We start from the raw sequence: 128981 nt of genomic DNA on the forward strand, positions 1-128981 counted from the left end.
TATAAACTTTATATATAACATACTTTGTATATTTCTATTATAAATATAATACTTTATATATTTATGGGTATAAATATAATACTTTATAAATTTATGGGTATAAATATAAATTAGCAGTAAAATAACATCTTAAATAGGGGAGAAAATTAAATAAGGGATAAAAACAATGATGAGAGAGAAAAAGAGATATTTATTAATTAGGATAACATTAAGTTTGAAATTATAATTATCTTATCCTTTAAAACTGCTATATACGTAATATTGAAAAAGTAATGTTATAAGGAGAGTTTTATGTAAAAAATTAAAAGATTGGGGTTATATGTAATAATAATAAAAGTTAGAATTGGAGTTGAAAAATTGTGAAAACACCAAAAACCTATTTTCCCTTTTCAGAAAAAATTTTCGAAATTATTTTCCGAATTTTCATTAAGAGCCCGTTTGGCCATGAATATTTTTCTCTTTTTTCTGAAAAAAAAATTCGGAGTTGGAAATTATGGTGTTTGGCCATGAAAATTCGAAAAATAATTTTGAAAAAAATTTCTGAAAGGGGAAAATAGGTTTTTGGTGTTTTCCCAAATTTTCAACTCCAATTTCAACTTTTATTATTATTACATATAACCTCAATCTTTTAAATTTTTACATAAAACTCTCCTTATAACACTACTTTTTTAATATTACGTATATAGCAGTTTTAAAGGATAAGATAATTATAATCTCAAACTTAATGCTATCCTAATTAATATATATCTCTTTTTCTCTCTCATCATTATTTTTCTCCCTTATTTAATTTTCTCTCTTATTTAAGACATTATTTTACTGCTAATGATCCTAATTATTATAATATCATAATAATAATAATTTTATTGTTGTGATATGGACATTTAAGGAATTATAGTCGTGTAATTAATAATAGATAATCATTTTTTATATTTATGGAATTAATAAAGTTGTAGCAGATTAGTTTACCACTGCCACAAATTATTCTCATTTTCAATTTGATTATATATATTATATTATGTACATTTTTATTATACTATTCAAATATAAATAGTTTATACCATATATATGCCAAAAATATAAATCGGTGATACATGTTTTTCATAAAAAAATATGTCCAATTTAACAAATTTATACCTTAAACTGCAACTGTTACCTTTATATACCATAATACTTGGTATCTTTATACACAAAGTATTATATTTATATCCATAAATATATAAAGTATTATATTTATAACATAAATATACAAAGTATGTTATATATGAAGTTTATACCATGTATATACCATACACACACATATATAAATATACAAAGTATAAAGAAACATACTAAACATATTTATATATTTATGGTACATGATATAATATACCATAAATATGCAAAGTATGTTTTACATAGAAATAATTTATTCACATACAGTAAAATCTTCATGTATAAGAAAATTAAAGAAATAAATTAGCGGCACCCTAAAATTTAATAACAACTCATCATTTCCTATTTTTTAGGAACGGAAAATAAAGGAAATAAATTAAATAAATTTCTTAAAAAATAAATTTGTTTGAAAGATAATATTTGTTACCTAAAAAATAGGAAGTAGTGATTTGTTAATATAACATCCATATTTAAAATTTTCAAATATGAGAAAACGGTTATTAATGTAAATACTATCTATGTCATAATTGAAATTCATTAAATATGGTCATGTATATGTAATTATTTTTATAAAAATGGCTAATTGTATTCTTTTCCCGTTAGTAGGTAAATTGTTTTAGTTGGGTGATTTTGATAGTTTGTAAAAGTTGGGGTATAAAATCATATTTTAAAAAAAGTTTTTTCAAAAGTCAAAAAACAAATATCAAAAAAGAAATGGTCAAACACAACTCCAACTCCAATTTCAACTCCAACTTCAAAATTTTTTAATTTTCATGGCCAAACGACTACTAAGAAATGATGGTGAGGTTTGTGATGCACATAAATTCCACTGATTTAACTAACTTCACATGATGAATGGAATTGTCCCAAGTTGGAGAATAGAAGAGAAATTTTGGGCTATGTTTTGGAGTTTGTATAATTATTTTTAGTTTGAACTAGTTTTTGAGTGTGAATTATGCTCGAGGTTTAATTTGATATGGTGTTAGATTTAAGTTTGGTGTGCCCCCACCGAGGAAATCGGACAATTGATGAGATGAAAATACCTTCGGTTCATGAATGTTAGTCACTTAATCGGATAGTGAAATCCTCGACAAAACGGGGGAGGGAGGTGATGATGAATGAGACCGTTCCACATTGATAAATGAATGAACTTATGAGCTCCTTATAATACTTGGGAAGTGAGTTAGGTCCTTGATTTGACATTGAGGTACCTCATTTGGATAACGTTCATATAAAAATATTGAAAAGTTCGTATAAAAATAATTCAACTCTCATTATATATGCTTGAAATTTAAGCATAATGAACATTAGATATTTCGTCTAAACCTATGATTGATAAAGTCTAAATATTATGTTAAAACTTATTTTTAAGTAAAAGACTTGTAAATATTTATAAATTATTGATACATTTTTCTATTCGTTTTTACTTGTCATAAATTTTCGATAAACGATCACTTCCTCCTCAACAAAGGGCACCACGATTAACACATTTTCTTGGGGCTTGTGCGAGAGAGCAGGGGAATGGAGTGCCACACTAAAGGTTCTTATTGCTGGCATGGGCCATGTCAGATCATTATGCGATGGGCCAGACAAGCCCAACCGCCCACCCCTGTTTGAGCCCAAATAATAACAACGTAGCATGAATGACCCTAATTAAGGGTGAAATTTGATTTTTGTCTCTTATTAAACTTATAGCCTTCAATTTTTATATTTCATCATTTTAAGTAATGAAACATAGCCAAAAATATTCGTGACATCAAATAAATTAGTTTTTCAAAAATTTAGAAGACATAAATTGTTCCTTCTATGAAACTTGTGAGTCACTATGGTATAAAACTTATGTCGATATAAATTAGAGATACAAGTTCACTTTTAGAATTCATAAATTTATGTCGTAATAGGCATAATTTATTGTTACAAACTGACTTAGGATAAGATGAAATTTCTTTAAAATTTTTGCAAAGTCAAATTAGATATTACATAATTTATGAGTATCAAATAATTTAATTTCTATCGAACTTACGTCGCTCAATGCAAAAGTTCTTTGAACCCAAGCCTTGCAAAATAAGGCCATAAATCAAGATAATTTGACCCACAAATTTTTGTTAACGAGAGCAAAGAAATAATCAAAGACCACCCTATTAATAATTAATTATAATGACCTTATCTTTAATATACATGTCTTACCACATTTAAACTATCCTATTGCTTGGCTGTTAAGTATAAAACTTCTCCTAATCCGTGAAATTCTTATGATGGTCGGTTTTAGATAATGAAATAATGATCCCCAACTAAACATAATTAGTCTTTAAATTATTGAATAATCTATGTCTTGTTTTAGTTGGTAATCTTATTGAAATTAAATGTTTTATATTACAATTCAGATATTAATTGTTATGTCCATTAAATATTATTAATATGGGGTAGAGATAAATTCGCCATTTAATTTATAATGTCTTAATTATATGTAAAATAAAATATGTCCGAGTAAAATAGAACAAAGGTAGTAGATAAATTCCCTGAGGGGCCCTTTGATAGAGCGTATTGAAAAGTTAATGCATTATTAGTTTAATGAGTATTACTAATGTCTTATTTGATACTTATATTTTTTACCCTGTGTATAACTAATGTTTGCATTATTTATACACTCTATTGTGTTTTTAGGTGTGTATTACTAATACCTCAAAATCTCTATATTAGCAATTCAGTGGATCCAATGCATTCATTAACATGATTAAAGACACTATTATCTTTAAAAAAAAAAATCGCATTCTTTCCGGCATATATATAAAGGACAGTGTGTAAATTTTTATTTTTATTTTAGAAATTATATAATTCATGTTATTTTTAATACATCAAATTAAACACTGCATAAAAAAAATATATGCATAATTAATGCAAGCATAGCTAATACAAACATTACTAATACATCATATTTTACATTATTCTTATACAATCAACCAAACGACGCCTAAATGACACTTTGCAAAGTGTTAATTAAAGACAAATGGACATTTAAAGTTGATGTTGACCTCAAAGTCAATAATTATTTGTGACATTCCACATTGATATTTGTTTACTTTTAGTACTTGACTATCTTAAAATATATTCTTTTCGTCTCGATGACACATTAATTTAAAAAAAATAATTAATAATATATCTAATTTATTATAGTACCCCTATTAAATGATATTTATATTTTAATTTAAAGAATAAATAATTAATACCAAGGATAAAATATGAAGAAAAAAATTATCTCTTTTTTATTAATGAAGAAAGACAAGTTAAATGAAAAATTAAAATAGAAAATTTGAAACGGGTAATTTGAGACGAAGAAAGTAATAAATAGAGGAGTAATTTTACTATACCACCTCAAAATAATAAACTTTTTGATGGAAAAAAATATAAAATTTCTCTAATTGGTAGAATTCTTAACATGATCTGTTTTAAACTTAGCCGATTTTAGATAATTATTATCTTTAAATTGCTGAATAATCTAGATAACTTCCGCAAAGTGTCATTAAAGACAAATGGACATTTAAATTTAATATTGACCTTAGAAATCATCAAATTCGTAATTGTTTGACATTTCATACTCGTTGGTATTTATTTGCGTCACAAGTCACCAACCTCATCATTGACAATAGCATATCAAGGAGAGTCCAACCAAATAACTTGAAGTAATAAATATTTTCTACTTCTTAGCTAATGTGTTCGTCATAAAATTTAAATCAGATTCTAAAAGATTATTTTCAAAATTTTATTTGGCCCTTAATTCGGTCATTTTCAATTTTTCATAAGTGTTCTAGAACTATCTTAATCAAAATTCAATTTTTGTCAAGTGAAATTCATGGTTAAATGTAATTTTAATTTATAAAAGCACAACTTATAAAAACTTGATGTTGGAAAGTTTTAATTTTAAAACTTATAATCAAATAAAATTTTAATTAGAAGTTTTGGAATCAAGAAAAATTACTTTTGATTGGAAATGTCCATTTTTAGAATATGATTTTTATATAAATTTAAATTAATCGGATATGAAGTGGGAGCTATATAACGAATGAAAGGAAAAAGGAAAAAGAGAGTCCAAGTTATTATGTGCTATTATTAAGGGAAGGATATGGCTTTTTGACTACAACTCTATTTTGGATCATACAATTTTTTACCAATATTTTAGGCTGATTTCTTAATCATATTGTAAAGGAAAATTTGTAACATATGGTGCTTTTTCTATAGATTTTGAAATTTTTAAATTTTAATTTTAAAATATTAAATAAATTTAATTTGATTTAGTTTTAAAAATTAATCAAACTGACTTCAAAAAAATGAAATATACATATAAAAAGAAATGAAGGGAGTAGCTTTTAATATCAAATAAAAATAATATATAATATATTTTATATAAATTTAATAGTAAATGTAAATTCATAATTTTATTAATAAAATGAGTTTTTCTACATTGTTTAGTTTCGAATCGAAAGCCTATTGCAAACAATCCCTAACAAGAGAGTTCAAGTTTTTTTTTTTTTTTTTGGGCTTTTCAAGGTATCCCATAGCCGGCAGCGGTGGGACTAATCCTCCATTCCTCTGTCAGCACATTAAACAATAAAAAATTAGCCACAAAATTTGCTCAATTCGCTAGAGGCGGGGATCCAACCCAGAGTCCAAGTTATTATGTGCTATTAAGGGAAGGATATAGCCTTTTGACTACAACTCTATTTCGATCATACAATTTTTTACCAATATTTTAGGTTGATTTCTCAATCATTAAAAAGAAAAAATTGTAACTTATATTATTTTTTTTATATAGATTTTGAAAACATTAAATTTTAATTTTAAAATATTAAATAAATATAATTTAACTTTTAAAATTAATTAAATTAACTTCGAAAAAATGAAACGTGCATATAAAAAAAAATGGACGAAGTAAGTTTAATACCAAATAGAAATAATATAGTATAAGATATTTTATATAAATAGTAAATATAAATTCATAATTTTATTAATACAATAAGTTTTTCCATGTTGTTTAGTCTCGAGCCGGAGTCTAAAACAATCTTTATTTAGTTTGTTTGTTTTTTGCACAATTCTTAACGAGAAACTTTTAAGAATTGTAAATTAATTATTACTACTATTAAAATTCATATTAAATATTATTATTTATTTAAGTTAATTACTTTTATTGACGATAAAGTTAAAAAAAATATTTAATTATCTTCTGATTCTGTAAATATATTAATTATTTTAAAACAATTTCTTTTAATAAATATATCAACACCTAGTATGTACATCCAATCCTTATCCCTCTTGTTGCTTTACGTGTTCCCTTCATTTAACCTAACCGACCTAATAATAAAATTGTTCACATTATGTCACGGGTATCCTTTTTCGTAATTAACTCTAAAATCCCTTATATTTTGGTAATTTAACATTTCCCTTTTTCTGTATATAATCTCTGCCAAAGGGAACGTGCCTATGCATTAAGCGTTAGTTTTACGAGGAAGCTAAGGATTTGTTTGGTGTTTTCTGTTTTTTGAATTTCGAATTTTCCGAAAATCTGTGAGAATGGCTGCTACTTCATCTGAAGAAGGACAAGTTTTTGGTTGCCACAACGTTGAGGAGTGGGATCAGCACTTCAAGAAGGGTGTCGAGACTAAGAAATTGGTGTGGATTTTGCCTTTAAAAAAATTTGGTGATTTTTGCTTTGTTGAGTTGATTTATTTGTTGTTTTTGTTTTGTGTGTTTTGTTCAAAATTTGATTTTGGGAAAGGGATTGTTGTTTGTTTTGATTTGTTTTTTGCTTTGGTTTAGTTGACTTATTTGTTGTTTTTGTGTTGTGGGTTTTTCTCAAAATTTGATTTTTTGAAGTGGGTTGTTGGTTGTTTCGATTTATTGTACGAGATTTTTGTTGATCTTTTTGGTTGGTGTGTATGTTTGGGTGCTTTTTTCTGAGCTTGTTTTTTTGTGGTACTTATTGGCTTGTTTGGTAGGAGGAATAAAGGATAACGAATTAATTTTAGGAGGAGTTTATCCCATGTTTGAGTGCGATTAGATTGCCGGTATTATAGTGTTATTTTTATCCCTACTAACAATCACCGGATAACTTGTTGTTCCCCAACCAAACGCTCCCTTGTTTCTCACAGGTTCACGTGCTTAAAGTTTATTGTTTGATTTTCAGTTGATTGTGATATGTCAGCTTATGATTTTCTTTTAACCCCCCCTCCATAAAAGTTTTCGCCTTTTTGCTTTCTTGATGACTCGAACCACAGGCACTCTTTTCATGTCAACTCATGAATTGCTTTTAATACAGTGTTATTGCCTCTCATTTGATTGGTCTAATTGTGATATTAGAACTAATTTTAGTTAAAAGTTGCTTCCTTCTTGCTGATTAGTTTGGGGAAAAAAGTTCAGCTGTGTTTCTGTTTGGCTCTTTGGGGTCAAAAGGTTGTTTGAGCAGGATGTAAAGAAGTTGATTGATGATCGATTCTATTCTGAAGACATGGCTCCAGTATAAAGTTGATACGATGCTTTGCTTGTTGCTTTTGTGATTGTTTATTGTTTGGTTCTTTAAAGATTAACTAATCTAGGATATTATATCAGCTAGGTGGGACTTTTTTTTTTTGTTGCGACATTAGATTTGAACTTAGTGTAGGTATTATTTTTATTGAAACCGTAAACTTGTATATATTGAGCAGAAGTCGCCCGCATTGAGGCTGTGTGGTTTAGTGGTCAATGAGGTGAGAACTATAGCGGATGCAAAAATACTAGGTGATGTCCAAGTAGGCATGGGTAGTTGGCGTAGTGGACAGAGTTATGTGGTGTTTGTATCGGAATGGTCGAGCTGAATATAAGTTTGAAGCAAATACCATCTTCGTAAAGGAAAGGAAAAAGTGATTTGAGCCAATTTCACTATACATCTAGCATAGTTGCTAGCTATGTTGCTCGGACTCTTCAAAAATATCATCGGGCATGTGTCGGATCCTTCAAAAGTAGTGCATTGTTGGAGGATCCGACATGGGTGCGGTAACATTGTTGGAGAGTCCGAGCAGCTTAGGTTGCTAGATCAAGTAGTAGTTGTATGGATGATGTATGTTTAAATATGCGTCAGATTTCTAGTTGTTTGGCGCATATCTTTCTTGTAAACAAGCATTGTTTCGCATATATTACAAAACTTTTTAACGAGTATATGAACTTATTCGAGTTGAGGTCACTGTACGTCCTACCCCTAGCTGCTGGACCAGGTAGAATTAGTCCAGAATGAAACTACCTTTTAATATGCCTCGGATGCTCAAAAATTCTTGGTCATCAATCTTTTCATTTAATTCATCCAACTTGTATTGAGAAAACAACAATTTGGTTCAGGTGGTGGTGGATTTTACCGCATCCTGGTGCGGTCCTTGCCGTTTTATTGCCCCAATTCTTGCTGACATTGCTAAGAAGATGCCCCATGTCATATTCCTCAAGGTTGATGTTGATGAACTAAAGGTACATTTCCAGTCAATTTTTATTTTTGACCAATGTAATCAGTAGTGATTGATGGTAAATTACGGTAACCTTTTCTTGCAGACTGTTGCAGAGGAATGGAATGTGGATGCTATGCCAACATTTGTCTTCTTTAAAGATGGCGAAGAAGTGGATAGGGTTGTTGGTGCCCAGAAAGAGGAGTTGCAGGCGGCCATACTTAAGCATGTTGGTGCTCCTGCTACTGTGACAGCTTGAGCCATAATCAAGGATATGATATTCTGGTGTTTAGTATTGTCCTTTTGTAATAAGTCTGGATGGCTGTGTGTTTTATTATCCACTATCTCTCTCTTGTTTTTGTGAAACCTTTTGGTGCTTGAATTCTGATATTTGTGCAGATGGCCTTACTGGTGTAAGGTTATATGCTCATTTCTATGAAACTTATCTTCTGATTTCTACTTTCTGAAGCTTTCATTTTGCTTGGATATCACTAGACTTATTTACATTGCCTTGATTTTTCAGTTCTTTCCGTACATTATCAGCATCTAAGAGTATCCCTAAGCAGACATTAGTGCGATATAATTTGGCTGAAATCGAAAAAATTAAGTAATCTAAGTGCAGTCTAGAATTTGAAGTCGTGTTCGACCATGAATTTATGTTTAGTTCTTTGAGTTATTTGAAATTTCCCCCTTGTATTCCCTCTTGCTCATTCAGAAATTGATATGAAACATGACTAGCACAAGTATCATAAAGAATGCGAGACACCAAAAACTCTCCTGGAAACAGAAGATGTCAAACATATGCATCCACCAAGCAAAGTGGAATATCAAAATGACTAATTCTAATAAAAAGCAAAACAAGAAATTCTCCTAGATCTTGGATTTTCCAAGAAATGTGATGCAACTCTTGCTAATGGACACTTTCTGCCTGCATGAATTCATCTCTAATGATGATCAAAGCCTACAGAACAAAAGCTTAACTGAACTCATGAAGTTGTCCTTTTTACTAATAATATCTTGGATGCATCACCACCAAGTTCCTCGAACAAGACGAGCAGATTTTGTGTTGGTTTCAACCAAGATCTTGGGACATGGTACCTACAGCAGCAGAATAGACAGAGGACTTGTTAGCAAATTCAGCTGTGTTGTTAATGATATGAAAGAAATATGAGCTTTTATTGAATGAAAGAATCAGTAAACATTGTAGGAACTACCATTTCTGAGTTGGTTGACCACAACCAAGCTGACATTTTGTTTGTCTGTATGTTCCAGCATAGTGGAAATCATCACATTTTCCATTAGCAGATGCTGTCCAATATCGACCTATGCTTTGTCCATTGATCCATACTTGTCCTTTACCCATGCTCCTCATGTCTAGTGCCACAGGGTCATTTCCTTCTGGTGCATCAAAATAAGCCTAAATGTTCCAAGATGAGTTATAAGCAGAGGCGGAGGCGGATCCAGTATTTAAACTTAATAGCTTCAACTCTGTGAGCTCTTTCAGAATATGGTTCAATATAGAGTCTTCATTATAAGAAACTTTCCTCATATTTTTACCTTGTACCATTTAAGAGGTTGCTGTCCTTGGGTAGCTAATGCACCACCAATCCATTCAACCGAAGATGCTCCGTGTTGAGAGATCAAGTCCATTGCTTCTCCTTTCAGTCCAGCCTGTTCAAGAAATATCAAGAAACTGTCAATCTTTTGAAGGCAAAAGAAAGAGTAAACGATATGGTAAAAATTCAGTACTCTGTATGTCCATTTCTGCCATGTTAAGTCTTTATGGCTCTGGTTGACACATTGAAGAACAACTGGCCCGAGTATCCCTGTATTCCATTCCTCGTAATGCAGTCCAATATTCTACAAGGCAATAAGAGTATTTGAAGTTAATTGAGGGCGAAAATCTACTAGTGAGTACAAAAGTTACATCTGTTTTTGCCTTGAAAGTATTGTAGGCAAAGGTGAGAAACTAACCGGCAGGCCAACTGCAATGCTCAGCAGCTCAATTCTATTGGTTCCCGCCTGCAGATCAACTGACCCTGTGAAAGTAAACTTTGTGTCCTTCCGAGTACCATAAGAAGATCCTGAAAATTGTGCATTGATTAATGTCATAAAGTCTTATAACCATAGCAGCAAATATAAAAAATGTTCCCTAGAATCCTAGTATGTGCATAGAAGCATCAATACCTGAGAGTTTCCCATTAACAAAGACATGAACTCCATGCCCACTTGAGTGGACGCTGAGCGTGGGCTTTTGTCCCCCTCGTAGAAATGATTCTGAGGGACTAATATAAACACTACATTGCAAACAAGAAAGTGCAAAGACTATCAGTATTTGAGAAAGTTTCACCCGAGAAGTTTAGATGACATACTGACTTTTCCAAGACAGGAGAAAGGCCAAACATGTACTTATTTAGCTATAATTAGAAATGATACATACTTCTGTTGGTTGATTGGCTTATATACGACCCTCACCTTGTTATGTACCACAAGTAATCACTGTTATCCCTGGTGATGTTTATCTGTTCCAAAAGTCCTACAGCTTCAAATGTGGAAGTGTCCCCTAAAGAAAATACATCTTCACTATAAGCGCCCCAAGAGTGGAGCTGAGAGCCAGTTGGTGTCATTTGCACTTGTGAAGTTCGAGTCCCAACCTTAGCAAGAAAAAGATGTCTTAAATTACTAAGCTGAAAGGTAATGAATAGCGTACGTTGACAGTATGCTACTGAGGTCCAAATTAACAATGCAGTTGCGCAAATGCTTGTTAAAATCTTGCTTACCTTTGCTGTATTGAAAGCAACATGGTTGCAGTCTGGAAGAATACTGATGGACCAAGGAGGTAGATTAAAGTGCTTGTTGTTAAAAACTACTCTAGCAGCAGAGTTGCTATCGTAATTTGAGAGAAACGCTGCACAGTTTCCTTTGCCAGACGAGAATACGTGAGCCTAAAATAAATGACTTGTTTGATTCAGCAAGACAAAACAGAAAAGCACATAATGGTATTTTTGAGGTTAACAACCTTATTAACTGAGACTAACCTCCTGAGAGCTTCCTAATGAAGTAACTTTGGGATCTGAAGATATTAATTCTTGCTCACATAGTTTAATTACCCTGTGGAGCTCCTTTAGATGACTATATTTAGGTTCTCTGATCAGACCTGATCAAATATGAGGTTAAAAAGTTAGCGGATCAAGTAAGACACAGACTTCAGCTTATGTAGCTTTGATAGACATGAACTTATATATAAGGTAGAGCTCTAAAAGGGCAGCCCCACTATGCGTGGTGTCCGGGGAAGGGCCCCACCACAAGGGTGTATTGTACGCAGCCTTACCTTGCATTTCTGCCAGAGACCTCCTGGTCACATGGCAGCAACATAAGGTAGAGCTCTCTGTACTATATTCACGCGCAAAAGGATTTCTAGTAATGATAAGTTGTAAGTCTGTAGAGAAGATGGTCTGCGGTGATTAATCTCACCATATTCATCAATCGGAGCATCATAATCATAACTTGTTGTTATAAAAGGTCCTCCAGCTGTGCGCCCAAAGTTGGTTCCACCATGGAACTGTTAAAATAAGACATGATTAGCACAAGCAAGAGCATTTGTCCTTACACAAGCATGTACATATTCAGTATGAATGTTGGAATTCTTGCTTTATGAGGAAGTTCATTACCATGTAATAATTAACAAACGAGCCACCTTTTTGTATGAAACGAGCAACTGCAAATGCCAAATCTTGAGCTGGCCTCATAGGTATCGTGCCACCAAACTCAGCGAACCTTCCCTCAACAAGCAAGAATATGAGAATCACCTTATGAAAATGAAAAAATATTTGCTTTACTTATAGCATAGGAAATCCTCAAGTCTCTGAAAGAAGATGTTACCAGCCACTCCAAGCTTCAGTCCACATAGTTGGCTTGTAAGGTTTGTTGGGAGAAAATTCATCACAGTAAAAACCGTTGCATGTATTTATCTGGTTAAGGCACTTGCTTAGAATCCTCAGTTGATAATTTCAAGAACATTAAGCCTAAATCCGAGCTAATTAATAATGAAATCGTACTGAGAATAGCGATAGAAACTCACGATAGGATCAGGGGCATCATCCTCTTTGCACATAACCCAGGGAACTCCAGTATTCAATCCAACAGCCATTTGTGCAGCCCATTGGACGTATGCTTCGCCAGCCTTTCCAAGCGCCTCCCTTGCTGGTTGATATTCATTTTCAATCTAACCGAAAACAACTTTACAACACTTCCAAGACCATTGTTCCATATATCATGCATTCATAAGTTTCATAGGCCATACCTGAGACAGTATAATGGGACCTCCTTGGGATTCAAACAAGTTTTCACTCTTCATCAACTCAACTATTTTCTGAGTGAATTTTTGCATTGCTGCCTTCACCACAAAAATGAATTGAAATGTCACTCATGATCAGAATCTATCAGTTTATCACCACATTATATTTGTCAGAGAAGAAAAGGAAAAAGAAATACTGATACTACACATTTTGGCCGTCGCCTAAAAGAATAGACAAGCATGTACAAAAGTTGGCATAACTGGTGTGGTATCTGTACAATAGTCGATAATGTTCAGTTACTTTAATACGACAAGAGATAATTTTTTGACTTCGAACAAACCTTGAAAGGTTCATTATCCGTTCTGAAGCTGATACCAGGAACATATTTCAACCATACAGGAAATCCTCTGCATCAAATGAGAGGGTACAAAGAATCATTAGCTCATTCTTGAAATTAACCAAGAAAAGTGGACCGTCTATAATATATGTATAATCCATGTATAATATGTGTATGATCGCATATTATGAGAGTATGATCTATGTATTTCATTAGAAAAAGTAGGAACAGTAAATCTGTCGGCTATTCGTGTAAAGTTATTACCCAAAATTCCACTCAGCACAAACATAAGGTCCAATGCGCAAATGTGCATAAAGCCCAGCTTTTTGCACAGTTTTTATAAACCTTACAAGATCATATCTCCCCTCAAAATCGTACTGTTCAAAAAGGAACATAGCATATTAGCAATCATCAATCAGAAAGAGCAAGTCCTTTTGGGAAAATTGTAGAGCCTTTTGAACACTCACATTGCCAGGGGAAGGTTCATGAACATTCCAGAAAACATAAGTTTCAATGACATCCAAGTTTGCATCTTTCGCCTTGTTTATGACATCTTCCCACATCTGCAACCCTCCAATTTCATTTAATTCATCAGTATTAACATAAATACATAATTACATTGTCTCAACATGATAGAAAAATTTAAACTTTTAACCGAGATGATACAGTAGGTCGAGTCTCACTGCCACCCATTATCAAAAACTGTGTTTCCCAACAGAGTCAAATTAGAATTTAAGCTTTTAGCCGAGATGTCTCACATTTTATCAAAAACAAAACCAAGAATGTATTACTAAAGTAAATACATAATTACACTGTCCATCCAATAATATAGCACTTGAAACTGCTGAGACATAATACAAAAATTTAAACTTTTAGATAAAATGATACAATGGGTCGACTCTCATCGCCACCCATTATCAAAAGAGGCAAATTAGAATTTAAGCTTTTAGTCGAGATGGACACACATCATTTTAACCGGAAGAGTGTAACCACATGTAATGAAAGGTGACTAGCTGAACACCTTGACGAAAGATTATACTATCCATACAGGTAAAAAATTATTTTTCATACGTATATATATCAAATCTTGAACACTACCCTTAACGAAATTTCTGTCTTCACCACTGAATTTTATTTTTAACAGAAACAAAATCAAGAATGAGTTGGAAGGGAGAGTAAGAGTACCTCAGGAGTGCTTCTTGGATAATGTATGGAACCAGAAAGAAGAATTCTTCTTTCACCATTAATGACAATAGCTTTCTTATCATAAGTAACTTTACAAATGACCAACTGAACTACCATTAACAATGTAAAGATACAAACTTTGAGAAACTTGGAAACTATACTTGCCTCCATTTTTTGTTGTTTGTCTATTCAATGTGACACTGGTTTCTTTAAAAATGAAGAAAAAAGGGAATGTGTGGAAGAAGAGAGGGACAACACTTGTTGTAATACACAGTGAGTCAAGAATGGCAATATGTATATATGGTGTTGTGTTGGATTGTTCTTGCCAAATGCCGAGCAACTTAGCTCACTAGTCATCCATCATTAATGCAATTAGTCAAGTCCCATGTTTAAAAAAAAATAAAAATAAAGAGTTCGATGTTCATAAATGAAATAAGACATAACTAACGAAATTGTTACGACACACTTAAACTTTACGGACATATAATCCAATATATATTTTTTGAAGTAAATAAATAATGTTCAAAATGAAAAGTAGATCTCGAGATTTATCTAGTCACCATATCTGAAGTGGTATTTACTTTTTACCTCTTTTATGTTGGTAAAAGTTCATCTTCACATTTAGTGCTTAATAGAAGTAGTACTTAAAATAAAATGTGAGCTTTGAATTTTTACGACATTCTGTATCTAATAGCTTTTTCAGTTTTATTGTCTACTATTTCATAAATAAATTTCACTTTATTATTTTTCTTTGTTTCATTTCTAACATTAATTATTTATTTTCAAGATTTAATACTAACTTTATTAATAGGAATAGCGCATAGCCGCGTACCACATAATCGTATCAGTCATTATTTTTTTCAAATGTTGTGAGTAAAAGTGAACGAAGAAAGTTTATCCAATCAGATATTTGCATTAATTAAGCATCTAGTAATTTGCATTTTTTTCATAGTTTATAAATGTTTGACGTACAAAACCGTCTTGTTAGTTGTTAGACAAGTTGTCTCATCACACATTCACACTAGCCAAAATACAAAAAATAAAAATTAAAGTTAATCATGAGCTATCTTTTTCCTCATCATAATTTACTTTCATTTTTATTTTAAGTATAGATTTAGAATTTAAATTTTTATCAACTCAATATTTATCAGAGTCGAGTGGATATTGGTCTAGATTATATATTTTAATATACTATCATCTCTAAGTACTTATTAAAGTCTCTTTTCTTTTTTTACTATACCAGCCAAGTGTGAAAAATAGTGACAGTTGGGACTATTTTATTCTTCGAGAGCAAATATCGGATCTAGTTTTCATTTTTATTGGTTTACTGTCTTGTTTGAAATCTTAGTCGTTTCGAAAATATTTAACGTTGAAAGAATTTTTATTGTATTTTTTTTTCAAACTCATACTTATGCCCTAATTAATGAAGTATTTTTCAAGAGTAAACAATCTAATACTACTACATATTTCAAGAGTAACCAATCTTATACTACTACAATTTTCAAAAGAAGTCTTACTGCTCTCTCCCTATCATATTACTTGGCATGTTTGTTAAAAGAATTTGTCTCAAAATAATTGACATATATTAAAGAATCAAAAGATAAATGGATGCTTTTTTCCAATTTTAGAATTTAATGAAAGAGTAATTAACTCTAATCGGTAATGACAATATTTAATGTGACTAACTCTAATCTGTTAGTCATAAGTACTCCTCCGTTTCATATTAGCTGACCCCTATAGATTTGACACACTCATTAAGAAAAATATTTATTATGGATCTATGTTACCAAATTAGCCTTATTACTTATGCTTTGAAAATATAAATTTGAATATATATAACTTGTTTAGTCATTTAATGATAAGAGTATTATTGGAAGAATATATTAAAATCCTCTTGATTTCATCAATGGGACAACTAAATTGAAACAAACATTTTGAAAAAGAGGGCCACCTAAAATAAAACGGAGGGAGTATTAATCAATTTACATCCCTTATTAATTTGTACAAAACACAAATATGTCGTGTAATATGAGACGGACGGAGTATCAATCTATAAATGGTTAAGAAGAAAATGGTATTAAATAATTTTGTTAATTGACGTATTAAAACTTCAAAAGAAAAAAAAAAGGACCAAATAGAGTATTAATATGGACAGACGAAGCAAGAGTACGTGTTATATTTATCGACAAAATTAATACTTTAGTTTTAATAGCAGAGTAAATGTGATTAAAATCTGGTGTGTATCAATATTCAAACTACATTCCTACTGTTTAATCAAAGCTGTATATTGTAGAGCGCAAGCAACGCAGCTAGGTTGGTCGTTTAGTTCACACACAAAATTATCCCGATTGAGATTATAGTCCTGGAATTATAATTTTTGGATTAATTAAACTCATCTTCAAAATAAGATAAAATAAATAAAGTTTGATATATAAAATTATCCCGAAATTAGTCATGCCTTCAACCAAAGAAAATACGTTATCTCAAATTTAATTTTGAAATATTTCACCTTATCCCATGAATTTAATGAATGTTTGATTTTTTATAGTAAATACTTACTCCGTCCCATTTTATCAGTTTCAAATTGGGATGACACAATTATTAAGAAAACAATGATTGGTAATGCAACTTTACCATTTTGACTCTCTTAATTGTGTCTTGTTATTAGTTCTAATATTGATGGATAACTAATATCAAAGAACCATTTATATTTTTAATGGTGTATTTTTTAATGATACTCCTCTTTGCAATACTTTTCAAGAATGCTAATAACAAGGAGTAATCAATTATACTAAGGATGTAATGGGGAAAAATAAGTAAAATAGGACATCAAATTAGTAAATTTGGGACGAATAAAATGGGATGGAGGGCGTATGTTGTTTGTTAATTGTTTACGAGACCAAATTTAGTGTAACTTATAGAAGCAGCAACAAACACCGTTCATCCGCCGTTTGTTCCTCTTCTTTCTTCAATTCCCAAGAGCTAAATCCCAATGTTTTTTTTTTTTTTTTTGGTTTTTGTAAATTTGATTAATCAATATTTTCCTTCTACGTTTTGTCTAATGGACAAGTGGGCAATCTTTAATTTATTTTTCATGGTAAAAAGTTATTCGTAGTACTCTATGTTTGTTTCAAGTCAATAAGCTTTTATGTCCGCGTTTTCCATTACAAATTGATGATTTTGAATTTTGACCTTAATCCACATTCATGCAAAAGTTAAAACTTATTAAATTTAAAGTTTTGTTCATAGGGCAAGTTAGATCAAAAGTTCAAGACCATACACTTCAAGGTTATTCTTGTAAATCACCCGACTTTTCTCAAAATGCCTATTAATTCAACACTTTCAAATATGATTTACAATTATTAACCTTAAAAGTGATGATCTTGAACTTTTGACCTTAATAAGTTTTGTTGTATAGGTGAGTGGCGATGTTTTTAATTTTTGACATTGAAATTTTGCCAATAAAACAAGAAGAATCAAAGGCACTGGCCAGTCTGATACTGAAGAATCAAAGAATAAAATTTGTCAAACGTTGGCACAACTAAGACCAGTCTTGTAGGGGGTGGGATAATATGATAGATATCAAATTGAAAATTTTAAATTCTAATATCGTTGTTTTGATATTATAATATTTAATTTGATATATGTTTTGAATTTATTTCCTTTAAAATTAGATATTTAAAAATAAAGTATTGAAATATCGAATATAGTATCAAAGTATATAGCTATAAAAATATGGAAAAAGGACACCACGTAGTTTTTATTAAAAGTAATGGACAATAATAGCCCACCTTTTTCGTTTTGGACAAAAGTAACACTTCGGCTGTATTTAATACCATCTATTAGCCTTCTACATGCGCCCTAATAAGCCAAACACTACAGGATAAAAAAGCCACACGTGTCCTTTGCAGTTGTTCTTTAGGAGAACAACTTGTACCTACAATTCACGTTACGTCGTATCCTTTTCCTTGTTCTTTTCCCGGAAAAAAAGAAATACAGTAACTGCTACCTACAGTTCACGCTAAAGGATAAAGATCTGTAGTGATGAAAATCAAGAAAAAAGTTAGTACTGATATTAAATTAGTTGGTAGAGGTACCAGATATGATCCTAAATTTGTTGCTATTGATGATGCTTTTGAAGATTTACCAAATCCTGATGTTCGATTGAAGGATTTGAAGAATGTTAATGCTAGTCCTAATCGAATTACTCGGTCTCGAGGTAAATTAGTTGGTGATCCATAAATGGTGAAACAAAAAAAATTCGCTAAAAAAAAGGTCACAAATAGATTTGAGTGAGGATTCAAATCTTGTTGTTACTCGGAAAAAAACCAAAAAAAATAGTGATTCAAAAAATGATGAAGATGATGGCAAGTCATCTAAAGGAAAAGAGAAGATAACTGTTAATGATGAAGGAGATGCTTCCAGAAAAAAAAAAAGGAATCGATCAAATGACGGAGAAGATGATGCTCAATCATCCAAAAAGAAAAGTAAAAAGTTCCTTGGAAGAGAAAAATACCCAAATTAACTGATTTTGAGGTACATTATTTGTGCTTTATATGTATTAATTATGTCTGATAGATGTTCAATTGTTGTGTTGAATTTTTGTAAATTTGAAATATGTGTGTTATTGATGTATATAATATGTGTCAGTGTTGTATATGAAATGTATTGGGTAGTGATGTTTGTGAAATTTAGTGTACATTGACTGTACAATTATTTGTGTATCAGGAATGTATAAGAATTGTGTATAGTTTGAATATTTATATTGTAACTCTATAAAATTAAAAAACACTGTTGTAATATGAGTACAATTAGTGTACATTGACTGTATAAATATTTGTGTATCTGAATTGTATAAGAACTGTGTATAGTTTGAATATTTATACTGTAAGAGTAAAATTAGCAATACTGTTGTAATGAATATTGTATGAGTAAAATTAGTGTACATTGATTATATTACTATTTGTGTATCGGGATTGTATAAAAACTGTGTATAGTTTGCATATTTATACTGTAAGAGTAAAATTAGTATATATTGACTGTATGACTATTTGTGTATCAGAATTGTATAAGAACTGTGTATAGTTTGAATATTTATATTGTTATTGTGTAAAATTAGCAACACTGTTGTAATGAATACTATATGAGTAATATACGTAGCTTTTTGAAACACTTATACCTAAAAGTACACTTATGTATTGCAGGTTTGGGATTTGTTTCTTGGTTCATCTGATCATTACAAGTGTCAGCTCAACGTCCATACAAACTGTGCTATTGTGACTGCGTTGAAATCTAAGTTGGACAAGAAACAACTTGATTTGTTTAAGAATAGTTGCTTTGGGTATTTCTTATCTTTACCAAATGTTTTTTCTCAAAATCAACTTATCCATGGAATGTTGCTTAGGGAACTTGTTTGTGAGAGAGATGATGAAATATGGATTAAAGTGAATAACACTAGGTTATGTTTCGGCTCACAAGAGTTTGCTATAATTAGCGGCTTAAAATGTACTGGAAATTACAATAATGAGTTTGTTGTTAGTGAAGAAAGTAAGCTGATGGACTTGTATTTTTCAGGAAAGTCCAAGGTCACAAAGCTTGATTTAGAAGAGTGTTTCATGGAAAAAAAATGGCGATGTGATGAAGATGCTTTACAAATTTCTGTTTTGTTCTTCATTTATTCTTTTATTTTTCTGTCACGTATAGTTATGTTATAACTAAGAATGATTTCTTATTGGTTGAATCTGGAAACTACGAAATATTTTCTTGGGAAAAATTATGTTTTCGTCTGATGTTGGAGTCAATGAAGTTCAAGGTTTATCAACGAAAAACTATGTATCGTTGTGCTGATTTTCCTCTTGCATTTCAGTGTTGGTTTTATGAGTGTTGTCCTTATGCTGATGGCCATCTTGCTGACCGAGTGGGCGATGGTGTGCCACGTATACTGAATTGGTTTGTAAAGTATAGACCAACATACAAGGAGGTCAAGTCTGCATTTTTTGATATTAGGTAATAGAAGGTATATCGTTATTTTAAATTATAATGTATATATGTTTTGTTAAATTGTTATATGTTTCTTAAATGTTGAGTGTTGTTTTGTATGTGCAGGTTGTGTTGTGTAACATTACGCCGACAGTTCTTAAAAAAATAATCCTGCAATTACCTGATTTCAAACCTGTGGATGCAGTTGTGCACTCTATTGATTTACCTAGCACAAGTAAACAAGAATGTAATCAGTCGAGCTCAGATCATGAATTGGCACTTTTGAGAAATGATGTTAAAATGGTATGTCGAAGGTTTTTATTAATATTTGTATGTTTTTGTTAAGTGATGTGTTGACTTTTTCCTTTTATGTTTAGTTGATGGAAAAGGTTTTCTCGATGGAGAAGTTTATGAAATCCTCATTTGAATTGATTTTTCGAGCTCTAGATATAAAGAATGCGCCTAAGGTATTCTTTTCCGAAATTTCTCTTGTTTTTTTAACAAAACTTATATACGCTATTGTACTTATTTTACAAAAATTTTTGTATAGGTTGGTACATCTATTGGTGATAACGTTGGTGACAACTCAAATGAAAAAGACGATGAGACACCTAATGTTGGTGGTACAGGTGATGATCAAGTTAATGATCCACCTAATGTGGGACAACAAAATGATGTTGTACTGGAAGTGGATCATATAAGTGACAATTTGATGGATTATGCAGGGAAAACAACAGATTGTGTAGGTGGTGACGTAATTGGACATTTGGTGGATGATGTTAGAGAGAAAGTTAATTTTGTAGGTGATTGTGTAGGTGATCATGTCGATGTTGATTCTGCGGCTGAAACTTTTAAGGATGATGCTTGGAAGAATTTTTCAAAGTTTAATTTATTGAAGTTCACACAAAGCTCAGGTGAAAATAAGGATATAGGGGAGGGTAGAAATAGTCAGATTGATAGTGATTGGTCTAATTTTACTGATTCTGAAGTGACTAAATTTACTCAACCTTTTTGTGATAAAAAAAAATAAAAAGAAGGTGATGTGGCAGTGCTTAGCCAGGATGAGCTTGACTGGTCAGAAATTTCAGATGCTGAAATTTCTAAGTTCACTCAACCCGATAAGAGTGTTGCAACAACTGATGCAACTGATTTAGTATGTGATAATGTTAGAAAAGTTGATGCAACTGCAAGTGATAATGTTAAAGGGATTGAGGAAAACATGGTGGTTGCGTCTGTTATGTTGGATGGAACACCTGCTATTCCTCGCTGATTACGTAAGCCAGCGGCAGTATGTGAATCTCCATTTTTGTCAAAATTTGATTCTGGTTGTGGCAAAGTTGAAGGCCAATCATCTAAGTGTGTAGAGAATGCTCAGCCAAGTAAATATGTCTTGTCTATAAAGCATCCTTTTGTGAAGAGTATAACGGAGCGAATTGATGATATGAAAGTGACATTAAAGTTTAACAGGTTTGTTACGAGATCATTGCGCGTTAAACATATGTAAGTTTCTGTTCATAATTTTTTTTTTACTTTATTTTATCATATATTACAATTTTTGTAACTTTTTTTTTCAGGCCTGTTTATTCAAATTATGTCAATGCTCTTCAAAAATATTTTGACTATGGAGTTGATACTGTTAATGAAAGAGTGATTCTTCACATTGGCATATCCAGGAGTACCGTTAACCGATTCAGTAAGTAATGAATTTGTTAGTTAAGTAGGTTATATATCTTTTATTTTTGTACTTGATAGTGATAAGCTAATTGAAATACTGAAATTTTGTATATGTTGAATGTTATATAAGTCCTATGCTTTATTTATGCAGTACTTTATGTTCAGTTTATATGCAACACTTTATATGTAATGTATATACAGGTCCTATGCAGTGTTTACACAGTAGGTACACAGTTTTAAATGCAGTTGTTGCTATTCGGTATATACACAAGTCTTACACAGTAGGTACACAGTTTGTGTGCAGTAGTTGATATGATGCATGTTATATACGTAGCTTATATTTATCATATTTAAATTAGTGTTCTGTATTCATTTTTATCATTTTAACGTGATTTTATTGTTTGTATTTTCAGCATATTGATGTTATCTTTTACTATTTGTGAAAGAACTCAAAGTACGGATCTGTTTGTGATTCAGTTAAATTTACAACCACCGATTGTTGGTTTAACTGCTTGATTCAGAATTTGTATGAGCATTTTGTGAAAAACAATAGAGATGTAACACTTATCACTCAAGAACATCAAATCGTTGAGTACATGCTTGGCTTTTTTATGAGATGCAATGTCCCGTGGGATAGTGTTGACAATGTTCTTTTCCCAATTAATCTTGCTAAGGAGTTTCACTGGATTTTGGTGAGACTGTCTTTTAAAGATCAGTGCATATATGTGTATGATTCAATGCATGGTGCAAGGCATGTCGTTCGTGTTCAGAAATCAGTTACAGCTTATTCAAAATTAATTCCACACTTTCTTTCTTGTATTGAATTTTGGAAAAGTAGGAGCGATGGACTTCCAGTGGCTAATTCTTTTGATATTCGTATTGTTGATGGACTGCCAACTCAAGCTAATACGTAATATATTGAATGCACATTCAATTGCTCATTTTACATACTTTTTTATCAATTATACTGATGATGCATTATGTTTACAGGGACTATGGTGTATTTTTTGCTGTCTTTGCTGAGTATTTGCTTGATGGTCTTCAAATTTCTAATCATTTAGATGATATTGATGTTATTCATATTCGATATGGTGTTTTACTGTGGGATTATGGAAAGAAGAAACAAAGCCAATGTGCAGTTAGTGAAGATGAATCTACTGGTAGATTGTTGAAGAAAAAAGATGATGTGCAGCAAATTTAGTTAGAAATGACTTTGAAGCATAGATGTTAGACATGTTTTAGTGTTGAAATGCTTAGAGTTGTTTTTGTTTTGTGTTGATACACTTGAAGAGTCTTATTATGAAATGTTATGCTGAATACTATATATTTTGGTAATTGAGACAATTCAGTACAACTGATGTTGAAATGTTAGTTTATGTTGATCACAGCTGATATTCAGTATATATGCAACATTTATTCAGTTCCTATATAGTTTAATATCCAATATATATTCATGTGCTATACAGAAATTACACATTTCATATGCAGTATTTTATATGCAATATATATATAGGTCCTATATAGTAGTTACACAGTATGTACACAGGTTATATGCAGTATTTATGCAAATTTATACCAACAAAATATAAAACTTACTCATTGTTGACACAGGTCATATAAAGTAGTTATATAGTTTAATATCCAATATATATGCAAGCGCTATACAGAAATTACACAGTTCATATGCAGTACTTTATATGCAGTATATATACAGGTCCTATGTAGTAGTTACACAGTATGTACACAGGTCATATGCTGTTTATATACAGTATTTATGCAAATTTATACCAGCATTCCAATAAAATATAAAACCTATACATTGTTGACACAGGTCATATAAAGTAGTTATATATTTTAATATCCAATATATATACAGGTGCTATACAGAAATTACACAGTTCATATGCAGTACTTTATATGCAATATACACACAGGTACTATATAGTAGTTACACAATCTGTTCACAGATCATATGCAGTTTATATACAGGTCGTATACAGTAGTTACAATATTATATGAAGTATTTATGCAAATTTATATGAATATTCAATATATATGCAATATTTATTCAGTTCCTATACAGTTTTTACACAATTTAAGCACACTATTTCTAAAGTTTTATACATTTATCCCAACCAGATATAGAACTTATATATTGTTTTAATAAAGTATTTATATAATTTATAAAAGTAGTTATATTCAAAATATAGAGGTGCTATGTATTTGCTAATTAATTCAAAAGACAAATACTAATACTAGTACTTATATGTATTCAAACAGTATATAGGTATTATACATGATTGACACAAATGATATGCAGTTTTTTAGGAGTTGATTAGTGCACCTCACCAAAGAATGTGGCTTAATGAAACACCTTAATGCACAAATTTCTATAAGAGTAGAATGCATTTGAAGTAAAATAATATTGTTGCTATTACATTGCTATGAAAAGAATAGTCTTTTTTCAAGAAAAAAAATGGAAAAGATAAAAGTGTTCTTGAAATAGCATCTTATTAGATTCTTGTTGGAGCATTTCCATATGTTCTTCGATTGTGTTCTGTTTTTCTACAGCGCCCACATAAAATTTGTTGCTTAAAGTAGTCCATAATGTCCTTTCCTCAGTTGTTCTTATTTGGTCTTCCTGGTTTTGATTTCCAGATTGGTGGTAGTACTATATTAGCTGATATCTCTGCTGGAATATGCCAAGCTGTTTCATCCAGAAGTGGTATAACTGGAAGTTCATATACTTTCAAGAAGTTTTCTCTTGTGTAATATGGAGCACAATAGCTTTGTAAATCCATATGCGTGTAAGTTAGGACTGCCATAGCATGTGAACAAGGTATGTCATCTACTTCAAATTGTAGGCAGGAGCATTTTTTTTCACGCATGCAAACAATGTTTCTTTCTCCAGTTTCATCAATGACTACATAAAAATAGTAAGTAGAACCCATCACCTGTAATGTATAAATATATTAGTAGATAGTGTGCACATTAGAATATGTAAGTGTCTGTGAAGTAGAAATAAGAAGTAATACGTTCATTTTATTTGATAGAATGAGATTTTCCCTTATTATTACATTGTATTTGTTTTCCAGTTCTGTAAATGTTGCTTCTGAATGTTGTTTATGCTCATTATTCCATCTCATGACCAGATTCATCATAGACTGTTGGAATTTTTTAATTAGCAGGTCTCTTGCATCTCTATTTGCTGAATTTAAGGACTCTGCTATGTTTGAAGTCATGAACATCGACCTGTTGACATGGGCATGAGCTATGGACCATTTTTCATAGCCTATATCAAACAGATACTTCTTCACCCTATTATCAATTTTGTTTATGTCTTCCATAAGCCGGTCAAAGTCTGCCTTTATGTACGCTCTGGCCATTGTAAAGAAGATCATCTTTAGTTGCTTTTGATTCTTCTTAAATTTACCCTTGATGTTATTCCATAGATGGTAGATACATATACAGTGAGCTACATTTGGATATACAAGTGCAGCAGCTTTTAATATTCTGTCATGCCTATCAAATACTATGCACATGCCTTCTCTTTCACCAAAAGCAGTGTTAAACATGCGGAAAAACTATTCCCACGAAGTATCATTTTTAGAATCAACAACAACATATTCTAGTGGCAAAATATGTCCTGATTAAACAAGTGGGATAGTGTCTATCAGTGCATGCCAGCATATACATAATTTTGTCTAAAAATAATTCATAAAACTCACCTGCTGCATCCAGTACACTAGCAGACAACATTGTTCCCTTGTATGTAGATTTCAGAAATGTTCCATCAACAACAATCGTAGGCATACAATATCTCCAGCCCCTAATTGATGTGCTCAACGCGACAAAAGCATATAAAAAGTGATTGTCCTCCATTTTATGTAGCTTTGTGAATGATCCAGGATTTATTGTGTTTACCATGTATAGGTAAGTTGGCAATTTAGCATAAGATTCACACAAGGAACCTTTGACCAGCTCAAGTGTTTTTTCTTTGGCTCTATATGCTTTTTTGTAGTTCATTCTAATTCCGTACAAGTTTCTCGTTTCTTCCATGATCTCTGCTGGAGTGTATGTTGACTTAAGATTTAGAAAGTTGTGCTTCACCATTTTAGCGATGGTTAAAGAAGTAGCATGCCGTTGTGAAAGTATTTTGTCCGCAATTGGACAGGTGTGATCATTGACAAATTTTGTCACCATGAAAACTTCTGAATTTTGTTGACTTGAAGATCTAAAAGTCCAATTGCATCTTTGATTGATACACTTAAGATAGTACCTAGATACATTATGCAGTACACTGTTCATAACCAATATATATGCAGGTGATATACAGAACTTACACAGTTCATATGCAGTACTTTATATGCAGTATATATACAGGTCCTATATAGAAGTCACACATTCTGTACACAGGTCATATGCAGTTTATATACAGGTCCTATACAGTAGTTACAATATTATATGCAGTATTTATGCAAATTTATACCAATATTTCAACAAAATATAAAATTTATATATTGTTGACACAGGTCATATAAAGTAGTTATATAGCTTAATATCCAATATATATGCAGGTACTATACAGAAATTACACGGTTCATATGCAGTATTTTATATGCAGTATATATACAAGCCCTATATAGTAGTTACACAGTATGTACATAGGTCATATGCAGTTTATATGCAGTATTTATGCAAATTTATACCAGCATTCCAATAAAATATAAAACTTATACATTGTTGATACAGGTCATATAAAGTAGTTATATAGTTTATACCTTGATGATGATGATCTTTTCACCTTAAATTGGAATCTCTCACTGATTGCATATTGTTTCATCACACTTGATATTGTATTTTTATCCCAATACAACTGCCCTTCTTCAACATCTCTATGAAGTGGATCCTTAATTATCGATTCGGGTTGTTCTTCCATTTCTTCATCTTCAATTGTATAATCAGAAATATGTATCGGATGAACTTGAATAGCAGTCGGAGATTGTTTCGATCAAATTTCCAATTGAGAATTCTCCATTTTCAAATGTGTTTTGTAGTGTTATACACAATGAAAATTCATTTATATCCAATTTTTTTTCTTCATCTCCATATAAAGTCTAATACTCATATCATTGTAAATAGTCATAGATCCACTCTTTACAATGTATTTTATTGTCATTAAACTAGAATTTCGCTCTAGATTCAACTGCTTATACAGTTCATCAACAAAATATTCTTACCTGCAATCCGAATTCAAACGAACTCCATTGATTGTAAACTTTTCAAACTGTACATCACTTAACCACTCTCCTCCGTATTGTAGCATAATTGGAACTAAAATTAAATTTGAAGCCATAATTTTGTGTCAACTGAAGCTAATTGTGAATGAAAAAAAAATTGAAGCTAATTGACGGAGGATTTTATATATATATATGCAATTTATGAAGGTATTTTAAGGTAATATGGTGTATCTGAAAAAGGATTTGTGAGGTAAAGTTAATGGAAAGAAATCCTGAGGTAAAATTGGGGAAGGAAAGTGTGAGTTTCAATTGAAAAGGAAAGAAATATATTACGCGATTTTTGTGGCTTTTTAGCGGTGATTAGAAGATGGTTAGAATATGATATTATTTTAATGGTTGTTAAGTGAAAATTAAAAACAGGGGCTATTTTTACGAAATAAGTTTTAGGAGAAGGGCTATTTTTGTCCTTCTCCCTAAAAATATTATATATATATATTTATAATACTAACAATGTACAACTAATATTCGTACAAACTAAATGTTTAGATATTAAAATTTTAACTACTCTGTTATAATTGATTATCAAGGGAAGTTGCGTATACTTTCTTTTGAATGGTATTTCTACATACATAGTATGTTAGTATGATATAATTGAGGCATTTTCTAAAAAGTAGAAGTAGAACAAATCATAATTATCGACTTACCACATTATGATCCAAACTAAGCTTAAACAGGCCGAACCATATCAAAATTACAGAACCGAACCAAAATTGTAGTGTACAATACCAAACCACGTACAGGATAATCCCAGTTAATATAATTTCTTGGATAATCCCAGTTGCCGATTTCTGCTAATCACGCAGAATTAGGGTTGCGGATCTCTGCTACACATTTATCAATTTCTCTTCACAAACAATAAATTAATCAATGACTGCAACAACCAGAAAAAATTAACGTGTCACATAACGACCACCTCTACCTTGACGAAACATCTTAGATCTAGCATGTTAATCTAGATCTTTTGCATTTTCTTCGTCACTACTGTTGTCCTCTTGAAAACCCCCGGTGCACAATGGTATACTAACCTATAAAAAAGGTTAACACCAAAATATAATCAAATCATCTAATTTTGAAAAGAGATAATATAGAATTCAAACCATCTATATTTTTTATATTCGGTCAGGAAAAATAGTTAAAACGCAGATAAAAACCAAAACATTAACATGGAAAATTAAAGAGACGAGATTTAAATTGCATTAAATTAGACAAGAATTCGAAACATACCTCTTGGGCACAAGAGGTATGTTTGAATTTACTGTCTTACTTCATTTTTTCAGTCCACTTTAAAATGATTGTCATTTTTTCATAAAGTCGTCTCTTTTTCAGTCCACTCTAAAATGATTGTCACTTTTCGTAAAGTCGTCTCAGTAAAATTAATGGTCTAAATTCAAATGTCTCAGTAAAATTAGTGGTCTAAAATCAAATTTTAATATAATGTCTTAAGTATATGCACATAACAAAAGTATGAGGTTTTTTTTTTTTTTTTTATTCTTATGTACTATTTTGTTTTTTTAGTGTAGAATTCTTAAAAGACATTAAACATTTAACTTCGCATACTAATATTACTATTTATAAAGGTAAGGAGCAATTTTAATTAATAAGATATTAGCCATTATTTGCAACTCATTACCTTGAATATTATTGCGAAAACTTTATTTATTAATATAAAGATTTGACAACTAAAATATTTTAAATAAAATGTAGATAGTTCTTCTTTCTTTTTATTTAATTTAGGTTTTTTATCTTTTAGATTTTAACATTTTTAATAACATTTTAAGTGATATTAAAAATCATAAAATTTATATTAAATTTTTTGGAACCTCAAAATTTTGGAGGCGTAAAGCAAACACTTTACTGACCTTACGCTTGAGCTATCCCTGAAATTAATTTAAAAAAAAATGACAAATAACCAACTTAGTAAATAACCTATGATTCTGAATAAAATAACAAAACTAAGAATTGAAAGACATATGAAGAAAGATATCAAAAAAAACATAGCCAAAAGCTCACCAGTTGTAAGCCTGGAGATGTTCATCCACATTGTTCATCCAACAAAAGCCTTGAATTCTTGCAAAATTTTCATTAATATGTGACACAATTGGAATATATACTAGGAATTCACTAGTCAAGAACGTACAACCACACATTTGAAAATAACTACAACCCTCATAATCTTTTTTCCATCTTGGGGAAAGTTCACCTAAACAACATACGATACAAACCTTGCACCGGAAAAAGATATGGGCTGGCCATTTTAAAAAATAATGACCCATAATTATAAAGGTGGACATGCTGTAGCCAGTCAGCTAAAGTAATCTCTTTTTTTAGCTATTTGGCTCAATTGGGCACATGCAATCTCTATACTCAATTGATATACTTTTATACCATATGGATACACTTTATACCATATTGATACGCTTTTAAAAAAAGAGAAAGAAAATTTTATGCAAGTACATGCAGTCTCTATACCCAATTGATACTCTTTTATACCGTATTAATACACTATTATACTACATTGATACACTTGCAATATCCATATACTCAATTGATACTCTCTTATACTAGATTGATACATTTTTGGAATGCATTTAAAAACTATATAGAGTCCTATAAAATATGTATTAAATAATAATTGTAGTTAAAAATTGTATAGAATTTGTATAAAGATGCTATAATTATTATATAGAATATGTATATATATATATATATATATATATATATAAACTGTATCGTTATTATATATAAATATATATATCTTTAACAATTGTATTATATTAAAAGTATATGGTATTGTATTTTATTGTATAAATAAGTAAAATTAAACAAAACAAATAGTATATTATTTTAATAATGTTGGTGAATGCAAAATAATTTGAAAAAAAGAAGAAGAAGCAATTACTCAATTGTTTAAAAAGAATAAAAAAGAGTAGAATCTTTAAAAAGGAGCAAAAAAAAGTTTAGGTTGAATTTTAAGATAAATTTAACAAGTTGGACCATGTTTTGTTTTGTTTAGAGGTACCAATCTTATTTTATGTGTTGCACTTTATTATGTGTACTCGTCCTGTTTTACTACTTTTTTTGTTAGGAAAAGAGGTTGACTGAGTTAAGATTATGCCGGTGACTATTTACTGGGTATTTAATCATGGGTGTTATTTAATTATGGCTATTTAATTCTTATTGATTTAGGAACTTCATTATCCTAAATGTTATGAGACTGAGAGAGCCTTTTTCGTACTTAGTTTTAATTGGGACTCGTTGTGGCTGCTGCTGCTTTCCCTCTCTTGTGATTTCTGGGCGGTGTTACTTTACTTACGATTGAATTTTTTACTTCTTGTTGCTTGGCATATGTTACAAACTTAGAAGATCCGCACCTCAAAATCTAGCTGTTAAGGTGGGAGAGTGGGACTTTGCAATGAACCATAACACAACACCACGCTCCGCATCCGTCGTCCTCGACGGCTCCACTCTGGGTTAGGTAGCTCTTTTCGAGTCAGGTGTCCAGGTGCCTCGATGGTTGTGCGCTAAACATTGCTAGCCCCGGCCGAACACTACCATACCGGCGTCACCATCCCAGGCACGGTGGACAAGAAGGGTGATGGGTGGCTCTGATATCAGTGTTACAACACTAGGAAAACCGCACCCCAAAAACTAACTATAAAGGTGGGAAAACCCAAGCCTATAAATACCCCACACCAATACCACTTCGTAGTACCGATGTGGGACTTTGCAATGACCATATTACACATTTCCTAGGTTATGATTAAAGATACTATTTTTTAAAGGAATATATTATGGCTAGCTAACAAGGAAGATATTCTTTTAATTTTTCTTAGCACTTGGCTGAACTGTCTAATATTTGGGTACTTTAAAAAATTGTCTGACCTCTCTTTTTGTCCTATCTAGGTTATGGGCCACGTCCAAGAGGAAATACTTACGGAAATCCTCAGTAGGTTACCTGTGCGGTCTCTTCCTTGATTCAAATGCGTTTCAAGTGGTTGGAAAACATTTATCTCTGAGCCTTACTTTAAGACAAAGCATCTCAATCGTGCCAAGAATGACCAAAGTTCCCAAAAGCTTCTTATCACCCAAAAGTGCCCTAAGGATCATATATTTTCCATGTATTGTTGTCCTTTGTCGCCGGCTCAACTGGTTGAGGATGTACAAAAACTTAAACTTGATTGCCCGTCAAACCCTAATCCGATGCATTGTGCAATCCGTTGTTGTTACGATGGCTTAGCTGTTATCCAGGTTGCTGATATTTTGGATCGTCACCGCTACAATCTCTTGCTGTGGAACCCCACCACAAGAGAATCAATAGTACTTCCCCCTCTAGAATTTCCACGGGCGCCAGACTCTTGTTTTGGATTGGGTTATGACTCAACGAGTGGTGAGTATAAGATCCTTCGTATCTGCCTCCTGGTCGTAACAAATTGCCTAATGAAATTCTCGGTTTGAAAGGTGGCTCCTGCTGGAGAAGAATTGATGAACATCCTCATGGAATTTGCAGTTTGGTGTTTGCCATGCAGTTTTTGGCATTTGTATGTGCAGCATTTCATTGGATTGCTATTTCAAATAATTGTTTTATGGTGGTTTCATTTAGTATTTCAAATGAAGTGTACGGAGAGATACCGTTGTCAGAGGAAATACTAAGCCTGAGGCCAGCCCCCGGCGGTATTGGGGTTTGTGTGTTGGGAGGAATGCTTTGTGTTCATTCTAATACAAATCTTCCGGGGAACAATATCTTTAAGGTATGGGAATTGAAAGAGTATGGTGTCAAGGGATCTTGGATGCCGTTGTTAACCGTAGAAGATTCTTGGTTTCTTAATGCCAAACCAAAATATAGGTTTGCGGATGGTGAGGTGCTATTCTGGTGCATGAGTTATAAACCTGTCGGGCATGCATTTAGGACGTGCAATGGACCATTTAGATCATGGCCTCGATGTGATACCATTCAGAGTGGATTCACTTTTACAGAAAGTTTGATTTCTCCAAAGTCATTAACTTATTAGTTTCTTATGTATGATTGAGGCACTTCTTTTCGCATTCCCATTATCTTGTTAGAACTCTCGTATGGTTATTAGTTTTATCTATTGCTCACTAGTTTGCAAGACTCCTAATCTTCACTTACATGGGCACTGTTTTTGGAGTACAATGCCATATTTATTGATGTATTTTAAATGATGTGTTAGGAGCGGTACCATTGCCAAGACAAATATTTCACTTGAGTATCTTTATTGGTGTTTCTGTATTGGACGTAATGCTTTGTGTTTATTCTACTTGTCCTTATTTGGGGAAGCACACCAAGGACTAATCCTCCGCGGATCTGAGCTCCATTTAAAGGTTTGCCGCTGGCCAATTGATTGCTGCATGCACAAGGCGGGAATCGAACCCACAACACTTGCTTAAGCTACCTAGTGAGCTAACCACTAGGCCAACCAAGCTTGGTTGGACCGCATTGTTAACTATAGATGATCCTTGCATTCTTTAAAGCCGATTGAAATAAGAAATCCTAAGGTGTACGTTCTGTTTGAACTACTGTTTCAGTGTCAACCAGAACGTCATAAGAAGAGAGTTAAGAGAGGTTTAAGATAGTTATACGTGAAGGTTTGCCTAAACAAAATGTAAGAATAAAATAAATCCCAATCTTATTAGAATTATTTACACTCTCTCCCACTTTCTTAATTAATTTACTTTCTCTCCCAATTCATATAGACATATACATAGAAACTTCTGTATATGACAAGGCCGACATATACAAAATAAGGCTGACATATATATAACAAGGCCGATTCATCATTCATATACATAACAACACCGACATATATATAGAAAACTATGTATATGTATTAACTTAAAAAATGAGATTTTTGTAATATATTTGGAGAGATAGATTTTGTGTAATAAGTGAACTTAAGTTATGGATTTGTGTAATTTTTAGAAAAATTAAAGACCGCCCATTTTCAAGATTATTAAGTGTTACTTATTTCCTAGAACTGGCCTTAGAATAAGCCCATCCTGCATATTTCAGCTAAATCTCTCTCAAAGGCACTAGCCAGCCTAATACTGAAGTTGGGTTCTAGCCCAATGTTGGCCCAAGTGAGACTAGTTAGGTAGGGGTAGACCTGTATACCAACAAGTATAAACAATATAAATCTCACTACTTTTGAAGGTAAATTACTCTCTATTTGAACTCTTTTTAATATTATTACAAATGTGAAATCTCTAATACATTACTGAAATCTCTCTATTTGAACTCTTTTTAATATTATTACAAATGTGAAATCTCTAATACATTACTGAAATCTCAGATATATTGCGCTGTCTAGAAATTTGAAATCTCAAATACATTACGATGAATGCATTACTAAATCTTGGATATATATGTTGTGTTGGTTCCGATACATTGCGTTAGTAGATTGATTGTTATGTATCAATGACCGTAATTAATTTATGATACACAAGCTACTCATGATATATGTTGTCTTCGAATATATACTGTATTCAAATACATTACTATCTCATATACATTACTTAAATATGGGATATAGGGTAATTAAATAAAAGATAGGTATTGTGATTGAATTTTTCGGCCAACAAATGTACAACATAAACAAACTAAATGTTTAGATGTTGAAGTTTGCACTACTCTATTTCGATGGAAAGCATAATTGTTAGGTTCAGTGAGTTCAGAGATACTTTTACATGGTGTGATATTATCCGTTTTGGGCCGAATAAAAATCCTCAATACCAGTAGGATATCCTAAACCTTATATCAAGCTTCCCAATTCTTTCGGCTATCAATGTGATACTTTCCTTCGCACACCCAACAATCTCTCCCTGTAACTAAGTTCCACATGGCCATCATCACGATCCCCGGATCATGAGATTCATCGTGTGCCACCCATATTATTTGAGTCTTTATGCCAATCTAAGCCCGTAACTAGCTTCTTATTGTGTGTGCATCTCCAAACTTGTAAAAAGTTAGCAAACTGAGCTGCACTCCACTGCATCCCCATACTCATCCCGCTGAACGTGGACTCTGAGTCTATATAAATCAAAGTTGAATAAGTTATTGTTCGCACGCACAGTAATAATTATCTAATTATACAATTACATATAGATCAAAGTTGAAGAAATTAAACATACTAATTTTGCAAAATATCAAACCAAACTTATACCATACCAAATATAGCCTTGTGGATAATCTCATTTATTGGATAATCCCAGTTGTCAATTTCTGTTTGGTTCAAATTGAACACCCAATAGAGAAAGTAATAATTGGCTGCCATTGCCTATGGCTCCCTGCTGTTTATTCATCTCTAACTCTTCATCAAAAACTCCAAAAATGGAGACTGTGATTCTTCCCTGTAAATCAATATTTCCAACAATTTCAGAATTGCCCCAAAACTTTCATCCTAAACCCAAAACTCCCATCAACTTTTCACCTCAAGAACCAAGAATCACAGATAACCATTTGAATTATCTCTTGAAAAATGGGAGTCTCAGTGAAGCTATAACAGCTCTTGAATCCATTTCACAATATGGGTATAAGGTAAAATCTGAAACTTTTTCAAGACTTATTGAATCTTGTATCAATGAAAAGTCACTGAATTTAGGTCGTAAGCTTCATGAAAAGATGGAATATTTATTGGAAAAAATTGACCCTTTTATTGAAACTAAATTATTAGGTATGTACTCGAAATGTGGGTCGTTTCAAGAAGCATATCAACTGTTTGATAAAATGTCTCAAAGGGATTTATTTGCTTGGTCTGCTATGATTGGTGCTTGTTCGAGGGAGAGTAGGTGGAGTAAAGTTAAGGAACTTTTTTATATGATGATGGGGGAAGGCATTGTGCCTGATAGTTTTTTGTTTCCGAAGATTTTACAAGCATGTGCGAATTGTGGGGATGTTGAGAGTGGGATGTTGATTCATTCGATAGTGATTCGATGTGGGATGGGGTGTGAGATTCGTGTGAATAATTCACTTTTAGCTGTTTACGCGAAATGTGGGTTGTTAGGTTGTGCGGAGAGGCTTTTTGAGAGTATGGAGATGAGGGATACGGTTTCTTGGAATTCGATTATAATGGCGTATTGTCATAACGGAGAGATTGTTGAGGCGCGGAGGTTGTTGAATTTGATGAGTGTTGAAGGCGTAGAACCAAGTTTGATTACGTGGAATATATTGATTGCGAGTTATAATCAGTTGGGCAGGTGTGATGAGGCGTTGGAGGTTATGAAGGAGATGGAGGGTAATGGGATAATGCCGGATGTTTTTACTTGGACTTGTCTGATTTCAGGTTTGGCTCAACATAACAGGAACGGTCAGGCATTACAATTGTTCCGGGAGATGATTTTGAATGGAGTTACACCAAGTGAAGTAACACTTACAAGCATAATTTCAGCTTGTGCGTCTCGTAAGGACCTGAGGAAGGGAAGAGAGCTTCACTCTTTGGCTGTTAAGTTTGGATTTGATGGAGAGGTAATTGTTGGGAATGCTTTGGTTGACTTATATTCCAAGTGTGGTAAACTCGAAGCTGCTCGTCTGGTCTTTGATACGATCCCAGATAAAGATGTATACAGTTGGAATTCCATGATTGGAGGGTACTGCCAAGCTGGGTATTGTGGAAAAGCCTATGATCTTTTTATGAAGATGCATGAGTCTGAGGTATCACCTGATGTAATCACGTGGAATGTTCTCATTACAGGACACATGCAAAATGGTGATGAGGATCAAGCATTGGATCTTTTCCGGAGGATGGAAAAGGATGGGAGCATTAAGCGGGACGCTGCCTCATGGAACGCTCTCATTGCTGGCTATTTGCAAAATGGACAGAAAGAAAAAGCATTAGGTATATTCCGGAAAATGCAGTCATTTGGTTTTAAGCCCAACGCAGTTACCATTTTGACCATCCTACCAGCTTGCGCAAACCTGATTGCTGCAAAGAAGGTGAAGGAGATCCATCGTTGTGCTTTGCGTTGGAATCTGGAAAATGAGCTCTCTGTTGCTAATTCTCTTATAGACACATACTCCAAGTCTGGGGGTATAAAATACTCAAGAGCAATATTTGATGGGATGTCAACCAAAGATATCATTTCTTGGAACACCATGATTGCTGGTTATGTTTTACACGGCTATTCCAGTGAGGCAATAAAGCTATTTGATCAAATGAAAAAGGCAGGGCTTAAACCAAATAGGGGTACTTTCTCCAGTGTGATTTCATCTTATGGTCTAGCCAAAATGGTTGAAGAGGGGAAACGTATATTCTCTAGCATGACTCAGGAGTATCGGATTTTACCTGGTCTAGAACATTGTGTGGCTATGGTTAATTTATATGGCCGCTCAGGTGAACTTGAAGAAGCAATTGATTTTGTAGACAATATGACCATGGAGCACGATATTTCCTTATGGGGTGCATTGTTGACCGCTTCTCGCGCGCATGGTAATTTGAATTTAGCTATCCATGCTGCGGGACAATTATTCAAACTGGATCCTGGAAACGTAATGATTTATCAGTTACTTTTACAGTTATATGTACTAAGTGGGATTTCTGAAGAGTCAGTAACAGTGACACGACCTAAAAAAAGAAATCATCATGAAGAATCTCTTAGTCGGAGCTGGACTGAGATCGACAATGTGGTCCATGCTTTTGCTTCAGGTCAACAAAGTGATTCTGAGGTTCCAGATTCTTGGATAAAAAGAAAGGAAGTAAAAATGAAGGGATCCAGTTCTTGTAGTAGGCATTGCATCAAAGAAGAGGAGAACGAGGATATTACTAGAGTTCATAGTGAGAGACTTGCACTTTCTTTTGCGCTCATTAACCATCCTCAATCATCTCAAGTGATACGAATTGTTAAGAACCTCAGAATGTGTGAGGATTGCCACAGAACTGCCAAATTTGTTTCTCAGAAATATGAACGTGAAATATATGTACATGACTCGAAGTGCTTGCATCACTTTAAAGAGGGTAATTGTTCCTGTGGTGATTATTGGTAGGTGGTGGCCATGAACAGTCATTTTTACTGCAGACAAGTCTCCTCTTCTCCAAGGAGTTGATCGATCTGCTGTTTTCTGGAGAAAAGTTTTGCGTGAGGTAAAGAGGATCCTCTTTGACAATGTATAGATGATGGTGCAAATGGTAACACACTCATATATTGTATGGCTGTAAATATGAAGATTCTTTGTTTGGTCAGATCTTGTAAATGGTCGAGAGAAACTTGGATTACGACAATAGTTCATAGGTTCTGTATCAAATTGTACAAATGTTAAAAGAGTTAACCTTTCTTCTTACCAAGTGTTCATCTGAAATCATGTTTCCCTTCCTAACCGTGCGAGAATTGAACTAGCCTTTGGGGTGCGAGAATTGAACTAGCCTTTGGATTGGCATCCCCAAGGGTGTGGCCTAGCAGTTAAAGTGAAGTAAGAATGTTATATAACCCGCTGGAATGAGGGTGGTTTGCTTACATGCTTGGTGTCAACTTCTTTTCTTTTCTTACTTTTGATGCACGTTTTCTGAAAGAAATACCTATATACTGCTTAAGTTTTCCATTAACCAGATCGGAAACAACCTCTCTACCTCACCTCTGAGGTAGAGGTAAGGTCTGTGTACTCTCTACCCTCCTCAAACCTCACTTTGTGGGACTACACTGAGTATGCTGTTGTTTAGTTATAATGTCACCTACATCCATATGGAGCAATGCGTGCACAATGTTAAAAGACGAGTTAGGTCAGTGGATAGTGAAACATCCAGCCCCATGTTTAGAGGGAGAAGGTCCTTTTTTCCGAGTTCAGACATGGTCCTTAGCAGATCAGCAGAGGCCATTTGCTGTATCGCGAATCGCGATGATGTCTATGTGTTCCCAAGTTAGCTAGAAAATGATATTGTATACCAAATATGCTAAGGAAAATCACATTTTAGTATATTTTTATTATTATGACTAATGTCTAGCATGTAAAAGTTGAACAAGACACAGATTTTCTGGGCTTTTGGTAGTCAACAAAGATGATCTCTAGTGGGCTGGACTAAAATTCTGAAGGGCTTTAACTTGGTCTGCTCCATGTATTTAACTAAAAATTACACAAATACACAACTTATGTTTTCAATATTACAAAAAATCCCAACTCCCTAAACATATTACAAAAATTCCAACATATACACAGAATGTTATGTTTATGTCGGCTATGTTATGTATATTAATAAGGAGAGAGTAAAGTAATTAAAAAGTGGGAGAGAGTGTAATTACTTCCAAAAGGTTGGTATTTATGTTATTTATAACATTTAATTACTGTTGTAAGCCCACCATTAAATCTTGTCTGTTTTTTCCATTAATTAATGATCAGCTATTAGTAAGCCATTCATGTTTTTTGTTTTCCTCCGGTGTTTGGTACCCGCATTGGAGCCCGATTAATTCAGATTTGCACCGAATAGGAGCCTATTTGGGGGCACCACTCCCTACCAAGGATTTTCCCATACCCAGGGCTCAAATCCAAAGCCTCTGATTAAGGAAGGAGTAGCCTCATCCACCACACCACATCCTTTGGTGGTATTAGGAAGCCATTCTTTTAGGGGTCGTTTGGTGTGAGGTACTAGAGTAAATAATTTCGGAATAAAATAATAGTTCCGGGATAAAAATTTTAATGCATTGTTTGGTTGCTAATATTCGAGATTACTTATCTCGGGACTAATAAATAGGACTGAGATAAGTTATCCCCACATTTGGTGGGATAACAATCCCATCATAATTTATACTTGAGATAAAACTATAAAATGACAAGATTATCCCAAACCCATTACAAACTCATTTCTCCCATCTTCTTCATCTCCTCTTAGTTCTTCAATCTCTAATTATTGCTTTTGAAATTGAAAAAAATATTATTGTTATCTACTTGATTATCTAAACGCGCTATTTATGACAAATTAAAAAGAGTAAAATATCTTATTTTGGAACGACTGAAATATATGACTAAGAAAAATTAACCTCTTATTAATTGAACTTTGCATTTTTTTTTTCATCCCATTGATTGTGAAGTTTATAAATTTATACGCTATTTTCTTATATAAAGGATCAAAATGCACAATTAACAAATTAAAAATCAAAATATGTTAGATTCATACATAATAAGGATCAAAACTAGATACTATAATTTTTTATATATCCGACAAAATATACGTACTATAATTTTTTAAGCATAGAAAAACGAAATTCAACATCAACTTTTTCCTTCCAAGTGTTATTTTTGTGAATTGATAACACAAAAAGTTCTTACTATATAATGAAAAGATTAATTAAAGTAAGTAGATTTTATAATAATAATTACCATTCACTGGTAATCTGTAAAATATTTTAGCAACTACAAAGGCATTGCCTAGTTTTAATACAAATTATCGTTTCACAATCGACTCCATCGTTCAATTACATATTTTAAATTAAATAGTTTTTTAATCACTTGAAAATTGATATTGTATATATCAATTAAAATAAATTTTTAATATTCTATATTATATGAGTGATATGTGTTTAAATGAAGTGACATAAACAACAAATCTTCTTTTGCTTTAACAAACTTAAGTTGGAAATTTTTATTTCAAACTAAATAAGATTTAGTAAGATTTTTTTAAAAACACACACGGCATAATCATGGGAAGGCACATGCAAAAAAATTAAGGCTAAATAAGATTAAAGTTTTATTTTTAAAATACACACGATATAATCATGAAAATGCACACACACAAAAAAATTAAGCTAAATAAGATGAAAGGTTTATTTTTAAGAATAAATATTTAAAGCTTGTAGAGAAATATATATAAAAAAAAAGAAGTCAAATAAGATATTAATTTATTCTTAAAAATTATACCATACATATTACTTTGAATACAACAAACCAAACACTAAAAATAATCCCAGCATACCTTAATGTATTATATAGTTCAAATATTTGTAATTATAAGCAAGCAATTTTGAATAAGTCTTTCTCTTCATGAGAGGCTGCTTAAGTAATCCTCTGGAGGATTAAGAATTTCTTCATTTTCAGAGCGACAACTTTCTAGAAGAATATGCATCCTTCCTCCCATATATCTTGACAATCCCTTTTCTTTTATCATGTATTAATTGTCATTTAGCTTAGTAGCAATACTTTTTCTACTGGCATGTAGCTGTTAAAGATAAAGGAGGCCATGTACCCTCTCCCTCCCAAATGAAAAAAAAAAAAAAAAAAAAAGTCAACAATCAACAATGAGTGAACAATGTCTAGTAATAATAATTATAAAACAATCAAAGATTGAATAAAAATGGTCCCAATTTTTCACAATCATGAGTGGGCAACTCAGTGTGGTGCCCTAGTCCTAATTATTCTCTAATAATGGACATCTTAGCTACTATTGTATTCCTAGATTTTCTTGCACCAAATGTTATTTCCTAGCGGCCAATGGCCACTAATACAAAACAGTATAAGCACATTATGTTTCTTGTTTTAATTAATTATATTTGGTACCCTCTGTATCCTATACTTTAATGAGGAAGAACTTCTCTCAAACACTACAGGCTAAATTTTTTAAATTGGTTCCCACTAGCTTGGTGCCCAATATTCATATTGAGCCTAGTTAAATTTGGATCAGATCGGAAATGTCACGCCCCAAAATCCCATCGGGCCGGACTGGCACCCGAAGCCGAGAAGGCCCGGGAGAACCCGTTCAAATACCTGTACTTTCACTTACATGTCACCAAAAATTTGGACAGCACTTCGTTGCATATAGAAGGGTCTAATTACCTGTATCAGCACAACACGCACAAATATATATATATATATATAATACTTGGCCGTCGAGGCCACCACATATACAAATATAACATCACTATATAAACTTTCATGACTTTACCCTTCCTTATGTCTACAAAGCCTCTAGGATATACATGACATAACTAGGGTCGGGACAAACTCCCGCCCACACATGACTCCTGTACAATAACAAAACATAAGGGACCGACTCGGAAAGCTCCGAAGCAAACTGGAGCTCACCAACAATAGTTGTATGACCTGACTCCTATCTATGCTGTGAATGAGCTGAAGCACCTGTGCCTGCAGCATGAAATGCAGGTCCCCCGTGAGGGACGTCAGTACGAAATATGTACTGAGTATGTAAAACTGTAAATAATCATATGTGATATGGGGGATCAAGAAAATCAGACGCAAGTGAATAAATCATAATAGAAGTGAACCACACTTCATAAACACTTTTAGGATCATGTACATTATCATTAATCTGAATTGGGTTCTTGAATTCAAACACATTTGTGGAATGGTATACATTCGTTCATTTTATTCTTTACAATTATCATTCGCCATTACCTCCTCCTCCCGAACCTCCAACCACCTAACAATAATCAATACTGTACCGTACTGTGACCATTAGGCTGCCCCCAGTACATATCAACTATAATCATATCAAATATTGGGATCGGCCCATGCTAGGCTTAAGCCCCTGAGCTACCACTCACACGTATATCAAGTAACACACATAAGAGATCTTTCCAATAACTTAGTTCAAAAGCTTTTGAGATTATTACATTAGTGTTCATGCCAATATAGTACCTTTGGAATAATGATACATCAATAGGAACCAAGTAATAGACTTTCTATACAATAACGATGTAATAAAGACTCATTGGTACATCAACAATGTGTTTCGGACAATGAAATAGGAGCCTTTCGGTATATCAATGAAACATTTTGACACTTTATAGAATGGAAACAACTTCGTTGGTAATGTAGAACAATACATGTTTTTGGACAACCTCGGAATCTTACTTGATGGAACATTGGTGTTTTCATGCCAAAGAACATCGTTAGAGTATACTTTACATACCTCGTTGTAGATTCGGATACCAATTCAACACAACTTCCTGCCTTTACAAATCACTTATCTACAATCAAATGTTTGGCATCTAGTATTAGCAACCCAACACCACAATTCTCTTCCATAATTCCATACAACCAATATTTGCAAAGCATTCCAAAAACCAACTTGAACAATCGGTTTATGTGTATATATATATATACAATCATCATTTCAATACCACATCATCACACCAAATCCCTTCACAATTCAACATAATCCAACTATGCACAAGAATAATCCAACATCATTTCCAATCATCTTTCAACAACAATCAAATAGCATACTTCTTATGCTCACATGCATATATATATATACATACCCATATAAATAACACCAACATAATTTACATCCTTACCATAAAATGACCCTTTTGATTTCGAAGTCCTGTTGGCACAAATAAGAGGTGCTTCTCGAAGCCCTCGAGACGGTGAACACAACTACGGAATCAATTTGGATTTTCTACGGTTGAATCTAGGCTAGGGTTTCTTATTCTTCAATAATTTGGATGATAAATGATGGATATGAGGCTAAGTATATGTATATAATGACCAATTTTCGTCCATGAGGTGATGGAAAATGACCATATTGCCCTTAAAATTTAAGTAAATCCGAATCTGTCCATGGTGGACTGTTTTGATAGGTTAAAGTAAATCGACCATAACTCTTTGCTCCGACATCGGATTTGGGTGAAATTGGTATCGTTGGAAAGATAATTCAAAGGGCTTTCATTTAATATAAATTAGGCCACCCAGTTCGTCCTGTACAAGGAGTTATGATCGTTTGAAGTTGACCCTAAAAATCTGTTTTGAGAGGCTGAAGTAAAACGAGTATAACTCATTACTCGGATGTCGGATTTGGATGAAACCAATTGCATTGGAAAGAACACTCAAAGATCTTTCTTTTCATAGGTGGCAGCTCTCCCAGTTCATTATATTAAGGGAGTTATGATCGTTCAAAGTTGACCCAAAAAAATGGCTGACCTCAGTAGTTTGTGTGCAGGAAATTTTCCTGCACATTTACTATTCCCAATATCCCGGCCACCGTTTTATAGTTTCGAACGTGCTCGATTATATCCAAAACCTATCCGTTTTTGAAAATCTTTATATCGTTGGAAAGCTTATTCAATAACCTTCGTATGGAACCATCGACGGGCAAATTCCGGTATAAATAAAATAAAATAAAATAAATTTCATATAAATAAGACCAATACATGTACTTGAATACGCCAATTTATGTACTTGAATACGGGGTGTTACAGGAAACTTCATTGGGGATAAAATATTTCCTAATAAAGGGGATTCAATTCAAACTAATAAAACGCAAAAGAGTACTTATCACTTCACCACACCCTCGTTAATACGACATAATCTTTTAGGAATGCGAAAACTTGTTTTAACCCAAGAATGTCCTCGCCAATGTAAGCACTACTATACTTTGTTAAAGAAAAAGATGATACAATTAAGGATCCTTTGGTACAAGGGATAAGAAAAATAATTTTGAGATTAGCTTTATCTCATATTTGATATGAAGTATTACTTAATTTCAAAATTATTTTATCTCGCCATTAGTACGGAAAATGATGAGATTACTATCATAAGTCATGTCTTAGTTAAATCTAGAATAATATTGCAAGCCCAGCCAATCCAATCATATATCAGAGTAGTCTAGGGTGACATTAATTGGGTACATGGTAGGACATGTCACATTTATTGAGTCAATTGTCATTATAAAATTCCATAACCAACAAATAAATAACGCACACACTGTGTAGATATCATATTTTGTCCAATAATTAATTTGTTAATTCACTGTTTTTGTTGTTTTTTTAAAAGGGTCATTCTTTTCCTTCTATTTTGGATCCTCATTCAACATGCAATGCAACTTGTCTGGGCTGACTGGACTTCTTGATTTTCTTTTCTCTTTTTTTATATTATGATTGACATTTGGTTTTGTAGTCAGACAAACATGACTTAATTTTACTATTCATGATTGATAGATATTTGGAGCATTAAACAAATCATCATATATTCCCTCATTTTTTCGGGTTGTTTGTATAATTTTGACTTCACACGAAATTTAAGAAAATATAAAAAAAATTAATTTTATAATTTAAATTAAAGATATAGAGAATGTACTGAAATATTATTTGATCTTGCGGTCTTAATTATATTACATAAAAAGTTAAAATTATAAAGTTGTCCAAGAAAAAAAAAACAAATTAAAATAGGAGTAATCTATGGAATTTCATTTCATTCAAGAGGTCTTTTCAAACTCCGACAAAGTAAATATTAGAGGAATAAAGATTTTGAATTTCAAGTTTAATTCTCTGCCAGAAATCAAAATCTCATAAGCTAATACAAAAAAAAATAAATATATATATATATATATATGTTGTTGATCTTTCAAAAAATATAATTGTATCCGTCTCAAATCCTTCAAAATCTTTTATTTTATCGATTTCTATCATATTACATATGAAGAATACAACTTTAGTAATATGATATGATAGCAATCTTGAAATTAAATTTTTGCATAAAAGTAGTGTTCTCCACTAGTTATCACGTTCGCATTTCCATTGTATCGATTTCTATCGTATCATATTATATTTGAAGAATCTAATTTTAGTATTATGATATGATAACAATCTTGAAAAATCCGAACAACATAGATATATAGGACAAAAATAGTGTTCTCCCTCTCGAATCAAGTCACATTTTCATGATTTCTATCATATTAATTTGAAGAATCTCAATTTAGTACTATGATGTTTGTTTGAATTTTGAATCAACAATATGGATGTGGAATTGTCGTTTTTTTTCATTGTATCATTGCAAGAAAGACTATGATATAGGCATTAAAGAGTACCTATATAGATGAAAGGATCTTTAAACCCATTATTTGCCGACAAGGAAAATGATCTGAAATATACTTAAACTTTGATGAAATATGAATTTTACGGGGGATTTATGACCTTCATAGATAATTTATTAGCGTATTATGAGTTCTTAGATTATTTATTAGCGTATTTTACTGACATTTATTCATATTAATTTTTTTTATTTATTAATAAATTTAATCTATTTATTAGCTTACAAATGTTACCAAACTATATTAATAAACAATTCAAGGGACGTAAAACCCCCGTAAAATTCAAGATGTTAGAACAAATTTCATTAAAATTTCTGTGTATTTTGGACTTTTCCCCAGAAGACAACGTGTGTGCTTTTTTCTTCAAATTTTCTTAAGGTTATGCATAAGTTGTTTGAAACATACATAAGGCAAATAACCATAATGACAATTGACAAAAAAAACATAAAACAAGATAAGTATTGCCAAGATTTTAGAAGATCCTCATTCCAATAACAGGTGTTAATTATAATGGAATTATTATTATTTGCAGCTCCCAAGTTGTGTTCCATACATATTTAGCCTCGAAACATCTCTTCTTAACAAATAAATAGAGATAATACTATTAAATCGATGATTGACGAATTAAAATTTTCATCAAAAATATATATTTTTAAAATAAATATAAATGAAGAACCTAAGGAGATGCGACTTATAGTACATATAAGTAATTAATAGGGCTATTCAATTATTGTACGTAATTTAGTCTTTATGATAGTTTACTATGTATATTTAAATTTAATTTACTCGAAATCTATCTTTTTGTCCTTCGTACTTGTGAATATTCATAATTTTTCCAATTTATTAACTATTTCACCATTCAATCATTGTGCATTAAAATTTGTACCGCTTCTCCATATTTGAGGATCTATTATTCTAAAAATAGTATAAGAGTAGCATATATATATTTCCTACACAAAATTTAACCAAACACAAGTGTTTAATTTTATATAATTTGAAGTTAAATTGAGTCATGTATCACAAAAACAATAATCAAGATTTAGCAATAACGGCGAGACCAAAGATATTATTATTCCTGCATAAAATAATTTCAACTTTATACATACAATATAATACTATTATTTTAACAAAGAGAATTCGGAAAAACCCCAAGAATGTCCAAACCCCTGACAGCTGCTCAATTGAATTGAAACATTATTAACTTGAACATGAATCTAGCTGGCTAATTGACAAATTAAAAGTTAGGTAAAATACACAAATAATTGATGGACAATTCCATCTCCTATGTGTTCTCATAATCATACACAATTTTGTGTGTGACATTGCCATCATGTGTCAATTGTTTTTCTGTTTTGAGTGGTTATAATACTCATCATACATGATCTCTAGGATAGTAGTATCATTTTCCTGTTCTAATTATTTTTTTTGTCTGCTTAATTAATTTGATATTGGACTATGCCATAACATTTAACTCAAATTAATGAACATGTTTAAGTTGATTAGACGCTCGTTGCGCATGCTTAATTCCTATAATTAATGCACACCTATTATACGTACGTACACTAAGCATTTGTTATACGCAAAGTATAATATCAACGACGACTACGAGTTGTTACGAGATTTATTTTGTCACCTGACTAAAAATGTCAAAATCCTAAATTAGCTATGGTTTGATCATAGGTTTTGAAGTTTATTTTTAATTATGTGTTTGATCAAGAAATCTGATCTTCAGATATTTTCAAGTTCTCCAAAACAGGCTCTGATCAATTTTTGAATTTTTGGAACTTCCACTTATGAAACTTCAAAAATTTTCAAGTAAAATTCATGTCTAACTATAACTTTAAATTACTATTTAAAAAAATTACATTTTTAAGGTTCAAAGTTTCAACTTCAAAATTTATGATCAAATAGGCGCTTAAGATATCTATAAAGTTATTAAGGTGACTAGGAAAGTGAAAATTTTCAAAGGACCTTTTGATGTTCAATCACATTTCATGCAACCCCATGTGGTAAATTACTTATTTTGTGATTTCTTTACTTTTACAAAAAGAAAAAAATAATCTCATAATGGCAACCCTAAAGTTGCACAAGATATTATTTTTATGCTACGTTTTTTATGCAAAACTTTATAGTAACTATAGAAAAAGAGGAGAATCAAATCTAAGGAAGAATAATTGGTGCAAGAGAAAGAAAGCAACAGAAAAGTGGAGAGATTCTTCTCTTGTTTTATTTTAATAATATTTATAGCTTTTTAGTATTTTAAAGTAAGTTAGTTTTGCACTTTGCATATATAGGTCTCTTTTGTGCCTCTTCATTTTCACTTTTGTCAGACAAATTGAAGTAGTGAAGAAATCACTATAACCAAAGCCTTTAGTTTAAATCCACAATATCTATCCTTTGGGTGAATATTTTGTACTAACTTATTCATAGTGGAAGAGCTAACAAACCACATATTAAAGTTTGTGAAACAAATTTTGTTGAGTCGGTTTTAAAAAATTAGCGGTGCAACCTATAGTGATTTTTTTTATAAAATACGTCATTCTCCTCATTGTATTCTCCATCCATTATAGTGAAATTCCTTTGCCTCTGCCCATGATTTTCCGATTATAACACCACACTAGATAAACTCTATGCGACGAGGTAATTACTGAGCGACAAATAAAAACTGGATTCATTCCAGGTCTCCACACAATAGACCAACCTCCCGAGCACTCAACCATGCCCTTACGGGTCTTTTAATTTAATTTGTCCCCCCTCCCCCCCACACACTCTTTAAAGTAATTAAATGCTTAATTTATGTAACTAAATAGAACAAGAATTGACATAATGATGGATTAACAACAAAATTGCAGAAGCAAAGTAATACAATTGGGGTCAGTTCCAACTCATAATTAGCAGTATATAAGTTGTTTACATTCCCTTTAAAAAGGGATACTTAAAAGACAAGTACATTAATATTCTTCATATTTAAAGCTAAAAGAAAACTTAAAGAAACAGAGGGAAACTAAACTAGGATTAATGGAGCTTAAAGGGTTTACTTTCTAATATCCCTTAAATTTTATTTTATTTTTACAGAAGCTTCGTCTAATTAAGTCACATACTATTTTAAATCTTTTCATTAATGACAACTCAATAATTGATATGTATCCCTTTTTCAATTCCTAATGTCCATGAAAACGATGGTACTTCATTCTACGATACATATATATATATATATATATATATATATATATATATATAAGATTCATATGCATAGATATCATATCTTGAGCCGGAAGTCTATCGGAAACAACCTCTCTATCTCTTCGAAAATAGCGATATGGACTGCGTACATTTTATCCTCCCTAGACCCCACTTGGTAGGAATCCATTGGGTTTGTTGTTGTTGTTGTATGCATAGATATCAAAAGACGAATCTACTTCAATCGATATGCCCTTAGGCACAACCATACATAACATAGAAATCACAACTTATCTTGCCACCCCCAAATTAAATTAGTGCTTTTTATTGCATCAAGGGTCGTTATACTAAGTATTCATCGAGAAAAATGAATTGTAATTGTAAAATACTATTTGAAAGTATATCTTGAGGACGATCCTTAAAGCACTCATGGTATAAATTACTAAAGATTAGACAAATCAACATTGAGAAAGCCTAAAATATACATTCCCAAATGAGATAGAATATATAATTACATCAACATCACGATGCTTAATTGACACAAATATTTGTTTTATCAAGTTATAAATTACAATAAGCGCGATACTAATGATAATGCAAGGGTATTTTTTAATAAAAATTTACAAATGATATACATAAAGATAACTAGTTCTACTAAATAAATAAATGAAACTAAAAAGTAAATTAACATAATTAGAAGGGGGGGGGGGGGGGTAGAGTTGTATTTCAACCTGAAAACATTAACTATATATTAAAATTTCACGAGTTGAATAATATAACGAATTAAAGAAGATTCATGTTCATTTTTATTGAATTTAATTCTTTTCATATCAATTATTGGGCCCTAGAATGGATCCTCTCCAATTTTAAAATGATCAAATTGGATGTAAATCAGCTAATTATACTATTTAGATTTATTTCCTAAATTATTGCATTAGAGTTTTATGTCTATCCGAAACATGACACATAATTAAATCATTAACCAATATTTTAGATTATATTGTCAAAAATAAAATATAAAACATTACGTAAACATGAGTCCACTTGAAAGATTTGCGAATGTCACTCACCAATATTGTTTTTATTAAACATAATTAAATATGGTCAAATAATTTCATCTTATTTCATTAATGAATATATCTTTTCTCTATTGTTAATTACTTCTTTCATGGAGAATATTTGTTTGTTAGTATAATTTATTATGTTGTTTTGGCGGATGCTCTAATCCCTTCGAATGGTATCAACACATAACCCCCCCCCCCCCCCCCTCCAATCACCACCACTAAAAAAAAAGATTTTTTTTTTTAAGATCTTTCAATCGATTGATACAATCTTATAGAGTCGCTTTTGCTAAAACCCGAGCAATGAATATGCTCATTAATTCATTTCACAATATCTCTTAAAACACCTTAACTCAATAGTGGATCTAGCATATATTTAGGAGTTCATCCAAACCCCCCTTCGACGAAAAATTACACTATTTATATATGATTAAAATTATTCTTTATGTATATATTATATATGTTGAACTCCTTCGATTAGTTCGTATATGTACTTTCAAACCCGCTTAATGAACTTCTTGGCTTCACCACTGCCTTAACCTATAGTAGCCTATGAAGTTGGTCTATAAGCTACGAAATTTCTAATTATCGTTTTGATGTATCTCTTTTTGTCTGTAATTTCTAGAGCTTTAGAATAGATTCTTATCCTATTCCTTTTTTTTTTTTTTTTTTTTTCATTAAGTGTGATTTCCACTAAAAGGCAAGATAAAATTGCATTAGGGTTTCCTAAAAATATATAATGGTGAAATTTGATTATGAAAGCTTAATAAAAACATTATTCTAGGAGCAATGAATGAAACCTATATGACTCTTTTTTCACACACTACATGCACCTATATCACTAGCTAGAGGTATATATAATTTATAGTTAAAATACAAATGGTGATAGATAATTATGCTGGAATACACATTAATAACTGTCATAATCTTCAACTTGAATTATCCATCAAAGGGGTCAAAATCCTTAGATTGTCTTCTATTTTAATCAGATTTTATTTTGGTATCTTTTTTTTAATTTTAGAGCATAATCTTGGTAAAGAATCATTTATGGAGATACAGACATTAATTGGATATTAGCAAATAGAAAGATGCCCGTGTAAGTATGAAATTAAAAAATTTCCTAATTTTGTATGTGACATTGATTTAGAATAAATAATTAAGAATAATTGAATAAAATTTTGCGTGGAAGGTACGTCAGGACAAGTAAATGAATATCAACGTATTTAGAAACAAAATTCAATAATTATAACTTCTTCGTCCACCTCTACTTATCTGTTATACTGGAAGTACTATCCGATTTTACATGAATAGTTTAGAAAATTAAAAAATAATTTATCTCTTAATTCCTAATTTATTATTGTTACTAACCATAGTCATTTCTCAATGTATTTTTCAAAATATTGAATTTATTACATTCAGAAGATAGATAAAATTGAGTACTACTATTTATTGTCTTTTTAAGGGGTATGCCAAATTAATATAAAATCAATTAATCACTTCCCACTTCCCTTAACAATAAAGGGAAGATAATTTTTGTAAAAAAAATAAAATCATGTTGATCTAATATATACAATATGTATTCGAACGAATTTATTTATTTTTACTTAGATATTATATTATGTTTAAAACATCCATTATTATGTATACACAATAAATTGTGAACTAATTAAAAACGAGCTACATCAATGGCAAGTTATAACCTTATAAACTTTAAATTTTGATTCAGCCTCGACTTTTATACTAATTAAATCTTTGTCTCTTTATTTAGAGAGATTATTGTACTAGTTGAACAACTTGCAGAAACAAAGATGCCTGTCTGGAGTGCAACATTTACGTCTTAATAGAGTCAAATTAATTGATCCCTCCGTCCCATTTTATTCGTCCCAAATTAGGATGATACAACTATTAAGAAAAATAATAAATAGCATGACTAGTTTACCATAGTACCCCTATTAAATGATGTTTACATTTTAATTTAAAGAAAAAAGTAATTAATGCAAAGGGCAAAATATGAAAAAAAAAATTGTCTTGTCTTGATAAGTAAAAAAGGACAAGTAAAATGGGACATCAAATTAGGAAATTTGGGACGATGGGAGTAATTAATTCTGATTATCTTTCAAATCAAGATGTTATAACTTGATTGAGATTAATGTACGTAAATATGTTGACAAAATGGAGGCAAGAAAGATAAATTCAAAGGTTTATGTTTGTTAATCTCAGAACATGAAACATGGCAATTTACATATGTTTACTGTACTAACATACAATTAATTAGCCACTAAATGTTGTCGATAATTATGTTCTAATCAAACTTGATTAGCCATCTTACCATCTGATATAGCAAGCTGTTGCATCATTAGGACCAGCTAGCCTTATACCTCTGCCGTCTCAAAATAGTTGTCACGTTTTTGCTTTTCAAAAGTCATTTTAATATTTTAAAATAAATTTTAGACATGCAAAAACTATATAGAAAATACTATAAGTTAAAATTCTTCTCACATTAATTTGATGAAAAAAATATCTTAAAAAATTGGTCAAAAATTTATATAATTTAACTTTAAAAAAAAAGAAGGAAACCTTAGAAGTTTTTTGAAACGGAGTAAACGTTTATAAAATTCTTGTATTGACAAGGACTAATAAGAAACAAATTTATGGAGGAGTTAAAAAGAAACAATGAAGTTACATCATTTTCTTCACTAACAAACAGAAACAGTAGTTGAAAATAATAAATAAAAAGATGGGCCGTTGGAAATTCACATGCATTAATAATACGTGCTTTTCTTAAAATTTGGTATTATGGCTGACACGTGATACATCTGCAACGCACGTGATCATGATATTAACATATAAAAAAATGGGCCAGGGAATTTATACGTAATAACGATATATACGTGATATTGATAAATCAAAAAATGGACTAGCGATTCATATTGGAACCCATATGTTGTTTATCAAAGATCTCAAGTTTGAGTTTCTGGAATGAAATTTTTTTCATTGAAAGCGTTGTTTTTATAAATGAACTTAATAATATGTGAATTCAAATTTAATCGTGTACCAATATTGATACTGAACATCGATAGAAAAACAAAGAGAAAAAGACTAATAGACAGTGATAATAGCACATATATGTTGAAGTCCACAAAACCTAACTTACTAGGAATTTTGGCAAGAGCCACATCCAATAGAATCCACTTACGTCTACAACAAGCTTTTTTATTTTATTTTTATAAACTCAAAGTACTTTAGATTTTGGTCAATATACTTTAGGCAACTCATGAAATTTGAAATCTTTTAGTGAAATATGTGGGTTGGGTTGTGTGTGGCAGTGGTGTTTTTCCAACGTAAATAATTTATAATATCACATTCTTAAAAAATATGTAAAGTAGGCTATATAAAAAGTGAAATTTATAATTTTGAGAATAAGGAATATTACCGACAAACTTAACTTGTCTACGATAAATGAAATTAACTTAATATAGTAGTGTAAAATTGCTTCAATGTGTTGTGTCACGTAGGGGTGTGCAAAAATCGAACCGATCGATAAACCGAATCGATAAAAATATTATTGATTTATTGTTATTAGGTTAACGATTTTTTAATGATTTTATAAAAAAAATTATTGAGTTATTGATTCGGTTCGGTTTTTTTTTATTGGGTTATTGGGTAAACCAATAACCCAAAAAGAATATATATATATATATATGACTTATTATAAATTTCTCTTTTATTTCTACAAATTAACAAACCTATTATTTCAACTATACAAACTTTTAATTTCTCCTAATAATATTTAGTTCAAACTTAAAGATTTTTGTAAATTTTAAACACATCATATAGGATTTTTGGTTGCAACTGAGATTTATTTGTTTCATGTTAGTTACTACTATTTCTATTTTATGAGTATTTTCATATCGGTTAAATCGAAAATCGAACCGTTAAGGACTAAAAACCGAAAACCAATAAAAATATCTTATTGGTTTGGTTATTGGTTTAGCATATTTAAAAACTGAAAATCGATAAACCAAACCGATAATATGTAAAACCGAACCGAACCAACCGATGCACACCCCTAGTGTCACGTATGTGCCACGTAGGCACTAAGGTTGTCAAAATTAAAAGACGATCTTAATTAGTTTCGGTGGGGTAATAGGATCCTCCTAAAGTTTCGAGTGTGTCTCAGTTTTTTTGCGTATAGTTAAAGATGATAATAGAGTATTTTCCCAATAGTTTATAATCACTTTATAATCTTGAAAAGAAGGAATATTCCGACAAACTTAGCTTGTCTACGACAAATGAAATTAACTTAATATAGTAGTGTAAAATTGCTTACAATATCGTTTTATATAAGTTAATGAACCTTAAAAATTGAGGGTATATGAGCTTAATTAATTAAAACAAGACGTATAGTTTAGAAGGTAGGACACGTTAATAATTGTGTGGTCGAAGTATGTATACATTATATTATACAGCTATATATTATCTCACAAGTCGACCTAATTATTGACACAAACATTGCAGTTGGTCAATTTATTTGAAATTTAACTATAGCCAACTATTTCAGACGTAGACTCAATCTAATACGTACTATACAAGTTCTATATATACTGTTCATACTGAGTACTTTTGCAGTTTTGCTTCAACCATTCAATTATATGAATATGTTAATATTTTTGGATAATATTCGATAAATATTTCAAGAAAAAAATATTTATAATTGGAAGTCCAAAATGGATATTTGAAACTGATATTTATATAAAAAACTTTAGCGGAGCATATATAGGTGTAAACTGTAAAACTTACACCCACTACGTATATAAAAAGCGGTTTCCCATTAAATTGGATTTACGTGGTGCAAATTCGAATTAACTGGAGACCCAATATGGACACCAAACCAAGTACAAATAAAATTTTCTTTTCATGATTTCGGAGCAGGTTTTTAAAACTTTTGAAAATTTTATTTTCATTTACCATAAAAAGAGACGTTAAACCCTAAGTCCATAACCTTCATTTGAATGTTTCGAGGTCTGGAAAAGTTCCTTATAGGATGTTCTTCTCTCAAATAAATATCTTATGCCATATATGAATCTAGATTAGTCGTGCTCCATTTCGAATACCACAAAAAAGAAAAGTCCAAAACCTTCATCTGACCATAGAAGCCATCCAATGGGAATGGCGACAAAGTTAAATAATACTTACTGTTTAATTGAGTATTTTCGTAATTATTGTTTAAATTTATTTAGTTGCAATATTATAAGCACTAATTAGGTACCACTAGTTTATTATCTTTAACCTAATTAGGCAACTATATTAGTATGACAGATTCATAATCAATGTTTAGATTTCCTTTATGTGTCTTTTAGCCTTATTAATTCAATCCATATGCTCATCATTAACTTTATAATATTACTTCCTTCAGTTAAGGGAATTAAGATAGACATTAATCAATCTATGTTTTATAATAAAATAAAAATGTTATTTGAAGAGAACATTTCAACAATTAAGAGGTCAAAATGCAACCAATTATGAGTTCCAGCATATAATACTTACTATTATTGTGCTATGAGTAATTACTAATCTTCAATATTGAACTTCAAGTAAAATATTGAAAATACTGATTTTTAAAAGTCTATCTCAAATGAAATGTTGATTTATCATTCATAAAGTTTGAATTTGCATAAATTATTATTATTATTATTATTATTATTATTATTATTATTATTATTATTTAAAAAAAATTGAAACAAAATTAAATCTACTACCAAGAGTACTAATTTTTTCTAACTTAATTCATATACTATTAAATCTTTCTACAGCGATATCTTACTTGTAGTTGTTATATAGCGAGATGTGTTATAGAGAACATATGATATATATAAAATAATATACGATTTGATTCCAGAATGAACTTGGTCTATTCTTTAATGCTTCTTTGGGGTCTCGCTATCCCTGACCATGAGAAAAATATTATACTATAAGAGCGAGATAATTACAATACACATTTATATGCACTCGGCTAGTAGGCTTTTGTGTCTGAACCTCAAATTCAGACGAAGCAAAGAGGTTTTAAACTTCCATCAACACCAACACAAGAGCATCGATTCTCTGACGCTTCTTTCACGTTTTACTATTCCCGACCACAAGAAGAATGTATTACTATAAGAGCGAGGTCACAATACATATCTGTATGCAGTGGCGGATCTACCCTTTGCCGAGGGGTTTCATCCGAATCCCTTTGACGAAAAATTATGCTATATATACATGGTTAAAATTATATTTTATGTATATTAATTCATATGTTCACTTATGAACCCCTTAGTGAATATCCTGGCTCCTCCATTGTATGCATGCACTCGGCTAGTAGGCTTTTATCCAGACGAAGGAAAGAGTTTTAAACTTTCATCAACACCAATACACTACGAAAGAGCAACATGAAAAACGCCTTAATAAAATATTATTATACAAAATAACTATTATAGTGAAATATATTATACAAACATTACCATAACTAATTTTGAGTTAGCCAAAATTATTTTAAATTTCCAAAATGAAATAGAAATACAAAATAAAAATACAAAGGACCCGTCGACCGGTCCTTCCGCCCACGTGAACGTTTCCTTGTTTATGTCCCCACACAGATCCTCCGTATCCCCTTAATGGGCCCCACCCAATTACCCGGGCCCACCTTACTTCACTCGTGTCACCCCTCATCCTCGCACGTGACTATTCTCCTCCTCCTCCTCCTCTAGTAATCTTTGTCCTCCTATAAATACCCAACTTGTATACCACATCATTGACAAAATCTCAAAAACACTTACACAATTTTTGAACACATCTTCTTGTTATCTTCATGTATCTTTTGACGTTTATATTAATGATTTGTTAAAAAAAACAAGAGATTTTCTTGAGAATCTTTTGCATGTTTGTGATTTTGGTAAATCTTCAAAGTGCAATCGGTCTTACGTCCTTCTTCTGACTTCTTCTCCTGCCTCAAGATTCTGTTCCCTTTTCTATATAATCGTCACCGCCCACCGTCATCCATTTGAAATTTTGCATTGTCTTTGTATACGAACAAGTCCCCTTCCACCTTGCTACAATTTCTAGTTTCACTATGGCTACGAAATTATTGGTAACATTAGCTATATGTCGACTTATTGTAACCGTGGGATTCACTTTTAACCCCAATGACCTTTTACGGCTGGGGCTCGATGGGAAACTCAGCGCAGACCCAGCCGACTTAGAAGCCGCCTCAGTCGACTTTGGCGGCTTGTACAGAGCCGAGCCGGTGGCGGTTCTTTATCCAGCTACGTCCGAGGACGTAGCACGGCTAGTGAAGGCCGCGTACGACTCGGCTCGGGGATTCACCGTTTCAGCTAGAGGACACGGACATTCGATAAATGGTCAAGCCATGACAACAAATGGCGTTGTGGTTCAAATGAGTGGTGGCTTGAAAAAGAAAGTGTTGACTAAAGTTTCGGAGAAATTAATGTACGCTGATGCTTGGGGAGGTGAATTATGGATTGATGTGTTGACGTCCACATTAGAATATGGACTTGCACCAAAATCATGGACTGATTATTTGTATTTAACTCTGGGTGGTACGTTATCTAATGCTGGGATTAGTGGTCAAGCTTTCAATCATGGACCTCAAATTAGCAATGTCCATGAACTTGATGTTGTCACAGGTATATATGTTTCTGCAGAATTCTATATGTATTTATATTAGATTATGAAATTTTGTATACTTACTTTAAACACTGGCAGAGTCAGGATTTTCATTGAGGGGTTTAGAAGTAAACATACGGATTAGTCGAACAGGGTTAAACATCTACTATATATACATAAAAATATTTTTGATCGTATAAAAATAGTATAAAAATAATATAATTTTCAGTCGAAGGGGTTCAGATCCCCTTCACATGAAACCCCAGGTGGATCCGCCACTGACTTTAAATTGGTACTTATATTTTCAGTGTATAAGTTTAGAAAATCTGAATATTATTTTAATAGGAGTATCATTGCAAATTAAAAATAAAAGCAGTGTTTTCATTTCAATTTATTTTTCTTATTTTTATTTTTAGCCTGGTTAAGAAATGTTTCTTTCAATTAGAACTTTTCATTCAATATATTTAAGACTACAAGATTAAAAACATTTTAGTACGTGCAATATATTTTAAATTTAAAATTATAAAATTCAAAAGTCCTTTTTAAATTATATTTCAAGTTATTGAGACTGAGGGAGTAATTCATAGTACATTTTTATCCTCACACTCTATTTATTACTTAATTCCTAATAGCTTTTGTTATGAAAGAAAGTAGTTGCCAGATATGTGACATTAGAACAATAACATGGGATGTTATGTTAGGATGGTGTTTTGTCTTGTAATTAATATCTTTCGATGGGGTGTTTTAACTATACCTTTATTTGTTTGTGTTAATTATGAACTCCTTTTTTCCAAAATATGTTTAGATATATGGACTTGAAATTGTGGGAGTACCACATGGGGTGTTTTGTTTTTATGCTTAACTATTGATCTCTCTAATAATAATACATAGAATCTATTTATACTTTGGACAAGGTGTAATCATTGAAATTATCAAGTTGCCAATAATTATCATTCATAAAGAGCAAGGACAATATATATAGATTGTCATAATTGAAATAAAATTAGAAACAAATTAGTACTATGATTAGAGCCATTTTAATTATCATATTTGATGTGACACATGATGAGATGTTTGAATACAGGTAAGGGTGAGCTATTGACATGTTCAGAAAAAGAAAACTCTGAGTTGTTTCAAGCAGTTCTTGGTGGATTAGGACAATTTGGGATCATAACAAGGGCAAGAATTGCACTTGAACAAGCTCCTCAAAGGGTATGTATTTTACTTTCACCCATATGCTATTACTAAATCGATACTCCATGCGTTCCTATTTAAGTGTCATAATTTATTTGAATATGAGCTTAACAAATAAATATTGACTTACTAATATTGTGGTCCTATGTTAAAGAAAGAGTCTTTTGAATTTTGTGATTTTAAATTTGCCATGTAGGATGTTTAAGTTGTTAGCTTACTAAATATAAGAATTCTTTTTGAAATAGATCAAAATAGAAAGTAAGACGTTTAAATTGGAACAGATGGAGGAGCATATTCCCATGTTTTTGGTTTTAGTTTTTATTGTTTGGTTATATACATTGGCAACTTTTGTTTTTTCTTCCCCTACTCATCCATGGTGGGGCTTTACTTATTTTTCTTAGTATTAGTTTTTGGACAAGACATGAAAAGAGGTTGAATAATCCATGATATATAAGAATAAGGAAAATGGGTCCTTCATTTGTTCCAACTCTTGTTGACATCATCACTTCCCCTCCACAAAATGATGTTATCATAATTTTAATTCATTTATAATTTAACTTATATACATCGATAATAATATAATATTATAAAAAGCAAATCATACCGTGTGAATGAGATAATGGGAAGAGGATTCCCGTAGTCAATATAAAACTTGTCAGTGTAGTTAATTATATATCTATGACTATTTTTAGATGATATGGTACTTAGTTTAAGTACTACTATATTATTATTTTATATAGTGTGTAGAAATTAAACTCTATTATTTAATGTAAATGCAGGTGAGGTGGATTCGAATACTATATTCAAATTTTTCAACATTTACACAAGACCAAGAATATTTAATATCACTGCATGGAAAACCAGCTTCACAAAAATTTGACTATGTGGAAGGATTTGTTATAGTTGATGAAGGCCTAATAAATAATTGGAGGTCTTCTTTTTTCTCTCCAAGTAATCCTGTCAAATTTTCTGATCTTAAGGCTGAGGGAGGTGTATTATACTGCTTGGAAATCACCAAAAATTATCACCTTTCAAATGCTGATACGATTGATCAGGTATGCTCAAAACAATAATGTATCTAGTGTAATTTCAACTTCCGTAAAAAGTGAAGTTTGAGAAGAATATAATATATGCAGATCTTATCGTTGTTGTCAGTATAAGAAATTCTTATAACTAGGTCATATATTTATCTGTTGTAGCAGATAATTATAGATCCGACACAAGAAGGCGTAATTACGTGTAAATATCTTCTAAGTGATCTAATAGTATAAAATATTTATATAACTTAAACTCAATTAAAAATTATGCATGTTTTCGTTACAGATATTCTACTGTTGCTACATAATTATTATGTTTTCTTGATAGATTAATTAAGTAATTAAAGTGTCTTTAATTAGTTTTTTTGATTCCTTCACACATGATGCACACTATTATAGCTAATTTGAATATAAAGAGGAAATTAAAAAATGGATAAAGTTGGTAATCTATGGATGCTATAAACTTTAGCTTTAATTAGCTCTCTGATTAATGCATATTTTGTGCGAATAAAGCCTGTAAAGTATATATAATATTTTTGCTAATATATAGGTGGCGATGCTATACCTTAGAGCCCTATTTTTCTTCTTTATTTTACCTACTCAATCTTCTTAGATATTGACAAATATTTTAAAAAGCAATTATACATTATACACATTAACAATATAGAAAATTAATTCATCCAGGTATATTGTTTTTGACACAATTTAAATGCAAAGTTTTAGCTAAAAACCAATTACTAAAACTCAAGTTGCATCTATCTCTGCTTGATAGTATATTAGTTAAGCTAGTTTAGTAAAGCATAATTAAGAAATGTGATGAATTATTTAATTAATTTTCTGACACTAGAAAAATAAGAACATTCTACAAAGCTTCGCTGTCGTTATTCCTGTTTGGTCATATCCAAAACAATTTTTTTTTTTATTAAAAGATATTTAAAGTATTATTATTTTATTCTATGACAGTATTCGTCGTAAAAAGATGAAACAAACATGCACAAGAAAACATGGAAGATCTTCCATAATCTAAGAGATCCTAAGAGAGAACGCAAACTTTAATTATTTTTAAAAAAAATTAGAATATTATTATGATTAATTAATTATACCTAATCCATCCAGTGACCACCCACCAAAACTTATTCCCTAAGTCTAATAATTCTATTAATTTATGAATTTTTAATTCGAGTTTGCATGAAAAGATAAAGTTAGTAACAGTTCAGCAGTGACAACACTTTGTTGTACTTTGATTTTATTATTTTATTGTTGTCTTAACTTTGAATATGAAATTTAAAATTTTTTATTTATTAATATTTAAAATTTTTGAAAATGCAGGAGATAGTGATTTTATTGAAAAAATTAAATTATATACCAGCTTCAGAGTTCACTACTGACCTTCCATATGTTGATTTCTTGGACCGGGTTCACAAGGCCGAGTTAAAACTCCGGTCTAAGGGTTTATGGGAAGTGCCACATCCATGGCTAAATTTATTTGTACCAAAATCAAGAATTGCAGAGTTTGATAAAGGAGTATTTAAGGGCATTTTGGGAAACAAGACTAGTGGTCCTATACTCATCTACCCTATGAACAAGAATAAGTAAGTTCTCATCGCTTGTGAATTTACTTTTATACGCTTAAAACGAATTTCAAACTTTTTAGTTTATAAGTGATTTCTAAATAGATTATTTACACAACAACAACAGTCCCAATGTATTCCCACAAAAAGATTATTTATACATATGACGTAGATTCTTAACACAAATACGATGCACGTTTGACCAAAGCTACTAAATTTTGTCACAATTAGCTGCAGTAGTGATATTTTTGGATAATTCTATGTGATTATTCATATGAAATACTTTAAGATAAAAAGAAAAAGTAAAATACCTCCCGCAAACATGTTAAAATATGTTGATAGTTTAAAATTTGAATATGGTATGTACACATACTAGTTTCATCTAATAAATACACCCTTCCTCTAATCCTGATATATATTGAAGTGTGTGATAATTTCGTTACACAAAAAAAAAAAACACTTTAGTGGATGTGCAAATATTATTAAAAAAAAAAAAAGAACAGTTATTTATTTGCTGTATCTGTATTATATATATGCCGACATGATATATTGTACCGTCATCTACCTCTGTCTGTTTCTTACGTTGATTGTCTGAAAGTGCATGCATGCAACAAAACATTATGTGTATGTGCTTTATGCTTTATGAAGTTATATTATATACTCTCTCCTTTGTTAAAAAAAGAATGATCTATTTTTCTTTTTAATTCGTTTTAAAAAAAATAACTTTTTTTTTTTTATAATACTTTAATTTTAATTTTTCATGTGACATGTATAGGACCACAAGATTAAAAGATATTTTGATATATTTGACATAACTTTAATTTAAGATCACAAGATTCAAAAGTCTTCTATATTTTTTTTAATTTTATGTCAAGTCAAAATAGATAATTTTTTTTTAAACGGAGGGAGTACTATTTACTTTACTTTGTTGCGCCGTTGTTTCTCACGATGACACATACATACTTTTGTCATAACTAGTGCCCCACATGGCATGTAATAGTTGTGTGGGGCATCTATTTTTTTGACAAGTGAATTTTTGGTTCCACCTGGATAATTTTCTTTTATCTTTCCCTCCTCTTTATATTTTTTGACCTTTTCAATGTGATTAATTTTTTATTTTATTTTTTGACAATGTTTTTGTTTTGTCTTTTCGTTTGGGTTATTTACTGTTTTCTTTTGATTTTTTTCTTTACATTTTATTTTTTTATTCTTTTCGTTCTCTTGATGCTAAGTAATTTGAAAAAACATTTTCCTCCTAATTCTTATTTGTAGATCTTTGTAATCAAATCAAATTTAAAATTATATTTTATATTTTAATTTACTTTTTTTATTATATTTTAAGTCTATTTTTTTTAAAATGTCTCTTTCATTTTCAAAAATATTTTAATTTCAATTTTTCACATAACATATTTTCACGAAAATTAAAGAATCTTTTAAAAATATTCCACATATTTCAATTTAAGATCAATTAAAAGATATTTTAATTTATTTTTTTGTGTCTATTATTGACGTGTCAATTCTAAAGTTGTAAGAAAAAAATATTTAAAAAATTAGAATTAGTATTTAAGTTTATTTAGTATCCAACCTATCCAAATTCAATCTAATTCTTGGCCCTACCTGCTTTAAATGATTTTGCTATACAAGAGATGCCCTTAATGATAAAACCATATAGGATGATTTTTTATTTCTAAATATTAGAGACCCCTTTAATAATATTGAACCACAACAAATAATATCATATAAACTCACGAAGAATAGATTTATCACTTATGAAATTCAATTTTAAATTTTTAGTAACCAAATTTTCCTGCACCTACTTAAAAAAGACTAAATAAAAATTAAAAATTAATATTATGGTGAGTGATCAAAGAACTTAATTCGTTTATAAGTATGTGGAAATAAGAAATAAGAGAAAATAAAAAAGAAGTAAAAAGAAAACTTCAGTTTATTTAATATCGTAACATGAGAAAAAAATAATTTTAAAAAATGGGGCGAAAATAGAAAAATAAAGAAAATAGTAAATACAAATTAACCCCAAAAAAGGGAAAAGCAAAAAATTATTTGTCCCCCCAAAAAAATTATTTCACTTTATAAATTGAATTTATTTTCAATTTATGTGAGAGAATGAGATGAAAAAAATTTGCTTTCACTTTTCAAATATAATTTTAAATATTATTTGTAATGCTTATGGCCAAACACTATTATTTTTACTAAAGTGAAAGAATATTTTTTTAGAAAAATAAAAAATTTTCATGGTCACAACATCCTTAAAAGAAAAAAATGAAGGCTAGAAAAAAGAAGAATTCAAGGAAATGAAAGTGGAAGAAAGAGTATATGCTATAATGGGTCTCAAAAAAACACTTGTCACACATAAACTTGTGTTGGTAGGATCTCAACCATGATAAAATTTTCCATCACTAGTGTCATCGAGTACTAGTACTACTCACAATTCGGATTATGTTCATCAGACATCTCACCCAATCTTTCAATTTTATCGTAAATTACGAAAAACGTAAAGATCGAAAATATTTTCAACAGAACATTCATTCATATAGTATATAGTATGGTCCATTAGTTAATGGTCCCTCCCTTTCTATATAGCTCTGTGTCTACTTTTTGTGCAGAGTTTTTGCTGTAATTTTGTTTTGTCCTAGCTATCAAACAAATAGAAAAATAAAAATGTCTACTAAATAGGAATAAATCCAATATAGGAATAAAAACAAATTTAATAAAGTAAGGTTGGAGTACTTGAGAATATAGTTGAGGGGTTGGGCTATAGCTATAGTTATAGTTACATTTACAAGTTCATTGGAACTAACTAAAGTAGTTTCTAGTTCAAACTTCATTTTCTGTTTCAATTTATTTGGCGTAATTCGAATACAAACATCAAACTAATTAATTGTTAGCGTGGATATGAGCGTCGAATCTTTAATAATTTTAAAAATAAATATATATATTTAGAAATTACATAAAAAAATACTGTAAATTAAAATAATTAACAACTCAACAAATATTTACTAGAGAGTATTTGAAAATATTGTGGTGAAAGAACATATGCATTCATTAACTGTCTAATTAGTAACTCTAGTAACCAACACAAGCAAATTAAAACAAATAGAATATTTCTAAATAATGTATCAATAATTTGTTTGCTTTTTCTTTGTTCTGAGCCGGGGATCGATCAGAAACAACTTTGTTACCTCTCCGGAGGTAGTGGTATGGATTGCGTACATTTTACCTTCCTCAAACCTCACTGTGTGAAAATACACTGAATTTGTTATTGTTGTAATGTATCAATAATTTAGTAAATTATATTTTTTAAATTTCATAATTTATAAACTCAAAATTCTAACTTTTTTTCTATTAATAATTTCTATAAAATTCAATACCTTTACCTAACTCTTTGAGCTTCAAATTTTGACTCCGATGTGAACTAATTTATGCAAAAGTTATTTGGACACACTACCCTTAAAAGATCCCACCTCCAATGCTTTTGGGGTCAGTTGTCATTCCAATTCATTTCTTATGATAAAGTGGCATGTCCACCTCGACACGTGGCATGCATGCACAATTTCCAGCTACGATAATGGTAAGTTTTTTTTTTTATTCCCAAATAAATCCAACAATAAAATTAAGAAGGAAGAAAAATGGTCCAAATTAAAACATTCAAGATCTTCTTGTCAGGAAGATCTTCCCTAGGGTGACCAATTTATTTGGCTCAATGTAATAGGTACAACTTCCCAACTTTATTAAAAAAACAACTCATGAATCTTCGAAAATCTTCCTCTAGTACTATGTAGTCCAATGGACACGACAAATAGGTTCACATTTATTCATTTTATTACATTATTGCTTACGAAAAATTCTGCGTATGCATTTCAGATGGGACGAGAGGAGTTCAGTAGTGACGCCTGAGGAGGATGTGTTTTACTTGGTCGCATTTCTGAGGTCGGCGCTCAAAAATGGTGACGAGACACAAACATTGGAATATCTCAGCAATCAAAATTACGAAATATTGAAGTTTTGTGAGGATGAAAAGATTAATGCGAAACAATATTTGCCACATTATTCAAATCAAAGAGAATGGAGGGACCATTTTGGAGAAAAATATTGGACGAGATTTCAACAAAGGAAATTAGAGTATGATCCAAGACATATTTTAGCCACCGGCCAAAGGATTTTTATGCCTCCTTTTAATCCTAATACTGCTACTTGGTGACGTTTGATTAGCAATTAATTAATTGCTCTTATTTAGTAATTAGGATTAGTTGTGATCAAAATTAGTTACTACTTACTAGTGATCATAGATTGATAGATTTGATAGGATTATGTCTAAGTCACTAGTGTATTTTATGTACATATCAAGTGGCCGAAGAAAGAGCAAAATCAATTCACTTAATTATTTATTAGTAAAGAAGAAGTATGTTTTCCCTTGGGTTACAAGCTTAATATATTTTTTTATTTTTATTTTTCATTTAATGTTCCGTACTCGTTTTAAGGTTCAACTTATTTTGAACATAAACCGTTAGAGCTTCAATCAGAGATGTCTGATTAAAAATAGAAAATAGACTTACTATTTCATCACACTCTTTATTTCCTCACTGGATATTCAAAATCCACTTTGGGCCCAGATGGCTAATTTGGGCTATTCAAAATCCACTTCGGGCCCGGATGACTAATCTGGGTTTGGAGGGTAAAAAGCTCCCTATCAAAGTCGATTTTATTTTTCAAGCTCGCCCTCGATATCTTTGATCAAGAGTAGATGAATACTCTTAGGGGTCGTTTGGTTGGAAAATAAGTTATTCTAAAATTATTAATCCCGAGATTAGTTATTCCAGCCTCAAGGAGGAATAAGAAAAACACTACCATCTCGAAATAATTAATCCGGACATAAATTATCCCATGCATTTTGTCTTAATCAAATATGAAATAATTTTTTTTTTCTAAATTAACCCCAAAATTGATTACTTTGTCTCTCCTACCAAACGACCCCTAATTACTTTATCACAATTTTTAATGGTGCATGTTTAATTTATGTCCAGTGTGTAGTGTACATATTTTGGGACTTGTAATTTCTTTTTCATCTTGTACTATCTTTTTTCTTTTGTGAAAGTGTAGTACGGTTGAGGAGTGGTTGGTTCCAAATTTGTCATTTTGCAAGCATGCATGAGTTTTACTACTACATTATTATTTGGGAGGGGGGCTCATCCTTCATGAATATGACCTATCAATTAAGAGGTCCTCTTCAAGAATATTTCTGAGATGGTAAGAAAAGAAGATAATGACTTGCGTTTCTTTAGTCCTTGGCTCCTATAGTATATACCAATACTATTTCGAAATTGAAATTTTTTATATTGGGGTATGAATGTTATGGTATTTGATATGATATTTAGTAAGAGTTTTAAATTATTTTGGTATTTGATATGGTATTTGGTATTTATGCAATAAATATCGAAATACCGTATACCGCACCGAATTTATTTAATAATATATCAAACTCATGTATATTATATTTAAGATTATTAAATATATTTATATATCATCCATTAGCCAATTGAATATAAAAATAATTTTTATTTAGAAATAAATTTTTTGGAAAACTTATTATTTAGGAGTACTATGCTTAAATTTAGGTAATGTTGTTCAGAGTTTGCATCTTGGACTACTCAATCGTGATCGAAATGTTCTTTTTGTGAAATTGATTAACAAAGGTAGTTGTTGGTTCTATATGATTGAGACATTTGTAAAGTTTAAAGTTATAGTTTTTTTTTATATGAATATATGTAAGTCGAAATCAAATAAAGTATGGTTACCGAATTATCATACTGTAAAATACCGAAATTGAATTTAAAAATACTAAATCATACCGAACTAATTTGGTATGGTAATGGTATTGTTCTTTTAGATACCGAAAACCAAAGTTACCATCCCGAATTTTAAAATACCATACCTGTAACACCCCGTATTCAAGTACATATATTGGCGTATTCAAGTACGTGTATTGGTCTTATTTATATGGAATTAATTTTTTATTTTATTTATACCGGAATTTGCCCGTCGATGGTTCCATACGAAGGTTATTAAATAAGATTTCCAACGATATAAAGATTTCCAAAAACGGATAAGTTTCGGATATAATCGAGCATGTTCAAAACTATAAAACGGTGGCCGGGATATGGTGAACAGTAAATGTGCAGGAAAATTTCCTGCACACAAACTACTGAGGCCTGCCAGTTTTTTGGGTCAACTTTGAATGCTCATATCTCCCTTAATATAATGAACTGGGAGAGATGCCACCTATGAAAAGAAAGATCTTTGAGTCTTCTTTCCAATGCAATTGGTTTCATCCAAATCCGACATCTGAGTAATGAGTTATACTCGTTTTACTTCAGCCTCTCAAAACAGATTTTTAGGGTCAACTTCAAACGATCATAATTCCTTGTACAGGATGAACTGGGTGGCCTACTTTATATGAAATGAAAGACCTTTGAATTATCTTTCCAACGATACCAATTTCACCCAAATTCGATATCGGAGCAAAGAGTTATGGTCTATCTACATTAGCTTGTCAAAACAATCCACCATGGACAGATTCGAATTTACTTAAAATTTTAAGGGCAATATGGTCATTTTTCATCACCTCATGAACTAAAATTGGTCATTATATACATATACTTAGTCTCATATCTATTATTTATCATCCATTATTGAAGACTAAGAAACCCTAGCCAAATTTCAACTCTAATTATCTTGTGATTCAACCGTAGAAAATCCAAATTGATTCCGTAGTTGTGTTCACCGTCTCGAGGGCTTCGAGAAGCACCCCTTATTTGTGCCAACAGAACTTTGAAATCAAAAGGGTCATTTTATGGTAAGGATGTAAATTATGTTGGTGTTATTTATATGGATATGTATATATATATGCATGTGAGCATAAGAAGTGTGTTATTTGATTGTTGTTGAAAGATGATTGGAAATGTTGGATTATTCTTGTGCATGGTTGGATTATGTTGAATTGTGAAGGGATTTGGTGTGATGATGTGGTATTGAAATGATGATTATATATATATATATATATATACACATAAACCTATTGTTCAAGTTGGTTTTTGGAATGCTTTGCAAATATTGGTTTTATGGAATTATGGAAGAGAATTGTGGTGTTGGGTTGCTAATACTAGATGCCAAACATTTCATTGTAGCTAAGTGATTTGTAAAGGCGGGAAGTTGTGTTGAATTGGTATCCGAATCTACGACGAGGTATGTAAAGCATACTCTAACAATGTTCTTTGGCATGAAAACACCAATGTTCCATCAAGTAAGATTCCGAGGTTGTCCAAAAACATGTATTGTTCTACGTTACCAACGAAGTTGTTTCCATCCTATAAAGTGTCAAAATGTTTCATTGATATACCAAAAGGCTCCTATTTCATTGTTGTGATATTGATGATTCTGAAACACATTGTTGATGTACCAATGAGTCTTTATTACATCGTTATTGTATAGAAAGTCTATTACTTGGTTCCTATTGATGTATCATTGTTTCAAAGTATCAAAAATGTGGTGGCGACCGAAATAACAATCTCAAAGATTAATTGAACTAAGTGATGGGAGTTCTCTCTTATCGGGTGGTATCCCAGGGGCATAAGTCTAGCATAGGTCGATCCCTATTTATGTGTTTATGGGTGGTATCCCAGGGGCATAAGCCTAGCATGGGTCGATCCCAGTTGATATGTACTGGAGGCAGCCTAATGGTCACAGTACAGTACAGTAATGATTACAAAGACGATAAGAACGAAGGTAAAGTGATTGAATAAATACAATGTACAGGTTGTCATAAGTTCTAGTAAGTGTGGTCCACTCCTATTACGACTTATTCACTTGTTTCTGATTTCTATTGAGCTCCTATATCATATGTGATTATCTACAGCTTTACATACTCAGTACATATTTCGTACTGACGTCCCCCACGGGGGACCTGCATTTCATGCTGCAGGCACAGGTGCTTCAGCTCATTCACAGCATAGATAGGAGCCAGGTCATACAGCTATTGTTGGTGAGCTCCAGTTTGCTTCGGAGCTTTCCGAGTCGGTCCCGTATGTTTTGTTATTGTACAGGAGTCATGTGTGGGCGGGGATTTGTCTCGACCCTAGTTATGTCATGTATATCCTAGAGGCTTTGTAGACATAAGGAAGGGTAAAGTCATGGAAGTTTATATAGTGATGTTATATTTGTATATGTGGTGGCCCCGACGGCCAAGTATTATATATATATATTTGTGCGTGTTGTGCTGATACAGGTAATTAGACCCTTCTATATGCAACGAAGTGCTGTCCAAATTTTTGGTGACATGTAAGTGAAAGTACAGGTATTTGAACGGGTTCTCCCGGGCCTTCTCGGCTTCGGGTGCCAGTCCGGCTCGATGGGATTTTGGGGCGTGACAATACCGTACCGTGCCATGCCCACCCCTGGGCGGATCCAGGATCCAGACTTTCCGGGTATCAAGTAAAATTGTCAGCTGGTACATTTAAGACGCTTGTTGCCCTAGTTTAATCAACAATGCTTAAACAAAAAAAAAACGACGCTTGTTGCCTTGTTTTAACCAACAATGCTTAAACAAGTCATGTTTTAATTAACAATACTTAAACAAGCTTTGTTTTAATCAACAATGCTTAAACAAAAAAAATAAAAAAATAACCTGTTTTAATCAACAATGCTTAAACCAAAAATAACGATGCTTGTTGCCCTGTTTTAATCAATAATGGTTAAGCAAAAAAAAATTTAAAAATGATGTGCTGCTGATCAAGATAGAACCCACGACCTTTGACCCACAAAAGTGGGAATTTACCACTTGCAGATAGTGTTTTGGTATTTTGTGTGACAGATTTAATATTTTATTATATCAGTCTGTATATGTAGAACAATGCTTAACCAAAAAAAAAAATGTCAATTTACCACTTGCACTAGATAATGCTTTGGTATTGTGAGTGACAAATTTAATATTTTTCTATATCAGTCTCTATATATAGAACAATGCTTAACGGCGCTTTGCCACTTGGACTAGATAGCACTTTGGTATTGTTAATGGCAGATTTAATATTTACTATATCAGTCTCTATATATAGAACAATGCTTAACGACGCTTTGCCACTTGAACTAGATAGCACTTTGGTATTGTTAGTGGCAGATTTAATATTTACTATATCATTCTCGATATATATAGAACATTGTTTAACAGAAAAAAAGCTAAAAAAATAATATGCTACTGCCCGAGATCAAACCCATGGCCTATTACACACAAAAGTGGAGCTTTGCCACTTGCGCTAGATAGTGTTTTAGTATTGTGGGTGACAGATTTAATATTTTAATATATCAGTCTATATATATAGCTATATATATAGTCTCTGTCGAAATTTACTGGTGGCGTGCCACCCCCACAAGCCTTAATAGATCCGCCCCTGTCCTTGCTTTGGACAAGAGAATAGAATCTTACATTTGTGAAAAGAAAAGAAAAGCATATTCACATCAATACATAAACATGCCTTTTAACTATTGGTCACAACCGACGTCTGTGTCCTTTCAACTTTGAGTGTGCATAATTAGACACTTAAACTTGTATAATGTTGAATGAATAGACATATGACTCCTTTGTAGCATCCGACGTGACATTCACGTGAGACATCACTTTGGACGTGTGTATCTACCCGTTCAACTTTATACAAGTTTAAGTGTCTAGCTATGAATATCCAAAGTTGGACCGCGTAGATGTCATCTAAATAGCACGTTTATGTATTATGCGAAACACATTTACAATTGTTGGGATTATTGTTAAATAAATGCTCTTAAAGCGAGATTGGGGAACTATTTGCAGAAAATTTCGCCATTTATCCCTTTGTCGAGACAATTATTTAGTAAATTATCCTCTTTATATATATATATATGTATTTTTGTTGGACCTTTAGATTACCATATAAAATTACTTTTTGAGCAAACTGAAAATTTTATGAGTAAATATTAGATCACGGTCTAATATTTTATCTGTAAGTTTGAGCATATATGAGCAAAAAGTGTACCGAATCTGATGCTTTTCAGAAAGATTTTTCAAAAATTATATTTGCACAAATTTTTATTATAAGTACTAAGAAAAGTTGACATTTGTGTAAATGAACCATCCATTTCTGCAGTAGATGAGTTGTTTCTTGGGCTGGGCCCAATAACTTCTGTACATAACTCTGGTTGTCCCAATAAGTGCTCCTTTATTAATGGGCTCATTTTCTAACAGGCCCATCAATATACCTTCGGGATCAACCCAAGTTTGTTGTCAATGTATTAGTTCTCTTAAAGAAATTTGATTTTGGTTTCCTTTTTTCCTAAATTTTTTTTTCATATTTTAAGGTTTAATTTCTTTTTGTTTATTGATTATTCAGACCTTATGGCTTTTCTTTTTTGGTCTGAGACCTCATGACTTTGACAACACCTTCATATTTCCTCCCTTTATTTTCGGTTCAACTAATTTAAAATATAAATCTCTTTTGCCTTTTTGACAACTCTAAAATAAGTTTATTTATAAATGAAGACGTCTAAATCAGTATTATTGTCAATGTTACAATAAAACAAAAGTGATACACTATTTTAGATAAATAGTACATTTGACTCGACATATATAATACAAAATCCTAATATAAATAGTTCAGACACAATTAATTTTCAAAATTGTAAGTCTAAATCAATTCCTTCAAAAATATAATTTCTACAATATAAAAATTTGTTGGCTTATGCTGTTTTAATTGGGAAATATATGGAATCAAACAAAAATGTCAAATCTAGATCTTTTTTACATCAAAAAACAAAGATTAGTAAAACTTTTTAAACCTCCAATGAACAAATAAACTTTTTTACAAATTCCAACGTGGACCTTTCATCAGGTGACTCCTCCTAAAGCCCGCCACGTGTCCAAATCTGATGATAAACCACACGTGAGTATCCATCTATCATCAGTTTCTGTACCAAAATCTCGATCTTTCAGAATTTACAACATCATCCACTAACTCTCCATAATTAGAAAAAACACCCCAGAATTTCTCATCACCTTACATTTTTACCCCATATAAATTATTCAAACGTCCACTCTACGCAGACCAGTTCTCTTTATTTCACCATCCTTTTCTCTGTGTAATAACTTCCCCCCCAAGACGCCATGACTAGCCCTTCTGCTTCTTCTCGCAAGGTTTGTTTTTGGATCTTTCTGTAAATTATTATTATTATTTTTTATTTCAAAAATTGTCTGTTGATTGAGTTAAAATGTAGTAGGCTTTGAGCAAGATCGCATGTAATCGGTTACAGAAAGAGCTTATGGAATGGCAGGTTAATCCACCTGCTGGATTTAAACACAAAGTTACTGATAATCTCCAAAGGTATAATTTTTGTGAAATTGATTTTGTTTAGTGTTATTTATTGGATTTCAAGAAAAGGGTAGATTGGAAAAAGGAAAAAGATTTAATCTTTATTGTTTTTTTTTAATGAATTGTTTGGAATTTTTGTGTTTATGGATGGTAGATGGATAATTGAAGTGAATGGGGCACCAGGAACTTTGTATGCAGATGAGATGTATCAGCTTCAGGTTGATTTTCCTGAGCATTACCCTATGGAAGCCCCTCAAGTGAGTGTCCTCTTTTGTTGTATATTAATTCCCTAAATATAATTTTTGAGCCTTCGCGAAAATTGGTAAATTTGTTGTCGTGTGACCTTGTCGAGCTGGAAATAGCCTCTTGGAGAAAAACATAGGGTAAGGCTGCATATAATAGACTCTTGTGGTCCGTCTCTTTCCTGAATCCTGCTAAGGATCAAAGGGGGATCACTAAGAAGAAAAGGGTATAAGTCCTGAAAAAGAAAATATTGTTTGGTTGAAGCAGTAAATATTATCGGTTATTATTAAGAAATTTCTGGACCTTCAGTATGGTGAAGTGCAACATTGATTTAAAAAGGAAACACTTCAGATAATGATAAACTAATAAAAATACTTTTATATATATGTGTTTTTGCATTGGTTTAACTGTTTTAAATACTTCAATTGGTGGTGAGGGTGGTTGGAAGGAGTCTAATTTCTGCAGTCATGTGTCTGGAATGCAAAACATTAGCTTTCTTATTTGATAGTAATTTCCTTCTTTAAAAGTTTATTTTATCTTTACTGTAGCATTGTCTCTTGACTTGGCAGGTTGTTTTTATTCCTCCAGCTCCAGCACATCCTCACATTTATAGCAATGGACACATCTGTTTAGGTTTGTTTTCCCATTCCATGCAAAGCTTTTGTTTGCTCATTTGGTCATACTTGCTTCCTACGATGAAATAACATGAAGTAATCAATGTGGTACTTGAAAACTGCATATATCTTATAACCGTAGTTCATATACCATGAGATGAGTGAGAAACATTTTCCCTCTATCGGAGGTAGTGGTATGGACTGCATACATTCTACCCTCCCCAGACCTCACTATGTGGGAATATACTGGGTTTGTTGTTGTTGTTGTTCCTCAGCATGGCCATTTCTCGACAGTATCTTGAATTGGTATTATTATTGGATTGCATTTGTGCTAAGTGTGATGTTGTTGCCCCTGTTGCACCCTTGATTATGGTTGTCTGTTTTCCTTTTGTTTCTTGTAGCATGCTGCTTCACGACAAGCGAATTGAGTAAAGATGAAATCTAGCCTAGATATGGTTATTTTGGTGTGGCTTTGTGGACTTATCGTGCATTCTTTTATTTGTGAACGTGTCTGTTGAACTCAATTTTGTGAATAGTGAACATGAAAAGAAGTTATTAGCGTTTAACATCTTCTGGATACGTTGAAGCTTAAATATGAGCCTCTTGGTCAAATCTACTCACTAAAACAAAGAGGCAATTTCAGAGTATACCGCTTGATTGCCATGTGCTCTGCACCGTGATCTTATCTTCTTTTAGCAACCACATATAAAATGCATACTCTCTTTGGAACATTACCGGAGTAACAAAGGTGTTGTTGATTCTTAAAATTGGCTGCTAGAGTTTCCTGGTTATTTAAGATTACCTTCTTAATATCAAATTTTGCCAAGGAACTACCTACTATTACCATTTTAGGCTACTGAGTTGTGTCCATTATTCCAAATGACACCCGCCTGTTGTTTCAGTTAATGTGACTTACTTTCCTCTCGAGTTTGTCTAAAAACGAATGTCACTATTTTGTATTTAGGAAGTTTCAATTCTAAGATTCCTATTTTTCCCCTAATGACACTCCTTGGCTTAGCATTTTTAAGACCACAAGATTCATAGGGTACTTTTGGTATGCTATACACAACGTCAACAATATGGCCCGTCAAACTAAGATATATAAATGAAATGGAGGGAGCAGTATATTCATTTTCCATGGAAAACTCCTCTTAATCTATATATCAAAATCATATGTATCTTTAAATTCTCGTCACAAGTTTAAAAGGTAATCCCAGATAAGTGGAGATGGGTAGAAGACCCAGGTCCATCCAATATCTACCGAGTTTTGAGTCGTGCGCCACTTGTTCCTCAGGATTTCTTGGTCACAAAAGAAAAGGTAATCATGGGGTTCAGGAATTGCACCAATTACCCTCCTGTTTTAGCATGTTTAGGAGCTGATGGATGCTTGTATTCCCTGTTCCATGACTAGATCATCCTTCTACATAGTGACATCATTTAGTTAAAGTCAGAAACTATCATGTTGTGTACTTGTAAATCCATAATTTGATTGGACCTTACTGGGAAGAAAGTATTTGTTCTCTTCTCATTGTTATATTTTTCGTTTATCTTCTTTGTATCTTCATTTATTTATCATTTTGTTTGTGTGTTTCATTTCTTTTTTTTTTTCGCTGGGGTGGCAGGGGTGTCATTAGGGCCCTGGATTTTTCTAGCTTATGGTCACTAGTGTGGCTGGTTGGCAGTTATTCCCGATACTGCCATGTTATTTAGGTAGATTCACCTTTGTAAAGTGCTCTGTTTGGAAGAGTTGCCGCGTGGCGCTGCAGAATACTGATTTTGCAAATACGAGGCAATGCAACATTATTTCAGTACACAGACTTCGAATATTTAGAAGAAAATGTGAGAAAATGAGCTTAGACCAAGTTTAATGCATGAGAAGCGAAGACGATGATGAAATTTTATTTATGATTTCTTAAATACGTGCAATATTTATTGAGTTCCTATTACTACTTGTTTGTGGATACTGAAATTGTCAGGTCTTGTTGTATACTTGTATATGCTGGTGGAGCGTAGATAATTAGTCATCAGCATATGCATAGACTCCGCTGGAATGTCTAGCTCTTTGGTTTTGAAGCCACAATCCACAAGTTAGACCTGATACTTTCAGATAAATAAAAACTTACTGCTCTGAACAGAAACGGGAGCATGTTATGATGATCTTCTTGTCAGTTATCTTCTCCTCCTATTTGCTAAGTGAGAAAAAAAGAAAGGAATTAGAGGACTTAGAGAACTCAGACACACACAGACATGTATGTGTATATATGAAATGTTTTTCAGAATTATGTGAACTTAGATCCATCGGACGAGTAATATTATATTGTTGGTATTCTTGCACAAGATCAAAAGTTTCTCATTCCCTGATTTTGTTTGACCGTGATACTATTTCAAAATTCAAACAGATGAACTATAATTTAAAATTGCTGTAAAAATTTCAGTTAGTTGGTAGTAGCTGTCGTCTAGCTTTTAAATGTATACCTTTTATTTCTAAAAGGAATATTAATCAATGTTTTCTACTAACAAAAGTTAATCAATCCCCGTAAAGGCCTAAACCGATCTGTATCTGTCAATTCTACTTAAAGAGGTGTGGTTTAATTCTATAGCATGCCACCCGCTTCTCCAATTAACTGTCTTATGTATTATATGGTTACATATTGCTCTGAATGACATCTTTTTATGTGCTGGACAGAATTTTGGTTATTTTGTTGTCGAAATATGCTTACCCCCAATTGAAAAAAATGTGTAATAATATTTGTGATTCAGTATTGACTATTGTGTTGCTGCTGGTTGGTTGCAGATATCCTGTATGATTCTTGGTCCCCTGCCATGACCGTTAGTTCTATCTGCATCAGCATTCTCTCAATGTTGTCTAGCTCAACTGTGAAGGTCCGTTAGCATTAAACTTCAATTTCTTCATGAACTCAAGATCTCATATTTACCTTGCCTGTTTTCCGCTTTGAACAGCAACGTCCTGTGGACAATGATCGCTATGTCAAGAACTGCAAAAATGGCAGGTCTCCCAAGGAGACGAGATGGTGGTTCCATGACGACAAAGTGTAGTAAAACAAGCTACACATGACTGCAGCATTAGTGAATCCCAACTCCCGTGTCAACTGAAAAGTTCTCTCTTCCATTCCGAAAAGCAAAGAGAATTTTGGTTTATACAACTAGTAAATAGAAGGACAACTGACATTCAGAATTTGCCAGTTCACATTAAGCGCTGAGCAAAATTTTAAAGCTGCGATAAAGCAGCCTTTTACTTGTATAGCAGTGCTAGTGCTTCTGGCTAAATGTGAGACAGAAGCATATATTGGAAAATTATGTTGTGTTATCTGGCTGTGGCCTTAAAAGCCAACCCTTTATCGTCCACCACCTTATGTGTGACGATGTACCATGTAATCTAACTTGCTTTGCTTGATTATAAGTTGGGGTTAAAAATTCTACTCGAAGTGTATATACTTTCCAGTACTTGTTTCTCTGCAGATGAACTTCAAGCTTTGTTGTGCTTACAACCTTTGTGGTCATTTACTGAACATACCAAATTAGGAAGACATCATTGCCTTAGCCTTTTAGGTGTTGAACCAAAAAGGTTACGACATATCCAGGGTAGTCTCACAAAGTGTGGTATGGGAGTGTAGAGTGTACATAGACCTCAAAGGTAGAGAGGCTGTGCTGACAGAAACTATTCGACCTCTTTCATGAAAGGGCTCTTACACACGGGGACACTGGCTGATCCCGCCGACAGGAGCAAAGGAAGGTCTCTTTCGCCTACGAGCAGCATTTGTACGAAGAAGAAAGGAGTCTCGTACAAAGGGTTGGAAAGAAGGCTTTTACTTTATTTCAGGTGGGTTAGTGCATATCTGTTCGGGCGGAGGCGGATACTGATATCTATCCCTGCTTCAACCAAGATTTCGAGATCAAGCCACCGTAGACCACAAATGAGAAGTCTTTTACTCCAAAGGAACTTTCTTGCAAAACCATGTATAGAAAGTGTTTGGTATGAAGAAAACACTTCTCCGAAAATATTTTTAATCTTGTCGTACTCAATTAACCAAAAATATATTCTCTACGAAAATAATTCCTTTAAAAATTACTCCATATAAAATCACTTCCCTAATAAAAATATTGAAAACAAGTTCCAAATTAATTGTCTCCTCACCCCGGAAACTCACTCCTCGCCTTATCCATCCCACCCCTATAGTATTTTACTAAATTACACATAAATGCTGTAAAAGTAATATTTTCTTATTTTATTCTTAAACAGTAAAAAAAAATACTTATTCCATCCCAAATTATTCGTCTTAAATTTTCTAATTTCTCATTTTACTTTTCATATTAATCAAGACAAGACAATCTTGTCCCCATTATATCCTTAGTAATTGATCACTCCTTGTTGCTAGCATTGAATTATCAATTTTTGAAAAATATTGCAAAGACTTTGGTAATTTTATAATCTTAATTATCCATGCAAAAAGTACTTTGGTATCAGTTATATAATAACTACATCAATATTGAAACTAACAATACGACATAATTAATAGAGGCAAAATTGTAAAGTTGCATTATCAATTATTATTTTCTTAATAATTGTGCTATCTAAATTTGAGACGAATAATTTGGATCGGAGTGAGTACTTTTAGTCGAATTAGAGATCAGATACTAACAAATTTCTAATTAGCAGAAACCCCAAAATTTCAACAAAACTATCAAAACAGTATTAAAAGCAGCTGCAAAAAGGACACTTTTTCATTTTGTTGAAGAGAAGAATCAGTTGAATCAAGAATGCTTCTACGCCTCTATAATCCCATGTCCATTTTATCATCCTCCATGTTCACCCAAATTCCCAGGCAGTTTTACAAATGCCCACTTCCATTATTCACTCATTCTGTGCAACCCCACATCTCCACTTTCCCTAGACACTTCACCCTTTCATTCTATTCTAACAATGCTCATACCTCCAATACTGAGGCCCCTGATGACCTGCAGCTTCACCTATCTAATTCTAAACAAGTAAAGTTGCTAACTTTGTCTTTCTTGATCTCTTTGTTGTTGTGTGCTTTTATGTTTTCTGTACTGAGGAGAGTCTATCGGAAACAGTCTCTCTACTTCATTAGAGGTAGTGGTATGAACTGCGTACATTTTACCCTCCCCAGTCAGGCCCCACTTTGTGATAATACACTGGTATGTTGTTGTTGTTGTTGAAACTTTGAAGCTGTGGAAACAGCCTCTGTTGGTGTGGTTGGTCCTTTTCCGAACTCTCTGCATAGCTGAGCTTTAATGCACCGGCTCTGCCTTTTTCTTAATGTTTTAAAACAAATTTCTGAGCTTGGTGTTAAGTGTGAACTAATTATTACCTTTTTCCCCTTTGTTTTTAGTCTCCTTTGAAACCAGGTTTGTATCTTGTGGGAACACCAATTGGCAATCTTGAAGATATAACTCTCAGGTACATTCACTTGGATGGATGGTTTTTAGATATTGTTTAATAATGTATCGTATTGTGTTGTACTGTATTGTTTTAATAAGTATTACGTTTGGATAAACAGCCTCTCCACTTCCATGAGGTAGGGGTAAGCTCCGCTTATAATCTAACCTCAACCTCCCCAGACCGTACTTATGGGTTTTCACTGGGTATGTTGTTGTTCTTGTTAATGTTTGAATAGATTGTATCATTTTGCATCGCTACATATGGAACGCGTTAATAATTTGAAGGATAAACTTACAAGAATAGTAGGGTACGAGGTTAAAGATAAAATGAGCAAAAAAAATGAGATAACACACAATCACATCAAATCGGCTGTTACACAAAATGGGGCTTTTCGCCGTTACCTGAAGATGGATTTAACGATATTAAGTAATAATCAAAGAAACATTGTATTTAAATGGGCAAACGGAGAATGGCAGCATCTAGTGCAGCCTCACCCTGCCCCTTTGGCTTGAACTATACATTATAGTTGAATAAACACGCGCAGACACACTCACACACTAAGTTCAAACCTAATATTTCAATGCGAAAGAATAGCATTATACCTGCAAAATTTCATCGATGTTATACATCAACTACTATTGCATCTCAATCCTGAGCTAGTCGAAGGTCCGCTATATGACTGAATCCTCAGGTTCTGCATGTTCATTTGGACCTAGTTTCATTCTAATACGAGTTCTCTAACTTTAGAGGTTCTCTATATGTATTAGATAAAAGTATAATGGATATTATAGTCGAACAATTTGAAATGCACTCGGAATAAGTTTGCGTGCATTACATGTATTTTTCCTGTGCATAGGAATGGATTAATTGTTGGTGTTTTTGAAGCTCTAATCTTGAATGCTGAACGTCAACATGGTTTCTTTCTTCTGTATTCTCTGCCTTTCAGTGAATTTGTCGATGCTTTCAGGGCTTTGCGGGTCTTGAAATCGGCAGATGTGATTCTTTCGGAAGATACAAGGCATTCTGGAAAGTTACTTCACTATTACAACATTAAAACTCCTCTTGTAAGTCACTTTTGGGTTATGCTTGGTGCTTTTCTTAGAGTGCTTGTTTGTGTGTAACAATAAGCTTTAGGTTTCAGCTTAGTTATCACAAGTTTAACGAGTCACAAAGAGCACAAGTGGTGCTGAGGAAACTACAAGATGGTGAAATTGTCGCCCTGATCAGTGATGCTGGCACACCAGGCATCAGTGATCCTGGAATGGAACTGGTGAGCAAGCATATCCTTGTTAGTTATCTTGTGGGTTATTCGATTCATTCTTCCAATTGTGTTCAATATCCATTAATATATGCTCTTTCCTAGGAGAATTATATTAGCTGTTTGTGTACCATAGGAACCAAGGTAACATACGTGATACCGTATTGAAGAGTGTGACGTGAACATTCTCTATATATTTGCGGAAAGAGCAGTAATTAGGTTCTCAGGCTTCCTGTCCCACATCTTGTCTATTGAAAAATATGCATCTGAAATATTTTTTAAAATGTAGGCTAAGCTGTGCGCGGATAAAAATATACCTGTTGTTCCCATCCCTGGGCCTTCTGCTGTGGTAACTGCTCTTTCGGCCTCTGGCTTACCTACGAATGAGTTCACATTTGGTAATACTCTGATACACTGTGTTTTTTAGTTACTAAATTTCAAGAATATTAAGTGAAATACTGGTAAAACCGATTCACATGTTATCTCATTATGCAGTTGGTTTTCTTCCAAAACATAGTTCTTCGAGGAGAGAGAGGCTGATACTTTCAGCAAATGAATCAGCAACACAAATCTTCTTCATTCCACCTCACAAGCTTTGTCAATTTCTTGAAGAGGCTGCTGCTATATTTGGCAAGACTAGGTAAATATCTACCGTTCATTGTTTCATACTCAATTACGATTTGCACAAATTCAAGAATTCCCCCGACACCCCTTGTTTCAAATAAGAACTGACACTTACTCTTTAATGTCCTCATCATACCCTGGGTAGCTGCACGGAAATCAGTGGTTGCAATTGTTTCGTTCCTCTTTGCTAAATTTCAGAAATTTACTCTAGTAAAACTTGCTTCCTTAAGTTGGAGGAGGGACCTCAGCATGGATGGAGAGGGTGTAAATATTCCCCCACCCTCCATGCCACTACCCTGCTCCCCTTTTCTCTCATCTCACAAATATATAAAAAGACAAATAGGGAAAAAGAATTCGTACTTCCACTTTTACAGTTGAGTTACTTTTACATGTTACTATTTTAGATTTTATGCTTCAATGTAGGCAGTGTGTCATGGCTCGGGAGATGACCAAAGTTCATGAGGAGGTAAGTGTTTATGTTTTAAGCTTACTATTCCCTGGTAGTTTTCATTATTTCATGATCATGTTTGTTATATTTAGAAGCTAGTGCATAAGTAACTATCTAAAACTGGAAGAGGAATAAGGGAGATCACGGATATTTTGAAGAGGGGTAGGCATTATTTTTTGTTTCTTCTGGAAGAAGACCGGATTGTTTTTTTTCTTTCTGTGTATTGTATGTTTCAGCACTCTAAAATAGTTCATATGTAGGTTAAGCGTTCGCTTTTTTGGTGCACTCTCTTGTTGTATATCAGCACTGACTTGTCTAGTTAATAAGATTGATTTGAATTATTAAAAAATTAGCTCCTACGCTGTAAATGGAATTCGGAAGATACAGAATGGGGTGCCCGGCTCTCCTCAAGAAAGAAACAAATTCATCATAGACATATAAAGTCGATCATCTCACTGACCAGTCTCTCAGTCATTCCATCAGAACTATAGTATGTATTTGAGACTTCGTGGATCGAGTACACACATCTTCCTACTGAAGTAATGCTCTGATGTTTAGATTAGTGAAGCATCTCCGCAAGTAATACTGCAACCTTGTTAGTGATATTTAAAAATCTTTTTGAGCTGTTCAATTGACAAGTAGAGACTCATTGCAAAAGGACAAAAAGGGAAGAAACCAGTGTTGTGTTTACTAACATTGAGGAATTCCTTCTTAATTTGCCTTTTCTAAGAAGGGTAGTGTCATTTAACCTCTGATGCTTTCGTAAGTGTACATTGTTTGCTAACACCATCGCTCAAATTGTGCATGTTCACCAGTCACCACTACCCTTCCCAGCAAATGAATAAAATAAATCCACCTTAAAAATGAAGCTTCTTGATTCAATAACTTCTTTATTCATTTATTTTAGTTCTTCCGAGTGCCTTTTTCTATACCTTAGTTACTATGGTGATCCATTATGATTCGTATGTTTTGTAAGTTCAAAAGGCGTACTTTGATTTTTTTCCATATCATTTATTATTGATTGGAAAAGGCTTTTGTGAGCTTCGTTAGTCATGCAATTAGTAGTTCACGATGTTTCACTGCAACTTCCATATTGTTCATGGTGTCTTAACTTTAGTATTATTAACTAAATTGATTAGTTCTGGCATGGCACCATCAACGAAGCAAAACAGGCATTCTTGGCACACCAACCGAAGGGTGAAATTACTTTCTTGATTGAAGGCAAATCAATCAGTACAGAAGAGAGCCCATCAGAGTCCCAGCTGGAGAACGAGTTGAGGGAGCTGATTTCGGAGGGACATTCTCTTTCAATGGTAGTAACTTTTCCCTAAATAAAGAAACAGCCTCTAGCAGAAATGCAAGGTAAGGCTGCGTACGATACACCCTTGTGGTGGGGCCCTTCCCCGGACACCGCGCATAGCGGTAGCTTTAGTGCACCGGGCTGCCCTTTTACTCTGTAGAGAAATCGAATTTTTTCTGATGGGTTTACATAGTTTAATAAAGATTAATAGTTACCACATTTATCTTGAAAATCCCTCAGAAGTTATTAATAGAGACTTAAGGAGTTAATAAACATTTTATCTTGATCAACTATCTTAAATTTATTTGGTCAATTTGATTTTTGGTAAGGGTTTGGGATTTTTTCTTTTTTGCTGGCTCTCTTCTTCTAGGTTGTGAAGGATATAATACATCGAGGTCTCAATATTGTGTAATACATCTGAGAACAGAAAACCCACACATGAGGACTACTCATTACTTTGTATTAGGTGTAATGAGTTAAAATCCATTGAGTAGGAACGTTGGATATTACTGAAGAAGATCTTTTCTGCATAAAATATCTTTTCCGAAGATGTTAATGGAATTCTCTATGGCTTAGCTATATTCATAGACTTTCTTTGTGTTGTATAAGCATGATTTTTTTTGACCCTATGAAGTATGATCTCGTATTGAGTTCAAATCTATCGTGGAGGCACGTTCGATATTACTGAAAAGATCCTTCTACTATATGAATAACTTTTTCTGGAGATGTTACTAAAATTCTCGTGGTTCACCTAATATTGATACTTATTTTTTGTTTTCTAAGCACGACTTTTGTTTCTACTTTGCCTTTTTTCTATTTTCTTATACTAACCGAAATTTCAGTAACCTATGGTCTTGTTTAATACGTAACTCTCCACCTACCATCCCAACCTTTTGGTGTTCGCTTTAGTTACATTTTACCATCGAAATTTGATGGTTAATTCCATGAAAGAACCATGTCTGAAATTTCACTTGCTTAAAATTCGGAAGCTGTGTCACATCAATTTGTTGTAACCCTATCTTTTACTCATTTTCACGGTTTACTTGATTAAATCAAAACACCTTTCAAACTAAATATGTAAATGATGACGACAGTTACTGTTCTCAAAAAGAAATATATGTAAATTATTATGCTGTTTATATGTGGCAAATTTGTTGCGAATTTCAATGTCATACTTCTCCGTATACTTGTAACATTTTGCTTTCATGTTAACCAACCTAATTACTCTCTAGTCTCTTATGTTACTGATGATTTACGGTTCTGCTGCTCAGTCGTGCATTACCTTGCATGAATGTTATATATTCTTAAAGTGGATGTAACTAGTCTAGAATTATATGAATATGTACTTGACAATGATACCGGAACTTACAATATTTAGCAACAAATTGATGGACATGGCTGAGTTTACCTAATAACATTCTGTAACGGTGCATTGAGATACAAGTTGTGGTTAGGTGCTATTTACACTGCAGCATGTCTTTGTATGATTTTTGAATCTTGATCTTCACTACCTATAAGATATCCTTTGTTCACAGGCCGTCAAGTTGGTAGCAAGTGGAAAGCTGATGAAACGAAAAGCAATATATTCTCTTGCATTAAGGAAATTCGGAGGACAAGTAGAATCAGAAGATGACTAACTCTATCCGGTTAGTGTCTATCTCTGTCTGTTACCCTCTCTCTTCCAACCACTACCCCACCATCCTCCCAAATTTAAGAAAACTGAAAGATTACTCCATTGCTTTCATTGTAATTTAAGTAACAGCTTATGTTTATGGTTGCTTTGATGTTAACCAGTTTGATATTTTCTCCAACTGCTTTGATTAGGAGAGGAGTTTTCTGCTATCTTCCACGTCCGTATGATATCAGAGTGCAAGTTAAGGCAAATGGAGTGCAGCACACTATCCATGACTGTTAAGTATGTGTTTGACTGAATTCTTGTTGGGGAGAGAGGTTATTATATACCGTAATGTCGATACCATGGAGGTAAAAACTTTGGTTATAGGAAAATGACATGAAATTTGGTAAGAGAGCAAGCAACATGTTCCTATAGTAACAAGCAATTGTTTGTTAAACAGTCTAATAGTCTGAGTCACATAGGAGTATATCACATCTGATTAGCTTTTTCTTTTTATTGTTACTCTGTTGTACTTGTATCTGTCAACATTTTTCGATTAGTTTTGTATAAAATCGCGCTCATTTGATGCATCCGAGTAGTTTTATGTTGTCTTTGTCAGGTGCCATTTTTGGTTATTAGTGAACAATCAGTTTCAAATCATTTTTCCTTGAGCCAGGATCTATTGAAAACAGCCGGGTATACAATCTACCCTTCCCACACCATGCTTGTGGGATTACACTGGGTATGTTGTCGTTATTATTCCTCGAGTCAGGGGTTTACCGGAAACAACCTTTTCACCTCACACGGTTTCCCAGACAACATTTGAGAGATCATACTGGATATGTTGCATCAGTTTTAACTCAATGGATGAGCAACTTGTGTTTGTATTCACATACAAATATGTGTAGTGTGAAATGTTTTTAATACTCAAAAGTTGTCTTCATGTTTTACTAGAAGAAGTTACCTAACTTAATATATATATTTAACCAAACACAAAAGAAAAAAATACTAGTAGATAAAAATCACAGAGCAAAATTTACAAGTTTTCATTATACCAACCTGCCTTGTATTTAAATTTTCACTTTAGGTGTTAAGACTTTATGCAAGTAACAAAAACCATTTTAAAATCTTCCAAGTGATCATTTGCTAAATCAATTCTACACCATAATTTTAATATTTCTCTTAGAAAAAAAATAAAATATTAGGAGCTTGTTTATTCCAAAAGTCAAACATTTCCTCTTAGCACCAAAATTCTTTATTTAAGAAAATTAAATTATTTAAAAATAAAAAATTAGAATCCTCTCTTTTACAAAAAGAATGTAAAAGCTGACTATTGAAAACTTTGTATACGCTTTCTTTAGGCAAATATTTTTAAAAGTTGAGCTATTATTGTACCCTTTATAATATTCACTTTTGCTTAGAAAGTATAAATTTCATTTCTCAGAGTTTGTGTTCTTTTTTATTTTTCATGTACTTACTCTACAGCTTGATCACTCTGAACCCAAAATGTAAATTATTTACGACTAAAGATAACTTCATATTTACTAAGGTGAAGGAATAATTTTCGCCAGTACTAATATAGTTTGAACCCTCCATTTCAACGTTCGAAGACCACTCTCCGGTCTCACGTTTTTCAATTCAACTTCAAATGTTTTTTTTTTTTTTCATTTTCATTAGAAATTTCAAATAATTCCTGTCTACATGCTTCCATAATATAAAAAATTCTTAAAATATAAAAAAGTAGTTGCGTGCAATTGCACTAAACTGATGTTTAAATATACCTAATTAAACAATGTAACGTTTGAATAATATATTTTTCTAGTTTCTACCATTTAAATTCAAATTACTACTATTAAATAGAAAATTTGTTATACCAAAAGAAAAAAGAAAAAAATAGAAAATTTGGAAAGAACACGTAACCCACTTTGTATTTTCCGAAATATACTCATAAGACCTCGTTTGTTTGATAGCCGCCAAATTTACAAGATTTCGACATGTTTCATTAAACATACCACTCCATATTTTCTTTTATTTCGCTCGATGTTTGATATCTGTATAAAATTTTGATTTAATTTGAATTCATCGAATACATAAATATGTTATTTAACTTGACTTCAATTAATAATTATGTCTTTCATTTTAAGTGTGCACAAATGAATACTTAAATTTGTATAAAATTAAACAATTAGAGACACATGTACTGCGTGGATAATACAAATAAGCTCGAGTACATCTCACGCAAGTTTTCGCATAGAACACACCTGTCTATTTAATATTATACAAATTTAAATTTCTATTTGTTCATATTTAAAATTGGAGAACATAAATAGCGTTGAAGTCAAATTAAATAATATATAAATATATTATTTCATTTGAATTTGTGTTAGAAATATTTTATCTCAAAAGTGAGTTCTTCCTTTCACGAAATTGGAAAAATAAATATAAATTATTTTGTAATAAAGATATTTGATATGAAGCCAAACTCAAATCCTGTTGTAATAGTCATACATTTGTATACACGTCTTTATAAACCAGTGACTTATGTTTTTTCTTTTTTTTTTCCCCAACGTATCCCACAGTCGGCAGTTGTGAGACTAATTCTCCGTTCCTCTGTCAGCACACTAAGCGGTAGGAAACTAACCACAGCGTTTGCTCCATTTGCCAGAAACAGAAATCGAACCTCCAACTTCTTACTTAAAAGACGTGACGATGAACCACCATGTCAGCTCTAGTGGTTCAGTGACTTATGTTATTGTTTTCTTCCTTTCCACTTTTTTCAGACATCTAATTTCCACACACTGAACAACAACAGGTGGATAATGAGGGTCCCACTTTAATGAATTTTGTGTTATAGAAATAAACATAGGTATGATTTTATTTTTTTTTAAATTAAAGATTATATCGTTTGGTAGGATCTACTAGAATAATACAAAATATAATATATTTATAATAATTGTATTAGTAATGTTAATATTTAGTTATACTTGTATTATTTATATTCAGATTTTTTCTTATAAGTGTTTGATTTGGCGAGTTAGAGTAAGCTTACATTGCATGTTTCTAAAAAAATTATTTACAAAAAATCCTCGATAAATATAATATAAATAAAGTGGAAAAGGTTTTGAGGAGCTATTATATTTTTACATATACTAATACATGCATTAAACTCTCTTGCATTACTAACACTTTAGTTTTTCATGTGTTAATTATGAATAGCATAACACACAAACGAATGTATAACTAACAATGGTAGATCTGCATAGGGTTCAGAGGTTTCATCCGAACCCCTTTTTTCGGAAAATTATACTATTTTTACATGGTAATAAATTTTTTTATGTATAAATAATAGAGGTTGAACCCACTTTGACTAGTCCGTATATATACTATTGAACCCCTCACTGAAAATTCTGAATCCGCCCTGACAACTAATGTTATATAGATTGAAAAAGTGTCTCAAATAAAATACTAATAAGTAATAATACTTAAAATGCAAAGACTGCAATAAAGGAATTAATAGTCAATGGATCAGTTGGTAATAACAATTTTCTTAGTTCATTCTAGAGTATTAAAAATGAAAATGTGGTGTACAATTTAATATAAATTTAGTCAAATAATTTTTAAATTTAACCGAAGTATGTATTTCATTTTCTTAAACCGGTAACTTAACCAAAATATGTATTTTCTTTTTTAGACAGACTAAAAGAAAAATCATCACATAATTTGAGACAAAGGAGTATTATTTTACTTTTCTATCTTGGTATGTTAATTCGAAAGAATTGGTTTTATAGGTTATTGAGAGTTTTTTTAAATTATAACTTTTTATAAAAGATCTTAATTTTTACATATATAATATTAAAAAATATTTTCTTGTCACCTTTTTTCTTGGTTTTCCAAACAATATTATATTTAGATTAAAATTCGAGACTCAAATTTAAAATCTCTAATTAAGAATGAAAGTATATTTATCACTTCATCACAATCTCCGATGAATGTCCTCACATTTAATGAGCAAGAATCCAATATCAAACTATACCCTCCTATTTATATCCCAAATAAAAATAGAATCACCACCATGAGTCGTGATGCAGTGGATGAGGCTGCTTTACCCTTAATTAGAGTTCGAGGGTTCGACCCTAGTTATGGAGAAACAAAAAAAAATAAAAATACAATCAAACATAAAATAAATAATACTACCAATTACTATTATTTTTATATTCCTCTGCAAGACCTTTCTCCTCCAAACACTGAACAACAGTTGGGTCAAGGGGGCCCCACAGAAGAGAATTTTGTGATATATAAAAAAAAACAGTGTGTATGGTGTGTATCACACCCATACATAATAGTATACATGTATGTACAAAAAAAAAAAAAAAAACCAACTACCTAACCAAAGCAAGCTGTATCATCAAACTGTTTAACAACACTTTGGTAACTACTAGGAACAAAGAACAACAAACTTTGTTTATAGTTTAGTTTTAAGGAACCCCTTAATGTCTAAAGATTAAATTTTTATTTTCTTGGTTTAGGTCTACCAACTGGTGGTTACTGATTCAGACCCTTAACCATCAAAAAAAAATAAAATCCAATATTCTCCTTACCAAGATAAAAACAACTACCCTCACAATATCAGTTTTTTGTTCTTAGGAATAACCCTTAACAAAATTTATGAGAAAAAAAAAAACAATAAAGAAGTTTCTACGGGTGTTTTTTGAATTTTGAGGTGGTGCTTTGAGACCCCACTAGATAAAAGTTTGGTATTATTGAAAAGGAATATATTATTATTATTGTTGTTGTTCTTTTTTGGTTTTGATGTAATATCAAGAATGGAAGGTTGGAGTTGATTACTGATTATTCTTTGCTTTTTGTTGTTTGTTTTTCATGATTGTTGTTTTGTTTATTAATATTTTTTTTGGTTGGTGTCATTGTTCAATGATAAGGAGGGGTTGTTGTGCTTAGGATCTTTAGGATCAGTTTTTGTCTCCATATTGGAAAGCTTTGGTTTTGAGCCAATTGGGGTTTCTGTTTTCAATCACTCTCTTTGTGCTCCCTCACTTGAAAGCACAAAGATTTGTTCTTTTTTTTCTTTCCAGGTAAATTCTATCCTTTTCATCTCTATATTTTATTACTACTTGTGTAGTTAAGTAATGTTTTTATTCCATAAAGTTCTTTTCTTGATTATGTTGGCTTCAATTTTATTGCATCAAATCCCTGATGATGATGGTGGAATTCCTATAGCTACTGTTGCTGTAGTGGGGTTTGATCATTTCATTTTCTTCTTCTTTATGAGAATCTGATGGAAAAGGAACAAACTTTCTTGTGATGTTGTTTCTGATGTTAAGTAGTAGTTCAATATGGTCATTTGATGATACTGTGTCTCTTTGAATATTGGCTTTCTTTTCCAAGGGCGGAGCTAGGTAGGGTCAAGGGGTTCATCAGAACACCCTTCCACGAAAAATTACATTGTTTATACATGGTTACAATTATTTTATGTATATATCGTAGATGTTTAATCTCCGTTTGAAACCTTTGGTGAAAATCTTGGCTCTGCCACTGCTCTTTCCTGTGGGGAATATGTTGGCTGAATCCTGTTTTCTTCTTCATTGACAGCTCATAAAAGAATTTATTCCAGCAAGGGGCTAATGACTTGTAGTTCAAGCGAGTCATTCGAGCAGGAACCTGTGATTCTTGAGACATAATAGTAGGGGATAGATATAATGTCTGCTTACTATTCAAATTTGTCCAATCAAAGAGAGGTCTTGCCAATGTCTTTTTTGCCGGATGAGAAATTTGTTTCTTATCAGTCAACTGATCATTCTGACAGTCCGGTTCATCTAAACCAGCATTCCGCTTCAGTCTCATACTCGGAGTTGCCTACTCAGAACTATGGTGAAGTTCAAACAATGAGAGGCAAAGATGAGATGTTATTCATACCGCCAACCAGTGAATCGGGAGGTATGCAACCAATTGGTAGGGCGGTGAATGCTGTACCCAACTTTTTGGAGAATTCGGTTATGATGGATCCCCATTCTTTTCCAATAAAACAGCTTCTTGTGCCCAACAGCGAACAAAGCCTTCAAAATCAAGGATTATCTCTTAGTTTGGGTACGCAAGTTCCTCTTTCGCTTCATGTGTATTCATATCAAGATGACTATACGAATTCTGGTCTATCTTCTCTGGTGGGTACCCATGTTTTGCACTCGGAGCAGGGATCAGAAAACAAGGAATCTAAAGTTGCTGAGTACTTGTCATTTGATCTAGCTGGAGGAACTAGAGCTGCAAATAATCCCCAAAGTTCCATGAGCCTTAGAGAATTGAATTCTGGTGTTCGTCCGCATGTAGTATCAGGAGCTGCAGCAGCCATTTACAATTCCAAATATCTCAAGGCTGCTCAAGATTTGCTTGATGAAGTAGTTAATGTTCAAGAAGCTCTAAAAGAATCAGATAAACTACGTAACTTCAATTTGCTCGGCCAAGATCGCTCAGAAGAAGCTGATCTTAAATCTAGTAGTTCAGCTACTGGTATATCTGGTGATCATAATAATTCAACTAAAGCTGAAATTTCTCCTTCAGAGCGACATGATCTTGAGAGCAAGATGACAAAGCTCTTTTCGATGTTAGATGAGGTAAATTAAAGCTGGATTTCTCCTTATTTAGCTTAAGGATATTTTTTGCTAAGTCAGGCCAAATTTCTTGCTTGTGCTGTTTTTAGATACATGTTGTCGCAGTCGCACTGATGTCTTAGCGCGGTTTGTCTTGTGTCGACACTTTAATGCTATTACTAAGATCGATTGTTTTGAGCATTATTTTCCAACATGCAACTCAGACTAGGCTGAAACTCTTTTGTAGAGTAATTAATAGCTCCATTTGTATTTTGGTTTCGACAAATGATATGTGTTAAAGGCAAAACTAACTGCCTAGGGGAATGAACTAGGAATTTGGTTGCACTCTTGCCTAGACATGAATTCTGTCTATGTGACCACTGAGGTTCGATATTCCCTTTTTCCTTTGTATTCCTCACCTATAAACTTTTATATCTGTTTGAATCGCACAATTAGGATGTTCTCTAATCTTCCGCCGCTCCTTAATATTCATAAAACATTTAACTGTGTGTTATATGAATTCTTAGCATATTCTTGGACAATTCAGTTTCCACCTGACCTCTATTTCTTATATTGATGCAGAAAAGTTGTCTGAAAGCTACCTTGTCAATTGTGATTGTATCTTTGTTGTAGGTGGATAGGAGATACAAAGAGTATTACCAGCAGATGCAAGTAGTGGTATCTTCATTTGAGATGGTTGCGGGGCTTGGTGCAGCTAAACCGTACACATCACTTGCCCTTAAGACCATATCCCGCCAGTTCCGCTGCTTGAGGGACGCAATCAAGAAGCAGATTCAAATTACTCGTCGAAGCTTAGGGGAGCAGGGTGATAGTCAAGGGGAAAGGTTATATCGTCTCCGATATGTTGACCAGCAGTTGAGGCAGCAAAGGTCCCTTCAGCAATTTGGCATGATGCCTCAGCCTTGGAGGCCACAGAGGGGCTTGCCAGAGACTGCTGTTTCAGTCCTTCGTGCTTGGCTTTTTGAACATTTCCTCCATCCGTATGTCTCTCTCTCTTTACTTCCGACTGACTTTTCATCTGTTAACATGCATTCTGATTCATTTTAGTCTTGGTGTTTCTTCAGATACCCAAAAGATTCTGAGAAAATCATGCTGGCGAGGCAGACAGGTCTAACGAGAAGTCAGGTATACATCCATGGCTATTCCACTTTGAAGCATAAAAGAAACTTAACGCTCTTCTTTTGTATAGAACTGTCAAATCTATTATTGATTTTGGAACAAAGAACTGTTCGAATTACATTGTGTAAAAATTCTCGGACAACCTATCTCTGTGTATTTTCATATAACATTCTAGCTGCATCTCTTATTTGTTGGTTCAATATTGAATTTAAGCAGACGTCTTAATGCTCAAGTGATAGTCAGCTATCTAACAAATATAACTTGTGCTTGAGTCAGGTGGCAAACTGGTTCATAAATGCTCGGGTGCGCCTTTGGAAGCCTATGATTGAAGATATGTACAAGGAGGAGTTTGGTGTGGCAGAAGCAGGGTCCGGAGCTTCACCAGAACGACGACTACTGGTAGACTCCAAAGAAAAGTCTATAGCTGAAAACACAGGAGAAGAGATTCCGGAAAGCTTTACTACTCCAGCTGCTAATTGCAGTCATCTCGACCCATCTGACGAATCAAGTAATGTTGTCACTAACGTACAAAATAATCCATTTGCAACCAAATTTAGCTTTCAAGACGGTGCTTTTGAACATGAGAGGATTGATTGTGGATCAAGTAAGTTGCAGAGCGAACAAATTCCTATTACTCACGGGTTTGGTCTTAAACCGTCTAGTGATGGAAATATCATTGGTGCTCTCAATACATACCATCCATCCATGTTAGGTGATATAATGGGCAATCAAGTATCACTTGCCCTACGTCTGCAAAACAGTCAAATGGACCAGCAGCCACAGTTAAGAGAGGATGAGAAGACGGATTCTACTGTGGACATTGGCAAAGGCGAGTATTACTATATCGACCCAGTAAATCAGCAAGAAAGGTTTTCGGGCCCTCATCTGCTATCAGATTTTGTAGTGTAAAAAAATCATATCTTGCACATAATTGGTTATAAGACCTTTTTTCCACTTATTGTATCGACGAGAAGTGGATTACCAAATATGTATATATACTACTGGATAATCCATCTGTATAATAGTGAGGAGATTGTGTATGTTAGTCTAGAGATAGAATGTTCCATTGATATACACATATATTGTAATTTTGTGTTTAAATATGAGAATAAAGCTTGCAGAGAATTTGAAATTCTAAGTTTCTGTTCCACCAGCTGGTGTATGGAATCTCGAATATTAAGGGATCGTGAGGCGTTCTTCCTCGTGATCAATCTGAAGTGTTGCCCGATTTCTCGGAGATCAAATATATTACAAGAAGGTCAACATCATCCTTCATTCAAGAAATATGTCAGTTTGTTTGTCTTACTTTCTTTTTTAGTTTGTTTCAAAAGAACGTCTCTTTCCTTTTTTGGCAACTCTTTAGTTTCAACTTTTCACGTAACATGTTTAAGACAGAAGTATTCTTTTACTTTTTTAAACTTCGTGTCAAGTCAAAATCAGACAAACAAATTGAAACGGAGAGAGTATTTGTCCAAGTTTCCTGACCTCTGAATATTTAAGATTGACAAATCTTTAATGCACAGCTTCCTGTAACATTAGATTTGTACCTGTACACTACTACTCTCTATCACTAATATTTTGGTGGTGTTAATTTTTGTCACACTCATATATTTATTGTATAACTTGCCATTACGATTCAAAGGGTAAAAAGTGAAATCTTTTTGATGATGTTAATATTCACCAAAGAAGATACAAGGAAAGCAGAACTTTCTGCTGATAAAATTTATTCAGCTGTATCAGATTTGTGTCAGGCACTTTAATCAGTGAGTGGGCCTTTAGTAGGTTTTCTTAGCAACCAATCCAATTAAGGAATGAGAGAGTGACAACTGGAAAGGCCAATAGAACAAAGATAGTAATCATTATATCACCATCTCAAATTCACAACTAACCAAACTCTTCGCTCAGGCAAAATCAATGGCCGAGCCAGAATTTTTAACGTGATCATATGACTTAAAAGTCACTTTTCAATTACCTTCGCCACTGAAAGGAGATTCGAAAGCTATGTATTTTTTACCTTATTGTGCTATGTGTTTTTCAACAAAAGAAACTCAACTGAACCCCTTCATTGATGCACACCATATCAACACACAAAAATCTCAACCAAATCTTCAAAAAACTATTAGGAACTCTTAAAACTATATTTTACTACTCCCCCCGTTTCAAAAAGAATAACCTACTTTTTTCTTTTTAGTCCGTGAATTCTTTCTTTTTTAATCCGTTTAAAAAAGAAAGACTCTTTCCTTTTTTAGCAACTTTTAAATTTTAACTTTTCACGTGACATGTTTAAGACCCCAAGATTGAGGACATTATGGTACATTTGACATATATTTAATTTAAGACCACAAGATTCAAAAGTCTTCTTTATTTTCTTAAACATCGTGTCAAGTCAAATTAAATCATTCTTTTTGAAACGGAGGGAGTATAAGATTTGTACATTAATTATTGAGACAAAGGATAGATTTTCTAATATATAGATCAATCAAATGGGACAAAGAAAAATAATGTACTTATGAAAATTGAGTTAACATTGAGAAGTGAAATCTTCAAATATATAAATGAGAGAATAAATTTTACCCTAGTTAACTCACTTGTCTATACTTAAAGTTGCTCGGACTCTTCAAAAATGATGCCGCGCCGTGTCGGATTCTCAAAAAATGCACTATATTTGAAAGGATCCAACACACACTCGATGACATTTTTGAAAAATCCGACCAACATAATGTATACAATCTGAACCAAATCTTTGAAGAAAAACGAAAGCAACACAAAAGAAAAAAGTGAAGAGAAAGTTGAGTACAAGAGGCATTGGTTTGGTAGACACACTTTCCATTGGAAGGATTCTGTAAACATTGTCCTTTCAACATCTCTATGTAAGATGTGCAACAGGAAAACAGGAAAAATAGGTTAGATATTCCAATATATATTTTCACAGATTCACAAGCAGACAATCTTAAGACTGGGAGTGTTCAAAAGACAGTTTACTTTTTCCTTCTCTTTTTTTAATCTATTCAGCACAAAACTGCTAAGTATCATCCATATTTTCTTTTTGAGTATCCCAAAGAGATGTAACAATAGTTTTATTTTACTAGCCAAGGGAAAGGGAAAAAAGATAAAGTGTGTAGGGGACCATAAATTTCATGTCATTTTCAGCATTTTCTGCTTGGATAGTTATTCACTTTTGCTTGTTTTTTTATTAGGTTGAAAGAAGGTCTATAGTACTTTAGGTTCTATAGCTTTCAGCTGCTAGTGTATAGGGTATGCTAAACTTCAGAAACAGCAAAAAAAGAGTGCATGCAGGGGAATCTTTGCTTTCTTCATTCATTCAAAGTATACTAAATCCTAAGCATGTCATGTTTTCTTGTATTATTCATACGCTTATTACTATCAGGGGTTATCTAAAGTATACAAGTTATTTATATATATATGTAAGTACTTAAAAAGGACTTTCTCATATGTATTAGTGATTACATTTTCTTGAATCTTTGAGTTGCAATGCATAGGTACCTAGTGTACACAACATTTCTTGATAGTTAAGTCTATAGCAAAAATGGTTTCAAAAGATTCACCCCCACCTTCACACTCAAGTATTTTACACCAGTTTATTAACTCAGACTCCATCACTAGTCAAATTGGAAGCCAACATTTTGACATTTATCAATCTGATCTAAGTGGTAATACTACTAGTAGTACAAATACTGCCTATCAGCCTCATCATGGTGTGCTGTCTAGATCCATTGAGTTTGTTAACCCACCTCATTTTACAACTGATTCTGATGTTAGCAACAGTAGACATTTGATGGATCTTCTTGGAGCTTCACATGATGCTAACCAACAAGCACAAAGACTCTCACTTTCTTTAGGTTCTCATTCACTTGTTTCTTCATTAAGTTCAAGTTTTGCTAATCCTAGTTATATGAACCAAGAAATTGATCAAAGGAACAATGAGTTTTCTTTCTCTGCAGCTGCAATGAACCAATCATTTCCCACTGTATGTGGTACTGAATCTTTTGTTTCTGCTATTGGTACCTCAAAATACTTGAAACCAACTCAGTCTCTCTTGGAGGAATTGGTTTGTATTGGTGGAAAGTCTATTGATTTGAGTAATGAGAAGTTTATCAGGCGATTATCGCGTAATAGTAAGAAAGGATCTTTAAGCCTTCGCGTTATGTTGAAAGGAGAGATCCCACCAAGCAATGAACTGTTCAATGAAAGACATGAACTTTATGTAAAAATCATGAAGCTCATGGCCTTGTTGGAAGAGGTATGCACCAATAACCTCCGGTTCTTGACTATTCCATCTTGTCTAAAAGCTTAAGTTGTTAAATACGCGTTTTTTTTTTAATTTTTCAGGTGGAAAGGAGATATGAGCAATATTATCAACATATGGAAGAAGTTACTTCAACATTTGAAGTGATAGCAGGATTTGGATCAGGGAAGCCTTACACAGCACTTGCACTTCAAGCCATGTCTAGACATTTTTGCAGCTTAAGAGATGCCATCATATCTCAAATCAATGTCATTAGACTAAAAATGCCACGAGACGTGCCGAAAATTAGCAGTGGCCTATCACACTTGAGTCTTTTCGAGAAAGAGACTCTGCAGAACAGAATGTCACTTCAACAACTTGGAATCATCCAAAGTAATCGAGCTTGGCGACCAATTAGAGGATTGCCAGAGACATCGGTGGCAATTCTTCGTTCATGGCTATTCGAACACTTCCTCCACCCGTATGTACTGTGACTATCTCATCTAAAAACTTAATCTCTATGATTGAGATATTTGTAACTTGTCTTTTCTTAAGCAGATATCCAAATGACTCTGAAAAGCTTATGTTATCATCTCAAACAGGCTTATCGAAAAATCAAGTAATCTTTCTCTTTACAACTTTATGAACATATAATTTAGCTTAACATTTTGAACAGTCAAATATTCATAATGTAACTTGGTTTTGTGATGATCTTGTTTTAAGGTGTCCAACTGGTTTATTAACGCGCGAGTTAGGCTGTGGAAGCCCATGATTGAAGAAATGTATAAGGAAGAATTTGCGGAGTCTTCAGTTGAATCAGATCATTTGTTGAACAGAGAAGGTGTTACAGATTCTGCAGAAGAATGAAGTAAGCAAAGCAAACTCAAACTCAAAAGATAAATTTATATTTTTTTAAGGCATGATAGATAGATACACCTTAACTTGACGTCAACTGACAACTAAGCACCCCAACTTCAAGAATGCATCACTAGAATGCACACCCTAAAAGGTATCTAGTTAAGGTAATCGGGAGGCATATGTGTGTCAAATTGAAGTGTCTAGATGGTCGTAATGAAAGTAGGGGTGTCCACAGTTGCCCGTGGAGGCCATGTTAAAGTGTTTGTCTATGTGTTATGCCTATTTTAAAGTTAAACTTCAGTGTCATCAGTTATCTAATGGCTCGAAATTAGTCATCTTCAAGCTTACTCTGCTAGAACTATTGTTAATGCAATTGGCGCGCTCAAAAGGCGAAACTCTCAATCATAGCAGCCTTTAGTCTTTTGATTGAACTTTAGCCTTTATTTACGAGTCTGTCTATAGTCACGACTATTGTCATAATCAACAACGTTATTCCTTTAACTGATTGAATATTTTTTCTCTTGTGATCTTAGTCAGTTAATAGTCACGACTATTGTCATAATCAACAACGTTATTCCTTTAACTGATTGGACTTTTTTTTTTCTCTTGTGATCTTCGTCTGTTAATGGTCGCGACTATTGCCATAATCAACAACGTTGTTCCTTTAGCTGATTAGATATTTTTTCTCCTGTGATCTTAGTCTGTTAATACTCGCGACTATTTTCATAATCAACAACGTTGTTCCTTTTAACTGATTGGATTTTTTTTTTCTTGTGATTTTAGTGGATGAAGTGCGAAGATGAGGAATATATTATTTTATGTAGTAATAATACTATGCTTTTACAGTTGGAGTTCACTGAAGAATTGGACTGTGGGAGAAACGTTGAACAAGTACAAGATGGCAGTTGGAGGAAATATGTTAGAAAAACAAAATGTCGCCTAAAATGGGAGGCATTCTCGTACTTTTAGTACTTGTTGTTAAGAAATAATATAGTAATAGTGTCTGAAAATTGTTATGCTTTTACCAACTTGTCTGAAATTTTTATGTTTAGCATGTAGCCTTTATGGATTAGCTTTATCACACGTTAGAAGTTAAAGCTTTTTGCATGCATTGTTAACAAAGTCACAAACATTACTATGACAAATGCAAGTAAAGAGAAATATTTGACCCCGTGGCAAAGTCAATATTTTTACGGAATTCAAAATTTAAAGAATCAACCACATGAAAAAGTTAAAAGAAATTCAACGGCCAATATGTATAACTAACTAAAAAGTAATTTTGATTTTATATGTACAGTAAAGGTCTTGGATCTTGGGAAAGAATGAGAGCTAATATTGGAGAAAGGAAAATTCCTACAAACGTTGCTAATATTGTTAAGTTTAAAATTTGATGACTGAAACTCCAAGATATTATTCTCAAGTTTACGTTATAAATTTCGAATCTCCAGGGCATTCATTATTTTTCAATTAAATGAACAAAAAATTAGTTATTCGTGAATTTTATTCGAAATAATAGCCATAGTTGATGAAATTGTAATGACCTGAGAAATGACAATAAAATGAATGCAGCCACTCAAGTTTGAAATTAGAAAAAGAGCGAGGGAAATAACTAACACTAAAATCAACGGCTGCGATTAGAATTTAGTTAATGAGCTTCGAGGGCTCAGATGCAACCAGCTGGACGAGTTCTGTTATAAAGCCTAACAAACTCGTTGGGTAGAGGATTGTTGCATAACTGGTACAATCCAAATTCCCTCTTCTTCTGAATCCTCTCGTCTCTCTTTCTATCCTGTCTCTTAATTCTCTTCTCTTCTCTTCTCTTCTCTTCCATTCTACAGGTACGGACTCTTTCATTCTACAGGTTACAAGCTCGTTTATGGAGTCAAGTAGATAGTTTTTCATATTTTTCGTTATCCTTTAGTTTTCATTAATTGTAATCGTCATTCAATATCATTCAATATAATATCAGAAAATTGTCCCAAAAATATTGTGATTACGCCTTTTTGGCTTTTGAGAATGGAAATCATAACAATTGGTATCAGAGCAATGAACCTGTCTCGACTGTGGGTAATAACTCGAAGAAGATGTTTGCGGAATCTACTATGGATGAATTGGTTGAACGAAATAATGCAAATAGAAGGGTCCTTATGGATGGAATGCCAGGAATAGTTGTGAATGTTACACAATTGCAGAAGTGGTGTGAGGATTGCGTATATAGTGTTGACTGCCAATGCAACTCTTGCGTCTATAGATGTGTAAGGAGCATTGACTGCCAGTGCTGTTTTTGTCTTGATAATTGTTCAAGGGAAATGAGTAAAGGGGACAACCAGGATGAAGTGGATTTAGATGACCACGCTATGGTTGACCTGCTGAAGGTTGAAAATAGCAGTAAGATTAATCCAGAATACAATGAAGGACAGGTGTTCGACGAATGTCCTCAGAGGGTCGAATCTGAAGTTCTACTTGAACTTCACTCCATCCAAAATTCAAACACCACGGAGATTGATATCGTGAACTCATATTTGGATTCACAACTTTATGTCCTTGCTGTTGAGGATACAATACCAAAATTGCTGGGTCTCAACGATCTTTTCGGTGCTTATAATTTCACGACCCACCTTGCATGTGCACCTTGGTCAATTTCAATTGAGGTATTGAGTTTTCTATTTAAATGCATGGGACATAAGCTTGACATGGATCTTGGTGACGAGTTATTCGATATAAAATTGGAGAGGGATGTTACTAACATGTTTTGTTTGCATAAATCTTCTGATAACATCAATCTAGTGTGGGATACTGGATGGCAGTTGTTTATGCATTTCCCTGTTATGCATATTAGTTCCATTTGTTCAGTTTCTGCCATTTCAATATATAAACATGATTATAGTGGTATAGGATGCCTCTCCTTACATGTAACAACATGATCTAGGAAGAAGATTATGTTACTTTGGGGCTCAATTTTGCAATTAACCTTGCTTCATGACTCTAAAAAGGTAACCACAATTGATTTGTTTGAACACAATTGGTTAGTTGATGGGTGTACAATCTGGAAAGCTTCTCAAAGAAAGGATTCAGTCATGGATAGAAGTTTGTCTACTTCTAGAGCAAAGTGTTCCTTCGAAAAACCACATATTTGTAGACTATGTCATCCTTAGTTATTCGATTTTATCTTTCTTGTTTCAATGTACTCATGTGCTCATAACTTCTGGAGTAGACTTCAAGATGGCAAAGCTACATGGTTACAGATTACTCGAAGAGAATTACTAGTGAATTGGTCAACCAAAACTGAAGTTAAGTTAGGGACATTCGACACTGGGCAGGGAACTAAGGGCTCAAGACAATGTGAAAGGAATCTTAACCTTCTACAATTGGAATACTTGTTACCTTCTTGTCTTAAAACATTTTTTCCTTTGGATAATGACTTTGAACTTCTTCATCCAAGTTCTCGGGATGCATTGGTTAGTCGTGTTTGTTTTTCCATTCTTCAAGATACAATGATAACCGAGATGCCTCGTAAAGTGATTGTGTTCATTGTTATATTTGTGGGGTTACTACATCTGAGTTCATGTTTTGAACATGCCGCCCAGACACTACTATTCACAATAGGGGAACCAGAGGTGGCAGGGTGGAGAGAGCTCTTTCTCCGTTTCAGTTTATTAGTGTTTTCAGAAGCTTCCAACTTGTCTTCTCCTTGCAATTATCATTCTATGTGGGATGTTACAGGTGGCTTACACAAAATGGAATACAATGGAAGTCCTTCGAGAAAGATGTGTCTCTCGACTGACTTGGTATTCCGACAGAAATTAAAGGATCCTCCACATATTGTGTTCAACAATTTGTTTGTAGGTTTGGATGTTACAATATGTTTCTCTGTTGCAAAATGTTTTGGTTTTGGTTTTATTGGTTACGGAAGTAGATGCATCTCGAACCTTTCTGTGACTGCATCGGATACTCATGGAGCTATAAGGTTACATCATTTGAGTTACGACTTGGATTTATCTTCTAATCAAGATGGATGGGAGAACACAGTGCAAACAAGCTTCTTAGCGCTTGATACTGGGTTGTGAATGAACCAGCAGTTAGTAATGTTTGGACAAGGGATTTCCTTACTACATTGGACAAAAAATTCATTATTCTTTATGTGGAAGGAGGTCATGTTCGATATGTGAGTAACAATGGGTCCTTAAAGTTCCCATATAACCATGGGGGTAGCTTGCCTTGGAGAGACTCTGATTTCTTCTCTGGCAACAATTTTGATCCTCCAAAAATTATTGCATCTTCATTGGTCTTTTATAAAGTGCTTGACCCGCTTACTTCAGAGGATAGTCATCTGCAAAAGTAGGCTCCTAGGTTACATGTTACTGGCTCTTTGGTCCCTAAAGAGAAGGTGATACGCATGAGGAAAGCTACTTATAGTTCTCAAATAGCAGTCATAGATGTTAGAATTATAGCCTTTTTATGTCATATCTATGCGACTTCCATGTATATTCTTGAGGACTACAAGTTTCTATTTGATCCAAGAGGCATTAGTGTTCCATTTGGTGGTCCTGCACATCAATTACCATTCGAATCTGGTTGTTTCGTCGTCAAGCTAACACCCTTGAGGTCTTGGTGTTCTTCAACAAGTGGGGTGTTTTAAATTTTAGATTCTTTTAGCTCATCCTTGAGGTCAAGGATTATTTGAAGAGGAAGGGTATGTAATGACCTGAGAAATGGCAATAAAATGAATGCAGCCACTCAAGTTTGAAATTAGAAAAACAACGAGGGAAATAACTAACACTAAAATCAACGGCAGCGATTAGAATTCAGTTAATGAGCTTCGAGGGCTCAGATGCAGCCAGCTGGACGAGTTCTCTTATAAAGCCTAACAAACTCGTTGGGTAGAGGATTGTTGCATAACTGGTACAATCCAAATTCCCTCTTCTTCTGAATCCTCTCGTCTCCCTTTCTATCCTCTCTCCTAATTCTCTTCTCTTCTCTTCTCTTCTCTTCCATTCTACAGGTATGGAGTCTTTCATTCTACAGGTTACAAGCTCGTTTATGGAGTCAAGTAGATAGTTTTTCATATTTTTCGTTATCCTTTAGTTTTCATTAGTTGTAATCGTCTTCAATATCAGTCAATATAATATTAGAAAATTGTCCCAAAAATATTGTGATTACTCCTTTTTGGCTTTTGAGAATTGAGATCATAACAGAAATGCTTTTGGTGCCATCTTTTTTACTGATTTTTAGGGCCCGTTTGGCCATGAAAATTTTTTCTTTTCTTCCGGAATTTTTTTTCGGAGTTGGAAATCATGGTGTTTGGTCATGAAAATTCAAAAAATAATTCCGAAATTTTTTTTTGAAAAGGGAAAACATGTTTTTGTTGTTTTTCATTTTTTCAACTCCAATTCCAACTTTTATTATTATTACATATAACCCTAACCTTTTAAATTTTTACATAAAACTCTCCTTCTAACGTTACTTTTTCAATATTACGTATATAGCAGTTTTAAAGAATAAGATAATTATAATTTCAAACTTAATGCTATCCTAACTAATATATATCTCTTTTTCTCTCTCGTCATTATTTTTCTTCCTTATTTAATTTTATCTCTTATTTAAGACATTATTTTACTGCTAATGATCTTAATTACTATAATATAATAATAATAATAATTTTTCTATTTTGATACGTACGTTTAAGGAATTATAGTCGTTTAATTAATAATAGATAATTATTTTCTATATTTATGGAATTAATAAAGTTATCGCAGATTAGTTTATCACGGCCACAAATTATTCTCATTTTTAGTTTGATTATATATATTATATTGTGTACATCTTTATTATACTATTCAAATATAAATAGTTTATACCATATGCTAAAAATATAAATCAGTGATACATATTTTTCATAAAAAAAATATGTCCAATTTAACAAATTTATCCTTAAACTGCAACTGCTATCTTTATATACCATAATACTTGACATTTTTATACATAAAATATTATATTTTTATCCATAAATATATAAAGTATTATATTTATAGCAGATATATACAAAATATGCTATATATAAACTTTATACCATGTATATATCATATACACACATATATAAATATACAAATTATTAAAAAACATACTAAACATATTTATAACATAAATATACAAAGTATATTATGTATTAAGTTTATACCATGTATATACCGTATACACACATATATAAATATACAAAGTATAAAGAAATATACTAAGCATATTTATATATTTATGGTACATGATATAATATACCATAAATATGCAAAGTATATTTTACATAGAAATAATTTATCCACACACAGCAAAACCTTTCATGCATAAGAAAATTAAAGAAATAAATTAGCGGCACCCTAAAATTTAATACCAACTCATCATTTTCTATTTTTTAGGAACGAAAAATAAAATAAATAAATTAGATAAGTTCCTAAGAAAATAAATTTATTTGAGAGATAATATCTGTTAGCTAAAAAATAGGAAGCAATGATCTGTTAATATAACATCCATATTTAAAATTTTCAAATATGAGAAAACCGCTATTAATGTAAATATTATATATGTCATAATTGAAATTCATTAAATATGACCATGTATATATAATTATTTTTATAAAAGTGGCTAATTGTGTTCTTTTTCCGTTAGTAATAAATTTTAGTTGGGTGATTTTGATAGTTTGTAAAAGTTAGGGCATAAAATCATATTTTAAAAAGTTTTTCAAAAGTAAAAAAAAAAAAAAGAATTCAAAAAGGCATGGCCAAACACAACTTCAACTCCAGTTTCAATTCTAACTCCGGAAAATTTTTGTTTTCATGGCCAAACGGCTACTTAGTCTATTGAGCCAAATTTCCAGGAAGCCAAAAATATATATATATTTTTTAAAAAGAATATTTACTTTCGAGTTGTTATCAACATTATTTAATTTATGAAAAAATAAACTTCAACTATAAATTAAATATAAATAAATAAGAATTTTTTATTGATAAATCATATGGCTACAAATATGTTTCTTGCTTGATTCTTTTCTCGTGATTTTCACCGTATTTCAAGGATTGTTAATAGCGCATTTTAGCAAGATTTACATTTGACATAAATTTTCTCTGTGTGATTCGAGGATCGTTAGTGACGTATTTCTGGAAAGTTGGAAGATTTGAATTTGATCTTATGAAAGGAATAGTATTTGATTTGGTGGTCAAATTATCAAAAAGAAAGGATTTTGGATAGATTTTGAGTTTTGAATAGGGTAGCCATCAAGATAGGTTTAAGGTAAAATAGCCGAACTTTAACACAAATTAAATTCTTCGTATAGAATCCATAAAATTTTAATGTCAAAGAGTTACTTGGTGGAAAAGAGCAAAAAATATCCCTCAACGCCCACATGGCTAGTCCACGCCAGCTCCGATGTGAAAAATCACAATTTTAAATACCGTCTTCTCCCACATATAGTAAAATTTATTTACCGCCTTCTCTATTCACTTCTTATTTACTCCAATTTCTTGTTGAATATCTTTTATGAAACCTTTTGTCAACTGTGCAACTATTCTAAAGAGCAGGAAGTGTGAATTTGATGGCTAAAATTAAAATCTTTAATGTATTTTAAAAAGTGATTTTTCACGTGGATGCTGATCGATCATATGAAGAGAGATATATTTTAGTCAAATATCTAACAGAGGAATATTTTGAATAAAAAAACTAACTACTAATATTCTTGCTCCATTTACCCTTTTATGATTACTTGGCCAAGCTATTAGGAAAAAAAAGTGTTTTTAAGCGATAATATAAGCTAATTTTCAGAATTTGGAAAAAGTAACTTTTTCCAAGAATATAGCATATCTATTACACCTTGTAAATCTTATACACATTCATGTTTCTTCTCTATAATATGCTATTAATCACTCCATTTTAATTTATGTAAACTCAGTTCACTAGGCATGATATTTAAGAAATATAAATTTTCTCAATAATAATTAAACAAGACTTAAATTAAATTACTTTTAAATTTAAAAATATATTATTGTCTTTTTAGATATCACGTAAATTGATATGGAGGGAGTATTATATGTTTGTTCTATAATTTTTCTTATTTTTGAAAGATTATTAGTTACATATTTAATAATCATTTCTGTCACTATTTATAATACCAGATAACAGAACAAATTTACAACTGAAGATATTAAAAAGCTGAAAATACATAATATCCGCAAACCAAAAAAATCATTTTCGCTCCCCTTTCAATAATGAGTTTATGCTTCTGCTCCAATTTGAAACCATCCATTCTCTTTCCGGACTCCGACTCCCGATGGATTCAAACCCGTACCCGACCCGTTTCCTTAACCCGAATAATCCAAACAAACTACACTTACCGTAATTGCATTAAAGCCGTCGGAGAAGAAATCGGAGTTCTATCGCCGAACGAAAGCTTATCGGTGATTGAACAGGAAATAGTACCGGAATCTGAGGTTGATGAAGTTGAAGATGGCGTTGATAGCGTTGTGGATGAAGAGAAAGGTCAAAATTGGATAGGAAAAAGTGAGAAGAAGGGAAAAGTTGATGAGGATGATGAAAACGCTAGTAGGTTCAAGCTACGTAATGGTAGAGAGGTGAGTTTATTTTTTCAAATTTTGTATTTTTACATTTTTCTGAGTAAAGTATTCGTCACTCCGTTTCAATTTGTTTGTCTGAATTTCAACGTGACACGGAATTTTAAAAAGTAATAAAGCCTAAACATAGTAGAACGTACGAAAATATCCTAGGTCCTAGACTTAACATATGTAGAACGTACCAATATATCGGAAACTGAGGTAAATGAAGTAGAAAATGGAGTTGCTAGTGATGTGGATGAAGAAAAAGGCCAAAATTGGATAGGAAAAAGTGAAAATAAGGGAAAATTGGATGAGGATGATGAAAATGCTCGTAGGTTCAAGCTACACAATGGTGGACAGGTGAGTTCATTTTTTCAAATTTTGTATTTTTACATTTTTCTGAGTAAAGGAATTACCTTTTGGGATCTTTACAGGAATAGCCTAGCAAATTTACTGTTTGCCTTTTCCAGTCTATATATACTCGTTATACACGATTATACACATACTATACATGGATTATGTATATCGCATATTTGGCGGCTAGTTTTTGTTTAATTCTTCATATAATCGTATATTTTGTAGGACCAAATTCTAGCAGGTTGAAGTATTAATTTTATTTGCTATTTCCTTTGCTTTGTATGATAATAACTTGAATTCGCTGAGCAAATAGTGTTTACATAGAAAAAAGTTTATCAGCAACTCTATGCATACACCCAATACTTAATTTAAACTCTAGGTGAGAATTAATCAATAACCAAGGGGTGCTATGTTTCTTTATTGTTTTTAATTTCTATGTATACAAAAATTTTGAAGTGTTTTATTCTAATATTTGAAGTTTGTTATAATAATTATACAAACATAAATGGTGCTAATCTTTTGTGTGTACTATAAGTGTAGGTGAATAAGCATTAACAGATTTTCATTTTTAAATTTTACATTATGAGCAAAATTAATCATGACATATTTATGAAAATTAAGTGAAAGAAATGATGCATGCAGTGGCGGATGTAGGAGGCGGAGTGGATGTTCATCCGCACCCCCCGGGCAAAATATAGATTTTGAATCCCCTGACACAAGACTAGAGGTTGGATCAATGGTTTAGGGGGTTCAAATTCACCTTGAGGTTCCAAGTTCAAATCTTTTTGATATAGCATATAATTTTCTTGGTTCCTTTTGTTGATTTTCCAATTGAAACACAGTTTTGGCAATGACAACCAAATTTTCTTGTACTCTGTCTCTCTATTCTTTAACTCAATTATCTGCTGCTTTAGGTTTTTGAAGAGAAAGCCTACCTAGTGGGTGTTGCGTGCAAAGGTGATACAGAAGATTCATTCGGTATAGAGGAATCACTCAAGGAATTGGCTCAGCTGGCTGATACTGCTGGACTACTGGTTGTTGATTCGACATATCAGAAGTAAGTACTGGTACTATAGTCACTTCTGATACACAAGTGATGGTTTGTGTAACCTTAGCTTCATAAGTCCTGGTCAGAATAATTCTATGTAGATCAAAATGTAAACAGTTTATAGGTCCACTAATCTTAGAGCTCACTTTAACTGCATAGACATGTCGTCTTACAGCTGCTAAACTTCGAATTGTCACGAAAATATGATTACCTTGGTTATGACGTGGGACCTGGGTTGTATAATCATAGAACATGTTTTCCACATCATCTCATTTATTTATTCTTTTGCATTTACAGGGATGGTACTGTCTAGATGCAAGAGAATACATTATTTCTTTTCCAGTTAAATTTCTTTTGAATTTCAACTTTTATTTATATATATGCAGCTTACACGTTCATTTCTTCTAGGTTATCTTCTCCTAATCCGAGGACTTACATAGGATCTGGAAAAGTTTCAGAAATCAAAAGTGCGATCCGTGCATTTGATGTTGAGACTGTGATATTTGATGATGAACTTTCACCAGGGTATTTCTCAGCAAAATTTTGCCCATTACATGAGTATTATTCTTGCCAAGGACATAGCTGTTAAATTCTGGAATGTTCTGATTTGTATTTTGTATTTTACTTTTGTTCCTTCAATACTTTCAGTCTTATGCGGTTTTTTAATCCACTCTGGTACTTGTGGGCAATCCATATAGGCTGATTGTTTTATGGTGCTCTTTTTAGACAATTGCGTAATTTGGAGAAGGCTTTTGGTGGAGATGTTAGAGTGTGCGATCGCACTGCTCTCATTCTGGATATTTTCAACCAGCGCGCAGCTACCCGTGAAGCATCTTTACAGGCTAGTCCACTTTTATTATTTGTATTGCATCCTGAAAGTTTTTGCACTTTTGCATAACCAGATGATTTTCTTCAGGTATCGTTGGCACAAATGGAGTACCAATTACCACGGCTAACCCGTATGTGGACTCACCTTGAGCGTCAAGCTGGAGGACAGGTCAAGGGTATGGGTGAAAAACAAATCGAAGTAGACAAGAGAATTTTACGTACTCAAGTAAGCAATTTTCACTTATTCATCATAAATTATGTATGTCTGTATTGGTAAGTAACTTGTGGTCCAGTCTAGATCAAACTAGAACTAGATCTTAACCCTCTATGTTTGTTAATTTTCTGGCCGATTGTAGAGGTTGTATTGTAGTGAGTAATATTTTGATCATTGGTTCTCTAAACTTTTGCCTGTGATAGCTTTCAGTGTGTTACTGGTTTTGTGTATTCTAGTGGCCTTTCTATGGCATGCTTTTGGCCTCTTCCAAATTTCAACAGAAAAATGTTTCCCGGCAAGCACCACAGCACCAAATTTTATTGAGATGAGATCGTAAAAGCTCACTGATGCACTGCCGAAACTTTAATTGGAACAGATCTAGTCCTTTAGTCTTTTCTTTGCAAACCTGTGTGTTAATGCTGAACTGAGCTCTCGGTATTACTTTTCCTTCTTGTGGCTTATCTGACCATGCCAAAAGTTAATGAGACCTCTATGACTAGTGAACTGCCTTGGCTTAGTTGCGTCAGGTCTCTTGGTGATGACCCTGCTTTCAAGATTAAATCAGTCAGTCATGATTTCCTTTCCTCTGTAAGAGCTCCTGACTAGTATTGGTAATTACCCGGAAAAGTAGATGAACCTTCTCTTTCCTCTTATTTATAATCCACGTTTGTCATAGTTTGTTATTCCATTTGTTTTTGGAGTTCTCTACTCTTTGTTTTGCGTTAATAATGTGTAAATCTGGGATACATTTTTTGGGTTGCTTTTGCACCTTTCTATGACTAACTTCAGATTTTACTATAACCTTTGCAGATTGGTGTACTTAAAAAAGAGCTAGAATCTGTTCGGAAGCATCGAAAACAGTACAGGAATCGTCGGGTCTCTGTACCTGTCCCTGTTGTATCTTTGGTATGGAATTTGTCTTCTATAGAGTGTTTGTAAACCATGCTCAAGAGCATGGATAATTGATACATAAGTGCTTATTGCTTTAGGTTGGATACACAAATGCCGGAAAAAGTACACTTCTCAACCGGTTGACTGGGGCTGATGTTCTTGCAGAGGACCGATTATTTGCTACACTTGATCCTACTACAAGAAGGGTGCAGGTGAGGATAATGAGTGAGGATTAATCCTCATGACAGCTCAACTCATTGCTTGCATGTTTCTTATATTCAGTGCCCTTTTCAAGCACATAAATTCCTCATTGGCAGTTGGTTGAAAATTATGCGCATCTGGATTATATCTGCATTATAAGTATACTTAGTTATATGTATAGTTGTAATGTATTGTGCTTGTTGTAAACTCTTCTGATCCAGATGAAGAATGGGAAGGAGTTTCTGCTTACGGATACTGTTGGCTTCATCCAAAAATTACCGACAACTCTGGTAAATACCTTTGCAACTTCGCATGCAGATTAAATAGCTCATCTTTTACATCTTCCTGCTAAAGACAAGTTTCAACGTAGGCTCATTAAATAAGTTAAGATATAATGGAATTGGTCTTTTATATGATTCTTCTTGCAATAGGTTGCAGCCTTTAGGGCAACGCTCGAAGAAATCGCCGAGTCTTCAATTTTAGTGCATGTGGTGGACATAAGGTAAAGTTGATCCATTTGATGGAGTGAGTTTTCAATGCAACGTTCAACATAAGCTCCTTATCTTTGTTTGCCATCTTGTTTAGTCACCCACTAGCAGAGCAACAGATGGAAGCTGTGGAGAAAGTTCTTTCAGAACTGGATACATCATCAATTCCAAAGTTGATGCTGTGGAACAAGGTATTGTCGTTGCATATTATTTAGTTTGAATACGTTTATTTGCAGCGAGCACTCTACTTCTTGAATCCTAAGCCATCTTGTTTTTTATTGGTTTGTTCTTCCTCCAGCTGTTCATGATCTTTTTTGCTAAATTCTTGTGGTGTGCCTGCAAGCCTTTCTTGTTATACCAGTCCCTGTTGATTTTGAATGTTGATGGTTTATTGTCTATGGACTGCTGTTTAATGATGCTTACAGTACAAGATTTGTTATTTTACTTTTAAATTTCTTTCTTCCTCTTAACACATGCCTTGTTTGTCCTTTCCTCACTGACCTCGGCGCACATTGAAAAAATATAGTTTTTCTAGCTAAACAAGATTGTCTAGGTTTCAATGTGTGGCATAGATAAGCATCTCGTGTGCGTGCATAAACTAAAACTGGTATATCTTCCCTTGCTTTTCCCATTTAGCACAATAGATATCCGCTTGCTGATAAAGATTGTTGGTATGTGATCATCCCGACTTCTGAAGCTGAAAGTAATACGTAATCAGATAATTATCTTTTGACAGGTTGATAAAGCTGGAGATCCTGAAAAAATCAAGTTGGAAGCCAAGAGGAGAAACAATGTGGTTTGTGTTTCTGCTTTAACTGGTGAAGGGTTGGATGAATTCTGCAACAAAATCCAGAATAGACTAAAGGTGTATATGGCTTGTTTTATTTTCTCAAAAAAAAGAAAAAGCAGATACATTTGTGCCTAGTTCGGGGATAATCAATATTTTTAGGAAAGGTTAGGTTGTGATGGTAGAGCTTTTCTTTTTGGCAGGATGCAATGGTATGGGTGGAAGCTTTGATTCCATTTGATAAAGGGGAACTCCTCAGTACGATACATCAAGTTGGAATGGTTGAGAAAACTGTAAGCCGTATACTCTTAGTAATTTGAAAGTACTAGTCATTCCCATTTGTCCTTCCCCATTGATGCATATAACCCCTCACTCTCTCCTTTTCACCTGTCTAAACTTTAATGGATGTGAAAGTTATGACTCCGTCCCTCAGTCCCAAAGCTGTTCTCTAAGTAGATCTCTAGTCACTTAAATGAAGTTTGAAAGTGTCCTTGTTCAATACCAAGCTAGTTTGTATAACCATGAAGTCACTCCATAGTGTTCTACAATATGAGCTCTAGAATTTTGGTTAAGAATTGGAGGATTTGTCTGGCAATGTCCAATAGTCATGAACTACATGAGAAAGACATCCATTTCTGCTTTCAGTCCTGCGTTGGTTTAAACAATATGGAGATAATTTTTAAAAAATGGTAAATTTTTACTTCATCTAAGGTAGTGGTATGGACTGGTATGGACTGCATACACTTTACCCTCCCCAGACCCCACTTTGTGGAAATACACTGGGTATGTTGTGGTGGTAAATTTTTAAAAATGGTACTAACATTGCCTACTATCCCAGATTATAAAGATAAAATTTTCATCCTTCATTTTTGTTATGGTTTTATAGGAATACACCGAGACAGGAACCCTGGTGAGAGCACATGTTCCCCTTCGATTCGCAAGGCTTCTAACTCCGATGAGGCAAATGTGTGTATCATAATTGCTTCGAGTCACCAAAATACATATTCTTGAAGGGTGACGACACAAGCACATGATTATGGCCAACACAGATTGAAGCTTATGTAGATTGCATGTGAAACTCCCAACATAAGAATCTCCAGACTGTGGCTTCCGACGAATATGCTTCACTGTAGTAAACAAGAATCACTAGAAGTCATCTATCCTCACATCAGCAGTCCGTTGACTGAAGAAAAAGTGGGCATGCTCGTTCCAAGGAGTTTGTGCCTGACTCGTGTACATTATTTGTACTTCTGTTCTCACCAACTGCTCATTCTGTACATAGAAATATCTCGTCACATGTAACTACTTTGTAAGACTATTCCTTCACCCCATTGTATGTACGAATTGACCAAATATTCCTACTTAGTTGATTGAGTGATAAAGGGGCAGTTTGACCTGGTTCGCCTTTGTGAGTTGTATGAGAATGTTGAGTTTTATTAGCAAGAGTATTTAATTTGTAGTAGCTTTCTTGTTTGTCCAAAGTCATGTTACATTAACTTTAGCTCATGTTTCTTCTGGGAGTCTTTTTGTCATGTCAGAGATTTATATGTTAGTTTATTCACTATTTTTATTTTGTATAATGTTTAGTAAGAGATGAGCTTAAATCAAACGACAGTTTTCTTTTTGACCTACTGATTGTTGCCTTTTGAAAGCTCACTCTCATGTTTTCAGCCACCTGAAGTGTCAAATGGCATTAGATAAGCATGACACTCTATTTAGGGGTTGTTTGGTACGCAGTTAAGGTGGGATATCCTAGCTTAATCGTGGATATACCATCTACCATGTGGGATAATTTAATCCTGTGATCGTAATCCCATGATAATTTAGTCTGCGCACCAAGCAACCCCTTAGAGAGTAATAACATTCTTATTTCGATTTCAAATTATCTCAGTGTTTTCTGAATTAATCAAATTCGTTTCGCTTAATGGGTTATGAATAAATTATTTGTAAATATTAAGTGAAATTTTTAATACAAATATAGAGTTGTTAGAGTCAAAGCTACTGAATTTTACTAACTTATAAGTTACATTTGAAGATCAAATTTCTTTCTCTTTTGGTTGGCGTAAAGCAATATGAAAATCAACTTCCAAATATGGTTGTGGAGTACTATTCAAAACAGTAAACAAGCCGTTAGTTTATGTGATAAATCACTGGTTTGGTACTGAGTTTTCCAAATAGACCAAAGCATTAGTAACTAATTACGTATTTCGTAAATAATCATGTGAGATTAGCAAGATCCTATAAAATTTATCCAAATTTGTTTGCTTTTTCTATTTCATCATTACGGACGACAGATTATTTAAGCAATCAGTTGCAATTGCAACTTTTTGAAGAAATAGCCAAGACAAGAAAAGTTCAAAAGTTGCTCAAACTCTAAACGAGGTTGACGTATTGTTGTTCCTTATTTTGTTCATTGGAGCAGGTAGAACTACAACTCAAACCAGAAACACTTAATAAATGTCCGGTGCACAAAGAATTCCGCGTTAGTAAGGCGCATCCCAAGAGGTGTGACGTAGACTACCTACACAAAGAAATAGCCAAGGCACGTTAGTAGGGTGTGACGTAGACAACCTACCCAAACGCCTAATACAAGCTAGCATTAGTGGTTGCTTCCACGGCTCTAATTAGTGACTTATAGGTCACATGAAGACAACTTTATCATTGCTCCAAGATTCTCTCAAACACTTAATAAAAGAAACATTATTTCCTATAAGGTTTGTGAAAAAATGAGTTGACTACTATGAAAATTAATGTGACTTACTATTATTAGAGGATTTGGTAACAGATGACTAGTTCGTTGATTTGGTCACATGAACTCCCTATAAATATTCCCATGCATTTACAATTAAATTTATCATACAAGAATTTGATTTTTTAATTTCTAAATCACCAATTAATTAATATGGCTTCTCCTGGACTAGTAATTTTCTTTTTGTCTTGTGCAATGTTCCAAGCTTTTCTTGTTTCCAGTTCCAATTATGGTGGTCTTTTTCCAGAATTGTACCAATTCTCATGTCCTCAAGCAAATGAAATTGTAATGTCTGTTTTGGAAGAGGCAATTGCTGAAGATCCAAGAATGGCTGCTTCTTTCCTAAGACTTCACTTCCATGACTGCTTTGTCCAGGTATAAGCTTTTATACACATTTTCTTATACTCTGTTATATTTTGGAGTCAATTCATATCCTATCCTTATTGTTAGCAATTCGTCTCATATTTTCTCCTAATGCTAATCTCTACTAAAAAAACGTGAATTTAAGATACCATGAAAAATATTAGATTTTATCACATTTCTAACACGCCAATTTCTCACAAATTCCATCGAAAAGTCACTTTTTTTAACTAGTGTAATGGAGCTCCAATTTGACGTATACAGAGTAATTTAAACCTTAGTCAAAAAAACTAGGTGTGAATTTTGACCTTTTTCATTAAGTATTTTGACACTAAATTTCATCAACTCCACACTAAAGCTCCATTAAGGTCAAAGACAAAATACATGATGAGTTGTAAATGATTAGGTTATAAATAAAGACAAAGACATAAATCTGACAGTTTGAAGCGTAATTGGTTATAGAAAATTTTTGTATTTTGTATAATTATTGAAAATCTCGATTTTGGGTTTGTCGAGATACATAATCAGCTCTCGAAATATTTTTTTCAATTTTGCATTTGTCGAGATACATAATTAGCTCCCGATACATCTTACGAAGATACATAATTAATTGAGATTTTTATAATTACTTTGTGAGAATGAGATTTGTGTAAATGTGATAAATTAAGGTATACGTTTATGTTATTTTTGCTATAAATAATTCCAAAACATATATAATGAATGGTAAATTGAGATGTTTAAGATGAGTAAATTTGGACCTTTTTCCCTCTATAAATCAGGTTTAATAATTTCATTTTTTCCTTGTGTTATAGGGGTGTGATGCAGCCATATTATTGGATAAAAATAGTGCATTCAAAAGTGAAAAGGAAGCAGGACCAAACAAGAATCCTCTAAGGGGATTTGAAGTAATTGATGAAATCAAAGCAAAATTAGAACAAGTTTGTCCTCACACCGTCTCTTGTGCTGATACTCTAGCACTTGCTGCTCGAGACTCTGTCGTCCTAGTAAGCATCTAAGCTCCTAATTTTCTTTCTCATTTCATCTCAAAATAAATGCATGACAACGTTTGCAACCTATGTTGCTCGGACTCTTTAAAAATGTCGATGAATGTGTGGTCATGAATCCTTTAAAGTTGATGTATGTCTGGAAGATCTTATACGGACGCAACAATATTTTCGAAAATCTGAGCAACGTGTGTATGTCGGATCCTCCAAAGCTCGTGCATTCTTGGAGGACATTACACGAGTGCCACAACATTTATGAAGGGTTTGCCGACATGTGCGTATGGATCCTTCAAAGTTAATGCATTTTTGGAGGATCTTATACAAATATGACGACATTTTTGAAAGTCTAAAAAACATAGATTGCAAATCATTTTTAGTCTTGAAGCTAAACTTCTCGGGTTACTCTCATATATTGTAACTGAATTTACTTATTATAACAATAACAAAATCACATAATTTTCTTTTCACATTAAAATAACTGAATTCTACCTCGATAACAACACTAGTGACATACTAGTAGTTGATAAGGATTTTTACTAATAAGAATGTTACTTATTATGGTTGGAGTAGAGTGGTGGACCATATTGGGAAGTGCAATATGCTAATTTTTTTTTTTTCTAACCCCATATGTTAAACAGGAGGGCACACCATAGGGATGGCAAGATGTGTATCATTTAGGCAAAGGCTATACAATAAAAAAGGTGACAATTTACCAGATGCTACTCTTGAGAAAACTTATTACAATGACTTAAAATCAATTTGTCCAACAAGTGGTGGAGACAATAATATTTCTCCTCTAGATATTGCATCGCCAGTTAGATTTGACAACACATATTTCAAATTATTGCCATGGGGCAAAAGTCTTTTGAATTCTGATGAAGTGTGTTTTTACTGGAAATGTGAAAAAGACTAAAGAATTGGTGAAGAGTTATGCTGAAAATGAGGCGATCTTTTTTCATCAATTTGCTAAGTCTATGGTGAAAATGGGAAATATTATTAATCCTATGACTAAGTTGAAGGTTGAAATTAGGAAGAATTGTCGGAGAGTTAATTGAAAATTTTATTTATTAAACAAGTATGTATCTAATAAGTATGTATTTACGAGTTATTGAAGGATGATTAATAAGAAAAAATTAGGCAGAGTTAACTGTTTATTATTGTCGTAAAATATTTATATGTTAAGTTGTTCATTTATGTGTTTTTGAATTCTGGATTTCATATACATGAAAAAAAGTCGATCTTTCCACTTAATTAATGAGAATAAATGAATTTTATTCGTATGGTTAGGCTAGAAATATTATTATCGTTAATTAATGAGTAGGAATAAAACTTCTAACTTAATGCTGTTTTGTTAGGTTTTACTTAACTAGAAGAGGTTCAAATTATTCTTCTAAACATGTAAATATTATTATGAGCATACTGAGCATTAGCATGAACAAGCTAAGCATGTTAAGAAGTAAAGTATCATCGATGATGTTATTCAGTTGATAATAGTTGACTTTCCCCCCTACGTCCTCACCAACATAAGCAAAGAATAATTACAAGTTTGATAATAAATCTAGAATGCTACCTCCTCCGTTGGAGTTCGTTGTTATTAGGCCACGGATGTACTTGAGCCATCTCTGTGTTGGTTGCAGCAGCTAGCCAGGGGAAGTCCAAGATCATGCACCAAAAGGCCATGAATGTACATAAACCGACGAGAATAGGATATATGACATAAGAGGACACATCCGGATGCTTCACAATTGAGTAGACGGAAAAAGCTGTAATACCAGCAGTTATTGCAGATAGACCTGTAGATATCACAAGTTCGACCAGCCCCATCACCCTTGTCTATGTAAACACAACATGCTGCTGCTTCAATGTCTGCTTCCACTTCGTCCCTCTGATCCGCCGCCATCTTGATCAACAATGGTATATCAATGTCCATGCAACATCTATCTATCTATCTATCTATCTATCTATCTATATCCTAGTTCTAGTTGAACTCGGAAACAGAAATTAAAGGGGCCTTGTTAGCTGATTCATAAAAGGAGGACTCTTCTCCTACTTGGAGTAGTACTATATATTCAAGTGTCATTAGATGTATTGAAAGATGGGCAGGTACAACATGGTTACATGTCTACTATTTATTAGCTACATACTTCCATTAAAGCCCATTAAATATTACAAAAATATTTCTAACGTTAAAAATAATTCTAAAGCAAACAATAAAAAATGATCTAACATCAAAAATAAATGCTCATTGAAGATGCTATTGTATTATTGTAGAAGGATTCTCAATTTATGCAAGTGTAAAACCTTTTCAAATTATCTAAATATGGTAGATTTATATTCCCTCATCCCCACCCAATAAACTATGAATTTCAAAAACAATAAAGTACTACAAGTAGATATTGTACGTTTTTTTTTTTCTTTTATAGTTTTTTAAGACTTTTGCTTTATTTTTTATTTAATACAAAACAGGCTTCCTTGTATTAATTTTTTTAGAGAAAGAAAAAATAAATAAATCATAGACACCTATGACTCCTAAAATTTAGAAGTCTTTTGGATTTGAAGTTACTACTATTTGTTTATAATATTTGAACAAAATTTTAATTCTAATATGATATTTGACTGCAACTCCAAGTTCATTATTAAATGGTATCATTTCAATTTTAATTGTGTGGTTTAATTATTTTTTTTTCTTTTAAAAAAGATTGACACATAATATTAAATTTGTTTCAAAAAAGAAAGCTCATGCGTAGTAGCATTGTCCTACTTGGACTTCAACTGCTGCAAGTGATAAGTTGAATTAAAATTAAAATGCACATTAATTAATTAACCGCGATTAAATAATATTTCCTCCGTCTAATTTTGATTGTTGTTTTAGCTCATTAAGAAACTAAGAAATTTCATACAAGGGATAATTTACTAAGGGACAAGTAATATTGAGAGGGAGGGAATAGTAAATTGACCCGTCTTTCTTCTTACCACTTAGCAGAGTCCTAATTCAACATGTGTGGACTCAGGGGCGGCTCAAGTAAATTCATGGTCTAAGGCCAAAATCGAACGAAGGTCTTAAATTTTTAAGAAAAAATAATTATTTTATAAAGTCTACTTTTAAAATTATATAATCAATTTCTTTAATAATCTTTTTTAATTAATAATATTGTCAATGCATTAATTTCTTGAGACATAATACTCTGAACTAGATATATCAAACTCCTTCTAAATTCCTTTTATATAAAAGTTTATTTTTTCTAATAATAGTATTTAATATTTTTTAAAAACATGTAATCTATTATTATTAAAAAAAAATGAGGCTCCTTAAATTTGGGGGCCTAAGGTAACCGCTTTTTCCTGAAAGGGTAGAGCCACCCTTGTGTGGACTCCGCGTGTCCAAATTCTTAGAAAAAGAATGATTTTTTATTTGGTTTCCCTCTTGTCTGATATACGCTATGGAGTTCGGCTAAATTCGGATTCGTATCGGGAAATCCCACATTAATGTGAGGTAAACCTCTCTCTAATAAAGGCGACTTTGTACTCAAGGAGCTCAAACCCACTTTTTAATTAAAGATAAAAGAATACTTATCAACCCACCACAACTCCTTATTGGTAAGTCTGAATTAATTAATTATTCTTCAACCTTTAGTCATAATTTTAAACTACACCATGTTAATTAGAATGCGTTAAGAATCAGGAGCAAAAACGAATTGATTGATGACTACCAAGTATTAGTATTAAGTCCCATAACTCTTTCTCAGTCAGGCTTGGACAGTATTAGAAGCATAACAAAAATAGAAGTATTTTTATAATTCTTATTTTTTTCACAATAATTTATGACCACTCAGGAGAATCGATGACTGCATTTTCATATTATGTTAACCACATCGACTTTGGATCGATGTTAATTTGATATTTTTATATGATTTGGGGGAATGTTTAATTTATTAATGAGCTTCGTAAATGTGACGTTTTCAAGAACTGCCATAGTTCATTTTTACGAGGTCAAAAAGTGTCACAAACAACTCCCTTTGTTTGCTTTCACTTTTTGAGGTTAAATTGTATGAACTTCAACCAAAGTTTTAATATATATATATATATATATATATAATTTAAAATATAGATGGTCGAAAACTATACGAAAAATGCTATAAGTTGCAATGCTTCTCATACTAATATGATGAAAATATACATCGTAAAATATTGATCAAAGTTTATGCAGGTATACCTCAAAAAATAAAATACTGACTAGTAAAATTGGACAAAGAAAGTAAAAAAAAAAGAACCTCACAAAATAAGCTTTTCTTGTAGTTATACACTTGTTTACTTGGTTATTTTTGCTTACGCTATTGACCGCTAGATTATTAATACCCTTGTCTTTATACGACTTATAAGTCACGTGTATAACACTTGAAGGCAATCACTATTGCTTGGACTATGATAAGTTGTTCACATCACACCCCTCGATGTGAGATCCTTTCTTGAATTCTGCGTGAATATGAAATTTTTTATGCACGAAGCTGGCCTTTTCTTTTTATTAAATATTTTAAAAACTTATGTAACGAGATTTTAAAAAATTACTAGGATGTTACACACTTTGGATTTGAACTTCATGACCTATAGTACTTTCTGAATATCCTTACCAATAGAGTAGAATTAATATCTCTTAGGGATTCACTAATTTGTATATGATAAGAAAATTACTTTGCCTTATTTTACTGATATACTTTGTTGACGAAGGAAATTCAATTGAACATTCTTGAAATGACATAATTTCAGCTCCTTTTTATATGTAATGTCGAAACTAGAGGTTGAAGGGAGTTCATATGAACCTCTTTTCTTAAAAAAAATATAATAAAACTGTAAGAGGGATTCTAACTTACCCATTCATAGGCAAGCCCAGCTCCTAGTCCAATAGCACTCACCAAATGATGAATTAAGTTATCAATTTTCACTTGCTTGTCAAAAAGACAACATACTAAATCATAAATAAGGTAGCCTACTGACACTGCCAATGCCCTCATCTGTTCATTAATTTGTTCAACAATCACCATAATTAGAGCAAAACATTACCATATTCTGGAAAAAATAAAAAAAATCCCCTTTTGACTAATTACGGAGTTCATGAGGAAAATGAAGATTTTTGAAATATGTGATCTAAAATAAGTTATAGAAATTTTTGTCACTAATAACAGTAAAATTAAAAGCTTATAGATAAATCATTACAAAATATAAAAAAATGTCAGTTCCTTTTTACATTGATAGGAAATGAAAAGGGACAACATAAATACCTGTACATGTATTTATACAGCAGAAAAAGAGTCCAATTGTAATCAAACTATACATCTAACTATTTTCCTATTGATTGAGAATAACTCATGTATATCTAATTAAATACAAAACAGAAACAAAAGAAGAAAAATATATTTAAAGAAAAGAATTGTCCAGCTTTTCTTTACGTGGGATCTTCTACACGTGACTTTTTAATTTGTATCATGTTTCTCATTTTCTTTTCTTTCGCCTTCTTTGAGCTTTGAAATTTCAACGCCCCCCTCAAGCTGGAGGGGAAATCAGAGACACCCAACTTGGGAAGGATGGAAAAATGTGAAGGTCCTGTCAAGGGTTTGGTGAAGAGATCTGGAAGTTGAGCGGATGAAGGAACAAATGATAAAGAAATCAATCCAGCAAGGTGTTGTTGTGGAACGAAGCGACAATCGATCTCCACATGTTTGGTCCAATTATGAAAGACCAGATTTTTTGCGATGTGGATGGCAGATTGATTGTCCAAGTGAAGAGTAATTGGGAGTCATGAAGTAATCTTCTTACTAACCAGGTTGGCTCACCAACAACACGCCTCATAGATCGATATTCTACCTCGGCAGAAGACAGAGAAATAGAAGATTGTTTCTTAGATTTCCATGAAATATGTGATCCCCCAAGAGTAATGAAATGGCCAGAAACAGAGCGTTTAGAATCGGGACAGAATCCCCAATCGGAATCTCAGAAAGCCATCATGAGCTCAATTGAGAAAAATAAACTTTGGTCAGGAGCTAATTTGCTGAGTGCTATCAAATATTAACTTTTTTTAGATAAACCATCATCAACTATTTATTAAAATACACCACAACTATCCAGTTTCCTTTTCCTACGTAAAACACCACCATGCAACAGCAGGGAACAACTAATAGTTTAGCAAAAATTTGATAATTTAAAGGTACCTGGTGACGACGATCGGCGATTTGTTCGCGTTCATTGAGAGATTGAACCGTCTTCTTCTTCTTCTTCTTCTGTTTACGTTTCCGCTTTCTAGAATCTTCGGAAGCTTTTGGAGATTGTGTTGAGGTTGTTGAATCGAAGAAGCGAGAGTAATAAGTAGAAGGCAAAACCCTTAACCGGGTGTAAGAACGGTTCAGGATTTGAACCGGGTCGATGAAGACGGCGGTTGAGTTTAGCTGATAAATTCCTGATTTAATGAACGACGGCAACTGGTTGTCTTCCATTTTCAGTGAGAATTGTTTTTCGATTTCTTGCTGGGAAATACCGGCGGGAAGCGGGAAATTTATTTGCATTATGGTCCCTGTATTTGCACTGATTTACCTTAAAGGCACTGAAATGTTTTCTTTCACATCCCTGACCTGAGTTTTTATCGACCTAGAAAAGGTATACGACAAAGTTCCTAGGGAGGTGATTTGGCGATGCTTGGAGGCTAGAGGGGTGCCGATGGTGTACATAAAGTGATTGAGGACATGTATGATGGAGTGAAGACTCAGGTGAGGACAGTGGGAGGAGATTCAGAGCATTTCCCTGTTTTGACAGAGTTGCACCAGAGATCTACACTTAGTCCTTTCTTTTTGCCGTAGTGATGGATGTTTTGGTGCGGCATATTCAAAGAGAAGTGTCGTGGTGTGTGCTTTTTGCGGATGATGTATTCTTGATTGATGAGACCCGGAGAGGTGTTAACGATAAATTGAAGGTGTGGAGACAAACCCTGAAATCTAAAGGGTTCAGATTGAGTAGGAGTAAGATGGAGTACTTGGAATGTAAGTTCGGCGATGTGACTCAGGAGGACGAAGTGGTAGTGAAGTTGGATGTCACGACCCAAAAACGAGAGTCATGATGGCACTTGTCGCGGCGCACCTTGACAAGTAAGCCTATCACCCAAACTGATACGAAAAAAGGAAAAGACATAAATATCCCAAGATAAGGCTTCTAGAACAAAGCCGAACCATATAAGTAATCATAATAATGCGGAAAGAACTTATCCAAAATATAAATCATGCCAAAATCAGGTGTCAATAGTGTAAGACCTACTAATACAATCCAAGAATCAAATACATCGAAAAAATAACCACAAAGGAATAATAACTATCTCCGAATAATAATAAGGACATAACTACTATAGAAAGATAAAGGTGAACTTCGAACGCATGAATGCCCAACTGCTACCTTGGAAGCTCCAACAATCACCCGAGTCAATCAAGCTGAGGCGCACTCGAGCTAGGACCTCCACCGAAAGGGCGCAGTAGGCATGAGTACGGTCCACTTGTACTCAGTAGGTATCATAGGCCAACCAAGCAAAGTAGTAAATAAAGCATACAAAATATACACTAAGGGCACGTCACCTGCAATCAGAAAATGTCTCACAACGGTAGCCCACACCCTTGCAATAAAAGTTCTATTATATCTCACATATATTACAACATTACATCAAAATAGAACAAAAGTACGTATTATATCACATATAAGATGAACAAGGGGGAACATGCATCTACAAGATCATCAAATACAAGTAAAAGAAGATATAACAAATACATAGGTGACAAGTCAATATGCCAATACATCACAACATAACACAATAAAATAAGTGCAATGTATATATTGATGATGATGATGATGATGATGATGCACGAGGTCGTCGCACAACCTCCGGGATCGTCACACAATCCCTGTATACATCTATGGAGCTAAAGCTTCCCGACGTAGGATCCATAGGGGGTTCATCAACCTGTATACAATCTACATATATCATATCTTCTTTTTGGCACATCCCTCAAAAAGGTGTTATCAGGTTTTGCCAGTGTTTCTCAGATGTTGCCACGGTGGTACCAATGTTTCATGAATGAGTATGATATAAAGATGTAATGCTCACAACCAATCACAATGAATATTTCCACAACCAACCACATGATACATCTCCACAACCAACCACAATGATACATTTCCACAACCACATGAGCCAATATCCACTAATTATTTTTGTTTCATCCATGTATTTCCACATGTCTCATACGCCAATAAAGTGTGAATATAATCACAATACACCAATGGTACCACATTAAGCATTTTAAAAACACAATACAATTATTCACATGTATTAAAGGTTATCAATATCACATAAGACCCCAAACGGTCACACATATTACATAATAACTCAATTTCGATAATTACATCACATATAGGCTCTCACACGGGCACAACGCATAAATAGTCATTTTTCATGATTAATTTTCACCTTTAACATGTATTTTGTATTATCATTTATTACTCAGTCCAGTCTGAAAGAGTTAAGACATAACCTACCTCTAAAGTCGAAATCGATCCGCTACACTTCGAACTCACGACCTTATTTTTCACGAACAATCTCGAATTCCACTTGAATCTGTAATAAAACATAGAAATAGATGTTAATCTAGCTTCCCAAGCTCGCATAAACTTTACTTTTAAGCTCCCATACTATTTTAGGGTTTAACTCTCAAGAGGCAAGATGAAAAATGAATAAAATGGGCCTAAAAGAGTGAAAAGTTGTATTTATTGCAGATTTTCTGCAATATTTTAGTAGGGTCCACACACCCAATTATCCCTGGATCACTTCACGTGATTAGACCTAGGAGTGGGCATGGTATGGTATTTGAAACTTCGATACGGTAATTTTGGTATTCGATTTTTAAAAACATTATACCATTACAATAGCATATTAATTCGGAATGATTCAGTATTTTGACATTTGATTTCGGTATTTTGTGGTTTGAAAATCGGTAACCATAATTTGTTTAACTTCGACAATATATACTTGTATACTAGAGTATTATTATGTCGACTTTTCAAAAATACGTCTTAATTGTATCATAAATACACATTACACATGTAAAAATATTGAAAAAGAAGTGCAAACAATTCCCTTTATTAGTCAATTACACCAAAAAAACATTTCAATCAAGATAGAGTAGTAAAAGTTTCAATGTCTAAACATTTTTATACTAATAGTATAATATTTTTTTTTTGTATATATATATATATATATATATATGTATATGTAACAATATATACTTCGGTATGGTATTCGTTATTTCGATATGTCATGTGTAAATATCGAATACCATATCATATATTAAAAAAATTTAAAATGTATATCATATATCATACCTAATACCATAATACCAAAATCACGGTATCAACATTTTTGATTTGGCATGGTAACTCGGTATATAACATGTCATGCCCACCCCTAATTAGCCCAATCAAAGTACTCCACGTTTGAACTCTTTAGTGTAGAGGCCAAAAGGACCAAAAGTCAAGATTATCAAAGTCACGCAGCTGACAAACTCACTTGGGCAAGGTTTTTTTTTTTTTTTTTGGTTTTCATCTAGTGTTTGAAACCCGTATCGAAGTCCGATTAATTCGAATTTGTACCAGACAGGTCCCCATTCGAGGGATAGCGCTCCCAACAGAGTTTTCTGTGCCAGATAGGGCCCCATTCGAGGGTTAGCGCTCCCAATAGAGTTTTCTTCATGTCCAAGGTCGAACCTCAACCTCTGATTAAGGATGGAGCAGCCTCATCTGCTGCACCACAACCCATGTTGGTTGGGCAAGCTTGGATAGTGGTGGTCTAAATTCTACTTATATGATGTAGTTTAACTACTACAAATTTAGTGAAACATCATTTGTAATTTAAAATAAGTTTAACCGTAAATTATCTCATTAAAAATGAAATTGATATTTTAAATTTAAATTATTATTAAATATAGAAATATATATTATTCTTCTTTAGGCTGATAAAAAAAAAGTGTGCCTCATAAATTGAAACAGAAGGAATAATATTTTATTCTTAATTAGAAGTGTTCATTTTATTTTCTCGACTAAAAATCGCCTTTATTATGGATCCTTACCATCAATATGGATTTTTTTTTTGAAATGAAACAAAATTTAATCAAATCTCAGTATGAAATATCAAACTGAATGGTAAATCAGAAAAAGAAAAACTTGGAGAGATCAATGTAGCCGAATGATAAATTTTATTTTATTCTAAATCAAAAGTCTACTTTTTCTTTAAATATAAAAGCGTCTTTATTAAAAATTCCTTATTATTCAAGATGAAATTCCTGTCCTAAATTAATCGAGCTTCAATATGACTATTAAAACTACAAAAAACAAAACAAAACTTAGAGAGTGGTAGTAGAGAGTCCAGAACTGTGAGGGTGGGCAATTAAGTGACCATGGCCACACTAAAAAATCCCACTACAGACCCTCTGGGTGTGTTTTGTAGGAAGGAAAATGTTTTCATGGAAAATATTTTTTAGAAAATATTTTTCTAAAAAATAAGTTAATTTCTTATTTATTTTCTTATGTTTGGTTGATAGATGAAAAATATTTTTCGAAAAATATTTTCTAGTGTTTGGTTGGTGAATGAAAAATATTTTTCAAAAAAAATATTTTAGTGTTTAGCTGGAGCGTAAAAATACATTTTAAAAAAATAATTTTTGATCCCAAAAAATACCTTTTTTAGGATATGTTCGATATGAAGAATGAAAAATGTTTTCTGAAAAAATATGTTGTTTCTTACTTATATTTTTGTGTTTGTTATGCAAATTGGGTAAGCATATGTTTTGTAAAACTATTTATATATATTTTACAAAAATAATGAAAATGAAAAGGAGAAGAACGGTGGGAAAAGAAAAAAGATTTAATTTTTTTTTAAAAAAAGTTAAAACATTAAATTTTTTTTTTTGGAGAAGAGGTTGGTAGGTGGGGAATGGGGTTGTCAAAATAGGTAGTAAGAGTGGGGTAAGAAAATAATTTTAATTTTTTAAAAAATAAATTATTTTTTGGGGGGAGCGGGGGGCTCATATGGGGTGGGGGTAGGGGAGTAAAAGTGGGGTAAGAAAAAACTTTGAAATATTTTTCTTGAATCGGGGGTGGTAGGGGGTCGGGGCAGGGGAGTGAGGGTGGGGTAAGAAAAAATTAAAAAATTTTAAACAATAAATTTAAAAAAGATATTTATTTTTTTTGGAGAGGAGGTTGGTAGGGGTGGAGGTCGGGTAGAGGAGATAAGAAAAAAGTTTAAATTTTTTTAAAATATTAAATTATTTTTTGGGGGGAGGGGTGTAACACCCCGTATTCAAGTACGTGTATTGGCGTATTCAAGTACGTGTATTGGTCTTATTTATATGGAATTAATTTTTTATTTTATTTATACCGGAATTTGCCCGTCGACGGTTCCATGCGAAGGTTATTGAATAAGCTTTCCAACGATATAAAGATTTCCAAAAATGGATAGGTTTCAAATATAATCGAGCACGTTCGAAACTATAAAACGGTGGCCGGGATATTTGGAAATAGTAAATGTGCAGGAAAATTTCCTGCACACAAACTACTGAGGCGAGCTGAATTTTTGGGTCAAATTCGAACGATCATAACTCCTTTAATATAATGAACTGGGAGAGATGCGACCTATGAAAAGAAAGATCTTCGAGTCTTCTTTCCAATGCAATTGGTTTCATCCAAATCCAACGTCTGAGTAAGGAGTTATACTCGTTTTACTTCAGCCTATCAAAATAGTTTTTTAGGGTCAACTTCAAACGACCATAACTCCTTGTACAGGACGAACTGGGTGGCCTACTTTATATGAAATGAAAGCCCTTTGAATTATCCTTCCAACGATACCAATTTCACCCAAATTCGATATCGGAGCAAAGAGTTATGGTCGATCTACTTTAGCTTATTAAAACAGTCCACCAAAGGACAGATTTGACATTATTTAAATTTTAAAGGCATTTTGGTCATTTCCTATTATATTATGGACGGGAATATGTGTATATATACATGTATATGAGTTCAAAAACGCATTTTTATCATCAATCATTGAGAAATTCCAAAGTAATCCGATAACTGTGTTTGTCATCTCGAGAGCTTCGAATGGCACCTATTATTTGTGCAAACAGGATTGCATAATCAAGAGGTGAATTCTAAGGTATTAATATTGTTTGCCTTTGTTCTTTTCCATATGTATATGTGTGATAGAGGGTTATATGTATTGGTTGTTATTGAAAGGTGATGAAAATAGAGTTATGGACTATTTTGCATGGTTTGGTTGTATTGAATTGTGGAAGGTGAATATGGTAATTGAGTTATGGAAGGTGGATATGGTGATATACTATTGAATTGATGATTATTTATGTCTATGACTCAATTTGGTTTAATGGATTGGTTGGAAGGATAAATGAATCCAAACTTGATATTGGAGGATGTTGTATGAATATGCATGGCATGTCAATGTAATTGGAGTGTAAAAGGGTTAAAGTGACACCCTTTATGGTGTAATTAAGGCTTACTACTTAACCACTAGTTTGGTGAATTCAAATAATTGAATTGTGAGGTTTGGTCGCTAATACTAGATTGCTATATATGTTCATTGTAGATAAGTAATCCGAAAAGACGGGAAGTCCATTTGGGACTAGTATTGAAGGTTGACAGTCAGGTATGTAAAGCATACTCTATACCATATCTTTGGCATGAAAGTGAACAATTGTTCTACTAAGAAAGTTTCCAAAGTTATTCAGTAACATATGATCCATAATGATTTTGTATGATGTCCTACGTTACCAATGAACTTTTTTCCACCCTACAAGATGTCAAGACACTCCAATACTTACTTGTTTTCCAAATCTTACATGTTTATTGCACTAATGAATGTCAGAAGGTGTCCGGTTACTCAAACAAGATCCATGTGCTATTAATGACTCCAAAACGTTTCATTGATATACCAATAAGTTCCTACTTCATTGTTATGGCATTGATGACTCCAAAACACTTCGTTGATGTGCCAATGAGTTCTTACAATCGTTGATGTGCCAATGAGTTCTTACTTCATTGTTATTGCATTGATGGTCTATTTATATGTCTCTTATTGATGTATCATTGTTTCAAAGTATAAAAATGCGGTGGCGATCGAAATAACAATCTCAAAGATTAATTGAACTAAGTGATGGAAGTTCTCTCTTATCGGGTGGTATCCCAGGGGCATAAGCCTATCATGGGTCGATCCCTATTTATGTGTTTATGGGTGGTATCCCAGGGGCATAAGCCTATCATGGTTCGATCCCAGTTGATATGTACTGGAGGCAGCCTAATGGTCACAGTACAATACAGTAATGTTTACAAAGATGATAAGAACGAAGGTAAAGTGATTGAATAAATACAATGTACAGGTTGTCACAAGTTCTAGTAAGTGTGGTCCACTCCTATTATGATTTATTCACTTGTTTCTGCTCCTATATCATATGTGATTATCTACAGCTTTACATACTCAGTACATATTTCGTACTGACGTCCCCCATGGGGGACCTGCATTTCATGCTGTAGGCACAGGTACCGCAGCTCATACACCGCACAAGTAGGAGTCAGGATATCCAGCTACTTTTGGTGAGCTCCAGTTTGCTGCGGGGCTTTCCGTGTCATATCCAGTCACTTTTGGTATTGTATAGAAGCTAGTTATATGGCGGGGTGTGTCGGCGGGGTGTGTCCCTACCTTAGTTAAACTCTTTGTATTGTCTAGAGGCTTTGTAGACCTAATGTACAGTTAAGGTGGTGTTTTGTTAATAGACGTGATGGCTCCAACGGCCAAGTATTATATATATACATATATACGTGTGCTCGAGCTTATACTGGTGATTATTTCCTTTTATATGCGACATGATGCTGTCCGAATTTCGGGTTGTCATAGAGGTATGCATGGGAAGTATAAGGTTATGAGCTGGTTCTCCCGGGCCTCCTCGGTTACGGGTGCCAGTCCGCCCCAATAGGATTTGAGGCGTGACAAGGGGGTGGGGGTTTCGTATGGGGTGGGGGTAGGGGTAGAGGTAGGAAAGTAAGAGTGGGGTAAGAAAAAATTTAGAAATATTTTTCGTGAATCGGGGGTGGTAGGGGTGGGGGTCGGGGTAGGAAGTGAGGGTGGGGTAAGGAAAAAATTAAAAATTTTCAAAAAAATAAATTTAAAATCAATTTAAAAAGTAATATTTTTTTTGGGGGGGAGGAGGTCGGTAGGTGTGGGGGTCGGGTAGAGGAGGTAAGAAAAAAGTTTAAATTTTTTAAAAATATTAAATTATTTTATTTTTTTTGAGGGGGTGGTGAGGGGGAGAAGGGCGTAGAGTTTTGGGTTTTGGGTAGGGAGATGAGGTAAGAAATGGTAGAAGGTGGGGTAGGGGTGGGCAATTGAGGGTTGGAGTAGGGGTGAGTGATTTTAAGAGTTGTATAAATATTTTAATTTAAGAGTAATGTTTAAAGAGAGTTTTGAAAAATATTTTTTATACTTTTTGAAGGGAAGTTATTTTTCTTATATTTGAGAAAAATATGTTGATTTAGAAAATATTTTCCAAAATTTGTAAGCCAAACAAACATGAGAAAATTGGAAAATATTTTCCAAAAAATATTTTCCTAAAAATATTTTCGTTCCTACCAAACACACCCTCTATGTACACACTTTTTTTAGTACTCTACATATACTAGTTAAGCACATATCAGAATTTTTGACCAAAATAAGCCATTTTTTGAACCAATTCACCAAAATAATATGTTT

The 128981-nt window shown here is 32.8% G+C and overlaps 12 protein-coding genes and 1 pseudogene across 24 annotated transcripts; 11 read left to right on the plus strand and 2 right to left on the minus strand.

The window, feature by feature from the left end:
* The first annotated feature begins 6439 nt into the window (after positions 1–6439).
* Positions 6440–9071, plus strand: LOC107866951 (thioredoxin H-type 1). Its single transcript, XM_016713010.2, has 3 exons — positions 6440–6816; positions 8515–8637; positions 8719–9071. Exons 1-3 carry the CDS (start codon positions 6718–6720, stop codon positions 8869–8871), a joined length of 375 nt encoding a protein of 124 aa, XP_016568496.1. The 5' UTR covers positions 6440–6717; the 3' UTR covers positions 8872–9071.
* Positions 9072–9285: 214 nt separating this feature from the next.
* Positions 9286–14873, minus strand: LOC107866950 (beta-galactosidase 5). The gene is made up of 18 exons (XM_016713009.2): positions 14433–14873; positions 13715–13810; positions 13512–13624; positions 13251–13317; positions 12916–13008; positions 12694–12837; positions 12495–12583; positions 12284–12389; positions 12087–12174; positions 11651–11769; positions 11393–11557; positions 11088–11266; positions 10800–10909; positions 10587–10696; positions 10362–10472; positions 10170–10283; positions 9827–10029; positions 9286–9710 (listed from the first exon to the last, which is right to left on the minus strand). Exons 1-18 carry the CDS (start codon positions 14601–14603, stop codon positions 9599–9601), a joined length of 2190 nt encoding a protein of 729 aa, XP_016568495.1. The 5' UTR covers positions 14604–14873; the 3' UTR covers positions 9286–9598.
* Positions 14874–24703: 9830 nt separating this feature from the next.
* On the minus strand, positions 24704–26198 carry LOC107868546. The gene is made up of 3 exons (XM_016715242.2): positions 25814–26198; positions 25163–25629; positions 24704–25039 (listed from the first exon to the last, which is right to left on the minus strand). The coding sequence occupies exons 1-3, from the start codon at positions 26196–26198 to the stop codon at positions 24704–24706; spliced, it is 1188 nt and encodes a 395-aa protein (XP_016570728.2).
* A 5093-nt stretch (positions 26199–31291) lies between these two features.
* On the plus strand, positions 31292–32552 carry LOC107868547 (annotated as a pseudogene).
* Positions 32553–34597: 2045 nt separating this feature from the next.
* Positions 34598–37861, plus strand: LOC107866952 (pentatricopeptide repeat-containing protein At1g19720). Of its 2 annotated transcripts, XM_016713012.2 has the most exons (2): positions 34599–34937; positions 35074–37861. In XM_016713012.2, the coding sequence occupies exon 2, from the start codon at positions 35076–35078 to the stop codon at positions 37377–37379; it is 2304 nt and encodes a 767-aa protein (XP_016568498.1). In that variant the 5' UTR covers positions 34599–34937; positions 35074–35075; the 3' UTR covers positions 37380–37861. The 2 variants fall into 2 exon arrangements, with proteins under 2 accessions (XP_016568497.1, XP_016568498.1); XM_016713011.2 differs by having other exon boundaries at positions 34598–37861.
* Positions 37862–56139: 18278 nt separating this feature from the next.
* Positions 56140–65295, plus strand: LOC107866953 (cytokinin dehydrogenase 5). Its single transcript, XM_016713013.2, has 5 exons — positions 56140–57070; positions 58135–58262; positions 59024–59299; positions 60611–60873; positions 64735–65295. The coding sequence occupies exons 1-5, from the start codon at positions 56497–56499 to the stop codon at positions 65069–65071; spliced, it is 1578 nt and encodes a 525-aa protein (XP_016568499.1). The 5' UTR covers positions 56140–56496; the 3' UTR covers positions 65072–65295.
* A 6621-nt stretch (positions 65296–71916) lies between these two features.
* On the plus strand, positions 71917–76551 carry LOC107866954 (probable ubiquitin-conjugating enzyme E2 16). 2 transcript variants are annotated; one of them, XM_016713014.2, is made up of 6 exons: positions 71917–72079; positions 72163–72266; positions 72409–72511; positions 73067–73130; positions 75906–75994; positions 76073–76551. In XM_016713014.2, the coding sequence occupies exons 1-6, from the start codon at positions 72050–72052 to the stop codon at positions 76166–76168; spliced, it is 486 nt and encodes a 161-aa protein (XP_016568500.1). In that variant the 5' UTR covers positions 71917–72049; the 3' UTR covers positions 76169–76551. The 2 variants fall into 2 exon arrangements, with proteins under 2 accessions (XP_016568500.1, XP_016568501.1); XM_016713015.2 differs by having other exon boundaries at positions 71961–72079; positions 72160–72266.
* Positions 76552–77755: 1204 nt separating this feature from the next.
* On the plus strand, positions 77756–84368 carry LOC107866955 (ribosomal RNA small subunit methyltransferase I). 6 transcript variants are annotated; one of them, XM_047411260.1, is made up of 10 exons: positions 77756–78118; positions 78484–78551; positions 79501–79597; positions 79675–79803; positions 80081–80189; positions 80287–80431; positions 80839–80881; positions 82003–82176; positions 83699–83809; positions 83988–84368. In XM_047411260.1, exons 1-9 carry the CDS (start codon positions 77891–77893, stop codon positions 83798–83800), a joined length of 1095 nt encoding a protein of 364 aa, XP_047267216.1. In that variant the 5' UTR covers positions 77756–77890; the 3' UTR covers positions 83801–83809; positions 83988–84368. The 6 variants fall into 6 exon arrangements, with proteins under 6 accessions (XP_047267216.1, XP_047267217.1, XP_016568505.1 ...); XM_047411261.1 differs by having other exon boundaries at positions 77772–78118; positions 79480–79597; positions 82036–82176; XM_047411259.1 differs by having other exon boundaries at positions 77774–78118; positions 79480–79597.
* A 3730-nt stretch (positions 84369–88098) lies between these two features.
* Positions 88099–92667, plus strand: LOC107866956 (BEL1-like homeodomain protein 3). Of its 3 annotated transcripts, none has more exons than XM_016713021.2 (5): positions 88099–88868; positions 89386–90401; positions 91011–91378; positions 91463–91523; positions 91794–92667. In XM_016713021.2, the coding sequence occupies exons 2-5, from the start codon at positions 89493–89495 to the stop codon at positions 92424–92426; spliced, it is 1971 nt and encodes a 656-aa protein (XP_016568507.2). In that variant the 5' UTR covers positions 88099–88868; positions 89386–89492; the 3' UTR covers positions 92427–92667. The 3 variants fall into 3 exon arrangements, with proteins under 3 accessions (XP_016568507.2, XP_047267220.1, XP_047267221.1); XM_047411264.1 differs by having other exon boundaries at positions 88099–88498; XM_047411265.1 differs by having other exon boundaries at positions 88107–88206.
* A 1300-nt stretch (positions 92668–93967) lies between these two features.
* Positions 93968–97728, plus strand: LOC107869407 (BEL1-like homeodomain protein 11). Of its 3 annotated transcripts, XM_047411266.1 has the most exons (6): positions 93968–95377; positions 95480–95778; positions 95868–96244; positions 96322–96382; positions 96487–96631; positions 97468–97728. In XM_047411266.1, exons 1-5 carry the CDS (start codon positions 95065–95067, stop codon positions 96628–96630), a joined length of 1194 nt encoding a protein of 397 aa, XP_047267222.1. In that variant the 5' UTR covers positions 93968–95064; the 3' UTR covers position 96631; positions 97468–97728. The 3 variants fall into 3 exon arrangements, with proteins under 3 accessions (XP_047267222.1, XP_016571427.1, XP_016571428.1); XM_016715941.2 differs by having other exon boundaries at positions 93968–95778; positions 97405–97728; XM_016715942.2 differs by having other exon boundaries at positions 93968–95778.
* A 625-nt stretch (positions 97729–98353) lies between these two features.
* On the plus strand, positions 98354–101828 carry LOC107866957. Of its 2 annotated transcripts, none has more exons than XM_016713022.2 (2): positions 98354–101523; positions 101624–101828. In XM_016713022.2, the coding sequence occupies exon 1, from the start codon at positions 99804–99806 to the stop codon at positions 100686–100688; it is 885 nt and encodes a 294-aa protein (XP_016568508.2). In that variant the 5' UTR covers positions 98354–99803; the 3' UTR covers positions 100689–101523; positions 101624–101828. Both variants share the same exon structure in this region, with proteins under 2 accessions (XP_016568508.2, XP_016568509.1).
* Positions 101829–104724: 2896 nt separating this feature from the next.
* On the plus strand, positions 104725–111494 carry LOC107866958 (GTPase HflX). The gene is made up of 13 exons (XM_016713024.2): positions 104725–105236; positions 106490–106632; positions 107032–107148; positions 107350–107464; positions 107540–107677; positions 108476–108571; positions 108655–108768; positions 108979–109047; positions 109189–109259; positions 109343–109436; positions 109982–110110; positions 110236–110325; positions 110919–111494. The coding sequence occupies exons 1-13, from the start codon at positions 104874–104876 to the stop codon at positions 111009–111011; spliced, it is 1632 nt and encodes a 543-aa protein (XP_016568510.1). The 5' UTR covers positions 104725–104873; the 3' UTR covers positions 111012–111494.
* Positions 111495–112907: 1413 nt separating this feature from the next.
* Positions 112908–116332, plus strand: LOC107869409 (peroxidase 9). The gene is made up of 4 exons (XM_016715946.2): positions 112908–113156; positions 113954–114145; positions 114784–114846; positions 115783–116332. The coding sequence occupies exons 1-3, from the start codon at positions 112935–112937 to the stop codon at positions 114796–114798; spliced, it is 429 nt and encodes a 142-aa protein (XP_016571432.1). The 5' UTR covers positions 112908–112934; the 3' UTR covers positions 114799–114846; positions 115783–116332.
* Positions 116333–128981: the final 12649 nt, after the last annotated feature.

This window comes from Capsicum annuum, chromosome 4 (assembly GCF_002878395.1).
Source record: "Capsicum annuum cultivar UCD-10X-F1 chromosome 4, UCD10Xv1.1, whole genome shotgun sequence".
Lineage (NCBI taxonomy): Eukaryota > Viridiplantae > Streptophyta > Magnoliopsida > Solanales > Solanaceae > Capsicum > Capsicum annuum.

Bases quoted from the DNA above. Each gene is read 5' to 3' on its own strand.
- LOC107866953 (XM_016713013.2), top strand. From the start codon at position 56,497: ATGGCTACGAAATTATTGGTAACATTAGCTATATGTCGACTTATTGTA. The intron at 58,263-59,023 runs GTATGTATTTTA...ATGTAAATGCAG, and splicing joins TTGAACAAGCTCCTCAAAGG to GTGAGGTGGATTCGAATACT. The intron at 59,300-60,610 runs GTATGCTCAAAA...TTGAAAATGCAG, and splicing joins ATGCTGATACGATTGATCAG to GAGATAGTGATTTTATTGAA.
- LOC107866954 (XM_016713014.2), top strand. From the start codon at position 72,050: ATGACTAGCCCTTCTGCTTCTTCTCGCAAG. The intron at 72,080-72,162 runs GTTTGTTTTTGG...AAAATGTAGTAG, and splicing joins CTTCTGCTTCTTCTCGCAAG to GCTTTGAGCAAGATCGCATG. The intron at 73,131-75,905 runs GTTTGTTTTCCC...GGTTGGTTGCAG, and splicing joins CAATGGACACATCTGTTTAG to ATATCCTGTATGATTCTTGG.
- LOC107869409 (XM_016715946.2), top strand. From the start codon at position 112,935: ATGGCTTCTCCTGGACTAGTAATTTTCTTTTTGTCTTGTGCAATGTTC. The intron at 113,157-113,953 runs GTATAAGCTTTT...CTTGTGTTATAG, and splicing joins TCCATGACTGCTTTGTCCAG to GGGTGTGATGCAGCCATATT.
- LOC107866950 (XM_016713009.2), bottom strand. From the start codon at position 14,603: ATGGAGGCAAGTATAGTTTCCAAGTTTCTCAAAGTTTGTATCTTTACA. The intron at 10,473-10,586 runs GTTAGTTTCTCA...ATTGCCTTGTAG, and splicing joins GCATTGCAGTTGGCCTGCCG to AATATTGGACTGCATTACGA. The intron at 10,030-10,169 runs GTAAAAATATGA...TGGAACATTTAG, and splicing joins AACCTCTTAAATGGTACAAG to GCTTATTTTGATGCACCAGA.
- LOC107866951 (XM_016713010.2), top strand. From the start codon at position 6,718: ATGGCTGCTACTTCATCTGAAGAAGGACAAGTTTTTGGTTGCCACAAC. The intron at 6,817-8,514 runs GTGTGGATTTTG...AATTTGGTTCAG, and splicing joins GTGTCGAGACTAAGAAATTG to GTGGTGGTGGATTTTACCGC. The intron at 8,638-8,718 runs GTACATTTCCAG...CTTTTCTTGCAG, and splicing joins TTGATGTTGATGAACTAAAG to ACTGTTGCAGAGGAATGGAA.
- LOC107866958 (XM_016713024.2), top strand. From the start codon at position 104,874: ATGAGTTTATGCTTCTGCTCCAATTTGAAACCATCCATTCTCTTTCCG. The intron at 107,465-107,539 runs GCTAGTCCACTT...GATTTTCTTCAG, and splicing joins CCCGTGAAGCATCTTTACAG to GTATCGTTGGCACAAATGGA. The intron at 109,437-109,981 runs GTATTGTCGTTG...ATCTTTTGACAG, and splicing joins AGTTGATGCTGTGGAACAAG to GTTGATAAAGCTGGAGATCC.
- LOC107869407 (XM_016715941.2), top strand. From the start codon at position 95,065: ATGGTTTCAAAAGATTCACCCCCACCTTCACACTCAAGTATTTTACAC. The intron at 95,779-95,867 runs GTATGCACCAAT...TTAATTTTTCAG, and splicing joins TCATGGCCTTGTTGGAAGAG to GTGGAAAGGAGATATGAGCA. The intron at 96,245-96,321 runs GTATGTACTGTG...TTTCTTAAGCAG, and splicing joins TTCGAACACTTCCTCCACCC to ATATCCAAATGACTCTGAAA.
- LOC107866955 (XM_047411259.1), top strand. From the start codon at position 77,891: ATGCTTCTACGCCTCTATAATCCCATGTCCATTTTATCATCCTCCATG. The intron at 80,432-80,838 runs GTAAATATCTAC...GCTTCAATGTAG, and splicing joins GCTATATTTGGCAAGACTAG to GCAGTGTGTCATGGCTCGGG. The intron at 80,882-82,002 runs GTAAGTGTTTAT...TAAATTGATTAG, and splicing joins TGACCAAAGTTCATGAGGAG to TTCTGGCATGGCACCATCAA.
- LOC107866957 (XM_016713022.2), top strand. From the start codon at position 99,804: ATGTACTCATGTGCTCATAACTTCTGGAGTAGACTTCAAGATGGCAAA.
- LOC107866952 (XM_016713011.2), top strand. From the start codon at position 34,680: ATGGCTCCCTGCTGTTTATTCATCTCTAACTCTTCATCAAAAACTCCA.
- LOC107866956 (XM_016713021.2), top strand. From the start codon at position 89,493: ATGTCTGCTTACTATTCAAATTTGTCCAATCAAAGAGAGGTCTTGCCA. The intron at 91,379-91,462 runs GTATGTCTCTCT...GTGTTTCTTCAG, and splicing joins TTTGAACATTTCCTCCATCC to ATACCCAAAAGATTCTGAGA. The intron at 91,524-91,793 runs GTATACATCCAT...TGCTTGAGTCAG, and splicing joins CAGGTCTAACGAGAAGTCAG to GTGGCAAACTGGTTCATAAA.
- LOC107868546 (XM_016715242.2), bottom strand. From the start codon at position 26,198: ATGGTGAAGCACAACTTTCTAAATCTTAAGTCAACATACACTCCAGCA. The intron at 25,630-25,813 runs GTGAGTTTTATG...GTGAAAGAGAAG, and splicing joins TAGTGTACTGGATGCAGCAG to GCATGTGCATAGTATTTGAT. The intron at 25,040-25,162 runs GTAATAATAAGG...TATACATTACAG, and splicing joins AACTGGAAAACAAATACAAT to GTGATGGGTTCTACTTACTA.